We start from the raw sequence: 144179 nt of genomic DNA, 5'->3' as shown, positions 1-144179 counted from the left end.
CTTGTTATATATGCTAATAACTTAGTGAAACTTAAACTTATCCATGTGATTCTGAGATTGTTTTCTCAAGACAAAATGTACTTTGTGTTAGTCGAAAATTTTGGTTGATACAAAATAGACCATTTACATTTATAATATGTCTGCATCCTTTTACTTTTTGCAATGTTATAGGGCTTAGATGTTTATCAGCAAATTTTTCATTATTATTATTTTTTTTCGTTATTACGCTTTCAAACAACGCTACATTTTCTTAAAATGCAGGTCCAGTCTCCTGAAGGCAGCTTTTTTGGTCTGAAAATAAGAGACTAAACATAGGAAGTCCTGGACAGTACAGATTGTCACGGCTTAATGTGTTAATCAATCACATGCCTGCCTTCTCTGTGAGCACTAAGATGACCAGGACTTCATGTGTCATCAGGACCCTTAGGAGATTGGACTTGGATTTCAAGCAAGTATATTTTTGTTTTAAAGCATGGTAACTAAAACAGATCAGGTACGCCAACAGAGGACAGGGACAACTATAAGGTCCAGTAACAGGGGTGACTATAGGTACAGTAAAAGAGGATAGGAGAGACTGTCAGGTACATCAACAAGGGACAGGGTAGATTATCAGGTACAGGAACAGGGGCCAGGGATGACTATTAGAGACAGAAACAGGGGTCAAGGGTGGCAATCAGAGTAGAAAGGGGTTTAATTTTTGTGTTACACGTTACAGTAATGTGTTGGTGTTGCATTTCTCTCCCAGCTCTGAACTCCTACTGCGCACTATGGAGGAGATCAGAGTGGGGTGAGTGGTGACAGGTCCCTGGCTGGTTAAAGGGACCTGTCACCACTCAATGACATCACTGAAAGTTAAACTGTTGCTGCATGATTTAGAACGGTGACTGTTAAACTCATTTACATACATGTATGAGGGGTTGTGCTAACATGCATCAACTCCAAGTGTATACATACGGCAAATTGCATTAAGGAATTAAAGTGTGCATAAGCTTTTTAATACGCTACGTTCTGCAACAAGGTATCCATGGTAAAAGAAAATAAAGGAAAAAAAGCCAAATAATATCTCTGTGCCCGCACAAATGACTGAAAGAGTGACAGAAATAATAATTCCCTAAGGTAACACATGAAGGTCATGCACCAAATAAAATCAGCTACAATGTTTTGCTAAAGATCTTTTGACACACTAAAGCTTTATTCATACAGTCGTATGAACAGTCTGCATCCAGTCATTATGCTTTGTGCCTAAAGTGAGATCATCCCCCCCCCACCTTCTATTTTAAGGTTTGTTTTGGTTGTCCTGGTTCTCTTCGAGTTTAAGAACTACAATAGTTTTTTTGTAGATAACACATCCCCATGGAAGCTCCAAAATATCATGGGATAAGGCATACCTTAGGGCATGTGGTAAATCTACAGTATCTTATACAGAACACTCAACTAGAGAGCTGTGACCTCGGAGTATGGAGAACCATTATTAAGATGCCTAGAAGGTGAATAGTATAAGCAGAGTATGGTACTGAAGCTGCTCAACCTGTTTGTATTGCTACGCTCAGGATGCCACTATTGGAAGGACTTTTGGAAAAGAATTTTTTTTTTTTTTTTGCAAAACCAGCGCCATCCCTGTCCCCAGATTGTGGTGTTGCAATTTGGTTCCATTCAATTTAGTGGAACTGAGCTGCAAAACCCACACCCAAGCTGAAGACAAAATTTATGCTGTTTCTGTAATGCTCTTTAACCTCTTCAAGACGCATCATGACGGGTATATCTGTCATGACATCACTGCTGAGGTATAGAGGTGGCTCATGACTTTAGCCAACTCTATACCTGGCCACTCCTAACTTCTATCAGCGGCTAATATACAGCACGGAGGTCTCCATCCTATGACCAGGTTATGTAATAAAGACTGCTTTTCCTGATCTATGATGTGGACCACGATGGAAAGTGCCTAAAGGACTGGGGGGTAGATAGGCCTGCAGTTCCCAAATCAAATGTTGGTGGCAGCAGAGTGGGCTGTGACTTATTCTTATTTTATTTTTTTACAAAAGGTTAAATTCCAGAGTTGTACAGCTTTACTAAAGCAATGTATTAAACTTTAATTTTGAGTTTCCAAAGTTTAATGCAAACTGAACTCACTATTGAACCCTACCCTAACTTTCCCCCAGTGTGGTCTAGTTCTTCGTAACCATAATACAAACATGCTATGTGTAAATGTTAGGGGTGGTTTTGGTGGTCAGTCCCACATCTGGACAAACCTGTGACTTCAATGTACACACCCTGTACAATTTTTTTCTATCACCATTTTGGATATTACCAGGTTGATGCTTCTGTACGCCACTAAATAAATCTCCCCCTGTCTCAAAAGTCACAAGAGATTTGAGGCTCACAGAAGGTTTATTCGGAGGGATTTCAGTGCTGTATTTGGGATTGCCCTTACGACTATGTTCACACAAGGTATGGCCAACAGATATTTAGCACTCAAAAACTACGGTCATTGTAGTGAGTGTCAAGTAACGGCCATTGTTGCATTGAAATCAATGCACAGAAATAAACTGACATGTAAATTATTTCCACAGCTGTAGCAAACAACAGCCATTGTTCAATACACTGTGTGAACAATGGCCGTTGTTTCTACTGACTTCAATGCAACACATTTCTCTATGACAAGAACAGACGTTTTTTTAATTGAAAACAAAGGCCATTGTTTTCAGAAAAAAAAATATGTTGTGTAAACGTAGCCTATTTCTGCAAAAACATGTCTCCTATAGATTTATTGTATGGAATCTCCTATAACGCCATTCACAATGTGCAAGAGAAAATCTCAATCATACCTCACAGTATACAATGATCAAAGTGCAGTGTATAATTTTATGTGACAATGATATTCCATTATAAGGGCTAATTAAAATGTCATTGAAATTATTAACAGAGGTCGATCCCTGGCGCTTCTCTGTAGTTATTCATCATAGTCACCCCCGCAACAGAGTCTTTCCCATAGACATGTTCTCAAAATCTTTCACCCACATCAGTAGCCTGGATAAGGCTGCGGGCCAATAACATTCAACTGTAACCTACAACATGACTCATCCACTCCCCATAAGGATCATAGTGAAATGTAACCCTTTCATAATAAGGCTATCCTCACACTGCCTGGCATATAAGGTAAATGGAGCCATAGACCCCCAACATAGTAAAGTGAGGACTAGTTATTTTTTTTTCCGTAAATCTGATGTTTATTAAAGATTTATAGCATAGTAAGAAACAGGTATACAAGAGAAAAGTACAACATAGTATTCTGGGAACAAAGCGAAGTTTGCCTATCATCGCAGAGAACGGCAGGTCCGTGCAGGGACCACCATAAAAAGTAACAATTTCTTAACATACAGTATACATAGGCATTACCTCCGGACAGGAGACAACACAGAAATAGCTTGGCCCCAGAAAGGGCAGGGAAGAGTAACGTAGCTCATCGGAGATTGCCAAGGGTAGGAGTAGAAAAAGAAAAAACAGAGAGAAAAAGAGCCAAGGGATGTAGAGAGGGGGAGAAGGGTAGGAAGGGAGCAAAAGACAGGGGAGGGGGGGTGGGAGAGGGAGAACAGAATCAGGTAAGTGAATAGGACCCCCAGGACTAGTTATTTTAATCATTTATTGTACAGCTTGTCATCGTTCACAATTTCCCAATAAAAATGACAAATTCATCACTATGTTTTTGGCATGCGGGAACAAATTAGACCTCCTGAAGCAAACCCTTGCGTATGCAGAGAGAACATACAAACTGCATGCAGATGTAGCCACTGGTCAACACATCCCCCCAAAAATAACATATATATATATATATATATATATATATATATATATATATATATATATGATGCAAATATATGACTGGCATATGGGGATGGCATGAGGAAAGCAGAAAATATACGGTCACTCAGTGATAAAACACTTGTCTTCAGTGCATCACCCAACCTCAGATTCTTCCAATTTCAGATCTTCTTTAAATTTTGTATTTTTAGGATGGGTTCACAGGTAACTGATCAGGTTCTATCATAGCATTTGTCATTGCTAGTCTAGTGAATGCAGTCCTGGATCCTCTACTGATATACTGAGTCCTTTACAATGGGGTGAATCCTGGTATCATTTTAACTGGAGCTAGAAGCAATGCACCACATGATGTCATGCAGCTACACATACTATTTGTGATGTCATATAGAATCCTAGTAAAACAGGCTGGGGCCCTTACAACAGTGTCACTTGGTCGTCATGAGTGGAGAGAAATGGCTCTGGCTAGTAATGTGTGTGTGGGGGGGGGGGGGATGGTGGAGCGGAGAAAAGGAGTATGGAGAGTAGTTGGAGGGATGGTGGGGAGAAGAGGATAAGAGAGGAGACAACTAAGATGAGTAGTACCAGCAATAACAAGAAAAAGAGGCATAGGAGGAAACAGCAGCCATTCATCTATGATGCCGATGGTTCCTGCATTATGAAGGACGTCAATCTGGAGCAGCCGTTACCTATGACACCATAGTGAGAGAGGTCTCTTCTCTGCTAAAAAAAAAAAAAAAAAAAGATTTTTTTTTTTCTCCATTTTGTTTCCTCATAAGGTACAGAGACTTCCTATTCTTTCTTCTTTATCATCACATTCTGGAATTCCTGACATATAACCATTGTTGTCCATGGTGTTCTAGATCATACATAACATCTATTGGGAGCCCTAATTCCATCACCAGAGGCAAGGACGTCACAGTGATAGTCTTCTCCTCTCAGACTGTTCTACAAATGCTGAAAGATAAAATCCTTATTTTCTGTTGTCTCTTTCAGCTTTCCTATAACCTCTAACATCTAAGGCTCTCCTGAAGAATTGTCTCCTGTTCTGGCTCCATAGGACACAAAATTTCTGCCTGGGAAACCTTCACCTCATCCAGTATTGTGCAAGTCAGGCCGAACATCCAATAGCCGCCTTCTGTACTCCTTGCAGAACTGTGTAGTGAATCCTCCTTCTCTTCTGTACAAATTCCTGAATATTTAAACTAAATAATTTGTTTACAGTAAATAGAATTTTCATCTTTTTTTAACCCTTTGAGGACCAGGCCCAAAATGACCCAGTGGACCGCGCAAATTTTGATCTTAGTGTTTCCGTTTTTCCCTCCTCCCCTTCTAAGAGCTCTAGCACTTTCAGTTTTTTATCTACAGGCCATGTAAGTGCTTATTTGTTACAGGAATAGTTGTACTGTGTAATGGCGTCATTCATTTTACCATAACATGTATGATGGAATTCCAAATATATTATTTATGAAGATATAAATTGGTGAAATCGCAAAAAAGAATGCAATATGGTAACGTTTGGGGGGTTCCTGTGTCTACGTAATGTAATATATGGTAACAGCGACATGATACTATTATTCTATAGGTCAGTCTGAACACAACCATATGCAGGTTACACAGATTCTCTAATGTTATATATGTATTTTTTAATGAAATCCTTTTTTTTGGCAATTAATTATAAATAAAATGGGACTATTGTGACGCTTATAACGGTTTTATTTTTTCACCTACGGGGCTGTATGGGGTGTCATTTTTTCCGCCATGATCTCTAGTTTTTATTAATACCATATTTGTGAAGATCGGACGTTTTGATCACTTTTTATTAATTTTTTTATATATATAATGTAACATAAAATCGGTAATCTGCGCACTTTTTCCCCTCTTTTCGTGTACGCCGTTTACCGTTCGCAATGACACTTGTTATATTTTAATAGATCGGACAATTACGCACGCTACGGTATATTATATGTTTATCTATTTATTTATTTTTATATGTTTTATTTATATAATAGGATAGGGGGGTGATTTCAACTTTTATTGGGGGAGGGGTTTTGGGGTAGTGTGTTGGTGTTTTTAACTTTTTTTTTTTTACACTTTTGAAGCCCCTTTGGGGGACTTTTACATACACTAGTCTGATTTTTACACTGATGAATGCTATGCCATAGGCATAGCATTGATCAGTGTTATCGGCGCTCTGCTCATTGAGCCTGCCTGTGCAGGCTTAGAGTAGCAGAGCGCCGATCGGACCGCATGGAGGCAGGTAAGAGACCTCCAGCAGTCCGTTTTACCGATCGGGACCCCCGCAGTCACACTGCGGGGGTCCCGATCGGTAAGTGACAGGGGACTCCCCCTGTCACTTACACTTAAACGCCGCGGTCGCGCCGCGATCGCGGCGTTTAAGGGGTTAATGACACGCGGCAGCGCGATCGCTGCAGCGTGTCATTACCGGTGAGGTCCCGGCTGCTGATTGCAGCCGGCCCCCACCTGCTATGAAGCGCGCTCCGCTCCGGAGCGCGCTTCATAGCAGGAATAACACCCAGGGCGTACAGTTACGCCCTAGGTCGTCTGGGGACAGACTTCCATGGCGTAACTATACGCCCTGGGTCGTCTAAGGGTTAATTATTCTTTCATTTTTCATTTTTATCTTTTTTTAATTATTATTATTTTCCACTATAAATTTGCTGTACATGTTTAGTCATTGGACAGCAGGAAAGTGTGGGATGGTATACACTCACCGGCCACTTTATTAGGTACACCATGCTAGTAACGGGTTGGACCCCCTTTTGCCTTCAGAACTGCCTCAATTCTTCGTGGCATAGATACAACAAGGTGCTGGAAGCATTCCTCAGAGATTTTGGTCCGTATTGACATGATGGCATCACACAGTTGCCGCAGATTTGTCGGCTGCACATCCATGATGAGAATCTCCCGTTCCACCACATCCCAAAGATGCTCTATTGGATTGAGATCTGGTGACTGTGGAGGCCATTTGAGTACAGTGAACTCATTGTCATGTTCAAGAAACCAGTCTGAGATGATTCTAGCTTTATGACATGGCGCATTATCCTGCTGAAAGTAGCCATCAGATGTTGGGTACATCGTGGTCATAAAGGGATGGACATGGTCAGCAACAATACTCAGGTAGGCTGTGGCGTTGCAACCATGCTCAATTGGTACCAAGGGGCCCAAAGAGTGCCAAGAAAATATTCCCCACACCATGACACCACCACCACCAGCCTAAACCGTTGATACAAGGCAGGATGGATCCATGCTTTCATGTTGTTGACGCCAAATTCTGACCCTACCATCCGAATGTCGCAGCAGAAATCGAGACTCATCAGACCAGGCAACGTTTTTCCAATCTTCTACTGTGCAATTTCGATGAGCTTGTGCAAATTGTAGCCTCAGTTTCCCGTTCTTAGCTGAAAGGAGTGGCACCCGGTGTGGTCTTCTGCTGCTGTAGACCATCTGCCTCAAAGTTCGACGTCCTGTGCGTTCAGAGATGCTCTTCTGCCTACCTTGGTTGTAACGGTTGGCTATTTGAGTCACTGTTGCCTTTCTATCAGCTCGAACCAGTCTGCCCATTCTCCTCTGACCTCTGGCATCAACAAAGCATTTCCACCCACAGAACTGCCGCTCACTGGATGTTTTTTCTTTTTCGGACCATTCTCTGTAAACCCTAGAGATGGTTGTGCGTGAAAATCCCAGTAGATCAGCAGTTTCTGAAATACTCAGACCAGCCCTTCTGGCACCAACCACCATGCCACGTTCAAAGGCACTCAAATCACCTTTCTTTCCCATACTGATGCTCAGTTTGAACTGCAGGAGATTGTCTTGACCATGTCTACATGCCTAAATGCACTGAGTTGCCTGTGATTGGCTGATTAGAAAGTAAGTGGTAACGTGCAGTTGGACAGGTGTACCTAATAAAGTGGCCGGTGAGTGTATATAGGATCTCAATTTCTTAGGACTCCCAGCAGAGAGCACATTACACTTGGTTGTTGCTATTAGTGCAGTAATAAAATACAAGGCCAGCTTCTAATCAGTTGCTTTTAAGGCCAACAGGATATTGTCAACAGGCCTAGACTCTCAGGACAGGGATATAATATTACCGCTTTATAAAGCTTTGGTGCGGCCTCATCTGGAGTATGCTGCTCAGTTTTAGCGCTGATTCATAAAAAAGGATGTTCTAGAGCTGGAGAGGGTACAAAGACGGGCAACTAAACTAATAAGGGGAATGGAGCATCTTAGTTATAACAAAAGATTAAAGGAATTAAATTTGTTTAGTCTTGAGAAGAGACGTTTAAGTTTATAAATGGCCCCTTACAAGAAATATGGTCAAAAGATGTTCAAGGTAAATCGCTACATCTTTTGACCGCCTTCACCGGGAGATAGAAAAAAAAGGTTCAGGCTCTAGAGGCAGCAAGTCTTTTTTACCATGAGAACAGCGAATCTGTGGAACAGTCTACCCCAGGAGCTGGTCACAGAAAGGATGGTGCTTAGATGCTTAGAAAAGTTCTTTTAACAAACTTACAAGGATAGTAGGTATAAAAAAATTTACCCATCCATCCCCCTACCCTTCATCCATTCCCTCCCTTGGTTGACCTTAACCCTTAGGGGACACAGCCAGTTTTCATTTTTGCGTTTTCGTTTTTCCCTCCTCGTGTATATAAGGCCATAGCGCCTGCATTTTTCCACCTAGAGACCCAAATGAGCCCTTATTTTTTGCACAACTAATTGTACTTTGCTATGGCAGATGTAATTTTTACCTAAAATGTGCCGGGAAACCAGAAAAAAATTATATGTGTGGTGAAATTGAAAAAATAAATGTTCTTTTTTTATTTGGGGGGGGTTGTTTTTACTCCGTTTGCCCTGGGGTAAAACTGACTCGTTATATATGTTCCTTAAGTTGTTACGATTACAACGATATGTAACATGTATAACTATTATTTGATGGCTTGTAAAAAATTAAAACCTTTTAAAGAAAATATATGTTCCTTAAAATCGCTCCATTCCCAGGCTTATAGCGCTTTTATCCTTTGGTCTATGGGTCTGTGTGAGATGTCGTTTTTTGCGCCATGATGTGATCTTTTTATCGGTACCTTGATTGCGCATATATGACTTTTTGATCGCTTTTTATTACAATTATTCTGGATTTGATGCGACCAAAAATGCGCAATTTTGCACTTTGGGATTTTTTTGCGCTGACGCCGTTTACCGTGTGAGATCAGGAATGTGATTAATTAATAGTTCGGGCGATTACGCACGTGGCGATAGCAAACACGTTTGTTTATTAATTTATTTTTATTTATAAAATGGGGAAAGGGGGGTGATTCAGACTTTTATTAGGGGAGGGGATTTTGTGTTATTAAAAATACATTTTTCTTTTACTTTACACATATACTAGAAGCCCCCCTGGGGGACTTCTAGTATATGCACTCTGATCTCTCATAGAGATCCATGCAGTATAGTTATACTGCATGAATCCATGAGATCGGTGTTCTATTGCTTTTGGCTGCTGCAGCCAAAAGCAATAGAATGCCGAGCCGGGATCAGCGCCATTACGGAGCAGACCCCGGCCCGGGATGGATGCGGGGATCGCCCCCCCGCAATCGCGCCGCAGGGGGGCGATCCCCCCACTAGACCACCAGGTATGGAGATTAGCAAGTATTTAGAAGCAGCTGTCAACTTTGACAGCTGCTTCTAAGTACTTAATTAGCGGGCACGGCAATCGGACCGTGCCCGCTAATAGCCGCGATCCCGGGCTACATGCGGCACCCGGGATCGCGGCAGTTCAGAGGGGGGTCGCCGCGCGACCCCCCTCTGAACTCCCATAGCGGCACGAGGACGTTCAGTAATGGACGTGTCTCTTTTTCAATTGTATGTAACTCTATATACTGTAGCTATGTATCATTTGACTTATACAAAGTCATATGCAGAAAACATAGTTCTTCCTCAGGACAAATCACTAGTCAGAGAGAAGATGGAATATTGTGGAAAGGTTTGGGCCCTAAGTGCAGTAAAAAGGCAGAGTAGAGCTACAGTAGGTTAAATGTGTGCAACCAAAAAAATAAATGGAAAGGGTGCATTACACTATCCAGAAGATTATTACAATTAGGGCTATTTTGAACACAGAGGGGTGACCTAATATAACGAAGGAAAATGAGGAACAGAAAAAAAAAAAAGTGAGAGAGAGAGGTAACTAACAGTGGAACTGATCCTGGGCCCCCTCCAATAAAGAACCTGCGAGTTCAGGCAGACCTGATGCTATCCGGGATTGCAGTGAATCTTTGTCGACAACTCTCTTGTGATTAACAAGTTTTTCTTTGAACTACAACTCTCAGCATGAAGTTCTCTTGTTATAAGGATGACAATAATGATGCGAGGATATTCATGCTGATTAGAGATGAGCGAACCTGGAGCGTGCTCGAGTCTATCTGAACCCGAAATTTCGGCATTTGATTAGCGGTGGCTGCTGAAGTTGGATAAAGCCCTAAGGCTATGTGGAAAACATGGATATAGTCATTGGCTGTATCCATGTTTTCCAGACAACCTTAGGGCTTTATCCAACTTCAGCAGCCCCCGCTAATCAAATGCCGAAAGTTCGGGTTCGGATGGACTTGAACCCGAACCCGGTTCGCTCATCTCTAATGCTGATACCTGAAGTACTGAAAAGAATTCATTCACCTGTGAAATTCTCAAAACATGACCTGTTGGGAGGACCAGAAGACTGGAGTTGAGAAACTCTGGTGTAGACGCTTCCAGTGGCTGCAATCTGAGTGACAACTATGTCCGGCCTTAGAGGTCGCAAAGCCGCCAGGGGGCATCAGAATAATGAAAAATGTAAATATTAAAAAAAAAAAAAACTCCATCTATCTATATTCCACAATCGACTTTTTTTCATATGAAATAAAAAACGTTTAGATTTTTTCACTAAAAGAAAGTGCTGCAAAGTTCTTTTGGATTATCTATCTATTACATAGACTTGTTTCAGTCAGCAAGGTAATGTGCGCAGAATTTATTTATAATACTTATAATGCACTGTAAACGACAAAGCAAACCCATACAGTAAGCCCAGCCAAGCAAAGGGGATATTATGTGGTAAATAAGACAAAAGGTACACTTCTCTATGTAGTAAACATTTTTATTGGGTCTTCTTTAAGAGACTTTAATATCAGGCTACAAGATATCCATGCAGCATTTGGAGGTAACAGTTACACAATGTGCAACTGTTAATTCTGTAATATATAACCCTGTGGACAACCCTCGGATGTTAGGATGAGCGAGGACTTATATCTCTGCTGATGGTAACTTATTTTAAGTGCATCACCTCTACAATGAAGAATATCATTAACAGCAGGGTGTGGAAAGTCTTTTCAACAGAGACTATCAATGGTTACAATGTATCATTGTATTGTCCCCTGCAACTTTTCCAATTCGACTTTCATAGAAAAGCTGATCTTTTGCAGAACATTTAGATACTGATTGGTCGCTCTTTGTGATAACTTATTTCAAGACGGCAACTTATGACTGTTCAAGAATTCCCAGTAACAGACTGTCAATGTGAATGCGGCTAAGATGACATTCCTTATGTCTGCAATTACTAGAAGGAAAGGAGATGCTAACATATTCCACTATTAGCAAAAAGACTAGAAATAAAGTCACAAACAGCAAAAGAGGGTGTCTCATGAAACCATCTCTGAGGGTGAGTCTTAAACTAAACAGGCAACGTAACCCATTAACTCACATCAAAATGAAACAAAGGCAATAACTATTGCTAAACTTTTTTATATTTTAATAGCTCAAACCATTTTATGCCAGAATAACCTGTCACATGATAGTATGCACAGGAGGAAAGCCTTTCTGGCAGTAAAGTGGTTAAATGCCACACAAGCCAAATTTCATGTCAGCCTGTGGGTGCCTGCTCCCATCCTCTAACTCTTTCAGTCCTAGTGTGTAAGAGTATAGTGAATGGCAAAGTGCAAAGATTCAGAGGAACAGGCAATGAATTTGGGAGAATCCCCGTCTGCCTAACGCTTGTTTCTGTGCATTCTTGATGTCAGGCTGGGAGGGGGTGCTAGTTCTCCAGGAAAGCCACGTAGTCAGTGAGTCTGGCCAGCTGCTGCTCGTTGGGGATCAGAGACAGGGGCGCAGAATCTGTGTGGAAAGCAGAACAAACCGTCACTGACCTCCCACCCAAAGCGTACACCATGTTACCATACAGATCACCCACCTTCCACCAGACCTGCAGCGTTTTAGGAAATTATAACCAGAACTTCAGGCAAAAAAAAAAAAAATCTATGCAGAGCAGTAACTAAGAGAAAATGGCTTTTTATTTTTAGGAACAGATTTAAATAAGGGGCAGGGTGTAGCGGATGTAACCTCAATCCTTGTGACTGTGAGAGCAGTTGCTTTTCTTTAAAATAAAGGCGGTCTGCCAAGATTTTATGAGCTACACAAAGCAGGCAGTCAGCTGAAAAGCAAGTATCTGCAATGATGGAAATGATGGGATCAGTAACAAATGGCAAAAATCAACTAACACAACTGTATCAACAATAAGGAGTCGTCATCCAGCAGAGGCTGCAGAAGGCCTATTAATCCTCCGATTACCATCTAGGGAGAGGTTTATATGAGAAGCTGTCATGTCAGCTAACAAAAAAGGGGGAATATATTCTGCAAATAAAATGCACTCACCAGGCTTTTTGGGCATTACAATACGCGTGGCAGAATCTGCTTGCCAACCCTGCTCTACAACACCTGTTAGAGGAAACAGGAAAAACAAGATTGTAACTGCGTTCACTCAAAATACACAAAACATTGTGAGCGGGCCAAACTGGTATTGGTTAAAGGAAAACTAACAAGTAAGAATACTGTAACCTGCTGTTATGTTCCTATAGTCCATAGTTCCTATGGTCCAGCGACACGGAGAATGAAGGAAATTTTCTTACTTTCACCCTTAGTGCAGTTTTCAGTCCTGATCCCAGCCAAAGTTCTATGACTGTTCTGAACCCATGCAGCCTTTCAGCATGCATCATAGATTATTATTAGGGGGTCACTGGCAGTGTTTCATGTTACCCATAATTCTAGCAGCATAAAACTAGTGACTGGTTCCTTGCACTATGGTTATCTAAATTAAATTAATTGGAACTGCGCTGGTAAAGTGTTAAATCCGAAAAAGAGACACAAATGTGCTTAATAAAGGGGTTGTCCAGAGATTTTTTTTTTTTCTTTTAAATCAACTTATGTCAGAAAGTTACAGAGATTTGTAATTTACTAAAAAAAAATCTCCAGTCTTCCCATACTTATTAGCTGCTGTATGTCACGCAGGAAATGTTTTATTTTCAGTCTGACACAGTACCCTCTGCTGACATCTCTGGCTGAGACAGGAACTGTCCAGAGCAGGAGAGGCTTTCTATAGGGATTCATAGAAAACCGAGAGAGTTCCTGTCTCGGCCAGAGATGTCAGCAGAGAGCACTGTGTCAGACTGAAAATAAAACAACATTTTCTGCAGGACATACAGCAGCTAAGTAGTATGGGAAGACTTGAGATTTTTTTAATAGAAGTACCTTACAAATCTATATAACTTTCTGACACCAGTTGATTTAAAAGAAAAAGATTTTCGCTGAACAACCCCTTTAAAGCTGCCTGAAAGAGGTCTAAGACCTGGGCTAATTCTTTGGCTGGTAATCAGTACATTGCAGAGGGAGACCATCTCACCCTCCAGTAACAGCCCAGAGTGTGTTTTGGCTTACAGGTCACTTTGGGGCCAGGAGCACAGCACGCTGTCCTTCCTCTTCAAAAATGTCATACAGTTTGGTCTGTAAAACACGTTCTGCTGCCACCAAATCAAGGCCGCACTCTAAGCCAAATGCCAGAGAGTACTGTGGGGTGTTCCAGTCTAAACAGAAGAAACTGACTGGTACCATAAATAGCAGATGTGTTCTGGAATTACTATTATCTCATTGTGTCTGACAAGGGTTTTCCTTAAAAAGCATACAAAATATACGCCCATGGCCCATGATTCCTATGGACAACAACTATCCAACTGCAGCCTTTCATCGTACGCGCAGCTTTATAAAAGTTCAACAAAACTCACTGTACACAGATTTACTGTTCTAGACAGCAGTGAGTAACAACTTTGGCTGCTAGGTTTTCCTTCTTTTGACATCGATACATTTGACTTGTATCTAGTGCATGGAATTAGAAACTGTTCATGACATTATCCAGCTCCATGCCTCCTGGCAAAAGTCGTCAACGTCAACAGCTGACATACAATGACTGTTGGTGCCCTACGGTCCCTTTTAGCATAATCTTACAGCAATAATAGTTGAACTCACCTTTAACAGCCTCTTCCACAGGAAGCCCGACAAAGGCTGCTAAATCATCAGCTGAAATTGACGTGTAAGCTTGTGATACCAGACAAAAAGCGCGCCGCCGTGTTGTGTCTAAGAGAGAAAAACAAATTTTAAAAAATACAGTATTTGTTACACTAGAACTGGAAGAACAGGAATGTTTCATATTTTGTATTCCCTGCTAAGGAAGCATTTGTGCTGAAACTATTGTCAAAGACTATGCCACAATATCTGTTGGACTTTGTCTCCCTCTGCTGGTAACTATATAGTATATACGTAACATCGAGCTCCCATATCACATGTCTACACTAATCCTAGACAATCAAAGTCATAGCCAGTAAATATACGTTCTTGTCAAGATGATTTTTCAGACAGTTTAGCGGGGAGGGGCAAGGGGAAGATGTTTAATAACATTTTAACATTTTTGTCTATTAACATATATTACAAAATGTCTTATATTCACTTGTGCTATAGATCTGTGCAGACTTTGTTGAAATGACAACATTCAAATCAGATTCTTAGATCATTTTGTCAGCATTAGAAATGGGCACAAATAGAGCAACACAAGTCCAATTGTTTGCCATTCGAATACCGGTGGCTAGAGAAGCTGGATGCAGCTCTAGGGAGTCTAGGAAAACATGAATACAGAGAGTATCCATGTTTTCCTGGATACTAAAGATAAGCTGATCTCTAGTCAGCATAAAATGTCAGGGTACAAATCCATGGTAAGATGTATTTTGTCCTATGCTTTTTCATAAGCTTTCCATTTTTGCTTTGTATTTGATTAGTTATTTATTTAAGGTTAGGAAATAAAGTATACATTGTTTTGGTGAGGTTTCTGAAATATGAATCAGGGCTGTGGAGTCAGAGTCGGAACTAGTCTTGGCTGGAGTTGGGGGTCGGAAAAAAATCTTAGAACAATTTAAAATTGAGTTTTGAATGAATTTTGCAAGCTTTGCTCATCAATATATATCATGAGCAACATTGTAATAGGTTACTGGCCCTATTAGATAAGGGTGGTTGAGGAAAAGTTGTCGGTCACTATTCTGTGCTGTTCCGAAGAGAGGGTGGATACAACTGGAGGACCGCCTATGGCTGTATCCCAGTTTTCCAGGCGGTCCTCCGGCTGTATCCACCCTCTCCACGGAGCAGGCAGACAGCGTCAGTCAGAAGCCGATAGTTCAGGTTCATACGAACCCGAACCTCGGCAGGTTCGCTCATCTCTAATTACAACCTTCAGGAGCTTGAGAAACCCTCTTTGATACGTTGCAATGGAGAACAGAAGCATCTTAATGTGTTGTAGAAGCACAGATGGATATGTTTGTTTCCTTGATCGAACAGCTATCCATTAGTCAGCAGTTTGGAACTCTCTAACCCTGATCATGAGGACTGATGGAACAGGATAAAGGCAAAACACAAGTTCCAAAGCTTGACAAGCCAAAAAAAAAAAAAAGTATAACCTGGTGCTTTTGCCCAGAGCAAGGTCCATTAAAAAAAAAATCTGTTAAAGCTTGAGTTTCCCACAGAGATCCTTGGCCACTGTTGTAGTGTCCGCTGTGAACCTCGCCTTATTGCCCAGCATCAGTGTCTTATCTCACTGAGGATGCAAATCCCTGCAGCAATGTTCCAATATACAGTAAAAGTGTGTTCCAGAGGAGCTAAGGTTTTTATAGCAGCAAAATGAAAACCAATCCCACAACAATGGCTAAAGGATATTTAGCAACTCCATAAAGATGTGATGTTTAGAAGTCCAAACAATTTTGTCCATTTATTAAATCACTAGCGAGGAATATAGAACAGAACTGAAAGTAAACTTTGCTTACCTCGTACAGCCTCCATGATAGGCTGTATGTTTTCAGACCACTGATGGGCAGCTATTGAAGAATAGATTCCTGGGAAATCTCTCTGCCAGATTCTCTGTCCTACCTCCCAGATCCAACCTAGCTCTGGACTGGACTAAAGAGATAAACGACCACTCAGTGCCAAGTAAACACTAAACATTAGGGAATAATGTACCATGGACAGCAAACATGAAAGGACACCACAATATAAAAGAAATGTCTACATTCATGGGTTTAATAGTCAATCAACTAACATGATCCACTGGAATGTAGGCCTGAGGGAATGGACCACTGAAAACAGCAAATTAGAGATGAGTGAACATCGAGCATGCTCAAGTCGATCCGAACCTGATCTTTCGGCATTTGATTAGCGGTGGCTGCTGAAGTTGGATAAAGCCCTAAGGCTATGTGGAAAACATGCATATAGTCATTGGCTGTATCCATGTCTTCCAGACAACCTTAGAGCTTTATCCAAGTTCAGCAGCCCCAGCTAATCAAATACCAAACGTTCGGGTTCAGATCGACTCGAACCCGGTTCGCTCATCTCTACAGCAGATATACATAGGAGCTATGCTTGACATATGTACTGATCTCCCAGATGTCGAGTGATGCTCCTGTGAGCACAGTTCATATAAGCACAAAGGCTTGCCACTAGAGATGAGCGAACCTCGAGCGTGCTCGAGTCCATCCGAACCAGAGCATTCGGCATAGCGGGGGCTGCTGAAGTTGGATAAAGCTCTAAGGTTGTCTGGAAAACATTAATACATGGATATGTTTTCAACATAGCCCTAGGGCTTTATCCAAGTTCAGCAGCCCCCGCTATGCCAAATGCTCGGGTTCGGATGGACTCGAGCATGCTCGAGGTTCGCTCATCTCTACTTGCCACTTGTTCACTTGAATAGAACAATGCAGCTGTACCAGGTACAGATACACATGCGGATGAGCTGCGGTGTCTGTGTAACAATGTAGAGCATGTGATGATCAGAGGGGGCCCCAAAGATCATTCTCCCATCAATCTAAGACCGCAGACCTATCCTAAAGTCAATGTCATATCAAAACCTTTTCACTGTATTGCTATGATCTCATTCAGTCCTGCTGGAGCAATGGCTAACACCTGAAAAATTAGCAGTTGATTTCTTCCAAGGAGAAAGTGTGATGCTTCTAAAACTTGTAAATAAACAGCTAAAGGAAAAGTCCCACCAAACTGAAAAAAGGCAGGCAGGGATGTGTGGGAAAATACCTTAACTCACCCATCCCAGTGCCTCTGTTGTGTAGCTCCCGGGTTCCATTGACTGAAAACCTGGTATGTCACATATTCAGCTCTTCTAGCTGCAATGTTACAGACTGGCTGAGTGATTACCTGCTCTGTCATTCAGTGACTGGGGTGGTGTCCCGTCCCAGTCACTGATTGGTTGAGCGACCAATTACTCAACAGGGTACGTGACGCCAGCAGCTGTCAACGGGACCTGGGGACTGCGCACAAGGATAGCCTCCAGTGCACAGCGAACCTAATTTCCCTTTCTAAACATTGGCAAAGATCACAGGAATTGGATGACCAATTTAAAAAAGGTCTACTGATGATAAGGCACGTAACTGAAAACAACTGTCTACAATAAGAGTTCTCTTTACAGCACCCCAACTGTTGCAAAACAATTCTCATCATGCCTGTACAGCCAAAGCTAAAAACATCAGCTGTCCAGGTATGAAGGGAATTGCAGTTTTGCAACAGCCAAAGGAATGTGAGTTTGACACACTGCTGCCTTACAGCAACAGAAAGGAGGAATGTTCTGGGTCTATGTTCCCATGACATACTTTTTCCGATTCTGCCATGGATTTCACTCCCTACTGTAGTGTGAACTATGGCACATACTCCCACTGAAAATAACAGGAGCTTAGCACAGGTGGTTTTCATGCATATTTCAACACAGAATAAGCAAGAAAAGGACATTGTATGAACATAGCCTCATGCAATCCGCAGCTTTTATTAAAGAAAAAAAATATATAAGACTTACAGATCTAACAGAAGGTGGGATTCTTTTCCATAAATAGCGAGCATTATTCCTATAAAAAAAAAAATATACAGAAATTATCACAGAAGTACTAAGCCTAAAGAACAGGGTATACTGCACATGGGAAGCCTAGCTGCTTTTTGGGCCACAATAATGGCTAGCTGTTGTTGAAGAACTCATGGACGTATAATGCATCAATATGTTCAGATGAAGTACTACCCTGGCCCTTAGTGTCCAGACCTAGTAATGCTGGTGGAAGTCCTGAACTGTAATGCTGCACACCAGGGCCACACAGTTTTAAAAATACATGTTGGCATCCTGTAGATAGTTCACAATACTGTGCCTACACAATCATACTATCTACACAGTACCTGACATACCAATATGCCCACCAAACAAAACAAGATTCTAAACTTAGAAGGGCTTTTTCTCCATCTCAACATCCATGGCATATTCACAAGATATGAAGCTAAGAACCTTATCTCAGCCTGTCAGAAACAGCCTGAGGAAAATCACTGAAAACTGAACATTACCAGAGGCTGTAGAGGCGATATTAACCCCTTCAGGACTGGGCTAATATTCGTTTTTGCGTTTTCATTTTTTCCTCCTTGTGTTTAAAAGGCCATAGCACTTGCATTTTTTCATCTACAGACCCACATGTGCCCTTATATTTTGCGCCATTAATTGTACTTTGCAATGGCAGATTTTATTTTTCCATAAAGTATGCTGCGAAACCACAAAAAAAATGGAATTTGTTTTCATTTTGGGGGGTTTCGTGTGTACGCCATTCATTTGATAGTAAAACTGACATGTTATATATGTTCCTCAAGTTGGTACGATTACAATGATATGATATATCACTTTTCTTTTATGACAGCTTTTAAAAAATTAAAACCTTTAAAAAAAAAAAAAAGTGTTTAAAATGGCTCTATTTCCAGCCTCATAACGCTTTTATCCTTTGCTCTATAGCAGGCATGTCCAAACTTTTTTCGAAGAGTGCCAAATTTGATGAAGTGAACATGTGCGAGGGCCGACCATTTTGCTTGACATTCTTTGGACCATTAAAATTAATGCAAATAAACTTTTTTTTTACAAAGTTTATTGAAAACGGCATACTTTTTATACTTAAAAAATCCCGGGGCACACCACCAACCAAAATGGCACAAAATGACACTAAAACAGTACATATTATACATATAGTTAATAATATAGATTCTAAATGTATTTATACTCACTCAGTGTGAAACCTGGGCCTGTTTCGATAAACACAAAAGGGATATCCCTGTTTCTCTCCCCCATCCCCATGTTTTTCTCCCCCCTGCTTCTCTCCCCTGTTTCTCCCCCATGCCCATGTTTCTCTCCCCCCTGCTTCTCCCCCATCCCCATGTTTCTCTCCCCCCTGCTTCTCCCCCATCCCTATGTTTCTCTCCCCCCTGCTTCTCCCCCATCCCCATGTTTCTCTCCCCCCTGCTTCTCCCCCATCCCCATGTTTCTCTCCCCCCTGCTTCTCCCCCATCCCCATGTTTCTCTCCCCCCTGCTTCTCCCCCATCCCCATGTTTCTCTCCCCCCTGCTTCTCCCCCATCCCCATGTTTCTCTCCCCCATCCCCATGTTTCTCTCCCCCCTGCTTCTCCCCCATCCCCATGTTTCTCTCCCCCTTGCTTCTCCCCCATCCCCATGTTTCTCTCCCCCCTGCTTCTCCCCCCATCCCCATGTTTCTCTCCCCCCTGCTTCTCCCCCCATCCCCATGTTTCTCTCCCCCCTGCTTCTCCCCCATCCCCATGTTTCTCTCCCCCCTGCTTCTCCCCCATCCCCATGTTTCTCTCCCCCCTGCTTCTCCCCCATCCCCATGTTTCTCTCCCCCTTGCTTCTCCCCCATCCCCATGTTTCTCTCCCCCCTGCTTCTCCCCCATCCCCATGTTTCTCTCCCCCCTGCTTCTCCCCCCATCACCATGTTTCTCTCCCCCCTGCTTCTCCCCCATCCCCATGTTTCTCTCCCCCCTGGTTCTCCCCCATCCCCATGTTTCTCTCCCCCCTGCTTATCCCCCATCCCCATGTTTCTCTCCCCCCTGCTTATCCCCCATCCCCATGTTTCTCCCCCATCCCTGCTCACCTTCCTTGAGATGCTCGCCGCGGGCGCCGTCCCCCTAACCTACTGGCCCGGACGTGCTCCTCCAATCAGGGGAGACCGGGAGCGTGGTTCGTGGCGCACCACGCTCCTGGTCTCCCCTGATTGGAGGAGCACGTCCGGGCCAGTAGGTGAGGGGGACGGCGCCCGCGGCACACTGGTTGAAAAACACTGCTCTAGTGCACGGGAAAGGAAAGCCGAAATCTCGGACATCGCGAGATTTCGGCTTTCCTTTTCTGTGCACTAGAGTGGCGTGGCGCAAGGTATCTGTTGCTGCCGGATACCTGGGGGGCCGTAAAAGTTTGGAACGCGGGCCGCAAATGGCCCGCGGGCCGGACTTTGGACATGCCTGCTCTATAGGGTGTGATGAGTCATTTTTTGCGCCATGATGTGTTCTTTCTATCGGTACCTTACTTGCGTATATGCGACTTTATGATCCTTTTTGTTACAATTTTTCTGGATTTGATGTGACAAAAAATGCGCAATTTAGCACTTTGGCAGGTTTTTGTATTTACGCCGTTTACTGTGCAAGATCAGAAATGTGATCATTTAAAAGTTCGGGCAATTACGTACGCGGTGATACCAAATATGTTTGTTTTTGTTTGTTTTTTATTTATAAAATTGGAAAAGGGGGTTGATTAAAACTTTTATTAGGAGAGGGGGTTATTTATTAATAAAAACTTTTTTTTTTTTTTACAGTATACATTAACTTTAAGGCTGGGTTCACACTATGTATATTTGAGGCTGTATTTGGTCCTCATGTCAGGTCCTCATAGCAACCAAAACCAGGAGTGGATTGAAAACACAGAAAGGATCTGTTCACATAATGTTGTAATTGAGTGGATGGCCGTCATATAACGGTAAATAACTTCCATTATTTCAATACAACAGCCGTTGTTTTAAAATAACAGCAAATATTTGCCATTAAATGACGGCAATCCACTCAATTACAACATTATGTGAACAGAGCCTTTCTGTGTTTTCAATCCACTCCTTGTTTTGGTTGCTATACAGCCTCAAATATACGTAGTGTGAACATAGCCTTAGTCCCCCTGGGGGACTTTCAGTATTACTGCAGCGATCTCCCATAGAGATCACTGCAGTATACCTAATACAGCAATGATCGATCAGATCTTTGCTATATTGCTTTGGCCTGCAGCAGATCAGAAGAATGGATTGCTGAGCCGGGATCAGTGTCAGTGCAACGCTGAGCCAGGGCCCGGTAAGCAGAAGGCATATCCCCCCACTAGACACCAGGGATAGGGGGAAATAATACATTTAAATGCAGCTGTCAGTTTTGACAGCTGCATTTAAATGTTTAATTAGTGGGTGCAGCGATCGGACCGCACCTGCTAATAGCTGCGGTCCTGGGCTGCACATAGCCCTCTGGCATCAGGACGTACAGTTACGCCCTGATGCCGGAAGGGGTTTAGATAAAGTTTAATAAAGACTTGAGGGGATTTTTTTTTTAAATTATAGTAAGGGTTGTTTGGTCTAGTGACAATAGGATGTTTGTTATTTTCTATGTCACCCCAGCGCTATATAAAAAATATATATTGTCAGAGTACCCCTTTAAAGGTCATAAAGTAGCCATGACACTACATGGTAGCTGTACACTGTAAGGAAAGGTAATAAGCACAGATGAAGTGTTATCACATGAGCAACATTTACCACCTAGACACAGCATAGGTCATAACAGGGTCTGACTATTGGTAGTACAACAGCTGTTCATTCCATTAAGGAGAATCACAACACCTTTTGTCCTATGAACAAGTTGTCCAAGGCTGCGCTGAAGTGTCATAGAGGGGTGGCAAGGGCACTAACGTAACCTAACCGCCTCTGTGACACATCAGAACATAAAAGGTATGAATACTATTATATGAATAGCTTCACTGCTTACATAGCTATGCAGCTTGGGATGTCTTTTCTAGCTTTGATGGATAGATGTTATTGTAATTCCCTTTAGTTAAAACAAGTTTTTTCTTTTAGCTTGATAAAAAAAAAAAAAAAAAAAAAAAAAAAAATAATAAAAAAAAAAAAAAATATATATATATATATATATATATATATATATATATATATATATATAATTTTTTTTTTGGATCAAGAATCACATTTTATGAATTTAAGTAATATTAAACACACACATACTCACATGTCATTATGCAACAAATAAAGGACTAAAAGCTGACTGTATACTTGAGGAGTAGCAACACCTCCTGGGGCCTAAAAGAAAGATATTGCTGGGGTTAATAAAAGTATTTAACATAAAGGACTTACAGGATTTACTCCTAGACATAAGGGTACATGCACACTACGGAATCCCAGCGGAAAACCGTGGCTCACATCTATGCCATAGACTCCATTCTATGCACGGGCGGATTCCGCTTTTTGTCCAAAGAATGAACCTGTTCATTTTTTAGACGGACTGCGGAATCCGCCCATGCATAGAATGGAGTCTATGGCATGGGCAGAAATGCGTGCGGCCACCAGAGTCCGCAAGGAGGAGCGAGCTGCGGAATCTGCGAGATAGAAGAGCACTGTCCTCAGTAACCTCTGCTGCTGCCATAGACCATGAATGAAGGGCACACAGGTGAACGACCCTACAACAGGATGTGCAGGGATGTTCTCCAGATGACACAGGTCCAGCTGCGCTCACGTATCCCTTATTGTGTAGAAGATAAGAGTTATTGGCTGGAGTAATGCTGCGTTTACATGGAGCGATTATCTTTCAAATTTTCGCAATAACGATGACATTTGAGCGATAATCGTTCCGTGTAAATACAGCAAACGATTAAGCGACGAGCGAGAAATTGTTCCTTTTGACCTTTCAACATGTTCTCAAATAGTCGTTCATCGTGCACTAAAAATTCGCAGATCGCTTCATGTAGACAGTCTTTCAAAGATTCACCCTATGTGAAAGATGGGCTTAAGTGCTCTTAAAAACGATCGCAATAATGATTCGTCTAAACGTTGATCGGTATAAAAACCAAACTGTTGATTTTAAATCGTTAAATGAGCAATTGGGCAAATTATCGCTCCGTGTAAACACAGCATAACCCTTTAAATTTGCCTTAAGGTTCAAACTACAGAGAAAAGAGAGAATTCTTGTTGTTATTGACTGACATTTACATATCCTGTCACTTAATGAGGAAAGCGCAGAGTCTAATGTAAAAAAAAAAAAAAAAGGGAGAATTATTAAACATGGTGTAAAGTGAAACTGGCTCAGTTGCCCCTAGCAACCAATCAGATTCCACCTTTCATACCTCACAGAGTCTTTGGAAAATGAAAGGTGGAATCTGATTGGTTGCTAGGGGCAACTGAGCCAGTTTCACTTTACACCATGCTTGATAAATCTCCCCCATAGTGACCAGCACGCAGGGACTATGTAATGACGGCGGAGGGATACACGTCTCATCTCTCCCATAGTCACACAATGCTCTAGAAGCTCGGTCCATGCACCGGTCTGATACCACCATGCTGTGCGGCCGCCTGTACGCTCACAGGGGAGTGCTGTGACGAGCACATGAAGCCCTGTACACACACACACGTCCTGTCACACCGGCTCACACACACTCAACAGACTAAGGCGCCATAAGAACTTTCTGTGCGGGGAGGAGACCGCCGACGTCGCCTACCTCCAGCTCCTGCTCCTCACACTGCTTTAGAAGTCTTTGGTAGGACACCGGATTTTCCGCCATCACTGCAACTGGCATCTTCTCTGCGGGCCCCCAGGGCCTCTGGGCTACACCGCCAACGCTCGACTTCCGCTTCCGGGTCAGGGCACGTCACACCTTCACCTCGGGATTGGTTGGTAGAAAGCTGCGCCTGATTGGCAGAGAGCGTGGAACGCAAACACGTGACCCTGGTATACAGCTGATGCGATAGAGACGGAGCCGCAGTGGTGACACACTTGTTTGTACTCACTATCGCCACCCTGTGGCTCCTCGCTGCAACAGGCCAACAACTCGGTTTGTTCTGTGGATTAGTGTGATTACAGAGAAGTCCCTTTCACACGTCAGTGAAATTCACCAGGATTTCTTATCAGGAAATCCGGGCAAATTTCCAGACCCATAGAGTTCTGTAGGCATGGATACCCATCACGATTTTCCCTAAAGGTGTCCTTGCCAGACAATGAACCCATAAAATATGTTTGCATTTATCCAGAATTCCATCTTGGATGCCCCATAGAACTTTATGGGTCATCCAGAATTCCGGACAGCTCCAGATGCACATCTTGGATTCCAGGTGCATGGCAGCCCGAGCCAGCACCAGCGCCCGGGCCAGGATGGCCGACAATGTCATTTGTGCGCACGCAGTGCCAGAGGATATCTTTTTTTTTTACTCCTCCATTTTTACAGTCAGGAAACACTGATGGTTTCCTGAAGCCTCCTAAAAGTCTTCCTGATCAGTAAACACAGCCATGGACATGTGAAAGGGGCCTAATAGCCAGTTTCGACGCCATCTTGTGTCAATGTCAACACTAGAGGAGGGATGCCTAACTTTCTTTAGTTAGACCAGCCCCCCTCTACTGCTTTGTTAGGACTGCTAAGTTAAGGACTATTTTTTATTTCTATTTTTGCATCATAATCTGTAGTTTGTGTCTGTACCATTTTGGGGTAGATAGGACATTTTAGTCATTCTTTGTTCCATTTTTTTGTTAAAGGGGTAGTGCGGTGCTACAAATTTATTCCTCCTGAAGACTACGGCATTGTCCCAAGATGGCGGCCAGGGATGACAGTAATTTGGTGAGTATAATGCACCACACTTCAAGGGGTGGGGGGGAACACGGGGAAGGGGGGAATTCACTTAAATAACACATTACAAAGTTGTATAACTTTGTATTGTGTGTTATTTAGTGAATAAATGTGTCGCACTACCCCTTTAATGTAAACTGACCTCAATATCATTGAGCCACTCTGAGGAGATCTCAAGCTCGCAGTTGATGCAAGACAGCCCAGGAACTTAAAGGAATTGAATTCTAATAAAGGGGTCAGGGGTTCCTCCCACTTAGAGGGGGGCGCCTACAGTCAGCCCCAGCCGGTACCCGGGAATAGAACGGCGGCGTACATGGGAACCGGGCCATGGTTCGAAAGATCGCTGCATTGGCTTCCCCATACCTGTGCCGTTCTATCCATGGTACCTGATACCTTTTGATCAGGGTCAGTTGGATGTTTTTGTTGTCATTATGATTTAAAAAGAGAAAACAAAGTGGTGTGACAAAAAATGGCTTCACCCAACCACTAACCATGAGTGGAAAAAAGTCATATTCTCTGAAAAAGGACAAGACCGCTAAAATTTTGCCGGGGTAGGTAAACTTTTCAGCATAACTGTATGTTCTGCCTGTTTCTTTACTATATTGGTTCTTTTTAGAGATGAGCGAATCGTTGATCTCAACAAAGCAAATCGCTTTGTTTAAACAGCGCTCTGCTCATCAGGCCCACCAGCTTTCAGCGCTGTTCCGCTCCCTGCCATTCCTCCCAGGATGTAGAAAAAAGCTGGATCCAATCCTGGGAAACTTCTCAGTTTCACATGATTGGATCCATCTTTTCCCCGGCACCCAGGTTAGAGCGGCAGGGAGCGGAGCAGCAATAAAAGCCGGAAGGCCTGGGCGTCAGCCTGTTTCGCGTGTCTAATCACCACGCTTCCTCTCAGGGCCGAGAGGAAGCGTGGTGATTATACACGCGAAACAGGCTGTCGCCCATTCACTCATCTGTATCTATGTACCTGCATTTATGTGAATAAAGCTATTTATTTTATGAAGACGCGGTGGTGAGTGCCTCAATTTTCCAAACTCTTACAGTTTATGTTTCTTCTACAATCTATTTGTTGATTGAGCACCACCTGCGCACATTAAGGATCGAAGGAACTGTTCACGTGGTGCGGTTTTCCCTCTGGTGGTAGTGCCGAGACTATCCTTACTGCTTTGTTGCTAAAAAAAAAATAGCAGCTACACTTCAGGTCAGCTACGGGAGAAAGAGTGGCAGCACACAGATATGGGAGAATACAAGTCTCAGCTGAAGCAGCAGCTGTGGACAGATCATTGAAGCAGCTACAAGACATCCACTCACCCACTGCAATGATCTGTCGGTGGCTGCTGCTTCAGCTGACTTGTGTATTCGCTCATATCTGTGCTATGTGCGGTGGTTTTTCAAATTTGGTACCAGGCGCTTCCAGATCAGCAGAAAAAATACGGTACATATAAATCTCTCAAGGAGTCATCAGCTGGTACATCAAGGAGTCATCAGAGCAGGAACCAAAGAGGAACATTTTCTCTTTAACATCTTTAAAGGTTTAACCCTTCCTGTGCTGCAGCATGTGTGATGCAGAGCTTAATTACAGAGCGATACAGAACTACAGCACAGGAAAAGCAAAAGAGGAGGACGCTATATTTATGTCTCATCATCATCCACATTAAATTTATGATTTTCAAAAAAAAATCAGATCATTGGCTGCCCTCAGGGCAAATTAATTGGATTAATCGCCCAGCCCTACTAACACACCATAAACACATTTTATCAATATACTGTTAAAAACACTCTATTTACAGACCAATATTCCAACCATAGAGCAAAAAGTGGTAGATACCAACTCTACCCAGGCACTCTGTGGACTTTAAGTGATTACAATGCAGTTATGTCCAGTGACTCACAAGTGAAATATTCACTGATTTGGATTTGTTCACTTTTCATTTTCATCTCCATCTAGCCTAGACAGCTTCTTCCAGCCATAGCTTTTGTCTGCAGATTTTCTTGTCCAAATGTCTTTAGCTCCCTCCTTCTCCAGCACCCTCCCCACCTGTATTCTCTACCCTCTGCCCCAGCTTCTCATTCTGCTGCTCCATCCTGTGTCTGCTGCTGCCCCGTGTCCTCATAGTTACCCCCAATAATACAGTGCCCCAGATAGTATCAACGCATAGGGCTACCTTATTGGTATGTGGGTCACAAGGCATAAACTTAGTGATAACTTATACTATTACAGTGAGTCCAAGAAGTATTTGATCCCTTGCTGATTTTTTTTGTTTGCCCACTAATAAAGACATGATCATTCTATACTTTTAATGGTAGATGTATTCTTACATGGAGAGACAGAATATTAAAAAGAAAATCCAGAAAATAAATCTAAGGAATATATATTAATTGATTTGTATTTCATGGAGTGAAATAAGTATTTGATCCCTTAGTATTCATTAGCAGTTCTGGCTTTTACAGACCAGTTAGACACTCCCAATCAACTTGTTACCTGACCTGAAGCCACCTGTTCTCACTAATCACTTGTGAGAAAAACAACTGTCCACAGAATCAGACAGATCACACAGATTTCAAGTGTCCAACATGGGTAAAACCAAAGAGCTGTCACAGGACCTCAGAGTCAGAATTGTTGACCTTCACAAAGCTGGAATGGGCTACAAAAAGATTAGTAAGGTGTTGGATGTGAAAGCAACTATTGGTGCAATTATCAGAAAGTTTAACCCCTTAGCGACCCATGACGTATCTGATACGTCATGGTGCCGCTCGGGGTGTTCAGAGCGGGGTCCCGCCGGGACCCCGCTCTGAACGGCGCTGATCCCGGCTGACACGTGCAGCCGGGCAGTGCCTCTATTAGCCGGCGCGGGTCCCGTTGCCGCGCCGGCTAATTAAGCCTCTAAGAGCAGCTGTCAAACCTGACAGCTGCACTTAAAGGCTTTGTACACACTATCCCTGGTGTCTAGTGGCTCGGATCTCCCCCCCGCGATGCGATCGCGGGGAGGAGATCCGTTCTTCTGCCCGTGCCGGGCCTCAGCGTCGGAATGACGCTGATCCCGGCTCGGCAATAGATTGCTATGGCCTGCAGCAGGCCATAGTAATCTATGACCGATCTAATCGATCTTTGCTGTGTATATACACAGCATTGATCTCTATGAGAGATCAGTGCTGTCTATATACAAGTCCCCCAGGGGGGGTTCTAGTTACAGTAAAAAAAAAAGTAAAAAAGTGTTTTTATTAATAAAAAATCCCCTCCCCTAATAAAAGTCCAAATCACCCCCTTTTCCCATTTTATAAATATAAATTAATAAATAAATAAATAAATAAACATATTTAGTATCGCCGCGCGCGTAATCGCCCGAACTATTAATTAATCACATTCCTGATCTCGCACGGTAAACGGCGTCTGCGCAAAAAAATTCCAAAGTGCAAAATTGCGCATTTTTGGTCACATCAAATCCAGAAAAAATGTAATAAAAAACGATCAAAAAGTCGTATATGCGCAATCAAGGTACCGATAGAAAGAACGCATCATGGCGCAAGAAATTACACCTGACACAGCCCCATAGACCAAAGGATAAAAGCGCTATAAGCCTGGGAATGGAGAGATTTTAAGGAACGTATATTTGTTAACAATGGTTTGAATTTTTTACAAGCCATCAGATACAATATAAGTTATACATGTTATATATCATAGTAATCGTAACGACTTGAGGAACATGCATAACAAGTCAGTTTTACCATAGGACGAACGGCGTAAATGCAAAACTCCCCGAAATCAAAACAAATTCGTTTTTTTTTCAATTTGACAGCGAAAATGATTTTTTTCCGGTTTCGCAGCATATGTTATGGAAAAACAATGCCTGTCATTGCAAAGTACAATTTGTTTCGCAAAAAATAAGCGCTCATATACGTCTCTAGGTGAAAAAATGCAAGCGCTATGGACTTTTAAACTTAAAATGGAATAAGCAAAAGCGCAAAAACGAAAATAGGCTTTGACCTTAAGGGGTTAAAGAGTATAACATCAACAGACCTCGGCCCGGTGCCCCAAAGAAGATTTCGCCTCGTGGGGTGGCAATAATGCTGAGAACAGTCAGAAATCGTCCTGCAACCACTCGGCAGGAGTTAGCAACTGACCTGAAGGCAGCTGGGTCCACAGTTTGCAAGGAAACAATTGGCAACACTTTGCGCAACAATGGATTCACATCCTGCAGTGCCCGAAAGGTACCCCTGCTGAAGAGAGCACATGTGGAGGCGTGCCTCAAGTATGCCAATGATCATTTGAAAGATGAACCAAGTTATTGGGAGAAGGTTTTGTGGTCAGATGAGACCAAAATTTAACTTTTTGGCCTCAACTCCACCCGCCATGTGTGGAGGAAGAAAAATGCTGCCTATGACCCCAAGAACACTGTGCCCACTGTCAAGCATGGAGGTGGAAGCATAATGTTTTGGGGGTGTTTCTCTGCCAAGGGTACAGGGCTACTTCACCTCATCACTGGGAAGATGGATGGAGCCATGTACCGCACAATCCTGAGGGACAACCTCCTCCCCTCTGCCAGGGTTCTGAAAATGGGCCGTGGTTGGGTCTTCCAACATGATAACGACCCTAAACATACAGCAAAGGCAACAAAGGATTGGCTCAAGAAAAATCACATTAAGGTCATGGAGTGGCCCAGCCAGTCGCCAGACCTCAATCCGATCGAAAATCTATGAATCTATGGTCAGAGTTGCCAAGCGACAGCCCACCAACCTTCATGATTTAGAGAGAATCTGCAAAGAAGAGTGGGCCAAAATTCCCCCTGGTGTGTGTGCTAAACTTGTGGTTAACTACAACAAATGTCTCACCGCTGTGCTTGCAAACAAAGGCTTTGCCACTAAGTATTGAGTGTGTTTGGCAAGAGGGATCAAATACTTATTTTCCTAATTGAAATACAAATTAATTAAAATATATTCTTTAAAATTATATTCTGGATTTTTTTCTTGATATTCTGTCTCTCCATGTTAGAATAAATCTACCATTAAAAGTGCTGAAGGATAGTGTCTTTATTAGTGGGCAAACAAAGAAAATCAGCAAGGGATCAAATACTTCTTGGACTCACTGTAACTTAAAGACTGGAATAAAGAGTAAGTCATAACCCAGAGTACTTTTGAAACCTATTCCTACTGGCAGGATGGGCCTTAAGTGTGCTTCATTCAACCAAATAATTGTTACCTTCAGTGATATCAATGCAGAACACTCAGTGTGAAGGTCGGAACATTGTAATGTCTATTCACACTGAATGTTTTAAGGAATTCACACGTACTATGCTTAAAGGGAACCTGTCACCGGGGACGCGGGCACAGAGCCCGCCCAACTATCCTGGGTCTGCACCAGGGGGTTGGGCGGGCTCTGTGCCCGCATCCGCGGTGACAGGTTCTCCGTTAAGTTTATGGTCGTGGTACACAATAGTGTTCAACCAGCAAGGCTTAGTTTGTCAACATGTATACGGACAGAATAACTGACAACAGTATACAAGGACCATAGACATCACATTGAACATGTCAAATAGCTGTGCATCACAGGGAACACTCCAGGTTTTGAACCATAAGAAATATTGCAAATCTGAATACGACAATTAATCAATCAATCTGAGGCAATTCTACGTTTCAAACATTTTATTTAGTTTTCATATAATATAACAATGGTATAGAAGAAAAGTATCAGTAGCAGTATAAATTCACGAATATACATAGCTAATAAAACAAGGCCGACATCAATAACTAAATCTTACTCCACTTATGCATAGATTATAGATAGTAAAAATATGGTGCTATTTATCATAAGAATGTACAATTCAAAGCCTACAAGAATGGTTCTAGGGTGCCAGTAGCCGGCATCTTATAATACCAGGTAGTTGAGGTAAAGTGAGACATAATAGGACGTCTTTCTACCTGTGAGAAGTCATGTATCAGGAATAGTTTCCACTTCTTAAAGAAGGAAGCTGTAAAGGTCTCCTTAGGGTACAAACCCACACACCGTATACACAGCAGATACGCAGAAAAAACGCAGCAGATTTGAAGCAGATTTGGTGGTGCAGATTTGATGCTGTGTCCAGTTATTTAGATCTAAACTGCTGCGTATTTGTTGCGTGTTTGTTGCGTATTTGCTGCGTATCGCAGCAGTAAATAAGCTGCATATACGGTGTGTGGGTTTGTACCCTTATTGCGTATTGTGTCAAGCATCTCCCAGTGTAAGGTTTCTTTTAGAATAGAGGTCAATTCTGATATGGTCGGTAGGCTAGGTTGTAGCCAATGGTTTAATAAACACTTAAGGGCTAGTAATAAGGTTAGATGTACACCGGGGGGAATAGAATGGTGCGACATGGGATCATTTACAGGTCCAGTATCACTATGAAATATATAAGTAATCGGATCTAAAGGAATCATCAATAACCACATGTCATGTATAAAGGAAATCTGAGGCAATTCTGTTTTTCTGTAATATGCTACTTGACCACCTTTCCATTGGAAAGACTTGCCTTGGTCCAATGTGGCATCTTTTTAGATGGCAGCCATGTTCCAGACATAGCCTAAAAGATAGGCTCTTCATACACATTACTTGCTGGGGTATTCAGATCTGTCATTTTCCCATTCAATTCTGAAATAAAATGGTGTCTTAAGACTGGACTCACTCTGTATAATGGATGTTATTTAGTAATGGTATGGCGGTATTAGGGTAGTGGTCATGGTGTGGTAATAATATTTGTTTCCTATACACTGGTATTATTGGTAATATTGATCTTGGTTTACTGGATTGGGCCAGTAACAGTGTGACAGCATATGAGATAATATGGATATACATAGAGATGAGCAAATTTACGGTAGGAACGAAGCAAAACACTTTGTTCCTATCTGTATTCCGCTTATCAGGCTGTGGGATTTTAACCCTTTGAGGACCAGGCCCAAAATGACCCAGTGGACCACGCACATTTTGATCTTAGAGTTTTCGTTTTTCCCTCCTCCCCTTCTAAGAGCTCCAGCACTCTCAGATTTCTATCTACAAGCCATGTAAGTGCTTGTTTGTTACAGGAATAGTTGTACTGTGTAATGGCGTCTTTCATTTTACCATAACATGTATGATGGAATCCCAAATATATTATTTATGAAGATATAAATTGGTGAAATTGTAAAAAAGAATGCAATATGGTAACGTTTGGGGGGTTCCTGTGTCTACGTAATGCACTGTATGGTAAAAGCGACATGATACCGCTATTCTATATGTCAGCCCGAACACAACCACATGCAGGTTACACAGATTCTCTAATGTTATATATTTTTTTAAATGAAATCCTTTTTTTTGGCAATTAATTATTAAATTATTAAATTTAAATTAAATTATTATTATTAAATAAAATGGGCCTATTGTGACGCTTATAACTGTTTTATTTTTTCACCTATGGGGCTGTATGGGGTGTCATTTTTTCCGCCATGATCTCTAGTTTTTATTACTACCAAATTTGTGAAGATCGGACGTTTTGATCACTTTTTATTATTTTTTTTTTATATATATATAATGTAACATAAAATCGGTAATCCACGCACTTTTTGTACGCCGTTTATTGTTCGCAATGACGCTTTTTATATTTTAATAGATCGGACAATTACGCACGCTACGGTATATTATATGTTAATTTGTTTATTTATTTTTATATGTTTTATTTATATAATGGGAAAGGGGGGTGATTTCAGCTTTTATTGGGGGAGGGGTTTTGGGGTAGTGTATTAGTGTTTTTAACTTTTTTTTTACACATTTGAAGTCCCTTTTTACATCCAGTACTTTGATTTTTACACTGATCATTGTTATGCCATAGGCATAGCATTGATCAGTGTTATCGGCGATCTGCTCATTGAGCCTGACTGTGCAGGCTTAGTGCAGCAGATCGCCGATCAGACCGCAGGGAGGCAGGTGAGAGACCTCCGGCGGTCCGTTTTACCGATCGGGACCCCCACAGTGGGACTCCCCCTGTCACTTACACTTAAACGCCGCGGTCGCGCCGCGATCGGGGCGTTTAAGGAGTTAATGACACGCGGCAGCGCGATCGCTGATCGCAGCCGGCCCCCACCTGCTGTGAAGCGCACTCCGTTCCGGAGCACGCTTCATAGCCGGAGAAACATCCAGGGCGTACAGTTACGCCCTAGGTCGTCTGGGGACAGACTTTCATGGCGTAACTATACGCCCTGGGTCGTCTAAGGGTTAAAGTCTGTTCTGCTCTTTGCCGCTCCTCCTCGGGTGCTGGGAAAAGATGGATTCAGTCTTAGGAAACTGGGAGAAGTTTCCCAGGACTGGATCCATCGTTTACCAGCACCCAGGGAGGAGCAGCACGGAGCGGAGCAGACATCAAAGGCGGCATGTTAATATTATTATTATTATTATTATTATTTTTGTCTATTACAAACACTTCAACATCCAGCATTTACTGACAGTCTCAGGATATGCTGGGATTTGAGTAACACATGAACACACAACTCAAGCAGTTGTCTTCTCAAAACCTACAACTCCCAGCATACCCTGAGAGCTTGGTAAGTGTAATTTACAAGGGAGTTGTGGACACAGATACAGATCAGTCCAGGATGCTGTGAGGTGGTGTTGCAGCTAGGTGGGCTTGGGGTACACTTGGGCACTTGTCACGGTGGCTAGGATGGTGTTGGTACCTACCCCCGGACACGGGCACTGCACTTGAGAAAGGGTTTGCCCTAGTGTAAAGTGTGACTGCATTGTAGGTGCAGGTGCAGCGATACTAAAATAGGACAGAATCCAGTCACTTAACCAGGATAACTTCTTTACTGGGAAGTACTTTAGTGCAATACAGGTTAAAAGCAGTAAACACTTCACAGGTACAGTTGAGACAGAGGGTGAGAAGTACGTAGGAGTTGAAGTAGGTAGAAGAGTATGCCTAACTATTTGGTGAACATGTTTTAGAGTGCTTTCCATGTGGTATAAATGACATGGTAACTTTATTCTGCGAGTTAATATCAATATATGTATATTGTTTTGTTTTCTTGGGGTTTTTTTATGTTTAGTCTCAAACGGTAGGTAGAATAGGGGCCATCTTGGGGGGTCCTTGTCCAGGTAGTACTGTACTCTGCCTGAGTGAGTGTAGTAGACAGGTAGAGGAATAGTAATAGTAATAGGAACACTCGTACTCACATAGACAAGTGGATGTCTGCCCAACTAGTTCAAGGAGTGCCAAGCTGGGTAGTACGAGCCCTAGGCCTTACAACTGGGTGCAGTCAGCGTAGTCAGCAAGATACTTCAGCTTGTTGCTATTTGTTTCGCTGGGGGTCAGTTCCTACCTGTGATAACTGCCCTGAGAACTCAGGAAAAGCATCCCTACTGTGGACACCCTTGTCCCTGTCGGGGATGCTTCTCCTGAGTTCTCATGGCAGTTTTCTCAGAGGGTTCAGCACTGCATACTGGAGCAAATCTCTCAGTACCAGAAGAGCTTGCAGCTTTGTCTTAGTCCCTTCACAGCACTAACTGACAAAAGACCTCCCACCAGGAACTAACCTCCTTTTATAGGGGCCACTGAACTTTGTTGTGATTGGTGGGGATGCTTGAGACAGGAGAGAGAAGTGTAATGTGTGTAAAAGAGAGGGAAAGACACTTGCACCTGTGATAGGACAAGACAGAACATGTGACATAAAACAGTTAACCCATGAACTCCTTCAGTTGTGCTTAAACAAAAGACAAAGACTGACACCTAGTGGGGAAACACATAACAACACCTTCATCCCCTTCTAATGCGATATTTGACAGAGGCACTTTTCCCAGGTGGAATTAAAGTAAGTGGACCACCTGTAATGGGACACTACAATGTCACTTCTCACTGGTTCATTGGTGGTCCTAGGATCAGTTCCACTGTGGACCCCATGCATCCCATTCATAGATGAAACTTAATTTTCCACGGCATTGGATAGACAGTATGGAAGATAAACATCTGCTTGGTGAGGTAGTTTGTTCCTCAAAGTCTAAGACACAGTAGAGCTGGAAGAATAGTTTTATTGGTATATAGAACCATATAAAACAATGTAAAACTGACAGGATAAAATCTGAGTGCCTATAGAACAACACGCTTGTAGACTAAAGATGCCAATATGAGTGTTGAAATGCGGTGTCTAAAATGTGCTATAAAGCTATTCTTTCAACTCTCCTGCATGTGGGACTTTGAGGAACAAACTACTGTGCCAAACAGATGCTCATCTTCCATTCTGTCTATCCAGTGCTGCTCCTTTGATCCAGTATTTTGACGCTGAATCTACTTTGGGGAGCAGAGACTGCAGAGTTTGAAATCTACTGACATGTCACATCGAATATCATACCCCAAGCATAGTGTACCCAGGTGAGTGTAACTCCTAATAGATGGAGGTATCACCCCCAATCTCTCTTATCCTGCACATTGAAGCTCTGTCCGATACTGACTGAGGGTGTGGAGCAGGAACCCGTAGTGTATTCATTTTATGGTGGTATAAATACTCTTAAACTAATGAGTAGGAGCAGTATTGGATCATCTGTAACACCCAAATACTTGGCAAAAATATTTTTATTACATATAGACACATGGTTAAAATCCCTGTATACAGTATAAAAATGCTGGGTGTGGGCCACAATAAGATTCCAAGGCCGCATACGAAAATCCCTCCAATAGTTAGGCAACAAGTATCCCCTGTACACATGTAAACAAGTACAGTATATAAGGAGCAGTGCACAGAAAGTGATTACGTACTAGTACATCATTTAGGATAAAGAATTCATAAATGTAATTTCATAACCATGAATAATAAGGTCCTTATTCAATAATGCAAAGTATAAATGTATGTATATATCCTCCTGATATTCTCATATACTAAATAATGTAAAACAAATGCCATGTAAAACCTATACAGTACTTAGAATGAAAAACAAGGACAAACTTAGGGGATGGGGTACGTCACTCTACCTTGCCCTACACATATCATCTGACACTGTCAGCTTCCTCAGGGGTCCACAGATGAAAGTGCTTCAAGAGTCAATTAATACATAATAAGGCTATGTTCACACTACGTAAGAGACCGGCCATTCTGTGACCAGGCCGGGTCACGGAATGGGCGGTCTCAGAAAAGATCATCCTGGCCGGTACTGCAGTAGCGGCCGGATGATCCTAATCGCCGCAGAGTTCTGATGCAGACGCATCCGTGCGCCCGCATCAAAACTCCCCACAGCACACTATGGAGCGTGCGGCCGTAGCCGCTCGCTCCATAGTGTGCACTGACAAGGTTTTCTGTGGCCGCTATTCACTGAATAGCGGCCGCAGAAAACTGACATGTCAGTTTTCTACGGCGCCGCTAGGGATCCCTGCCGGAGTGTATACTATGTGTATACACTCCGGCCGGGATTCCCTCAGAAGGCAGCACTACGTAAGTTCCTTAGGAATCAGGGCCGTTGTAACAACAGCCGTGACTCCAACAGAACTTGCGTTGTGTGAATATAGCCTAATAATGAAACTTTTGCCAAGCATGTATGTTAGGTCTTAATGCCAAAGCAATTTTCTTGTCATTTTTCAGTGTCCTTTCCCCCTGCTGTGCCCTCCATGCAGAAACTTAAAAGTTAAGCCAAAGGTTAGAGGATTTGATTTAGCAAACATAGCTTTTTTCCATGTCAAAATTACTGTATACAGACTGATACACACTAAGTCCTCTAGGCCAGTGATTTTCAACCAGTGTGCCGTGGCACACTAGTGTGCCGCGACACATGGTCGGGTGTGCCGCGGGGAAAGTTCCCCAGACTATGGTGCCCCTGTGAAACAGGAGAAAACAATGGGGGAGAGAAACCTGGGGATGGGGGAGAAGCAGGGGGGAGAGAAACATGGGGATAGGGAAGAGAAACAGCGGAGAGAAGCAGGGGGGAGAAAAGTGTGGTGGAGAGAAGCACAGGAGAGAAGCACAGGGGGGAGAAGAAAACAGGCCCAGGTTTCACACTGAGTGAGTATAAATACATTTAGAATCTATATTATTAACTATATGTATAATATGTACTGTTTTATTGTCATTTTGTGCCATTTTGGTTGGTGGTGTGACAGGGATTTTTTAAGTATAAAAAGTGTGCCGCGGCTCAAAAAAGGTTGAAAATCACTGCTCTAGGCAATACTTCCACACTACCCGATTCCACCAAATCTGGTCTCAGTCACAATACAAACAAGAGTGTGGATATAGAAAATAGGTTTCTCACCATATTGCTGTCATCTCATTATTGCAGTTTTCCTTTCGTCCGGTGTTGACATCGAGCGAATAATAACTCATGGGGCATTCATCCACCTTATGTTTATTTATTGCTTACAAAAAAGATGCAGCGTACAAAAAGGCTCACAGCCGATGGTTTCCACTCTCAAACCCCCATGCCCGCCCTTTCCCGCGAACGTTTCGGAGGGTCATAGTTCCTCCTTCCTCATGCGCACATACTTTGGGTACGCTACTATAGTCTTTGGGTCGATTACTGCAACAGAACATACCTGGGGGGGAAGGGGGGCCAGTATGACCGTGGTACGAGTCACAGGGGAATCAATGACATTTATTTCTGCTGTCCACCTCCTACACATGAATATTCAGCATGTCTGATCGTTCATGTGTTCTATATAGACAGAGGTAAGCCACCATCTGATAGCTCTGGCGCCAGTCAGGAGGCTGCTATACGTCTTATACTTTAGTATAAAGTGTATGGGAGCCTTTAGAGTGGTCCCACTTTGCTTTTTCTATGCAGCTTTTCAGCCAACACATAATAAATAACCAATTCTGGCTTATCATATGGTTCACGTAATGTAATGTTAACTCTTTTCTGGGAATTCATAATTTGCAATGTCTGCAGGAATGATTTTTAGGCTCAGATTTCTCCTACAGAATAATTTATAAAATTAGAAAAGATACCGCCCCTCCAATGTTTTGACATGCTGAACATTCTGCAATTCTTATGTCATGGGGAAAGTGCTGGTTGCTGCCCCTTCACTTCTTATTTTTGTAAGTACTGAACAGTGCAGTGTAGTTCTCTACTATTAACCCTAGATGGCGCAAGTCAGCTTCCTAATGCACCAACTGATGTTTTCATTTTCATAATTCAAATGTAGCCTATATTTTAGCAGCAATTAAGTTTGTACTGCCGTCTGGTGACTCTTTAATGTAAATGAGAGCAAAAATATAACATTTTATATTAATAAAAATATATCACGTGTATAACATTGTGTAAACTGCTTGCGTCTTCAAGGAATAAAAGGATAATTACTATTTTTGCCATGGTGCACCTAAGTAGTTGATAAAGTCAAGTATATATTCAGATTCCTCGCATGTCATATAAATTGTTATTGTGTACTGCATAAGAAATTCCAGTATGTTTTTTTTCTTCCCATTTTACTGGGGTTGATCTAAAGATTAAAAAATAAAATCGTATGTCCTATTCTGCTCTTGTGACTCCTGTTCATGTATGTCTCATCACTGCTGAGGATCTGAGATTAAACCTGTTAGAATAAATTCATCATAATTTAGCCCATTACTGCCTAAGCCAGTTTTGACCTTTATGACTTTTTAATTTTTTTTTAATGCACCTTTTTGGGAATGCCTAACTATTTGGTGAACATGTTTTAGGGTGCTTTCCATGTGGTATAAATGACATGGTAACTTTATTCTGCGAGTTAATATCAATATATGTATATTGTTTTGTTTTCTTGGGTTTTTTTTATGTTTAGTCTCAAACGGTAAAACTATAAGTTTGTGTCCTTGCGTCAAAGTCCTGTGTTCCAGCCTATTAACAATGTCTACTGGGTTGCCTGTGCCTGAACTACCAACCAAATAGACATGTCACTGTGGGTCACGGAAGAACCTTCCTTTACCATAGAGAATACCTCTCAGTATTGCTGTGGTTGGGCCAATAATCCATAGTTTGATCTTACGGTGTATGTCCTCGTGTTAGCTAGCTCTCCGGTGACCAGTCAGCCAGAACACAACTCTTTTTTGTTTAGGGTTCCTCTTCTAGCCATCACCCTGTAGTATCCAATTCACAAAGTTCCAACATGGATAATCTCTAGGCACCCATAGAGCAGCCTGCTTATATTTGTCTCAGAGCAGACAGGGTTTCCACAGTGTCTTAGGTGCAAGTGCCAGCAGAAGACAGACGTAACAGGTGGAAATCTATGCTAGCTCTAAGGGTCCATTTACATAAATAATCTGAAAGATTATCTGCCAAAGATTTGAAGCCAAAGCCAGAAACAGACTATAAACAGAGATCAGGTCATAAAGGAAAGCCTGAGATTTCTCCTTTTTTTCAAATCCATTTCTGGCTTTGGCTTCAAATCTTTGGCAGATAATCTGTCAGATAATCTTTCTGTGTAAATGGACCCTAAGCGGCATGAACAGCCTCGGTTGCTCTGGGATTTATCAAGAGACTTGATATATCCCATGCAATCTCACATTAGACAATCTTGACCCTCCTTGTCTCTCATCCTATCTGTAAACTTTTTTAGGGCCCTTGCACACTAAGGAAATCACACAAATAATTTGCAGCAGATTCCATGAGTGCTCCTACTTGACTCTTTTCCCAACCCATAGGCTCCATTTTATGCTCGGGCAGATTCAGCCAATGAGGTGTGGCTTAGACCTTCTTTCCCCTAGGCCACGCCTCATTGACTGCTGCAGATTTAAAGATATTTTTTTACCCTAATCTTTTTTTAAAAGACACAACCAAAAAGGGCTTACTGTCATCAAAATGACGGTACCAGTGGTTCGGTTTAGCTTTAATTGCTGAGCATTTAGGTTCTGAGAAGTTGCTGAACCCCGACATTTTCATTCACTTTGCTTAACACTAGTTGTGAACCCAAAGCTGTAACACTTTAAGTATTTCTTTTTCAGTCTGGTATGAAACAAATCCTCCAAAGGGAAAACTAATTTGTAAAGTTACAGTTACATTATTGTAAAACACACAGCAGTGCAAGCACCAGCCTGGTTCTTGTCCAGGAACTGAGGTATTTAGATGTTCTGTCCATTTTGGAGTTCTCTGTTCGGTTTAATTTTCATGGAATACCAGACACAGAAAAAATATACAAAGATCATGAAAGTGGAGTCTTGCCAGCTCAGACAAAAACCTAACCTGCTATGATCATTGCTGTCATGAGCAAACGTTGGGATTTTCTTTAAATCTCAAATATAACAGGCAGGCTAGGTTCACACTAAGTAAAAATGATGGATGTCTTTCATAATAATGGCTGCCATTGTGCAAATAACGTCCGTAGCTAGCCAAAACCAGCCATAATCTGTAGAACTGGGTAAAAGAGGCAAACGTGTCATCCAAGATGGTGCTCACAATGACACTTATATGATGACATTATGCTGTTTTGTGAATCAATGTATAATGTGTGGAATAATAGTTAAAACCTTGAGTTTGTTGTTGCAGATATAGCCATATGAGGTTTTAGGGATAAATGTATTATTATTATTTTTTTTATTTTTTTTAAGACTTGATTTTATAGTGTTCACCAAGCAATATAAAAATGTTTTCAGGGTTGATATGATTATGTGTTTTGAATAGTTTGAATATATAATGTATATGTGTATATATATATATATATATATATATATATATATATATATATATATATAAATATATGGATCATTATTATTATTATTATTATTATTATTATTATTATTATTTTTGTTTGTTTTCGGTTTGTGCCCAATTAAAAAACTTTAAAAAATTACTCATCACAATCCAAGAGCCTTAACATTTTTATTTTTCCCTTGATGGAGATGACTTTTCACGCCCAACTATTTGTAAGTTTCATAAATACAGTTTTAATGGATATTTTTTCGTTGAAACAAGGAACAAGTTTCATAGATACAGTTTTGATAGAGACAGGCCTTTTTTTAATTTTATTTATTTATTGGTTTGTTTATTTATTTATTTATTTATTTATTTGTTGGATAGCTAACACAATTATTTAGATTATTGAATTACTTAATTAGTTAATTACTTAAATTCAGTATTATAACAGCCATATGAAATTTATAAATCTGTATGGATATATATTTATCTTTTTTTTCTGCACATTAAAAACACCTATTTTTTGCCACTTTCCAAGATTTATAATAAGTAGGTTTTTGTATTCAGGAACTGGTGTTGGGGGCTTGTTGTCATGGATTGGATTGTAGATTTTATTAGTACTATTTTGGTTTGCTTACATAAATATTACACTACACTACTTGTAGTGCAGGTGTGGTCAGTGTGAATCTAAATGGCTTTCTTTTAGACTGTCTTTTATAGGGCCTAATATGAGTAGAATGATGGGACACTGTGGCGCTTCATTATATAGGATATAAAATTTTGTTTTCTGAATTTGTTCTCTTTACAGGATGAGGCAGATCCCTTAAGGTCATTTTTGCATGTAGTCTTCAGCCGTCCATGACCACAAACATTTGCAGTGCCTTTACACCCTACAAACAAATGAACAGCTGGGCCACACAAATGTTCCCTGTATTGTTCGTGCAGCCATTTATATACAGCCACACATGCGATCAGTCAACAAGCAAGCATTTTCCCGCACCTTGGTTGATCGATGACACTTCTACATGGGCAGTTTTTTGGTTGAATGCGCATTTCTAGCAACCCTCATTGAGGCTTATTGGCCGGTGTGAAAGGGCCCTTAGTCCAGATCAAACTGGTAGCTGATCTTGCCAACAGATATCTAATATCTATGGCCACCACTGTCCTGAAATGTATCTGCAAAGACACTACGGACACTCCAGTGATAGTATATCACTGACATCTGTCACTTGTATGGATTCTGGATTTGGATGAACACAGTGTATTTTGCTTTGATATTCTGCATTGTGTTTCCATGTATTATAGAGAGAGGGATGTGGTTAGCCTTTGAGGTTATCGTTACGGCTGCTGTCTTATCTATGTGTACTTAACCAGAGTTTTCCTGTATGTAGAATGTACAGCTGCAGCTCTGGGATATTACCGCGCCGCCGTTATCCTTGTACACAGTAAACACATCAGTCAACACTGTGAGAAAACACACACAAAATAATAGGAAGTACATGGTTTACAAACTGTTTGTCATTGTGTTCATTTACTTCAAGAAAAATACACAAGGGGGAGATATGTTTATCAAACATGGTGTAAAGTGAGACTGGCTCAGTTGCCCCTAGCAACCAATCAGATTCCACCTTTCATTCCTCACAGACTCTTTGGAAAATCAAAGATGGAATCTGATTGGTTGCTAGGGGCAGCTGAGCCAGTTTCACTTTACACCATGTTTAATAAATCTCCCCCATTGTGTATAAGCAGAATGGACTCTATGTACACAAGAATATTTGGGCCATAGACCCATAGGACATTGTATTGAATAAAATAAATATTCCATTTCCCATTTTTCACTATTATCTTTATTGTGGTCACTGTCCGAACATCCAGTGCTCAACAACTGGTACAAATATATATAGGTATAAGCATCTGTATAGCAATAAGAATATAGCAATAGTTGTATTGGAAAGCATAGTTGACCAAGCTTTTTATTGAAGTTGAAACGATGGTGGGAAGTAGCCACTGGGGACTGGCCCAATGACTTGTGGTTCAGGGATCAAGAAAGTGAAGGCAGGTTCCCTTTAAAGTGAATGGGACAATTATAGAAATTAAGAATCCCTTGCAGTTCTGTACTTAACTATAATTTATATAAAGGGTGGTCCAAAAGTAGTTGGACCAAAAGTAGGTGGATCTGTGAAACTGGATCAGTTGCCCCTAGCAACCTATCAGATTCCACCTTTCACTTTCCAAAGAGTCTATAAGGAATGAAAAGCAGAATCTGATTGGTTGCTAGGGGCAACTGAGCCAGTTTCACTTTACACCATGTTTGATAACTCTCCCCCTTCATAACCCTGTTAGGTTCACTCCTATGCAGCAATGTCCGTTCAGGCCTCCCTTACATTTTCTGTTCAAGAGGAGTAAATGGACAATCTGCATGACGGACACCAACATATCTCAAGAGATCCTGTTGACTTTAGTAAGATCCTTCAAATCAGATGTGCACATACCCTTAGCTTTATGTATTTCCTGAAAAGCTTGATACTCTTTTAACTGAATTTATTTTAGAGTAAACAATCCAATATACCAGAGAAATTCTGATAAATGAGCCTTGTTTGACTATAACATCTGTGAAAGTGTAATTATGGATATGCTTTACACAGTATAAGGCTATGTTCACACTACGTAAAATAACGGCCGTTGTCCGCGCCACAAAACTACGGCCGTTGTTTTGAGTTTCCCTATAATGACTGCAATGCAATGTAACTATGGCCATTGAATTCACACTACATATCAGATAACAGCCGTTGTTTATACGGCCACCGTGAACAATCAACATGTCAATTATTTCCGGCCGGTAATACTGCAACAACAGCCGTGGATTTCAATGCGGCCGCGAATGTAAAACTTATATTTGCCGAATTAAACTTGATTTTGATGTAAAAAAGTGGTTTCTCGGGCTGGGTGCAGTATTTAAAGTAAATGACCTGTTTTATCCCGTTTATAAACATGCTAGGAATCAAAATTAAACAATGGTCGTAGTTTCACGACTAGCCCGTATGATCGTAATTCTACGGCCGTAGTTTTGGTCACAAAAGTCCGGCCGGTGAAAACAACGGCCGTTATTTTACGTAATGTGAACATAGCCTAAGAATGGTAGGTGTGTACTTTTTTCTGCATTTTTTGCAAAAGAACATTCCCTCATGGTAATATAAAAACAAAAAAAGCAATTTGACTGTATAGTCCGAATACACCCTAACCCTTTTCCTGCCAAACACTTTCACCGAAACAAGGAAAATTCATCCAGTTCTTGAAATATTATTATTTTCTCTCCGGTGTTTACTGTACTGTTATAATGAATTTGTTTTTCGGAATGGTATGTGAATAATGGGTCAAACCCCCCACCCCTATTACAGCTGAGTGTACAAAACATGTTTCTTCTGTCCCGCAAGCCAGATTTGGTAATAGTTTAAGTAATGTGTTTTTCCATATTAACTCCAGTGTGGTCTACGGGAGATCGTTCAGAACATTGAATTAAACAAGAGCCAGGCTTGTATCCTAATGGTTCGTGATTTGTTGCTTAGGTAGAAATATGGCATACCCATGTATCCCCGGAGGCAGTGCTAACTCATAGACTCGGGTGTGTGCTGGCATGGGACAGAAAACATGTTAAGAGTTGGCAGATTTAGAAGGAAACACAAGAAGGAATATATTTCTGGAAAAAGAAAGACGTTAGAGAGGAAATGTGGAAAATAAATGTTTATACGAGTGTGGAAGGAAAGCACTGATTAAATAAGCATGATGTGATGTGCTGTAATGGGGCACTCCCCTTCCGAAGCGGGGCACCTCTGTCCCCAGAGATAACATCTCACTCAAGTTCTCTTACAAGAGAAAGCAAGAATCCGGCTGTTGATAGTACATGGAGAGCGTGCTTTGTAACCTCATGTGGCAGACATCACAGTATGAGGAGAGTGAGGACATCTGTCAGATCTCCTCACAAGGGGTAGTAACACAAAAGCCTCATCAGGACGCTTCCCTTTCATCCTGCCATTTCCTTCTTACAAACATCTACATTCTCTATTGTCTTCTAAGCACTGTGATTCCATTACTCTAATAATAACTACATCAAGGGCCGTGCATGGACGGATTTTTTTCTTCAACCCAACGTTAAAAAAAATAATGACAAAGAATGGCGTCATCAATAACCAGTCTGGGTACGCTGAGTTTGTCTTTGTACAACAATTTTGTAACTTCCATTTGCAATAATGTTCCTTTTATAGATAATTAACGTAAAGAAATTTTTTTTCCCATGTAAATTTTACTGACATCATCTTTTGACACCTGTTCACATTTGTGTTAGTTGGTGGCCATTGCCTCTGCTTGCTGTATCTGTGGGGTGGTGCAGCCCTGGTGGTGGTGGTCTTGCGACATTGGGTTTGCAGGACCGCTGGGTTGACCCCACCCTCCCATGGGGGCTGGCTTTGCAGTGGCGGTGGTTTCCATTGTTAGAGTAGATCTGTATATCAGAAGACCTGCACATAGTACATGAGCCAATATTGTTTGATCAAATGATATACTAACTTCTGATGTTGGTTTTAAATGTGGCTGAGAAGCTTTAGTATCAAACATGTGTGAGATGTGCAGCCTTTTTCTTTTTCTCCTGACTTGTATATCATCCTTTTTAAAGTAAGACTGTCCTAGCTGATTGTTGTAAGGTTTGGCCTATGAAACCAATTGTATAACTATATAGCTGCAATCCAATCTCTTACATAAGGCAGAAATTTGATAGGCAGCACTTTTTATGTGTGTGTGTGTGGGGGGGGTCATATAGAGAAATAAATAGGGTAAATATTAGTTAGAAGGGATCTAACAAATATTCCAGGAGAGATCTGATAAGTGATGATGTCACCTTGTACTTCACAGGATATCAGATAAACAGTGGGAGATTGACTACCAGTTAACACAGAAGGACAACCGCTGGAATTGGTCATCAGTCTGAGTAGATCAAATTTGCTGCAATGAAAGGGTTAAAAATGTATAGATGCAGTTGAGCTGGGAAGCAACAATTTTACAAATAGAATATTGTTGGTGCAATATTGATTGAGTGTTTCTTTTAACGCGAATATACCAATAGGTATATCAGTTTGTGTTTTTTACATGAACAGACCGGCGAAAAACGGAGGGATGTCGGTGCCGTGGTCTATTCTAGAGTACTTGGTCGGCATAAAGCACTGGGGGTGGGCTTGCCTGTTCATATATGACCTGTTTATATAAAAAACACAAAGTAATGTACCTAGTGGTACATTTGCTTTAAAAGAGACCACCCATATTATTATATTAAAGAGGACCTGTCACCTGTGTTTTGTGTTAGTCTGAACACCAGCTTATTCTGTCTGCTCACTTTATTGTTTCATGGACACTACCAACTGTACCTGCTAAGTAGGGATGGTCCGAACCTGCCGAGGTTCAGGTTCGTACGAACCCAGACTCTCGGCAATGATTCCCGCTGTCTTAAACCTCCATGCAGAGGGTGAATACAGTGGGAGGACCACCTTGAAAACCAGGATACAGCCACAGCCATAGGCTGTATCCCAGTTTTCCAGGCGGTCTTCCCGTTTTATCCACCCTCTCCACGGAGGTTTAAGACAGCGGGAATCATTGCCAAGAATCCGGGTTCGTACGAACCCGAACCTCGGCAGGTTCGGACCGTCCCTACTGTTAAGTTCTGTGTGGCCACTTCACTGTTAAACTTGTTTTTGGTTCTTTCTTTGAATGTCAGGTCTTCCTGCCAGTCAGTGGGTGTCTGTGGTTGGAGATCAGGGTGAGGGTTCAATTACATTCTAGACCAGACCCCTGACCTCCTACAGTATATAACACGCCAGCCAGTTTACTCCTTGCTGCCTATTGAAATATTCTCAGCTAAGCATTTTCTATTACTCTGTTTTGCCTTGTCTATTTGACCCTTTACTCTGCCCTCTGACTACCATTGTTATCTGCCTGTCCTGACCATTTGCCTGACTCTTGTCTACGTTTTTTGTTTACTGGCTGTACTTTTGTACTTCCGGCTGTTGGGACCGATGACTGTTATTGTATTGTTCGCCTGTCTGCGTTTTTACACCTATCTTTTCTGCATTAATGGTGAGTGCATTCAGACTTTCTTTTTCTATGATTTATAGTTCGTAAAGTCACTCAACTCTATCTGATTACTGCACCACCGCCAGCAGAACTTCATCCTTTATAAGGGAACCGTCCTATATATGCGGCATACAAGGCTCATGGAAGTTTGAGTAGTGCCGACCCCTATTGTTTCTTACTGACTTTGATGTCTGCATTTTGTGTAACACCTGCTTAGGCTAGGGACTGTTGTCCAGTTGCTTGCTGCCACCTAGGGCAGTTTGTGGCAAATAGACAGGGACAGTGGGTGGGGTTCAGCCTAGGATTCACTGTCTGTGCCCGCCTACTTGTATTTCCAGGTGTACAGTCCTAAAACAATGCCTATGAAATGCTAAAGGCCCAATTCTGGATCACCTACTTTTATAGTTCGGTGAGTCTTACTAGAAGTGGGTGATACCATAATGAGGCTGATACTATCCAATCAGAGCTGACAGTACCAGACTGTTATACCCCCAACTGGTAATACCCAGTTGGTTATTGAGTCATAAATTTGTGGTAAGAACAACAAAGGACATCATAGAGCTATACAGAATTTTTATTTCATGTGGAATACAAATATTTGCTGAAACAGAGAGAGGTCAGAGGTGGTGACAGGTTCTCTTTAAATTAATACTGTTGTTACTTTAAATTAACCTTAAAAAGTATCATAACTCAAAATCCATGATTTCCTTACTCAAATTGAATTTATTTATGATGTGGAGGCCTCTCTTTCTTTTCTTTCCCTGCCGCCATTACTTCACCTTCTGCTTGTTCACATTCTTAAATTCTTAAGTGTCTCACATCATCGTAACTACATCCAGGTTGAAGTGAAATTGTTATTACTGTGATGTGGATGCAGTACTGTTGCTGTATTATTTTTATATGATGAACTTTCTGTAGTAAGAAAACTTGTCTTATTTTGTGATCCAAATAGGATTTGACATGTCCCATCTGGTGCAACACATATATATTGATATCTGATGCCAGAATTTTCTCTTAAAAAAAAAATGGAGCATGTGTAGTGCAGATTGTCGAGTCAGGTTGGTCTGCTAAACAATGCTTCGGTGGGCTCAGGTTATGAAACTCTAACAGGGTCTATCCAGAACAGAACCCATGTGGTCCGGCAGCAAAACACATCTGAAACTAACAGCTGATCGTGTTACTTAGGTTTATCGCTCTGTTGGGTTATTTTATATATATAGCCTAAGAGTCTTTTGATTTGTGTGTGCAAGCATAATCGTAAAATTTACTATAAAATTAAAATTTAGCTAAAGGGTGGGCTCTCCTAAATCTTGTGTCTTGATGGTAAATCAGTGGATCATTGCTAAGTTATATAATGCAAAATGTTTTGGACAGTGAGGACAGTATTACACGGCCTGACCCCATGCTGTAAGTGAGTACTGAAATGCCAGATTGGTGCTCTTTTACCAAGACTAATCTCGATAATCATGTGGCAGGGATGCACTGACATCATTAGCGATGTCCTTGCAGCCCTTGGTTTGGTGTAAATAATATAGAGTACTTACCTGTCCAGGCTCCCCTGGTGTCCTGCTGCCTTGTTCCTGTATTCTCCGCTCACCACTCCGCTGCAGTGACCAATCACTGACCGAGACGGGACATCGCTGTGGCCAGTGATTAGGCTGAGCGGCCTGTCACTTCAGAGGCGGGTTTCGATGTGCTGGAGGTGGCTGTGATGAGCAAAGAACAAAGAAACAAGGCAGCAGAACACCGGGGGGGGGGGGGGGGGGAGCCTGGACAGGTAAGTCTAATCTTTTTTTTTTTTTCCATTACCCTAGGATCAGCTGTCATATGCGCATCACTATTACATGTAGTGATGCTTGGCCAGCTACTGATGATTTTTAAACATGTTAAAAAAACAATGGTTAGTCGATGATTGTTTCTTTGGATGATTGTCCTTACACAGATCGATAATCTGCCAAATTGTCCTGATTTGGCAGATTTTTTGCTCTGTGTAATAGGGCACTAAACTACTTAATCTGCTACATTGTACTGTATTGTAAGTTTTCCTGGTCTAGACACTTCTGTAGAAATTGCTTTGTAAGCGATTTCCGTATTAGCTAATACAGAGCATGAAAAGAAGAGCATCCAAGATCAACTGCTCTGGTGTCCAATTTTAATGTAAACCTTTTAAGTAAATAAGCCATTCATAATGATCTGGTATCCGTCCATCGGCAGGTTACACATATGATTCCATTATATTCACCTCTTGTATTCATTTGTTACATGAAAAAGTATCCAAACCTTCAATAAAACCTAAATACATTACATCAGCCACTTTCCCTTTCATCACTAGGTCTGGTTGTTATTAGTAAAGGATGACTGATATTTCTGTCTTTTTGAGTCTTCTCCCCTTAAAGTGAGTGTCAGAGAGGTGTAATAACTATTAGCAGTAAACCTGTATGGTGAGTCTTCCAAAAATGTATGCAATCCAGCTCAGCTGGAACATCTAGATGCAACAGCTAAAGATCAAGAGTTAATCATAAAAAAATAATACAAAATTTTATTGGTTATTATTTGGCTATGGTCAAAAATGTTCAGAAGATCTTCAAGCTTAAAGGGGTATTCCCATCTAAGTTCATATACAGGGTACGTCAAAAGGTTCAAGAAACCCTTTTATTTCAAAAACGAAAGTGACATTTTGGAATACCCCAGCAAGTAAGAGGGCCTATCTTTTAGGCTATGTCCAGAACATGGACGCCTTTTTGTAAACCCCCATGTTCGATCAAGGGCAAGTTTTTCCAATTGGAAGGTGGTCATGTAGCATCTTAAAGAAAGCAATAATTCTTGGGGTTCAAAAGGTCTCTCCCTGTCTCCCTGCTCAATGCATAAGATGGACTATATGGTAAGTCTATAGAGCCTAGTTCATTTTTAATGATCGGTGGCTGTCTTAACACTCAGACCTGACCAGTCAGAACTTTTGATATATCTCTATGACTCTTTATGTGACTCTTTATGGTCAAAAATATCTTGGTTTTAAAAGTAGGAGGCAACATACGCAAGTAGACATAGATACTTGCAAAAAGAGAAAGACAATACAACTGTTTGATTTTGTTTGTTTAGGCTATGTTCACACTGCGTATGAATCCGTCCGTAGTGCGAACCGAGAATATACGCACGTAGTTTTGAGGTTGATGCGTTCGATTGAAAGTATATGATATACGCCCGCACAATGCACACTACGTATGAGCTTACGGCCGGATCGTATACGGCGCCGTGAAAAATGAACAAGACCATTGTTTGAGGACGGAAATGTTGAAACTCACGGCCGTGGATTTCCATGCGGTCCCGTACAAAGTACTTATTTCAGACAAATTGAACTTGATTTTTCGATCCAAAAGGTTCTTTGTGGTTTACGGGGCTGGGCGAAGATTTCCAAGTAAATTACCTGCCTCAGATCGCTTCAAAACAAGCAAGGGAAGCATAACTGGACTGCGGGTGTATGTTCGCGGTGCGTACGCATCCGGCCACATGTCGATTTTTCGCACGCCCGTAGTTTCAGCCGCACATGTACGGCAGCGTAAGACCTGCGTACGGATTCGTACACAGTGTGAACATAGCCCCCAAGCGTACCACATTTTGCAATTCTTGCCTTGATTCCTGTTCTAGGCCCTGATCCTGCCTACCGCCTCTTGTCCACTCCCCTGCCAAACTCTTCTCTGATTCTAGGCCTGCACTTGTCAGCTGCCTTTCTCAATTCGCCTGGCCTCTGTTGCTTCCTTCTGGCTACCTCTGTCCCTTACAGTGTGGCTGCTTGTTGTTCCTCCTTACCTGAGCATTGTTGGATCCCTGTGTTCCTAGCAAAGATGTGTTGCTACAATTGTTATTTCAAAGCTACGCCATATATCCTGACCTGCACCTTTTCCTTGGATTAAGCTTTCCTGCCTGACCCTTTCTATATAGTTTGTCTCTCTTGTTGCCAACTGTCTACCCTGGCTGACTATGCTGCTGCCCTCCTGCGCCCACTCGCAGGCGTAAATCTGCCGTATGGAAGATGCAGGTCAGGCCAGTTTTACTAAGAGGTGTGTGCTTCTTAGTGAATCCCGCAAGACAATTGGGGACAGGACCTAATTTAAGGCCGGCATACAAGTTCATCGATTGATAAAAAGGAACCAGGTAACATCTGCAATTGGGGCACAAGACTCACATTGGAAACATTGTTCCCAAAATCCTTGATAAACCCATGGACACACAATGGGGGAAATGCGTCAGAAATGGAACTAAGCTCTGTTTTTAATTAAAGCCATTAGACTTCTACTGTCATAGACTCTACTTCTAACAGAGTGCCTAAGTCTTCTACTGTCCTGACTATATACACGACTATATGTACAGTCTAATCAGTGACCACACCAGGAGGGAGGATAGAATCTATCACTTCTCTTATGGAAACTCAGTCTTGCTTTATATTTTACCTATTCTCCCTATGATCTGATGATTGCCTTGAGATAGAAATATGCCATCTGGTGTAGGGGACGCCCGACTCAGCAGCCAACTCATACAAGAGGCAGGTTATACTAAGGTCTAAACCCTAACTACTTAGAACCCTACATACCTAAGTATAATCTTTTTAGCACCTTTTTACTGTTTTTAGGGACAACTGTTTGTAAAGAATTTATTTGCATTAATAAGCATTGCTTTTTCTATCTCGTTGTCCACCACGTATGTCACTCCTTCTCCTTCTAGCTTTCTGTTCGACAATAGACACGTGGGACTTACACCTAATTGGTCAATATAACCACACACTTTTTTCCTACATATAACTTAAGATGCCTTGGAAGGTTTACATGAAGAGTTAAATCAAGTGGGAAGGATAGTATTAAAGAATGGGTTCCAATGTGTGTAAAAATAAAAGATTGCAATATTTAGGTTCATTAGCTGTTATTTCCAGCCCAGATTAGATTACCACCATACTTTCCTGCAAGATGAAAAGCCAAATTTCTCATAAACATTAAAATAGCCTGGAATCTTTTACTGGCTCTTTGATTTACAGTTCTCTCACACAGTACCGACAAAGCATTAAAAAAAAAACTTGTTTTAAGGACTTGTGAATAACCACATCAGTCGTTCATTCTCCGGGCCACAGCTATTATAAAAAAAAATATGAATTAATCATCTATTTCCATGACACAGGACATGTAAATAAATCTTTCTAGACTGCTTCTGATAGACTGTATGTATGCAGGACGGCGTGCCAAGTCCTCCTCTATAAACACGCTGCCCTCCTAGTTTTCCTGTATAAATCCTCCAAAGATTTCTCTTTCCTCTCTGTGAGTTATGGAGTGTTTTCAGCCTTGCACATGGGAAGTGAAGTCCTTGCAGCTTCTCGCCTGGGAATCCTTGGTCATCTGGAAAAGGAAGTGGACAATATCTCTAGGGTGGAGGAAATGTAACTTGTTCCCTATTGTTCTGCAAGGATGAAAAATAATCAATCAAACCATAAAACTGTTTTCAAATAATCACAAAGTTCAGACTGTGAAACAAATCAACTTGTAAAAACTTACGAAAGCATTTTTCTTGTGTGACTGTCTCCATCGAAGTTTGCATTAATGGCTCGCTGTCTCTTTTCCATGTCTACACCAGTCTTATAGATCTGCTTCACACTTATTGTAACAATCATATACATTATGAGTTACTTTGTTTGAATGGTTCCCCTTCAAGTGGCATTCTTTTGTCTACTGGGGTAGTCTGAGATTTCCTTTTTTTATTATTAACGTATCCTTTAAAGGAAACCTGTCACCCCCCGTGCTGGGGTGACAGGCTCCCGACCCCCCACTCGAGCACCTTATACGTACCTGATCCCGCCGGGTCCCACTTCTTGAGACGGTTGGGTAAAGGAGATGTCAGTGCCCGAACACTCATAGAGAATGACGGAGCGTCGGACTCACCAGTCATTCTCTATGAGTGTTGGACTCATCTCAGGAGCTCACGCGCCGGGCTTCGGGTGCTGACATCTCCCTCACCCGACCGTCTCAAAAAGCGGGACTCGGCGGGATCAGGTACGTATAAGGTGCTCTAGCGGGGGGTCGGGAGCCTGTCACCCCGGCACTGGGGGTTACAGGTTCTCTTTAACTTTTAAAAAGAAGGCACTACTTTTTGTTTAGAACTCCCACCCCTCTATGACGTGGCTCCATTAAAGGGGGGCAGCTTAGAGGGGCGGGGGTTTCTTTCCACTGGGGCAGGCCTCCCAGTGCTTCAGCCCAGGCTTATGCCTGGGAATAGAAAGGGTGCCGTTCTATCCATGTGTAAAACTTAAAGCGAATCTACTGATGGTACATCGCTTTAATGTTGAAAAAAACAACACAGCCATCCGTTACCATCACTTTATAGAAGAAAATACAAAACCATTTTTTGATTTCAGGCGGATTTATATATCTGGCCCAATGTGAATACAGACTAAGCTGTATCTTACATATTTCCGTGCATAGCCCAAAATTGTAATAAAAAATATGTTCATACATATTTATGAAAAAAAAAATACAAAACGTCTTTTATTATTCTGTAAGACGTCACAATTGAAGAAAAAAAAGCTGCTAACCATTACCCATTTCAGTCAGCGGTTGGTTTCTTGCCTATAAATACCTCTCGTAATAATAGCACATATGGTGCATCTGGTTATAATGAATCTGATTCTGCATCTTGGCTGTTACAACTCTCACTTACTTGAGATCTTTCTGCTGCGATGACCGAGTACGATACACTCACTTAGTTCCTATCCACATAATTACTAAATGATACTCATGAACCACGGGCTGAAGAAGCACCCGGCCTGTTCTAAGAGGAGTGTGCAGTGGTTCCATGTAGATGAGCTCCAACTGCAAGTTATTAATCTCTGAGTTATTGTTCGCTCTTAGTAAGTGAAAGTGAAGCAGCAGACATGACTTGTATGAGATCAGCAGAGCTGGCTATAGAACATTTGTATGATAGTCCAGCTGCCGGCTGCCCTATGTGACCTGTATGATTTAGAGGTTACTTTTATTAACTTAAAGAGAGTATTAGCGCCAGCAATTCTCCTTTATGAATGTGCTTTATTCTGCAGTGCGTCTGCCCAATGCAGACTCATTATATACTTCTTACATGGCTTAAGGCCAGACTTTCCTCAAACTGAGGTTCATAATATTGTCGCAGCACAAAGGATTCGCTTCTAAAGAAGACATTGGAGCTCTGTTGTTGGATCCCATTGATTCCCAATGCATCTGCCAATCTGGGGACTGACAGGCCATCTCTGATAAAGACAAAGAACCATCAGATCTTACCTGACCGATCCTTTATGTATTACTGATTTATTATCTTAATGGAAGAATTTGGGATAAATGAAGGTCTAAAAAGCTATGTAATGGCAAACCTAGGAGGTTATTTACCCCTCATTGATAAAGGTAGCATACACTCTTCTTACACGGCTCTTCTTTGTAGTAAAGTAATATACTTACCATACTCACCTTTACTTAGGCATTGACCCACCTTGAACCCTCCAATCTGAGAACATTGGGGGAATTTATAATTTGGAACCTTTTTACCCAACTTTACTAGCTTGCACTTTCTCCCTTTTTGTCTTGATTTTTTGTCTTTTTGATTTTTAAGCTGTGGTAAGATTGTGTAAAAATTTTGTAACTGAAACATCGCAAATAAATGTGTTTCAAAACCCCCAACACTTAAAGGATTCTTACATAATTCTTAAAGGAGTTTTACATAATGCTGGGGTAGGTGGAAAAAAATTATACTTGCCTAACCTGGATCCCTATGGTTCTCACTGCATCCCATTCCTATTCCCATTGTACATCTGTTCTCCCTGCTTTTGTGATGTTGGAATGCCCCAGCATTATATAAAGACATTTTAAGTCCTTAAATCACTCCACTTTTTAGGTCAATACAAGAAAATGATAGGCATGGTCAAAAAGTCTCAAAAGACCCAGCAAATTCAGTATGCGAAGAGCTGTACACTAACTTGGCTCTTAAAGGGGTACTTCTTAGAAAAAACATTGTTTTCAAATCAACAGATGCCAGAAAGTTATACAGATTTGTAAATGACTTTTAAAAATCATATTCTTCCATTACTTATCACCTGTTGTATGTCCTGCAGGAAGCGGTATGTTCTTTCCAGTCTTACATGGTGCTTTCTGCTGCCACCTCTGTCCATGACAGGAACTGTTCAGAGCATCAGCAAATCCCCATAGCAAACTTCTTCTGCTTTGGATGGTTCCAGTCATGGACAGAGGTGGCAGTAGAGAGCACCATCTAAGAATAGAGAGAAAATACCACTTCCTGCAGGACATACAGAAACGGATAAGTACTGAAAGACTTGAGATTTTTTTTAAAAAAAAGGAATTTACAAGTCTATATAATTTTATAATACCAGTTGATTGGAAAACAATGTTTTTTTCACTAGAGTACCCCTTTAAGTGTCAGAAGTTGGGATCCATCTGCAATAGGTGCCATACGATTTTTTTAAAGTTCCAAAAAGGTATTTGCAAATTGTTTCTCTTTCTTTTTTTTTTTTTTTTAACAACAGAAGAGACACAACATGTAGACCTGTAGTCTATAGCCCAAATGGCCTTTATTTTTAAATATTACCTTTTGGATTAGACACGTGTCATATGCTATATTTATTCTTAACTATTTATTTTTTTTATCATAACAGTGAAAAGTTTTCATGAAGGGTTTTTTTTAATGTAAAACACAGCTGAAAGTTTCTTAGAAGTAGGAAATCCTTGTATTGTTTATCCATAACTAGCTCTGAACATTCAAAAAAGTCCAAGAGTGTGTGTAATGATGAAGGGACGTGCAATGTGCAAATAGTGCTTAACTTGTCCCTAGTAATTATTTAATACATCCTGCCCTGCATAGCTTGTTAGCATGGACTGCACGTTGAGGATTACATTTAAGACTTCTAAGATTCCCTATGATGTAGTGTGCTGACCCCTTCTGAGCATTAAGATCACTTTTAGCCACTGTGAAGAACTTTCCGACACTGATCACAGCTTCCTACCATTTAATGACTTCCTCAACAAGTCAGTGTCTTCCTCCTTATGAAATCCCAGCAGTAATGTCTGCCTTCCTCTCTCGCCTTTCCCCCCAGCGTGACCACCCAACAGCAGGAGCACCTGCACATGTTGGCATGAAACTGAGGCAATTAACTGCATTAAGTAGATTTAATTAACCATAAAGGAAAAACATCACTTCATTGTTTCCTGGGAGAAATGAGGAAAAGGTTCTACTCATTCTTTGGGAATTTGTTCATTACACAATGTAATCTGTCACTTATTGTACTTAAATTGCAGTTCTTGTCTCGGGGGGGACCCCTGGATTTTGTCATAGAAAAGCAGAAAATCATTTAGTTACATATAATACAGGTGACAAAGGGATTCAATTAAAGTCAATTGCTGCGATGCACATGAAGAGAAAAAAATTGCATGTCAATGATTTTTTTTTTCTTTGAATCTTGGTGAAATGTTGCTAAGTTTTGTTGTCTTTTGCCTTATCACAGATGGGTGTAACAATAATAATAATAATAATAATAATAAATTATAAATTGTTAATATCTTTAAACAATTTGACTCCCATTTGGCAAAATCAATTATAATATCTACGTGCATACTAGAGATGAGCGAACCGGGTTCGAGTCGATCCGAACCCAAACGTTCGGTATTTGATTAGCTGGGGCTGCTGAACTTGGATAAAGCTCTAAGGTTGTCTGGAAAACATGGATACAGCCAATGACTATATCCATGTTTTCCACATAGCCTTAGGGCTTTATCCAAGTTCAGCAGCCACCGCTACAATGGTGGTATAGCTGAAGACAACCCGTTCGACCCCAATCAATTGTCACTTGGGTCTTTTTCTAATGGGTAGAATTTTACGTTGCCTTTTAAAGATGGCAGGTAGATCCTAAGTTTTATTTCCTTTGTTTGACCCAAGAAACCCCAGTCAGGTAGTATAGACCCAGGCTTTGTCCTGCTTACCTTCCTCTCTAGTGTATGTCTCTCAGTGGCGCAAAATGTTGGAAGATTATCTTGTTTTGAAGCTTAGCAAGATAAAATGGCTTTTGGTTTTATATCTTGAGTATGAGAAATCTTCTATATTATACAAATAAAGTCTTCATTCTTGGTGACTGTAAATATGCTACGTTTTTAGGCTGTGTTCACTCATTCTTTCCATTGGGTATCCTTTGCCTTGATAGGCAGTAGAGTGCAGACTATTGTACTATTCTACCAAGTAAAAAAATGCAGAAACCTTACAGATTCACTTTAACCCTTTAAAGGAAGCCTGTCACCCCGGCTGCCGGGGTGAAGCCCGCTCGATCCCCCGGTGGAGCCCCTTATAATTACCCCTTCCTCGAAGTCCCGATCCCAGACCCTGTCCCACCGCCGAGAAATCCCCGTTGGAGATAAGATGAGTCTGACGCCCATAGAGAATGACATGAGCAGTCATTCTGTATGGGCGCCGGACTCATCTCTGGTGAGTGCATGCATGGCTTCCAACGAGGATTTCTCGGCGGCAGGACAGGGTCCGGGACTTCAAGAGGGGGATAAGTATAAGGGGCTCCACCGGAGGGTCATGCGGGCTTCACCCCGGCAGCCAGGGTGACAGGTTGCCTTAAAGGACAGAGCCCAAAATGACCTATAACTCCAGGTACAGGGCCATGTAAGGGCTTGTTTATTTCAGAAACAGGTGTACTTTGTAATAGCATCTTTCAATCTGCCATAAAATTAATGATGACGTGACTCCCAAAATATTATTTTTGGGGTAAAATTGAGGAAAAGAAAATACAATCCCGCAAATGGGGGGGGGGGGGGGTCCATGTTTACGTAATGCACTTTACAGTAAAAACAACATGATATCTTTATTCTATTGGTCAGTTAGAATACAGTGATATACAGTTTATATAACTTTTCTAATGTTTTACTGTTTTTTTTTTCTTTTTTTAACAACCTATTGTTAAAAAACCTATTATTTTTCCCTAATAGGTGTGATTACAATGGCCCTATTGTGACTCCTATAACGCTTTTGTTTTTTCACCTACAAGGCTGTATGGGGCATAATTTTTTTGTCTTGATCTCTAGTTTTTATAAGTACTATATTTGTGTAGATTGCATGTATTGATCACTTTAAAAAAAAAAAAATATATATATATAAAATGTAATAAAAAATCAGCAATCCTGGGGTTTCTTTACATATAAGTAAAGCCTCTAATTCTGTTAACTCTATGGCCAGAACTGTTAATGTTCACATTACAGACGTCACTTTTCCTAAAAGATCTGCATGTTCCCGATATGTTTCTATTAGTGACACTTTGTGAACCAATGACACCACAGATGTGTTCCCCAATTAAGTTCTCAGATGGTAAATTTGTGAGCTGCTTGTTGTATATTGGATTGGGAATATTATGAATCCTCATTCCCCTCAGTATCACATGTTCTTCATTATAGTTCCATACGGTGGTTGCATCCCACCAGACTCTCAGCTGTTGTTACATGTGTTCCTCAAGTCCCTTCATGGAATCCTGTAGCAATGATTGCTCATCATCTCCATTAGTATTAGTTTCAGAAAAAAGGTTCAGTGACTTTTTCAGGATTAACAGTAGATTGAAAACACGTGTGTGCTACCTGTGTCCATAGCGGTAGCTGAGTCACCAAGAAGAGAAAATATACAGTATCCCACAAAAAGGTAGTAACTATGTAAAACATGAACTTGTCATCCACAAGCTGACATTGTGGTAACCACATGGTGTGACGGCGCCTACAATGATTAAATGCAAGGGATGTCATTATTGTGGTATGTTTTATGCAGGTACTTTTTTTTAAAAAAAAATTGCTTTCTTTGATAGGAGAGAAATCATATATAAGCAGCAGCAGCATCGATGTACAATAAAAATTTCAAATTGGAGAAATCTGTAGGGTCACTGTCTTGAAAAATGTCACTAACATAAGTATATCTAGAACATACAAACAAGCTGGCTCTGTCTAGTGACCAGTGAGGGTCTAAACACCCAAATATTGACCAATCAAAACTTTTTATTTGGCTATGTTTTTTTTTTAAAGAGAAATTAACATTTTATAGGAAAACACTCAGCAGGTTAGAAGTATATAACCTGCTGATATGTCCCTATAGGGCACGGGGCACTGAGGATGAAGGTAATTTTCTTACCTTGATCCTCGGCAATGTTCTCAGATATTTTCAATTTATGTATATTAAATGGTTTAAGGCACTGGGGTTGGATTTACATCCTTAGTGCACCAATCCCCTCAGCCGGCCCGTCCCTCTTATTGAATATTGAGGTGGCACTCTGCATTGATGTCACTCCTGCGCTCATCACTGAACAGAGCCAGATGAATATTCATTAGAAGGGGAGAAGGGTAGTCCCACCTCTAGTGCCCCAAACCACCTAATATATATATACATATCTAATAAACTAAAAAGTTCCTGAAAATGGCACCAAGGTTCAGGTAAAGGAACTTACCTTGATCCGCAGTGCCCGTGCACTATAGGGACATATCAGACTAGATGCTTCAGCAATTTTGAGTCCAAGTCAGTACAGGTATCCATTTGGTAAATTACCCAAACATACTCACTTGGGGGAGATTTATCAAATATGGTCAAAAGCAACCTATCAAATTCTACTTTTAAATCCTCACAGACTCTTTAGAAAATGAAAGGTGGAATCTGATTGGTTGCTATAGGGGCAACTGAGCTAGTTTCACTTTACACCACGTTTGATAAATCTCCCCCTTGGTGTCAATTTTTGTGCCATTTAAGTGGGTTTATGTCTTTCCATGCATGTATACATCAGCATCCCATTTTGCAAGTTTGCTGATGTATACAGTATTTACCTAGGGCCGTATTTACCACTAGGCACCCGTGGTCCGGTGTCTGGGGCAGCACTTTACAGGCGGGCAGCACCAGGGAGCAGGGGGAAGGAAAGAACTTTTTTTTATTAATATTATTTTTTAAGTCTCCCAACTCCTGTTCAGACTTGTCAGTAAATCTGGTTTCTTTTTGAATGGAGGGTATGGTGGTATTGGTCAGGTCTGTTATGGTGGTGTTATCCAGTCACAGTATAGCGGTATTGTTTAGGTCTGGTGTGGCGGTGTTATTCAGTCACAGTATGGCGGTATTGTTCAGGTCTGATGTGGTGGTGTTAAATGTGATGCTTGGAGCTATTACCTACCAATCTACCAATCCTGTAATGAGAATTCCTTCAGACAATATGTTTGTTTTAAGCTGTTAAAAAACACGAAAAATGCGATTTAGACAATGGGGGAGATTTATTAAACATGGTGTAAAGTGAAACTCGCTCAGTTGCCCCTAGCAACCAATCAGATTCCACCTTTCATTTTCCAAAGAATCTGTGAGGAATAAAAGGTGGAATCTGATTGGTTGCTAGCAGCAACTGAGCCAGTTTCACTTTACACCATATTTGATAAATCTCCTGCAATGTTTCTACATGTACAGAAATGCATGTGACCGAAACCAGGCTCCCACTTCTTCCCCAGTAGTCATGTGCTGTTACCAGGGTTATTGGCCATACGCCTATTGGTTAGTGCATGAGGGTCTGGTTTGGGCTGCATGTGGTGACGTACAGTAAATGGGGGAACGCGGCCTAAGACTGATCAGATATCAATATCATGTTCATTAACTAGAAAATCATGATGCCAATTGGTGAGTGAAGATGGGGTGCCTTCAGGTTTAGTGCCTAGGGCAGCAGCAGCTGTTAATACGGCCCAGTATGTACCACAGACAACACGTAGTGTGAACCAAACCTTAGACATACTGTATGCTACCTTCCCTCTTATAGATTGAATTTACACCGTCTATTTTATAAAATCACACATGCTCATATTTGACATTCAATTAAACCAGTTTTGCACGTAATGCATTCAGTCCACCATTACAGCATAACTTCATACCAAGTAATACATTTCAGAGGTATGGAGAATATAACTGGCATAAGTATAGGACACCAGTGGCATGCAGATATAGCAGCTCCCCACCCTCCACTGAACTGTACTGTTATACCTGTCATTAATGTTCCTCTGTTCTTGGTGCTATAAAGGAAATTTTCTAATTATAATCCCTTTGGAGTACAAAAACAGCAAACAGAGTTATAGCATATGGCTTTATCCCATCCTTTGTGCAGGGTAGCGGACGTTCCAGATTAAAGCTCTTTACTTTATGGGGACCTAAAGCCCTATTAAGATTACCCATTTCTGTGTTTATTACCTTGCTTGATAGTTAAAATGTCTTACAATATGGGTGTCAGATGACTCTGTTCCCTTCCCTGAACATTTATTAGGGTAATCAAAATGTATTTCAGCTTTTAGGGAAACCTGTATGGTAAAAGGGTCACATTAAACACACAAACCGCCTATCAATCTTAGCTGGAAATGTATTCCAGATACCACAATATGGAGTCAGCACAATAAAACCATTGGAGAAAATATTTTTGCTCAACACAACGTCTCTTTCCTCTCCTAAAGGGAAAAGGGCTCTTAGTTGCTTGTATTACTACATGGACATAGTTAATGGCAAGATGAATGGCCTGTTGTTACATTTAGGTCTCAATGGGTCTGCCCTCTTATAACTACCAACGTCCATATGCCCCATAGAAGATAACCCTATTCCTAGAACCACTCAAATGGGGGAATAATAGCTCTCCATAGGCTTGTTCATCCTCAGTGAGCAGGATTATTGTAACAACCAGCGGGTGTGGATCTACTATGCCACACACACAGTATCTCGCGGGCTTAGTCTACTCCTACATTGCTATTTGTCACCCTTTTTACCCCTCTACAAGGATCTGTACTTTGTTGCAAGGGGCCACCATGTCGGTACCTCTAAGAATTGTCCTGGTGTAAGCGGAAACTGGCCTTGTGGGCCAAGAGACACCAGTGCGAAGCAGTGCAAGATATGGTGGAGTTGGTGAAACTGCCTGATATAGAAGGTGAATTACAGTCTTTGGGATTTTAAAGGGGTACCAGAAAATTGTATTTACATAAACTTGAAGATATATCATTTATTAATATAATGTAATCACTTATAGTCCTGGCATCCGTATGGTTTTGCGTGCTTCATCCCTTCTTTTTTTTTTTTAATAGAAGAGCTAAAAAATGTGGGGCTACATGCTTTTGGAACTTTACCTTTTTTTTAACCTAATGTTCGGGTCCCCCCTTTAAAGATCTCTGATTGTGCACTGGCCCTTTAAAGGGAAACTGACGGCAGGGATATGCATATATCCATGCCGACAGTTTCCCGTTGCCAGAAAAAAAAGGAAAAAATTGGTCAGCTCTCCTAGAACACTGTTCACACTAGGCAGGAGCACGTTGCCATGGCTGAAATAGCAAACACACAAAAACACAGAAAAATGCAACAGCTCACCACAACAGCAAGATACAGACCCACCATAGACATGAAAATAATTAAAAGCAGCCCCCCCAACTGCCCAAAAAATTCCCACAAAAATAATGAGTCTCTTGGTTACTATTTGCAAACTGCGTAAACTGCCAGTTTCCCGTTGCCGATCACACTAGTTCTGTGATCCAGCGTCTTCTTAAAGCGAATGTACCATCAGGTACATTTGCTTTAAGTATTACCCATGTATTGATTCTAATGGAGCCGCGTCATAAAGGGAAGGGGGTTTGCTCCCACTGGTGGCGGGTCGGCTTGCCTCCAGTGCTTCACCCTCGGCCTGGCACCCATGAACAGAACTGGGCCATACATGGGAACTGGGCCGCCGTTCAAAAAAAAGGGCCGCGGCATCGGCTTCCCCACACCAGCACCGTTCTATACATGGGTAATACTTAAAGCGAATGTACCTGATGGTACACCTAATGGTAAATGTTTTTTTTATCCCTGGGCTGACAGTATCACAGTAGTATGTTTGTGACACTGTCAACTCCCGTCCTGAACAGCCTCTGTCTGCCCAGCTCTTCAGCCGATGTAGTATCTTCCGTCCGCTGCCTGCTTCATCCAGAATCATTGACAGCCAGAGGAAGGATACTGCATGGGCTGGAGAGCTGGGCGGGCAGAGGTTGTGCAGGGCGGGTGCGGACACAGACACGCCACTGTGACACTGTCTTTCCAGGGTTTTAAGAAAAACTGCTGGATGGTACATACGGACTGCTCTTGTGTGATTGGCAATGGGAGTCTGGCAGCACGAATTTGTGCTTATCCGTGCTGTCAGTTAGCCAAAGCCTGAAGCAGCAGTACAGGGATGGCAGCAGGAGGGAGCACGGACTGAGATATGTGGAACAAAGGTGACTCAGAAGATAATTTTTAACAGAACCATAGTCAAACATGTGGGCTATCTCTCAAGGGCGGATTAACTTTACCATAGGCCCCCGGCTGTTCACCAAGCCTGGGCCCCCCCACCCTACTGTAACTAGCACAAGTGTGGTGTTCATAGTACAGGGTAGATAATGCCATAGTACCCTAATTTGTGCAAAATCATTCTAAAAAAGCAGCAATTTTTTGCATATCATGGCAGCTTTGTAGCCAGGAGACAATACACCCCTAAAATATAAGCCTGTTTTGGAGGCCATGGGCCCCCCAGGGGCCCAGGGCCCCAGGCTACTGCCCAAAACGGACCTATTATAATCCACTACTGCTATCTTTCTATGCAGTACTGCAGTGACGGACACCCACTCTCATAATTATAGGAGTCCCAGTAATCTTACTTTTATAATCTGCATTGCATAATGTCTGCCCTAGTGGAAAACTTGAAATTAAAATACAATAATACTATTTATTATTCTTCAGAATATGTGTTCATACAGATACAGAAAGACATGTTCAGTCAGAGATTCAAGGAGAGTCCAATTCGACAATAAGTGGATAAATTCCTTTCTAACCACTATTGGCAAAAGGTGATTGTGTTTGTTTCAACATCCATAGTCACTATCAAGGGCTGAAACTTTTATTGCGTCATTAAAATAATATAGCAAGAAATACTTATTACAACATTTATTTGTAACCACAAAGCAATTAAACTATAATGGTAGGAATGTTAATGGCAATCATACTATATCACTGCAGCCAGACATCCAGCTCTTCTGCTATGTTGGTGCCTAAAAAAACCCACATGTCTGGGCTTACAGGACGCTCATGCCTATAGGTGACTTAGGGGGAAAGGCTCCTCTATTTGGCTATATAGGTATCTTCTCATTTTACTATTATGTCACAGGTAAGGATCCTATTAGACAAATCGATTTTTAACGAAAAATTATCGCAAAAGAGATCGTTTATCGTTAACCTGAAATTGTTCAGAATATTACACAGGACGATAGTCCTAGTTACATTTCCATCTGATCCCAGCAAATAAAGGAACGATGTAGAATTACATTGAACGACTAGTGAACGATTAACAATTATTTTGGTGTCAGCATCAAAAGAGCGATGAACGATTTCCCGTTGTTCTTTTAATTGTTGCCTTTATTTACATGAAGCGATTATTACTTAAATTCGAACAAAATAACGGTAATTCACACATTAATTGTTCTGTGTAATAGGGCCCTTAAAGACGTACTCCGGGCTAGGGTCATTTTCAGTGTACGGCCGGGGAGGGGGTGGATATAAAAGCCACTGGTCACTTATCTCCCCGCTTCCAACACCGGGTCCCGGATCGCGCCGCACCATTCTCCCGTCTGGCTGCCATTTCCTGGTCTGAGCTGCGGCTTGAGACGTGATGTCTCAAGCCGCAGGTCAGCCATTTAGTGGCCAAGGCAGGACTAAAACCGTTGAATTGCTGAGCTGCTTTGAGACATCACGTCTCAAGCCGCAACTCAGACCAGGAAGGGAGGAGAATGTGGCGGTGCGATCCAGGACCCGGCGCTGGAACCAGGGAGGTAAGTGACCGGCGGCTTCTATATCCACCCCCTCCCTGTCCGTACACTGAAAATGACCCCAGCCTGGACTACCCCTTCAAGCCCCTACTACAGGGATGAGGAACCTTTGGCTCTCCAGCTGTTGCAAAACTACAATCCCATCATGCCTGGACAGCCAAGGGACCGAAGGTTCTTTATCACTGTAATAGGGGCTTAAGGGTCCTATTACACAGAACAATTAATGTGCGAATAAACATTATATTTTTTGAATATTAGTAGGCCTGAAGGTTCCCCACCCCTGCCCTACTACACCAAGAGATTGTCGTTTAAAGAATCTCTGTTACGATCAATAACTAGTTATTTTATAATGAACGATTTACATGTTATTACATGGAACAATTGCTGACAATAGTCACTTAATCGTTCGTGCAAGAGAAAAATGGTTGATTGTGTAGTTTTTTTCACGAACGACTGCAAGATTTCCTATTATACAAACAAATTAGTGAATTATTATTTTTTTCGACATGCTTATAGATTTTGTGTTCATCGTTCGCTCGTTTAGACCTATTACACCTAACGATCAATTGTTTTAGTGGGTTTTTTAACGATAATAGCTCAGTGTAATAGGGCTAAAAACAGATGCATTTGTGTGAATCAGTTTTTCCATTGACTTCCATTATAAAAAAAAACTGATCAAAACGGATCAGTTTTTTTTTTAATGAACACAAAAACATAGTCAACTTCATTTTTGTGTCCGTTAAAAAAATCTGATCTGTTTTTTTATTGTATAATGGAAGTTAATGAAAAAAAAAAACAAAAAAAAAAAACGGATCAAAATGGATGCACCCAGATGCATCCATTTTTTTGTTTGCAAAAAACGGATGGAAAAAAAATGGATTGCAAAAACGCAGTGTGAACCCAGCCTTAGTTGGGGGAAATATCATAAGTAACATGAAAAAATATTACTTTAAAATAAGAGTAGTAGATGCTTGGAACAAACTTCCAGCTGATGTGGTTGGTAAATCTACAATTACATTTAAACCTTCCTTGGATAATCATATATCTATCGTAAGATAATTAGAAAGGAAATACTGATAGAGCAGACTAGATGGACTGAGTGGTCTTTTTCTTCCAATGCTCTTCTTTGTTTCAATGTCTCAGACCAGCTAAGGGACTAGTATTGTTCTATATGATGTATATTATTTTACTGATGAATGCTATGAGCCAAGGTGAACTGTAGGCTAAACATATTCTGCTATGTATACAACTACAGGGATAATCACACATGCTTATAGAATACGGTAACCACATAACCACATGTATATCACTCCATCCATATGCATAGAAACATATGGTTGTTAAACAATGTAACTCATTCTCTCATTAGAGATGCAAAACCACCTTTCACATAGACTTCTGTCTGATTCGTGTGTCATAATGATATAAAGACACATCAGTTCTTGCTGTCTAAATGTCACATCTGGTTATAGTATGTTCTGCATAATGTGCCATCAGTGGTAAGACTGGAATGCAACCTCCCGTAGAACATTACCGGCTCTACTAAATGACTGGGTTGCCCATTTTGTCCTTATATTTCATCACCAGTATGTTGTGTAGTAATATTATAGTGTTACAATTGCTCTAAGTTGTAACATATGTACACAGGCTCTGGTAACATATAGATAGTTCTTGATGTCATTTGTGTAGGTGCATGGACTTAAAGGGGTACTACAAATAAAAAAATTTTAATACATTGCTCTAATAAAGTTGTACAAAGTATGTTACTTTGTAGTATAACTTTATAAAAAAAATCTATTTTTTACATACATATCCACTTCCGTTTAGTAGTAGCAGTACTGGGCGACAAAGTCTTAGAGGGCTGCAGTCTGATCTAAGCTTTGGTGGCAGCAGAGGGGGCCGTGTCTCCCCTTCCTGCTGCCAGTAAACGGTAATGGATATGTATATAAAAAAGAATAAAATAAATGAAAGTATATTACAAAGTAAGTTCCGTGACCCGGCCGAAGCCGCATGCTCTATTGTGTGCACTGACAGATTTTCTGTGGCCGCTATTCACTGAATTCACTGAATACGATGGGGGCAATTTATGAAGACCGGCATACAAGTACGTCAGCCTTTCCATGGCAGGATCCACTAAGAGGCGCACGCCCCTTAGTGAATATGGCCGGGCGCCCGAACCTTACTTTTACGTAGTGTGAACATAGCCTTAACCTGATTTTTTTTTTTTTTTTTTTTTTTTTTTTACTATTGTGTAAGTTACAGTGAACAGATGCTTTATAACTTCATGTTATACTATATATTATCATGTCAGAGACCATTATTGCAGAAGTTGTGTAATTTTGGAGCTTTACTTCAATGTATGTTGTTATTGAATTTTCTCCTGTTATCATCATGATCCAAACTTTTAGGCTGACTGTTTAGTTGGTAAATCTTAGATTTTTTTCCACACTGTTGGTACCAGGTGATTGTAATTACTGTATTTTTCGGACTATAAGGCGCACCGGACTATAAGGCGCACCTTCAATTTTAGCCTGCTAAGCCATCTAGGTTCATATATACGGCGCACCGCATTATAGTGTATAAGTTTGAACGAACGAAAAACGTAAGTCACCTGCTGATCACAGTACTTACTGGGGCTCCTTACTATGTCACCTGCTGATCACAGTACTGTATCTACTGAAGCTCCTTACTATGTCACAGTACTGATGCTCCTCACTATGGTGGCCATAATGCACCATGCAGGATAGGCAGAATTCTGCCAGCGAGTCCCGTTGGCAGAATTCTGCATGGAGCATTGTGGCCACCATAGTTAGGAGCCTCAGTACAGTACAGTGTTGCTCTACAACCTCCGGCCACTAGGTGGCGCTATTGAATGAAAGTCTATGCCTGAGCCTGTATCCGAGCTGCGGAGAGCGGGACAGCGGGTGAGCGGTACAGCGCTACAGTGGGAGAGCGGGACAGCGGGACAGCAGGACAGGCCTGCGGAGCCATGGGCCGGGAGTCCAGGTGAGGGAGCGCTGTGCTGTGCTGTGTGGTGGGGAGATGTGAGCTCAGCAGCCTATCTGCGCCATGGAGGCCGGAGCTGTCCCGGTCCATATATAAGGCGCACTGGACTATAAGGCGCACTTACAATTTCTTAAAAAATCATAGTATTTTAAGTGCGCCTTATAGTCCGAAAAATACGGTATCATCATTTTACAGCTCAGAGGAAATTAATAAAGCTGGGTTCACACTGCGTTTTTGCAGTCCGTTTAACGTATCGGTTTTTATAAGAAAAAACATAACCAATTGTGTGGCATCCATTAAGGTACGTTTTTCCATCAACTTCCAATGTAATTTTTTTTAGCATACCCAAAAACGTGGTTGACCACGTTTTTTTTCTGTATGTTGAAAGTAAACATTTAAGGCTATGTTCACACTACTTAAGTACCGGTCGGATGATCTTTCGGCCGCGGAGCTCTGATGCGGGCGCATCAGCTCGCGCCCGCATCAGAGCTTCCCATAGCCCAAAGTGAAGCGAGTGGCCGGAGCCGCTCGCTTCACTGTGTGAACTGACAGGTCTTTCTGCGGCCGGAATTCACTGATTTCCGGCCGCAGAAAACTGACCTGTCAGTTATTTGCGGGACAGCACAGATCCCAGCCGGAGCGTATACGATGTGTGTACGCTCCGGCCGGGATCCCATTGAAGATAAGCTATGTTCCACACCGCAAAACTATGGCCGTAGTTCTGCGGCGAGAACTACGGCCGTAGTTTTACGTAGTTTTACGTGAAAATTGGATCTGTTAAAGGGACTGCAAAAGGCAGTGTGAACCTAGCGTACAGCCTTAGGCTATGTTCACACTTGGCGCAGTGGAACAATGCCTGTTTCTTTATGGGATCCCGGCCGGAGCGTATACACATCGTACACGCTCCGGCCGGGATCCCATACAGGGCCGCAAATAACTGATATGTCAGTTTTCTGCGTCCGGAATTCAGTGAATTCCGGACGCAGAAAGACCTGTCAGTTCACACAGTGAAACGAGCAGCTCCGACCGCTCACTTCACTGTGCGCTATGGGAAGCTCTGATGCGGGCGAACGCTGATGCGCCCGCATCAGAGCTCTGCGGCCGGAAAGATCATTCGGATGATCCGGCCAGAGACCAGCCGTTCCGTGACCCGGCCGGGGTCACGGAACGGCCGGTCTCTTACTTAGTGTGAACATAGCCTTAAAGTGAAACTGTTACCCCCTTTTTGCATTTTGACTTCTCTACACAGGTGTAAAGGGTAACTTTTGCAGTTTTTATACCTTATTTTATATTATATGTCATGGTGCTTGTTTCAGTAAAAAGTTATCTTTTATCATATGTGGATTGTACACTTAAAGGTTGCAGCGCCAATTAGCCCCACCCACATTGCCACCACAGGCCCCACCCCTCAGTGATGTCATCAGCCTTGACCTTAAAGGGGTAGTGCAGCGCCCCCCCCCCCCCCAAAAAAAAAGACATACACAGAAAATATACTTACGATCCCGCCGGTGGTGATCGAATTTCCCGCTGGCCGTGTCCCCGCCATCACTTCCAGGTCCGGGTGCAGTGAATGGGAGAGAAAAGGCTGCTGGAGTGCATCACATGGCTTCCAGCAAGCTCAGCCAATCAGCAAGCTGGAAGCCATGTGCACCATGCAGCCTTTTCCTCTCCCATTCACTGCTGTGGAAGACAGCAAAGAGGAAGGAGACCAGGACCGTCCCATGCTGTGACAACATCGACCCAAGATGGCACCTGGGAGAGGAGGACGAGGTCTACAGTGTTTTGGTATGCATACTTTATTTAACTTTCAGGGGGGTCGGGGTGGGAAAGGGAGGGAACGGGGCCAGACAGCTTATTGACACACATTACAAAGTTATATACCTTTGTAATGTGTGTTAATTAAGCAGAAAAAGAAAACTACCCCTTTAAAGTCAGTCCGTTCTAATGGTCATCTAGGGGGTGGGGCCTAGGCGACTATGACGTAACAGAGGGGCGGGGTCTACAACACCGTCGTAGGTGGGGCTAAGTGGTGCTGCGTCCGTGAAGCCCCACCAACACAATCCGCAGATGATGAAAGATTACTCTTTTTTTTTTTTTTTTTTTTGGAAACATATTTTTATTAGAAGTTTTTTTGCATAACATATTTTAACATGCAGGCCGCGATGTCAAAGAAAAAGCGAGAGAAGACAAACTCTCCACAGTTGTATCTACACTGCTGAAATTATTAAACCAATACAAAACAGCAGAACCCCCCCCTCCCCCCCCCCCCCTCCCCATCGTGCAGGAGTGAGGTCCAGACCCCCCCACATGAACATATAACAGTACCAAGAAGAGTAAATCAATCCAGTAACCTCAAAGCACCAAGAGTACCCGCTATGTCCGCCCGTAAGTACCAGGATGTATTTCGAAAAGGACCAACAACCCTTTGAATATCTGGGGGATCTAGGAAGGTAAGTATAAAGCGTTTCCATTTTTTAAAGAACGCCTTCGCTCTCTTTTCACGGGCAGGCACTGCTTCCAGCTGATCCAGCCACATGTACCGCTTCATTTGCTGTAAAACAGTTGTAATAGTCGGCATCTCAGCTGTCAACCATCTAGCTAACAGGCAACGTTTGGCAACTAAAATAAAAGTATGTAGTAAGAGAGTGGCTGGCGCATCAGCAGGGGAAACATGCAAAAGGATCAAGTGAGGATCCAACGGAAGAGAAAGCCGAAGCCTGCTGTTGAGCCAGTCAATCAATGTTTTCCAGAAGATCTGTACCTTGGAGCAGGAGTATAAGCCGTGCTCCAGGTCTGTACCCCCCTCTCCACAGTTAGGACATGCAATGATTCTATCCGGATGGGACGGGGTCCGAGGGAAGGAAAATCCATAGGTGGGGTGATGCATAACACAAAATTGCGTCTCTCTCCATTGCTTAGACACCACCGCCTGTCGCACCACGCTCCAGCCTTTCAGAATCAGAGCATTAAGGTCAAGCAAGGGCCATTTGCCCTCCCAGTATTTAAACAACAACAGAGCTAAACCTTTGGTATCAGCATCTCTCAAAATACAAGGTAGATAGGGTATGTTGAGGAGTAGATAACAAAAAGAAGATTATTAGATAGCTCCAACCTAAAATCCCCAAGGCGGGAAGAGAGAAAGCTATGCAGCTGGTTATAGGCCAAGAAATGGCCCGGCCCCAGGCTATATTTTGCTTGAAGTTCAGGGAATGTGTAATATCTACGCTCAGTAATATGAATAAAATCTATTACTTTCATTATTCCAGCTTCTTTCCACTTGCAGAAAAGTGGGTTCTGCATGCCTGGTTTGAATTCTGGGTGATGCCAAGGGTCTAAATGTGTGCTCACCTACCACGACAATCCCAACACCTTCTGTCCTGCCTGCCAAGCCTTGATAGAATCCCGAAATAGCAAGCTCTGCCGTATAGCGGCCGGAAGGGCCCCAAATTTAGTGTGAGCCAGATGAGACTCCAGCTCATAATTTGAGAAATTGCTTGAGCCTCTCATCCAATCAAAGCCATGCCTCATGAGACAGGCCAGGTTGTACAGACGTACGTCCGGAAGACTTAAGCCTCCCTTGTCCTTGGGCAGTAGCAGTTTTCTCTGAGCGATCTGTGGCCTCCTATAAATTTAGAAATGGCCGTTCTGAGTAAATTGACATCCATATGAAAAGTGGGATCGTTTGAAGAGGGTACAAAATCTTGGCAAATCCCATCATCTTTACCAATGCCACCCTAGCAAAAAGTGACAGGGGTAAATGTGTCCATTTTTGTAAATCAGATTGTATTTTCCAGATTATTGGGGGAAAATTTAATGTATATAGTGAGTGGTCCCTAGTTTAACCCCTAGATACGTAATAGATGTGCGGTAATATTGCAGAGCAACAGTATCAGGGAGCTTACTTTTCATCGTGGAGACAGGTGAGAGGTCCAGGAGGTCACTTTTATCCACATTAAAACTAAAGCCGGAGTACCGGCCAAAATCTGCGAGAAAATCGAACACTTGTACCAAATCTCTCACTGGGTTTGCCATAAAAACTAGAAGGTCATCAGCGAAAAAGGTAATTTTCAGGGAGTTAGAACCGACTGTAATGCCCTCTACATCAGGCAGAGCTTGCAACTTGCGGGACAGGGGCTCTTTAGCTAAATTGAAAAGTAAGGGGGAAAGGGGGCACCCCTGCCGTGTGCCTTTAAAGAGGGGGAAGGAAGGAGAAAGAAAACCTGGTATATGAATCCTCGCCACTGGAGAGGCGTATAATGCCCTGATATAGTCTAAGAAGGGTCCAACAAAACCCATCCCCTCCAGTACCCCAAACATCCATCCCCAGCTCACACTGTCAAAAGCCTTCTCTGCGTCAATCGAGAGGAGAACTGAGGATGGATGCAGATGGGGCCTAGCTCGTATCTCGTCCAAGACCGCCATGACTTTCCGTATGTTAGTGACGGCCGACCTTCCCCTCACAAAGCCAACTTGGGCCGGGGAAATGAGTTCCGCAAGCACCTCCGCAAGGCGGTCCGCCATAATCTTAGAAATGAGTTTTTTAAATCTAAATTTAGCAGCGAGATAGGACAGTATGAGTTTAGATGTTGCAGATTTTTCCCGGGCTTAAGCAAAAGCTTGATATAGGCGGTATTGGACGAGCTAGGAACCAATCCTCCTTGCAGGTACTGAGAAAATAAAGAATGTAGCGTAGGAGAGATATCCTCAATATTTTGTAAAAATCAGCTGATAGCCCGTCTGGGCCGGGGGCCTTAACCCCTTAAGGTCAAAGCCAATTTTAGTTTCTGCACTTTTGCTTTTTCCACTTGCTTTTGCACTTTTGCTGCGAAACCGGAAAAAAATCATTTGCCCTGTCAAATTGAAAAAAAAGGAATTTGTTTTGATTTCGGGGAGTTTTGCATTTACGCCGTTCACCCTATGGTAAAACTGACTTATTATGCATGTTCCTCAAGTAGTTACGATTACAACGATATATAACATGTATAACTTTTATATTATCTGATGGCTTGTAAAAAATTCAAACCATTGTTAACAAATATATGTTCCTTAAAATCGCTCCATTCCCAGGCTTATAACGCTTTTATCCTTTGGTCTATGGGGCAGTGTGAGGTGTCATTTTTTGCGCCATGACATGTGCTTTCTATCGGTACCTTGATTGCGCATATGCAACTTTTTGATCACTTTTTATTACATTTTTTCTGGATTTCATGCGACCAAAAATGCGCAATTTTGCACTTTGGAATTTTTTTTTTCGCTTACGGCGTTTACCGTGCGAGATCAGGAATGTGATTAATTAATAGTTCGGGCGATTACGCGCGCGGCGATACCAAATATGTTTATTTATTTGTTTATTTATTAATTTATATTTATAAAATGGGAAAAGGGGGGTGATTTGGACTTTTAATAGGGGAGGGGATTTTTTATTAATAAAAAAACATTTTTACTTTTATTTTTACTTTAACTAGAAGCCCCCCTGGGGGACTTGTATATAAAAGGCACTGATCTCTCATAGAGATCAATGCTGTGTATATACACAGCAAAGATCGATCAGATCGGTCATAGATTGCTATGGCCTGCTGCAGGCCATAGCAATCTATTGCCGAGTCGGGATCAGCGTCATTGCGAGGCTGAGACCCGGCATGGGCAGAAGAACGGATCTCCCCCGTCCCACTAGAGATCCGTCCCACTAGACACCAGGGACATGTGGATCAAAGCCTCTAAGTGCAGCTGTCAGGTTTGACAGCAGCACTTAGAGGCTTAATTAGCCGGCGCGGCAACGGGACCCGCGCCGGCTAATAGAGGCACTGCCCGGCTGCACATGTCAGCCAGGATCAGCGCCGTTCAGAGCGGGGTCGCAAAGGGGTTAAAGATTACTTTTTACTGGAACAAGCATCATGATGTATGATATAAAATAAAGTATGAAAACTGCTAAATTTACCCTTTACACCTGTGGAGAGAAGTCATAATGCAAAAAGGGAGTGACAGTGTCACTTTAAAGTTTATTTTCCAGAGACCTAGCTATATGTGGAATTGTCTTTTGCGGGACAAATTGTATTCTATGACAACACCTTTTTATTTTACCATGTAAAATGCATTGAGAAAAAAATAAAGAATAATATACATTTACACACATACATAAATACACATATAAAACAATAAACAAAAACACAATTGTGCCATTTTCTTGGGTTCTCAGCATTCATTTAATGGTAAAGGTAAAATTAACAGCTTTATTTGGCATGTGAGAACAATTACAGTCATAATAAATTTCTAGTTTTTGTTTGTTTTCTTTTATTGGTAGCATTTTTGGATATGTGCAACCTTTTGTTATCACTTTTTAATCCATAGATTCAAAACCAAAAACTTAAATTCTGCCTCTAGCATTTCTGTATATGTCAGTACCAATTACATTGGGGTTACCTTGGGGATTACATGAGGGTGGCATTGGGGAATACCTATGATTGAAGTTATCCATTCCTGATCCCACTCTGTACTCCCTACTAAACATGACATACATGTACTGTATGTGAAATATTGGTAAGGGGTTAAAGGAACTTTCTACATATTGTCTATGGATTAAACTCTGAAACAACACAATATCCTGTTAATTTAAGTCAAAGATACAGGAGTCTGCACTACTACCTGAAATATGAATATCAGGCAAGTATAAGGAGATATTCGGAGTGCTCAAATGTTTATATGACCCTTTAAATCAGGTGAAGCTTACTCTCGGAAGTCAAACTATTCCAATCGTAAGCGAATGAAATAAAGATATTCCAAGGGCACTCACCATTGCGGAAAAATGTGGCTGTTTATTCTCTTAATAGTCCAGAATACCTTGATATTCGCCACAGCCATTAGATGGACTATCAAGAGAATGAACAGTATCTAGTTACCTCCTAAGCTCCATCTAGTGGTGACAGTAAGCATGTTATCTTTAGGATCTATGTCTATGCAGGAGATTGGAGCTCCATATCCGAAAAGTGTAAAAATGTAGCACTGGCTGCTATTATGAATGTAAGTCATCATTCTACCTTGTAGAGGTCTGCTAAACCAAAGATTTCTCTCTAATATCTTCAGATAGTTGATCTAATCTGCTGTATTCTTGTCAACTGCCCTAACCTAATCCCCTAATTGTAGATTTATCGCTCTATTGGATACCAATTACAGAGATTCAAGATCAAGAAGAGTCTCTGTAACACACTGTCACGCTCGGCTTTTTCGAGATAGACTAACAAACTAGCAATTATTATCATCTAATCCCTATACTGTAAGAGCTGTCAGTGTACAGATACTACTGATCAAACAAAACAATCCATGGTGCCTTAATAACATGAGCGCTAGATACATAAAATTGTCAATATACTGTGTAATGTGGGGCTGATGTAAAGAGTGATCCGATAATTGGGCCATGTACAGTATTAGGAGCCATCTAACATTGATGATGATCAAAAGACCTCAGTACCCTGTAGGAGACTTTGCCATATGTTGATACTTTTCTATGATTATATAGTCTTCTCCTTTTACCATTGAAAAGCGAAAGATCATGTTCCAGTGGGGGTGTCACTACCTAATCACTATATTATTTGACCCTTGAAGGATTTTTTACATTGATAGTGGTACCCCTCAGTCACAGCTGAACACATACAGATACACAGATTCTGCTTCCTAAAAACGGCTGATTCGGTATACATATGAAACCATAGACACACATCACATTAAAGTGAACCTGTAATGACCCCCCCTGCCCCCCCCCCCCCCACCAAACTGCTGATACCATACCATCCAGGCTTTATCACAGTATGCCCAGTCCCGGGGTCTATTTGTCTCCTGGGGCCGGTATTCTGGCTAAAAGCAACTTTTTTCCATCAGTGCGGCAGGGCACTTTTTTGCATGCCAATGGGCTGGATGAAGGCAGGGAGAGAGGCAGTGGGAGCTTAAAGCACAGATGCTCTAGGCCCCGCCTCATGGACACTCTGCCTTACCGCCCTGCTGAAATAAAAGTTGGTTTTCGCCAGAACCGGACATGCAGTGATGAAGCTTGAAGTACTGATAGAACTGGTGGTTCGTAGGTGGCAACGGTTGGTACAGATTTACTTTAAATCACATCCAGCCAGGTACATCAAGGTTTGTGGCCTTAAGACTAAACAAAAAAGGTGTACTGTAACAAGTAATGTTTATGGCATATCCATAGGAACCCTCATGATTGGGAGAGCTGTGGTCCAGTGTCCTCCATTGCCCCTCCAAATCTGAGGCAAAATTGGAGGAGAAAGCCAGAGATTCCACTGGTAGTCTAAGCAGAGTGTCATAACCAGCTTAATTTCCTATACAGGTCTAGTTGTCTAGTTTAGTTGATCCCCAGGACTACCATGCCCAACAGAGCTGCTTTCCATTTCTTACCCTTTTACCCCAGGTATAGAGGAATAGCAAAGAGGAGCATCCAATGGATATGCCATATATGTTACCTGTGAGAATACTCTTATATCTTGCATTGTTTTACTTATAAAATGTGCAAATAGATGTCCTGCTGATCCTGACCCCTATAGTCAGGAAATCTTATTGTTTTTGCATTATATCAAAACATCAAAAGCGTCATTTTTTAATTAAATGCATGTATGGATTTAACACACTTGCAGCTTTTCCAGATTAACAAGTTCCCAGTCCCAATCACTTAGCAGAGCTGCAGAAAATGACATTTCTTACACATCAATGAACCATGGAATCACCATTCAATGGCTGGAAAGACTTACAGGTACCAGTATTTTCTAAATACGGCGCCAGGCAACAAATCGCTGAATTCTTATAGAGTACAGATCCTGCCGTGCCTTTGATCATTGATTCCTGTCTCAGACACACAAAATTAAGGATTTCAATATTTTCTTTTAAGCAAAATGAAGCTGCCGTCCTGGGGAACTGCTAATGCCAAGTCTGTGAACCCTCCCCTTATTTAATTACACGGTCCATTACCAGGTGGCTCCTGGCCAGATCTAGCTGCCAGAAAACAAATACTTTCCAGTCTGTATGTACAGATACTTTTAATACGATCCTGTGGCGTGGCGGCACCTTTAATTAAGGGAATGGCCTCAGGTAGGTAGCTCAGTGGCTCTGTTTTTCACCAGTTGTGCAAGGGTTAACATGGTACAATGATCTATGGTGCTTACTGTGGAAGCAGGCACTGAATGTGCAAATTCCAGGGTGAGCTCATCCTTCGCTATTTTCATCCGAATCCTGGTAATTACTCATCAAAATCTTTCATTATCTGCTAAATGTGGAGTTAAAAAACAACCAGATGCGGTTTTATGGTAGAATATACGAATATACGACTTCCCAAAAGGAAATGGCCGCAGGTAGCCGATCAGTTATTTTTTCATCTATGAAAGGGTTAGCATTGTATCATCGTCTATGTTGGGCAGTGAATGTGTCAACTTGGAGCATGAACTCATCCTTAGCTATTTCCATCTGAATCCGAATGATTACTCATGAATCTTTTTCAATATCTTCTAAAATTGGAGCTGCAATAACAGCCAGATGCGGTTTTCAGGGAAAGCGAGTATACAAGTTCCCAAAAGTCACTGGACTTATTTACAGCAGACAGGGGGAAACTGGAGAAGCAAGGGACAGAGAATCAGCGTGTCTGAAGCTAACAAGGTTTGGCTCCTGTAAGCTGCCTTTAGAACTTATGGGGCAGGTAGGAACAAAGTATATGTGAGAAAATTGTTTTAGCAGGGGAATGCATAGAAACTAATCGTTTAACATTGCCACTGCAATGGCTGGGAAGGGAACGGGCTCTGATACCAGCTGTTTAACCCTTAAGTCACTTGCAAACCATAGCATTTAGGTTTATAGGGATCCTTCTGTCTTCCTGTCTTCACCCCTTAAACATGCTCACGGGTTGCTAAAGGGTTGCCTTGCCATTCGAAAGTCGAACAAAGGCCCTACACTTTCTTACTTTTAGTGAGAATCAAGTTTTAGCCCTTAAAGGGGTTGTCCGGCGATAAAAAATTATTCACAGAATAACACACATTACAAAGTTATACAACTTTGTAATGTATGTTATGTCTGTGAATGGCCCCCTTCCCCGTGTTTCCCCCCACCCGTGTACCCGGAAGTGTGGTGCATTATACTCACTGCATCTCGTGTCGTGGCCGCGTCATCAGCCGCTCAGCCGCGATTGGCTGAGCACAGTTATGCTCAGCCAATCGCGGCTGAGCTTCGGATGACGCTGCAGAGGGCGGCTGGCACTCGGGAAGATCCGCCGGCCTCCCGAAGAAGACGTCACTGCTGAGGATCGGAGACCGTGGTCGGCACGTGACAGGTAATGTATAGCGCACCACACTTCCGGGTACACGGGTGGGGGTGGTGGGACACGGGGAAGGGGGCCATTCACAGACATAACATACATTACAAAGTTGTATAACTTTGTAATGTGTGTTATTCTGTGAATAATTTTTTATCGCCGGACAACCCCTTTAAAGGGAATCTGTCAGCACCCAGGCCCTACCTGAGGTGCTGACAGTGTGCTGTAGTTGGCAGTCCCCTGGTGAACATGGTACATTATTGTAAATTGTCCGTGCACTCTCAGGTTTCTTACTGTAATGAATAATCAAAGAAGAGTTTGGGCTTAGCGTTTGTGCGGCACTCTGGAACACCTCACCACTGCTTCTTGTGTCTCAAGTGCAGATCAGTCCTCTGTAGGCAGTTTATGTCTGAAAGACACTCAGATATAGTTGAATTTCGTAGCCCAATTGTGTTAGAGCTGTGGTCTAGGGGTAAATTACTTGTCTAGAGACCAACATTTTTTTTCTTATGTTTGATTTCCCAGACGGAAATGAAATATAGCAATATATTTTTACTTTTTCTCATTATTGCATAAAAAGGGGAAAAAACTGTTGCTTGTCTCTATATGTATGATTTACCCCTAGACCATATCTCCAACACATTGAGGCTAGGAGATTCAAATATATCTGAGTGTTTCTTTCAGAAATAAATTGCCTACAGAGGACTGACCTGCAATAAGAGACACTGGCTGACAGCTGAGGCTGGGCAGCAGATATTATTCATGAAGAAGAGGGGAAGGAGTGGTGAGTTGTGCTAAAGTGCGGCACAAACGCTCAACCACAACTCCTCTTTGACTCTTTATTACAGTAGAGAGACTCGAGATCCCCTCCACTGACAAATTACCAAAAGGTAACATGCTCACAAGGGGACTTCCAACTACATCACACTTTAATGATTCCCATTAATGGAGGATGGTACTCTAGTCCCCAGATAGCTCTGGGTTGTTGGCAGGGGCGTAGCTAGGATTCACGGGGCCCCATAGCAAAAAATTTAAGGGGTCCCCCTCCCCTACGCACAACACAAAGCACTGCGCTAATAACCCCTGACCTCTGCACATTTTACTTTCCTACTTGATTGCCAGCTGCAGTACAGAGGTCAGAGGTTATCAGTGCAGTGAAGCAGAGATCTCTGTCTTCTGCTTGTTAACCCCTTTTTTGTGTTGTAGCATGTAAGTAAACATTGAGTCACTTACACACTGCAGTACATAAGGGGTTAAGCAGAGGGACACACGCTCATACATTCTCCTCCGGGCCTCCCTCCTGCACGGGCCCCATAGCAACTGCCTACCCTGCCTCTATGGTAGCTACGCCACTGGTTGTTGGTGTCAGTCACTACATTCATGAGGGAGACCCTTTCTGTTCATGCTTTGGAGCCCCATCTCCCCATACATCCCCATCTAGGAATAAGATGTACAAACACATAGGCCTTTCAGTATTTATCTGTTCTTCCATTAGTTATACCATCTCAGTTAAAGGTTACATTTTTGGAAAAATAATAAAAATTGAACAATAAATAAAATCATATTCCAAAACTACAATAATACAGGGAAAATGTTATACAAATTCTGATTCTGATTAGAGTCAAGAGCAAAATAGGAAATAGTATAATGATGTGTCAGTAGGGTTGGCAGCTGTCACTGCTTTTTGACATTTCTTTTTGAACTCCCAAAGCATTCTATGCATCATAGTTCAAGAAGTTTAATAGCTGGGTTCCATAGCTAATCAATGAAAACCATCTTAAAGAGGTATACCTACATGATATAGCCATATAACATCCCATAAATAAATGAGTGATAGGTGTGACTGTCATTGCTAAGACCCTCACACACTGAATAAACAATATCAGATATTCACCAATTATGTGCAGCCATTCTCCCAACAGGACTTTGAATGGAAAGAAGAGTGCACATCTATGTGAGTAAGCGATGCTTTTTGCATTTTTGTGTGTGTGCGTGTGTGTGTGTGTGTGTGTATTGCTGACATGCCGAGGGTAGGCTTATATCAGATTACACAAGATCTTCCTGGGAGGATGTGGAATCCCTTGGACTGCCACAGGTTTGACTTGACTTGAGTCCAAGATATTCTCCCAATATCTTCTATAGAGGGATCTATACTAAGCTGCAGAGAATCCTCAGGTGGCATGGGGGGGGGGGGGGGGGGGGGGGGTCCATGCATTGGGGAAAAGTACTAGGAACTGGATGGGTAAGTACTTCATTGCTTTTTAGGCAACCTGGACCACTTATTATAAAGCCAACCCTGCCCAGAAAACCTCTTTATGGTGCGTTCACACCTACAGGATCTGCAGCTGATTTTCTGCAGCAGATTTCATTTAAATAACTGAACACAGCATCAAATCTGCTGCAGATCTGCTGCAGATCCTGTAGGTGTGAACGAACCTTAATGGTCAGGAAATAAGCCAGAGAGACAGACATGGCCAGGAACCATGTCCAACTTAGAAAGAGTAGTCAGAATAGTAGAAGGCCTTTGTACTTTAGGGAATGAGTTATGGAAAATGAATCCTATACAATCCTATCACTGCTTTGCACCACCTGCCTTAAAGGGGTTATCCAGCGCTACAAAAACATGGCCACTTTTCCCCCTACTGTTGTCTCCAAGTCAGGTGTGGTTTGCAATTAAGCTCCATTTACTTCAATGGAACTGAGTTTCAAAACCTCACCCAAACTGGAGACAACAGTAGGGGGAAAGTGGTCATGTTTTTGTAGCGCTGGTTAACCCCTTTAATTCCAGATGCCTGAAGCCTACTTTAAAGAATGGCAGGGCAGGACGCCAATGGCTCTCTACTCCTCCATAGTTTTAAGAGCTGAGGATGGGTTAAATGTGGTATTGCTGCCAGAGGCCCAGTGCAGGAGCACCATATTTCTATGGTTAAAGCAAAGTCCTTAAACCAACTAACTTCTGGTTTGGCAGTCTGGCCCACCCTAAGGCCATTGACATTTTTGCAGTTTCAATGGCTCCTACAGCAGCAGCAATGCCAGTTTAACTAAAGGTCGCTTTGCTATAAAAATATTTTGTCCTTTCCAAGTATGTCACAGGTGTCACCAAAAATATGCTTCAACTTTTCCCCAATTGTTCTTGTTATGAGCCAAACAACGTACTATAACATTTCTATCCATATTTATAAGTTAAAGTTCATCTTTTTCCAAGTACATGTTATGGTTGTGGACATATTCAGCAACACTTAAAGGGGTATTCCCAACATAAAATGCATTCACATTGTACCTGTTGTGAAAAATTCTTAAATAGATATTCCAAGATAAAATTACTTGTCCCCTATCCACAGGACAGAAGACAAGTCAGAGTTTGCGGGGGATGCGACCTCCATACATCCCGGAGATCTCTGTATTGGCCCACAGCCTCTTTTATTTTGAATAAAGCTGCAGGTACCGCATGTGACCCGTGGCTCTATTCATTCTTATCAGGCCGCTGGAGAGAGCTGAATACAACACTCGCCTCTTTCCGACGGCTCCATAGGAATTAATAGAGTCGCCAGGCAAGTGTTGTGCCTGCAGCTCTATTCAAAACAAAGGGGTTATGGGCCAATATGGATATTGCCAGGGGGGTATGGACTCCTCGCGATTTCTAACTTGTTCCCTATCCTGTGCATAGTCATTTTATCTTGGAATACCCCTTTAATCTTTGTGTACAATGTAACTTACTGAAAGAGGGTGTGTTGAATGATAGCCCATTTATATGATTTGTTTGAACCTTGTTTATCTTGGTGGTAAGACACACAACATGGTGGTCATGTTGTATAAAGTGCTAGAGAGCCCATTTTGTCATACAAGTAAAAGTGCCCCTGAGTCACAGGAACAAAGCAATTTTATATGGGAAATGAAAAAAGGCAAATCTGCACCTTCTCCCTGGCGTACGCCTCGGGCGGACATTTAATAAATGACCCCCTTCGTTTTCCAGTCAGTGCAGAGATACAGTTCCTGACAGTCCTAAATCTATGATCGTTTCTTTAACCAGATTTATTACAAATTTCATTATCTTTGCATGGACTATTGATTGATGGTAAAACATTAACAAGAGATATGCTTTAATAGTGTAAAAATTTCTTTAGTAAGATATTCTCAGGGTAATTAAATACCACAGTAAAAAGCTCTGCTGACTAAGGGGCCTATTCCACCGGACGATTATCATTCAGATTATCGTTAAATCGTTCGAATCAAAACGATAATCATTCATTTGAATAGCAGTTAACGACTAACGACCGAACGAGAAATCGTGGATCGTTTAATTAGATCTGGACCTATTTTTATCGTTGCTCGTTCGCAAATCGTTCGCATTGAATAAGAAGTCTTTCGGTCGTTCGCAGTAGTGACGAACGCAATAGCGATGACAAGACGACCACAAGAACGATCATAAGTAACGATTATCTTTCCATGTAAACGATATCAGGTCTTTCGTAATAGCGGTCGTTTGGATTGTTTATCGTTAACGATTATGCGAACGATTATCGTTCGGTGGAATAGGGCCCTTAGATTCATGATAGTTGCCATGGTTTTTCAGTGGGTGCAGATATAGGGAAAAAGCCAGGTAGTGGGAAAAATAGGCCTCTGATAAGTGCTGAAAGAGAAACATTGTGTTAACAAGATGTATTACTAGGTTCATTATCTTTGGATACAACATTGATTTATGAAAACATTCCTCAAGACAGCAATAGTTTCAGTTTTTTGGAATTTTGAAGTCAGAATTATTTTTGTATAAATAACTTTCGGAGGTATTATCAGGATTAGTAGTAAAGTAAACATCCAAGAGTTGGAGTCTTTACTTTCTGTTTAAAAGCATGAGACCAACAGAGAAGGAGAACAGCCAATAAATAACTATCTGTGTAGGAGAAATCATGGAATAAGATAGTCATGGAATACAAAATGTTATCTCAAGAATAGAGATGAGCGAATCTCAAGCACACTCGAGTTGTTCCAAACGAAAACTTTCATCATTTGATTTCCAGTGCCTGAGAAACTTAGATGCAGCCATAGGTAGTCCATTTCCCGAGCTCCTTGGGGCTGCATCCAACTTCTTCAGCCATTGCTAATCAAATGCAGAGAGTTCGGGTGCAGCTCCACCCGAGTGTGCTTGTGGTTAGCTCATCTCTACTCAAGACATTTAACAAAAAGAAGTAAATACTAATAAATAATATTGAAAAGAAAGTTTTGACCCTGTATTTTCCGATTAAACATCCAAAATTTTCCAGAAGTATTAAAGGGAACCCGTCACTATGAAAATGCTATCTAAGCGATCACATCGTATTACAGAGCAGATGCTGAGCAGATATAGATAGCAAGTAATTTATTGGTTGAAATCTCTGATGTTTCCATGCTAAAGAGTCCACAGCATTGATTGACACCGCCCACTGGACTCCTTAACACAGAATAATCTGGGATTTCAATCAATATGTTACAAGTTATACTGAATAATTTCCCACAAAGGTATATATTCAGCTCGGGTTCAGAAAGACCTGAGCATGCTTGAGTTACGCTGATCTCTAGAAACGCTTGATAGGTAGTGACTACATGACTACATGGGGTCACTGAAATAAATGGGACCCATGTCAGTCCATGCATGGATATGTCGGCACCCCAAGATTTTTCTGATTTATCCATGCATTGGCCAGCCAAATAGTGATATGAACTATCCAGTACAGACTGGAAGTTACAAAAACAGAGGAACTGAGCTCAGATACCTGCACGATGGTACATGGGGCAGTATGGCTTGATCAATTCATACACAAAATTCTGATGTGTTTTTTATTTAGCCTAGGGGTACTAGTATCAGCCATAGGTGTGAGGTGCAGCGCTTTTTCTTCCCTGAACCGCATTTTGTTTCTCTCTTTTCTCCGTGTTTTGCACTCCTCCTGATGAGACCCACATGACCGCAATTAGCAGGAGACACCTGAATGCTCATGGTTTTAATCCCTCCTGTCTTTTCCCATTCTGTCTGCAGCAGCTATTGTGAGCGCAATACCTCATCCAGACTTGTGCTGTTTGGGGGCGACCTTCTCCGCTGGCGGTGCTGGCCGGGTTCTGGTGTGGTGTTTTTGGGTCTGGTCCTGTGGCATGGGGGTCGCAGGGCCGTCCCATGGCCCCCGTTCCCTGACTGTGCACGCCTGCGGGGTTGGTAGCCACTGATTGGCACGGTGTGGACTTAGTTTAGGTACAGATGTGTATCAGATACCTGCACGATGGTACATGGGGCAGTATGGCTTGATCAATTCATACACAAAATTCTGATGTGTTTTTTATTTAGCCTAGGGGCACTAGTATCAGCCATAGGTGTGAGGTGCAGCGCTTTTTCTTCCCTGAACCGCATTGAGCTCACATGTTTTCAAAGTCCCAGCCACCTCTCTGTTCAGGTTCTGCCCAGATGTGGTGGTCAGGCAGGATGGGGGTTGGGAGACCCCATTCTGGGGATAGGCGCAGGTCCCAGGGGTTGGACCCACATCTATCAGACCTTTATGGCATATCCTGTGGATACTACATAAATGTCTGTGATGGGAATACCCCTTTGAAGAGTTGTTGGAATTAGTTTAAGCAGTATATGGTCTGGTCATTATCTCTGGGAATCTGCTTTGGCTCAGTGTTAACTCACATGGCTTTTTATGAGTCCCTGAAATGTCTTTTCTATACTCTTACCTCTATTCTATATTCATAGCCAAAGGACAGAGCAATTTTTCTTTGCTCAGATCATCCTGGCAGGCAGCATCTTGAACAAGTGCTTTGTATTGCAGGTGTTAAAACTCCAAGGACCCTTGTCAGATATCAGATGCAGACATCAGAGAAGAGAGAGCAAATTCTTGCTCTGGGTCCCAATGGTTATAAATCATAGGCTTTTGTGATTCTGACAGACTGCAATCCTAGATGCTTAGAGGAGGAACAGCAACCACTGGGGCCTGATCCTAACCCAAACACTGCTAATAGATGACCCAAATGAGATGTTATCAATGCTGCTTTGAGGCGTGCTGTCAAACATAGGGAATGCGTGTACTGATATACTCTGCCTAATATTTATGAACTGAGGTGTTTTGTCACAGAGAAGAATGTATCACTGGCGAAGAAGACTAAAGCCAACCAATAGCTGATAACACTATTTCAGTGAATGCACTAGCTGAAATAAACATTATAATTTAGAGGGACATTTATCAAGACTGGCGTACGTGTAACACCCAACCCCCATTCACTCCACAGAATTCCCTAAAAGGCACATGCCTCTTAGTGAATCCGGCGGGACCTGCGCTTGGCTCAGGAACTGCGCAAACACTTACACCTACTCTAGAGCAGGTGTTCATTTTTGCCTGGTTTACACCTACTCCAAATGAAAACCTTGATAAATGTGGTTTGGGAGGAGACCATGACTCCTCCCAACCAGGGGTGCTATGGGGCCTGCCACATTAAGGGGCCCCATGGCCTGCTCCTGCAATACACTGGGCCCCCTGAGCTGTTATCATTTGTAGCACCTGGTGGCCAAGTGGGCCTCCTGGGATCTGCAAATGTCCCTTTAACTGAAAGCACTCCTGATCAGCACTTGCAGTTATGCATTTATGACTACACTTGACGGCTTAGTGGTCAGTAGGGAATGAAGGGGGCCCCAATCAAAAGTTTGCTATGGAGCCCAGCCATTTCTAGTTACGCCCCTGCTCCCAACCTTACTGCTCCTTCCCTGACCATCAGGCGAGCAGGGCTTACGGTAGGCATACGCCATGGAGAAGGCCACAGTCTGTACCTTCTCCATGGCATGCGCCAGGGTGGCAGCTTTAGTAAACGTGCCCCTTATTATTCATGTGCAAATATAACACTGTTCCACATTTTTTTGTGTGTGACGTTTTGGGGCTTCCTTCTTTTTCTTTTTTCCTTCTTTAGGCTAAAGGTAAATGGATCTAAAATAAGCTGCAAGACTAGATTTTGCCAACTCAGGATGAAGTAAAGTAGATGCAGAAGGTACATGGTCTGTATTTGGCGTACTGGGTCTCCAGTATCTATTTTGCTTTGTCTGGTCTTTTTGATAGGTCCTGCTTATTTATTTCAAGCCTAAAGAAGAGCGTATGAAGCTGAAAATGCCACACACAGAAAAATAAAAAAAAATTGTATTGCAGTGTCATCTTTGTACATGGATAATAAAACTAATTAGTGATGCATTCCCCAATGCTTGGTTGCCGTCTGTTACACTATTAACTATGCATGTGCACTGCTGCTCCATCCTGAGGAACAAATGACCTCCGTTCCTGTGATTGGTGGGGGTCAGACCTTCACTAATCAAGAGAATGAAGGTCAATTCTTTTCAAGAATGAATGGAGCAGCATTGTGCATGCACACCTAACCCTTACTAATCATTCCCTGTTAGGCTTCGGAATATTGTTAAGACAGGTACACTTTAAAGGAAAAGTCTGGCAGGGGGGTAAAAAATCATTACGGGCAGGGGGTGGGTTGAATAAAAAAGAAGTCATAATCACCTGCCCCGGTTCCCGTACAGAGCCACGTCCCACCCCTGGAACCCACCACCTGTCTTCTGAGCTCCCCTCTGGCTACATCATGATTTGGCTGGCAGATAACTTGCTCAGCCAGTCCGTGAGTGGGGTGGTACACCACTTCAGTCATTGATTGGCTGAGCAGGCTGAATCCCACCCATCCATGACATTGAACTTGGGTCGTGATGTACCCAGAACACGGGAGAGGATGACAGTCATCGGGGTCAAGGAGCTCTGTGATGCAGCGCAGCGCAGGCTTGGGGAGCGTCAGGCATATTGGCTTTTTAAAATTTTCCCCCTAACCTGTGCCTGTAGTGATCCCCCCCCCTTTCCCCGCCGGGCTTCTCCTTTAACTTTCAGGGGACAGTTAATCTCTATTCTCGTGATCAAAAGGGGTCCCCCATATGTCACTGATATCCTTTCCCGTGGGTAGGGTATAATGTTAGATATTGAGATAACCCTTTGAGCAATTCCCTATCAAACATGCAGGGTCGTGAGGAATTTCAAATGATAATGCTTATAATTATATATCTGATAAAGAATGGATTAAGCAAATCCGTGAACTGATCCCTTAACCTTTATTCCACTGGAAAACGTCACAAAAATGAAAGTCCCTGGACCTCAGTGACACAGGAAAAAGGTTAGAGGGAAAATTGGCGAAACACTTTCAAAAGGATAGCAGCTGCAAGCGACAGAGAGGATGGAGAAGGTGACAGAGTTATCACCACACTCGGGAACACATGGAGAGCGTCGGGAGATGGTGACCTTCTAAGGCAGGTCAGCAGGGGCCATGGGAAGACAGGTGTGACATTGCTGTGTCACCATCCCTAATGTACAGTGTCACATGCTCCATACACAAACATGTGTGAGCGTCAGTAATGGTTTCCAGGCCCCTTCTATACACTTACTCAGATGGAGAGGAGGGGAAGGGGCTTTACTGACATGGCTGTAAAATATTCTTCCAATTACTGACCTATTTATGTTATTATGCTGGGTAAATAGAGCACTGGGAGAGACATGGGGTTGTAATCTATCCCTGATAGCGAATGGATTATCAGGAGTGACCAAAGAAAGGAAAGGGAGATTAGTTTTTATTTCAGCCTTTCCCCCAGAGCATAAATAAAATCAGTAATAATATAGAATTACTACACATGACCTCAATGCACCTGCATGCTATTAATATCCGAAGATGATGGCACGCGTCCAACGTATATCAGTACACAGGCATGCAAACAACGCAATGATGTACAATAAAGAACTTTATTGAGAGGAATAGGTGGAGTTTTTACAGAGCTCCACCAAACATATTATATTGGCTGCACTCTCATAGAGATGGATCACCCCAAGTTTTAGCACATCATTCTCTGGTTGTAGTAAAGGCTATGCTCACCTTTAGGGGCATTTTTGATTAACCATATTAGTAACCATATTAAAAGTCAGCAGAGTCTGGTATTTGGGCAGTCACAAGGTCTTTGGGGATTTCTCTATGACCAGGTTCCTGCAACTTGCTATCTGCAGTCATAAACTAAATGGTTTAATGGTTACACTTTTTTAGGGATGTCCCGGAGTAGAAATTACTGCAGGCTGTCTAGGAGTTGTAGTTGTATGCAGAAATAATGTGGGAGAGTGATAAAGCTAACCTGACAGTTCCATGTAAACCCACAGTTTCTTTTCCAGTTGGGATCAGCACAAGGTCGAAAGTCTTGCCCCCGTGGTGCTTCCTAGTAAAAATATCCTAGCAGCTGGTATGTGGATGTTCTTGTAGACCAAGACACTGGAACTTCATGGTTGTGGCATCATACTGGGTAACTTACTGAATGTAGTGACCTGGTACGGGCCCCTAAGTTCCATTGTACCTGAGTAACTCTCTTGGGTTCACACAGATGGGGATGAGGTATTCACTGTAGTTAGTGTTTTCCACTACTAGATGCTGCTCTGTATTGTATGTTCTATGTAAAGCACGGCTGAAGGAGACTCATGGGTTAACTATTTTGTGTCACATGTGATGTTTTATACACTTATACGTGCAGGTGCTTGTTCTCTAGTCTCTATCATATTCCCTGTTTTCTCTCTTTTGTGCACATGCAGCCCCACCAATCACAGTAGGGTTTGGTCAGACCCCTGTAGTAAGGAGTTATTTCCTAGTGGGAGTTGTGAGTGGTAGTCTGTGGATGGAGAACCTAGAGATACTAAATATTTTCCTTATGAACGACACAGCAACTATGCAGTGCTAGAAGGATCACCTTGTCCAAGTCAGAAACCTTTCTAAAACGTGCAGGGAAGTTACCTAGGAGTCACAGGTACTGAACCCAGTGGAACAAAGTTACCATAAGTCTAGGCATTCCACTGCACATTGCAAGAAATCTTGGAAGTCTGCTTAGCCCATATAACTAGGCCTGGGGCTCGTACTACCCTGCAGGACGGGTAGCCTGCTACTGTAGGGCAGAAGGCAGTCAGAAATAGTCTAAATGTGAGTTTGAGTGTTCTCTTTATTTATTCTTCAGTTCAAACTGTTTCAGGAAGAGTACACTACTAATTTGACAAGGCCCTTCAGGCATTGTCTCTCCTCTACTGTCTCTTCTGCAGAACCTTCTCTTTTTTTTTTTAAATAAATAAATAATAAAAAAAAAACGCATAGGGTCCCCCCTATTTTTATAACCAGCCGGGTTAAAAACCAAACGACAGCAGCCTGGTAACACCAGGGTGGGAAGAGCTCTTCCCAGTACCCCTGGTGGCATTGGGTACTGGGGTAATAATAGGGGGTTAGTGTTAGCCATTTTATACCGGCTAACACTAGGCCCCAACTTAGTAAGGGATTCCGTCTATTAGACGGCTTCCACTACTAAGTCTATAAAGTAAAGAAATAAAGACAAGACACAAGTTAAAAATTTTTTTTATTCAAATAAAAACACCCCCACACCCCTCATTGACATTTTATTAAAAAAATAAATAAAAAAACGCTGGTCGTCGACGTAGTCCACGGAATCCGACGTAATCCCCAGGATACCGATATCTGAAAAACAAAAAGGGAGAAACACACAAAAAACACAAACAGGAGCACAACACCCATCATTGTGAGCGGTGTTGTGCACCTACAGTATGCAGCATCTTTACAGATCGCTGCTTACAGTCTGGCCCCCAAGGGGTTAAGGGAGGGTGTATTGCATCCCACTTAACCCCTTGGGGGCCAGACTGATGTCAGACTGCACCCATCCCAGCAAGGAAGGGGTTAACTGACCCCCCCTTCGTTGCTGGGAGGGGTGCAGTGCTGGGGAGGGGATGGGGAGAGCTCTATACTCACCCCGATGTTGTCTCTTCGCTGGTCCGCAGCACAATGAAGTCACTGTACTGCGGACCGGCTCATTATATGTGCGCTGAGCCGATCAGCCAATCAGCTGAGCGCACATATAATTCTAAATGTTTCTTCTAATAATGCTATTGTGATAACATAATTAGAAGAAACATTTGATGTTTTCATTAAAGTAAAGTGATGATTAGTACAGAATGCTCTTTTGCCGGCAATATGAATTAAAGGCTTATGGAGCTTCCTGTACTAATTAATATTTAATTAATAAAACACATTTTCGATGAAATAAATTCAGTTTCGTTGTTCAATAATTTAATTCTAACGAATCCATCATTGTGCAATTAAATATACTGTCAAAAAATAAATATATATATAAATATACATTTATTTATATATCTATTTATTTTAACAGTATATTTAATCGCAAAATGATGGATTCGTTAGAATTAAATTATTGACCAACGAAAGGGACTTTATTACAAAGAAAATGTGTTTTATTAATTTAATATATTAACTATTAGAGGCATCGGCATTCGGCATCATTGCCGGCTATTTTTAAAGTACTCCGTACGGACCGCCTGTCAATCCACGGCCGCATGTCCAGCCGCAAACAATGGTCTTGTTCATTTTTTACGGGTCCGTTTACGATCGGGCCGTAGATTCATACATAGTGTGCACTGTGCAGCCGTATATCCTATACTTTCCAGCGTACGCATGAACCACCAAAAATACCTCCGCACAATTACAGCCGCAAATACAGCCTCACAGTTACATAGTCTGAACCTGGCCTTAAAGTGTATTTGAGGGTCCTGTATGTGAGAAAGCCCCACAAAGCACCCCATTTCAGAAACTGCACCCCCCACACTCTGTAAAAGCACATCCAGAAAGTGTTTTAACCCTTTAGAAGAGTCACAGAAATAAAAGCTAAGTGTGTAAGAAATTCAAAAATTTTAATTTTCTGTGCAGGGATTTTATTGTAATCCAATATTTTTCATAATTATAAACCTATTCCCAGAGAAATGCACCCCAATATTGATTGCCCCGTTTCTGCAGTTTATAGAAATACCCCATATGTGGCCCTATTGCGCTATTTGACGCAACCACAAGCCTCAGATACAAAGGAGCGCCTAGTTAATTTCAGTGCCTCTGTTATACTTGGTCATTTTTGACTGTACCACTTCAGGTTGGCAGAGGCTCTGGGGTGCCAAAACCTAAAAAACACCCCTAAAGGGACACCATTTAGAAAACTACACCCCTCAAGGAATGTAACAAGGGGTACGGTGAGCATCTGGACCCCACAGGTGCTTCACAGATTTTCCGAACAATATGGCGAGAAAAAAGAAAAATTTATTTTTTACACTAAAACATTGTTCTAGCCTTCAATTTTTCATTTTCACAAAGGGATAAAAGGAAAAAAAAACACAAAGCGTGTAGCGCAGATTCTCCCGAGTACAGAAATTCCCCACATGTGGACATAAAGTGCCAAGCGGGCACAAGACGAGCCTTCAAAGGGAAGGAGCGCCAACTGGCTTTTGGAAGCTGGATTTCACTGGAATGGATTTTAAGGGCCATGTCGCATTTACAGAGCCCTCGTGCTGCCAAGACACTGGAAACCCCCCACAAGTGACCCCATTCTGGAAACTACACCCCTTACGGAATCTAACAAGGGGTGCAGTAATCATATGGACCCCACTGGTGATGGGCACAAATGTGGAATAATGTGACGCGAAAGTGAAAATTTTCATTTTTTTCACTTTCATGGCACAAATGTGCCCATCATCAAGAGGTCCATATCCTCATTGCACCCCTTGTTAGATTCCTTGAGGGGTGTAGTTTCCAGAATGGGGTCACATGTGGGGGGTTTCCAGTGTTTTGGCAGCACGAAGGCTCTGTAAATGCGACATGGCGTTCATCATCCATTCTAGCCAAATCCAACCTCCAAATTCCAAATGGCGCTCCTTCCCTTGAGAGGCTTGCCCTGCGCCCACATGGCGCTTTATGTCCACATGTGGGGTATTTACGGACTCGGGGGAAATTGCTCTACACATTTAGTTTTTTTTTCTCTTTTAACCCCTTGTGAAAATGATAAATTCAAGGCTAGACCAACATTATAGTGTAAAAAATTTAATATTTCATTTTCACGCCACATTGTTCCACATTTGTGCCCGTCACCAGTGGGGTCCATATGCTCACTACACCCCTTGTTACATTCCTTGAGGGGTGTAGTTTCCATAATGGGGTCAATTGTGGGGGGTTTCAACTTTCTTGGCAACGCAGGGGCCTTTTGAATGCAACATGTCCCCTCAAAATCCATTCCATTCAAATCCACCCTTAAAAAGCCAAATGGCACTTCTTCCCTTTGGAGGCTTACCCTGCACCCGCATGGCGCTTTATGTCCACATGGGGGGTATTTCCGTACTCAGGGGAAATTTCTCTACACATTTTGTGTTTTTTTTTTTATTTTTTAGCCCCTTGTGAAAATGAAAAAATCATGACAAGATCAATGATTTAGAGATTTAGATTTTTTCCATTTCCACAAGGGGTTAAAAAAGAAAATAAATGCAAAACGTGTAGGGTAATTTCCCCTGAGTACGAAAATACCCCACATGTGGACATAATGTGCCATATGGGCACAGGGCAAGCCACCAAAGGGACAGAGCGCCATTTAGAGGCTGGAATGGAGGATGGAGGCCATGTCGCAATTACAAAGCTCCTGTGCGGCCAGGACAGTAGAAACTCCCCACAAGTGACCCCATTATGGAAACTACACCCCATAAGGAATATAACAAGGGGTGCAGTGAGGATATGGACCCCACTGGTGACGGGCACTTATGTAGAACATGTGGTGTGAAAATAAAAAATACCATTTTTTTCATTTTCACGTCCAAAATGTGGCCGTTACCAGGGGGCCATATCCCCACTGCCCCCTTGTTAGATTCCTTATGGGGTGTAGTTTCCAGAATGGGGTCACTTGTGGGGGGTTTCTACTGTCCTGGCCACACAGAGGCTTTGTAATTGCATCATGGCATCCTCTAATGGGAATGGCGGACAAAAAAGGATCCCCCCATTCATCCTCACTGGCTGTTTCGGTGTCCGAGGCAATAATAGCGTATGCATCTGATACCGAAAACACGCCAGGGGGCCACTTTTATATGGAGATTGGTATATGGGGTATGTAGTGGTGTAGTGTCAAACTTTATTCAATGTAGTGTGGTGTAATGTAGTGTTTTTTACAGTAAGTACTGTATAAAAAAAAAAAACCTACGCCAAAAATGGTGTTGCCGATAAATGCCGCACTTATGTGCAGCACTTATCAGCAGACCGTGGCAGTAGGATATAGAAAAAAAACACCCTACGCCAAAAAGGAGGAGTTGCTGATTAGCGGCGCACTTTCGTGCGATGCTGATCAACATTCAGCGGCGACAGGGTGCAGAAAATAGAAAAAAAAATTGGAAAAAAAAACAACCTTTTACTACATTCTGAACATCCCTATAGCTGCTGATAAGTGTATTACACTTATCAGCCGCTAGAGGGCAGCAGAGCACAAAATCCGGAAAAAGATGACGCTGGAGCCGAAAAAAGCCGAATGGGACCCCACGGAAGAAGCCGAAAACCCAACGAGAAGACGAGGACACCGCGAACCCGGAAGACGCCGATCGGGACCCCGGGACAGGTGAGTAATGTACAAATACCTGCTCTAGACCCCTCAGCTACCTAGCTGAGGGGTCCAGAGCAGGTATTTATTACATTTGGGGTCTTTGATCGCCGTGCCAACGGCCCGATCACCGTGAACGGCCGGCCGGTACCGGCCGGCCGTTCATGGTGATCGGGCCGGTGGCACTGTGACCACCATTACTTTTTACAGTAATGGCGGTCGGTGCCGTCCTCGGACAGCACCGACCACCATTTTTCCGGGTCATCGGGTCACCGATGACCCGGAAAGGTGCCGATCGCCGCTATTGGCTGATCTGAATTGATCAACCAGTACCGGCGATCATCAGCACGGGGGTGTTAACCACCCCCCGTGCCGAGAAGCTAAGATGGCTTGCTATGATTTATAGCAGGCCATCTTCCCCAATCGCTGTGTGTGAACACACAGCGATCAGGGAAACCGCGGGTGTACATTTACGCCCTGTTGCGTTAAAGCCCAGGCAACGGGGGCGTAAGTGTACGCCCGATGTCGTTAAGGGGTTAAGTAAACTGTTCTACTTTTCAAGTGTTGGACTCTGGCCTATTCTTGCGCACCCGCACCTATACACACCTACACTTGGGTTAAACCTTTCTATGAAGGCAGGGTGCCAAACTGTCCAAAGTGGGTCCTATACCACTCCAGGCTACCGTGACATGTGCCCAAGTGACCCTAGACCCACTTGGCTACCACACCATTGTACCAGCTGACCTGGCAGTGAAACCAGCACCCCGGTGCCTGGGCAAAAGCATGAACATCTTCCATACACTGGAGGCACAGATCACAGCATGATAACAGTAATAGTACACCGCTGATATCAGATTGTGGAGCTGCCATGATAGGTAGCAATCAGTGCAGTCCTGCTCTCACCCACTTTAAATATTATGCAAATTATGCATATTGGTGCACTAGGGGTGGGACTATCAGTCCCAGTGCACCAACCTGCCCCACCAGCCGCCAGCCTGTTTCCCTTATTCATCCTCTACAAGGATGAGCGCTGTAGTGATGTCACTGGTTCAATATTCACACAATATTAGCACCAAACTGCTTGATTAGCTTAATAATAAAGATTTACTTAAAATGGGGCTGAGGATGAGGGTAAAAATACTTTTATTATCAGTGTTCAGTGCGTTGTGGAAACATAATATCAGGTTAACAGACTCTTTAAAACCAAAGTCAAATATAAGCTTTTCCTTATTGATTTCGTACCAATCACCGGACAATACAGTATGCAATTTTTCTTAGAGACTCAGAGCCAAGGAAAGTTTGGAATATAAACATGGCATGCTGCCCCAAATACTGACTTGTGTGATAGCTGGTATGCCAGTCAGAATGAGTTCAGTGGGTCACAGTTGGGGGAGTAGGCAGATATATCTGGCATTCTTCAATGCAGATTTTCTGTTCAGTAATGGAATATTGTGGTTAGTGTCAGTACAGATGTTGGATAAATACCATATAACAGAAACAGGATATGGTGACACGTAACATATGACTGCAGGCTCAGATTGTGAACAAAGTGACACATAGGTCTACATTAGAGATGAGCAAACCAGTTTGGCCGGCATGGGATCCGCTTCGGATTTTTCCAAAAATCTGAGTCCGATCGGATTTGGATTTTTGGAAATCCGCTCCGATTTTTTTTTTCTTGCTTTCTAAAATGGCAGCCGCCATTCTAGAAAGCAGGAAGTGTTCTGGGCAGGAAAATTGCTTTCCCATGATGTCCGGAACACATCCAATCAGCAGAGATCTTGCACTAGCCCACCCCCTGTGTGACATCGGTATTGCTTTAAGAGGAGCGATCACATGACCGCACCACGCAGTCTGCCCAGAGAGAGGTTGTTACTGGCTGCAGTGCACACAGCTTGTGATTATCAAACGCTGCTGGTGCTTCTGCTGCTGTTGTTGTGTACTACAGACTACTGAGAAGATATTGTAGCAAAGGAAAGGAAAGATTAGGAATGCGAAGAGGAGAAACATCTAGTGATTGATAGAGAAATATGGAGAGGGCGAAAGATAGATAGATTAGGCATAGGACAGCAAAGGGTGCACGGAACAAAAACGTGCAGTACAGATATACAAGTCCTATACTTCGGATGTGTATATCACATCCGTCTTATCCTGAGAGACAAAAATACCTGGTGCAGGTGTATAGCATAAATGTCTTTAAAAAAAAGTGCTATACATATAGACAATTTCTATACTTGGACCCTTCTGATAGTGTGTATATGTTGGCTACTGTTGCTCCTGCCTGGCCTCCATGTTGACTACTGTTGCTCCTGCCCTTGGCTCCATGTTGGCTACTGCTGGGCCTTAACTGGCATCCATTTTGACTATTGCTGTGCCTGCCCTTGCCTTCTTTTTGGCTACTGCTGGGCCTTAACTGGCATCCAGGTTGACTACTGGTGTGCCTACCCTTGCCTCCATGTTGACTACTGCTGCTCCTGTACTGGCCTCTGTGTTGGCTACTGCTGCTCCTGCCTGGCCTCCATGTTGACTATTGCTGATCCTGCCTGGCCTCCATGTTGGCTACTGCTGCTCCTGCCTGACTTCCATGTTGACTACTGTTGCTCCTGCCTGGCCACCATGTTGGCTACTGCTGCTTCTGCCTGGCCTTCATGTTGGCTACTGCTGCTCCTGCCTGGCCTCCAGGTTGACTACTGTTGCTGATGCCTGTCCTCCATGTTGGCTGCCGCTGCTCCTGCCTGGCCTCCATGTTGGCTACTGTTGCTGATGCCTGACTTCCATGTTGATTACTGCTGCTCCTGCACTGGCCTCAAATGTTTATTGCTGGACCTACACTGGCCTCCAATGACCACTGCTGATCCTTCACTGCATTTGTGACCTTTTTCCTGCATAGACCCTGTAATGGTGAGTTTCCTGCATAGACCCTGTAATGGTGAATATTTAAGTTTAAAAAAAAAAAAATGACTTTGAGATATCGAAAAGATAATGATGTTACTGACATGTAGAGCCCTGAATTCAACCAAAACCCTGTATCATATAGATGCTTTAAACTATGAAATCCGAAGAAATCTAAAATTTGGTCGAACCGAACTTTCCAAAAAAATCCGGAAGTCCGGTCGGAACGAACTTTTGTAATGTTCGCTCATCTCTAGTCTACATAGGAGCTGGTTTACACAGTTGCCTCATTTTTTTCTGCCTTAGGTGAATTGGAGTAATACTAACATTGTAAACTGAGCAAATCTTTACAACACTACTAAGTAAGGTTCAGAGATGAACCTAGTGATCTAGTAGTCTTTTTACTCCTAGGTCTGTAACCATGACAAGGAGGCATCCTCTATAACTAAAGAAAAGAAGGTTTTCACCATCAGCACAGACGGGGATTCTTTACTGTAAGAGCAGTGAGACTATGGAACTCTCTGCCACATGATGTTGTCATGGCTGATTAATTAAATAAGTTTAAGGGAGGCCTGGATACTTTTCTTGAAAAATATAATATTGCAAGTTATGGGCATTAGATTTCCGGTGATACGTTGTTCCAGGGATTATTCTGATTGCCATTGGAGTCGGGAAGGAATTTTCTCCCTGTGATGGAGCAATCATCATCTGCCTCGTAGGGGTTTTTGCCTTCCCCTGGATCAACACAGTAGGGTTTCCCTAGGTTAAATCTGATGGACACTTGTCTTCTTTCAACCTTACTATGTTACTATGACAGATTCTGTACCAAAAATTCAAAGACAATTTACAGTAGTACACAAGTGAATGAAGATTTTATATAATCTGTCCCCAGACAACCCCTTTAATAAATCTACTCCATTATGTGTACAGAATGTGCGGGCATTCTGTGGGCACTTGTAATGCCTCCTGCACTTCGAAACTGCCCCGTATCATATTTACCATATTACAATACCAGATGTTGTTTATTATAAAATAATGCTAATTTAAATAGAAGTATGTTTCTATAGCCAACAGATTTGTTTCGAATAAATCCAGCCGTGAACAGTCTGCAAGTAGAGAATGAGAAGTTTCCACCAAAGCTGTCTCATAGTCAGGGAGTATGAGAACACTTAAAGGACTGGCCTAGTCTATAGAGAGTATCATGTTATGTCCTTTATTACTTGGCAATTGATTTATTTTGTACCAGGACAAATAAGACGATTGTTCCCTCCATCTCCTCACCAGGCTGCTGTTCTCACTATCAGGGTTTCTACCAGCTAAAGCATCTGAAGAAAATTATATGAAATCAAACTATTTTCTTACTATAGATTTACATTAATAACATGTCAACTTTAATGAGGCAGAAAGGAGCGTTGTATATTTTTTCTCTTCTTTCTTTATTTTTCCCGTCATTGTCCAGCCAGTCTGCTGCCATATTATAAATAATCTGGAGATGACCTTTGTGTAACACAGTGCATTATACACTATATACACGTCCTACTTAACTGTGCAAATCGAATAATATAGAAATAGACGGGATCGAAGGACAAATTAACCCGAAATGAATTTAGAAATATTGTATATTCTTCATTGTGGACCTCAAAGTATTTTATAGGCAGAACACTTTCTGGCATACTGATGGAGTCGAGAAAGCCATTCCTTTGTGTATACATTTTACAAAAGACATACTGCCTCAATTACACGTCTTCCGCCAGTTAATGGCCGCCCCCGGTAGACCGGAATAAATGACTTGGTATTAAATAACAGAACATTAACATTGGGCACTAATGATATTGGAAGATTCCACAGATATGTATACACAAATTATTGCCTGTATGTTTTCCTTTTCATTTGACACATATTAGCCCCTTTGGGAACATTTGTCTCTATCAATGATGGAAATAATACATACTTATCATGTGCTGTCAGGGTAGGCAATAATGTAAAGGCTCACGCAGAATATATGAGTTTGTAGTGTATTCATTTACTAAAGAGAGGTTGTGGTGAGCTCATTTCTGTGCCTGTGTCTCTGGCGGTGCGGCAATTAATAAAAAAACAACAACCATCTTTAGTCATCGCTTCTGGCACCCAGTAACTAAGCGTAGAGGCGGAGCACCATGTAGCATTGGGAACTTACCCTTAAAGGACCTAAAAACCCCTTGCCTCAAAAGAGAACATTAGTGCTATAAAAAACATGTCACAGTGTACCTATGCCAGCAGGTTGCAATAACACAAAACCAGCTGACAGCGCTCGTTTGCTCCTCGTTCCCCGCTTGCTGCCGCCGCTATTCAACGCAGCAGAAGTGAGTGGGTGAGTGCGGGAGGGGTGGCGGGGAGCTGCGGGGGGGCTGCCCGGCTGCCCGGAACATGTTGAAAAACAAGCAACTGCAACGATCAGCCGACATGAACGATGTCAGCTGATCGTTGCACTCTATTCCACGGGACGATTATCGTCCGTAGCGGCCGATATCGGCCGATTACGGCCAATAATCGTTCCGTGGAATAGGGCCTTTAGTTGCCACCTTTTCAGCTCCTATGTATGGCTCCCAGTACTTAGATGCCTACAGGACTTTATGGTAGGGTAGGTAAAATAAAGAGACCCACCAGCAGTAGCACAAGAAGCACATTCAAGCTTGTTTCAATGGTAACAATAAGAGTTTAAGCACTTGCAGAATGAGTAATTATTCAGCACAGATGATTCCAGAAGATAGGGATTTTAGTACCTGCAGGATGACTCCGACAAGTTTCTCTTGACATCAGAAAGTCAGGTAACCATGGATACGTCCATGTCGGCGGAGATCACCTGGCATGGTCATATCCATAGTTTTCCGAACTATGGCAGCAAGAGTAACTCCATGCTGATCAGGTGAAGACTCCAAATAGATAACCTTTAAATCTTAAAGTGGTTTTCAAAATAAGAATAAGTTTCTTAGCTATAAACATTTCTGAGAAAGTGCGCCGATAAACAGTGCGATAAGTTTGCTGTTACTCCTCCCGCAGGTTGTCACTGTTTTTTAAAATCGTTTGGAACCTGTTATATTACTTTTTTAGGAAAAAAAATCACTTGAATCACAACTTGACAACTTGACAGAAGAGAAGAACTTTGTGGGGGATTTTTTGTGGGTTATTATTTCTTCCTGAGTATATGTCCCAAAAAACTGTATAATTGGTAGGAATTCTCATGGTCAGGGCCAAATTCTTGATCCATTTCATATGGTCTAATACCATCTTTTCATTTCAGACTTTTTCGTTTCTTTCTTTGTGCAGTTTCAGTGTTGCATGGATCATTTAGCAATGAAGGAGCACAGGGCAGACCCTACATTTCATCCTCCCACAGTATTCTGCTTGTTCCCTCTGTATATACTCATATGTGACAGCTTTATGTCTCTCCCAGTGCTTTAGCATGAAGGTGTTGGGACCTGACTCTCTTACATATGACAGGAGACCTCCCATGTGTACGACCCGTATCCCACCAAAATGACTCTAACAATTTCTTTACGAGGATGGACGCAGCTGTTACAAGAATTTAACTGTTGCTCTTTTACAATCCGTTTGCTGTGTTTAAGAAAGGTAGACGTCTTTAAAAAAAATGCCCTGCTGATGGGTATGTGTGTTAGCAGGTATGCCAATATCATTTACATGAAACATGAGTATATTAGCAGCTTCTGTGCATACTACTTTCTATCTTTATATGTATATGGGATAACTCTCTGTTAACAAGCATGTGACAAAAACAGTGAGCGGGAAGGTCCTTGTGCAACCCAGCAATGGGGAGAGAGAAGGGTTAGTATTCTTTTTTTATATTTGAGGTCATCCAGGTTTTTAAAAAATGGCCGCTTTCTTCCAGAAACAGCACTCCAAAGCCCCTATTACACGGGGCAATTAGATGGAGCAAGTAAGTGCGGGGTGGGGGTGGCACTTGTAGTCCGCTTCTTAAGCAAGCCATGTATAGAACTGGCAGAAACGTCATACAATAATACACTTACAATGCAAGGCTATAGCTCTGATAGGTACCTTTCAGTTTCATTGAGGCAAATAGAGCTGAATTGCAATATTGCATACAGGTGTGGTGTTGCTTTTGCAAGAAAGTAGCTGCATTTTTCATAATGGATAATCCGTTTAATCGTACATTGAACATAATTGCATCGAAAAAAAACATTGCATGAATACTTTATTAATCTGGCAGGCTGACCCTGAATATAGGGTGGTAGATTTCAGGTCTAGGATGGCACAAACGGTGTATGAGAGTTACATCAGCCACAGAAATCAGAGTTGTGTAATACTATGCACATGTAATGGCAAGAGGGTTGCCAGCGGTCCTCGAGCTGCCAACGGGGAAGTAACACTTCTGCGGCTTACATACCTAAGCCATTCTGACAAACAATAACAATAAAACCACTTTAAAGATTATAGTAAATCAAAGCCTTAAATTATGAAAAGACTTCTCACATGCCTTACCTGAATACACAGTAACAATGCCCTTCATACATGTACTTTCCATTCATCTTATTCATGGGAAACTCCTAAAAGTAGTAGTGCTTTCTTCTTATGGCAAAGATGTCTGTTCAGTGTTTTCCTACAGTTTCTCTTTTGATATCTGTCTGCCGTCATTGTCTCTAATGGCACCTGAGCAGGGTTGTCTTTGGGTTGGTTGATTCCTTGTGCAGTACATTCTATCAATGCTTTCCTAACTTATTGTGTACCATATAGTGCCCGAATAATCCAGCTATTAAATAACCTTGTCGACAATTACATTGTCAGTAAGAATGCACAATCAATAAAGCGGGAAAAGTAGCTGCATTGGGGGTCAGAAGTGCTCCCTTTCAGAAGTCACAGGTCAAGTGGAGTTGTGACTGTAAAAGGTCAACCATGCACTTAGCTAATACATGTTGTCTTTGCCTTTCTATAAACCTTCTATTTTTTTATGGTTGTTGCTTATTGTCTTTTTGTTGCCTGGCTATAATAGAGGTCCAAGTTACTATTTCTATTTTTGCACCCTTTATACTAAGTAGATTTTGTGCAGCTACCACTAGGGCAGCAGCCATAGCAGCTTCTATGGAACAATAGTGCTTATGTAGGTTTTCATGGTGAAATAGGCCCAAATACTTTTTTTACTATGGCAGGGAAGGGGGTGGATGAAAGCAACAATGTCCACTTACTTCCACGGTTCCAGCGATGGGGGCCTGCATCACACTGCTCCAGTCTTCTGGTCCCCGGCCGCTTCCTGGTCTAAGACGGGGCTTGAGACATGACATTTCAAGCCTGCTCAGCCATTCAGTGGCAGTCGCTAAATGCCTGAGCAGGCTTGAAACTTCACATCTGGAACCATAGAGGTAAGTGGTAAGTTGCTTTTATCCACAGCCATGGTACAAAAAGGCTTTATACCTGTAGTACCCCTTTAATGTTCTTCTGGGAATTTATGCTTAACACACAATACAATGAATGCGCCATGTTTTACAATAATAGTGAATAATCTCACACAGGGTCTCACACAACAGGCTGACTACAAGGACAGCCATTTATCTAATGGTTGCCATATTATACTCCATCTTCCTTGCAGCAGTAACTGAACAGGGGCTCACAGGATCACATGTGGCTGCTTAGTGTGTAGCCACAAGGATTCTAGGTGCTACTTTACTACACCCCATCGGAGCCAAAGCACCTTGGAGAAAATAAATCTACAAATATTGCATCCCAGTGAATAAAAGAGTGGAAAAATAATGATTTTGGTAATTTTAATTAATCAGCACTAACGAGCAAAAAGGTAACAAGAAATACAAAATATTTACATTTCAATTATTTTGAACTTATTGATAAGAAATTTCGGCTGAACAGTTGAACCATGAAACATAGGAGGAGATTTACCGAACTGGTGTCAAGTAGAACTGGCTCAGTTGCCCCTAGCAACCAATCAGATTAAATTTTTCATTCCTCACAGATTCTTTGGAAAATGAAAGGTGGAATCTGATTGGTTGCTAGGGGCAACTGAGCCAATTCTACTTTACACCAGTTTGATAAATCTCCCCCATAGTTTCTACATGTTTAAGTTTATCCCAGAGGATTTTGTACCGTAGAATGCATCATATTTCGCTAAGACCTGGGTGTATCTGCTATGGGATTATACATTTTTGTACCTATAGTTATTTTCTGATAGAAAACACCATTATGACAAGTGCTATTCTTCACTTGATAAGTCTTCTTGAAATACTTAGAGCAAAATTCTTTCCGGTACAGGAAAATAACTTCATGGTATGATTACTGGAGGTCTTAAGTGTAAGAAGTTCACAAAAGTACCTTAAGATGCAGCAGAGATGATGTTAGACGTGGCTCCTAGGGCTGTGGTTGTGCGACATGCTGATCTTTATCAGGGTTAATGCTTTAATTGTTGATACAGCTCAAGGAGTCGACTTCCCGGCATTCCTGGCCTTCCTGAAATGCTCGTTGCATGTGTTCATGTGTTCTTTGTTTTTACTTTTACTTTTTTTGAATTATTTTCCAATGGTCATTTTCTTACCTCACCATTATAAGGGGGAAAAGTAGGGGCAAATATCCATGACAACCAACAACATTGCTGACTTTATTTTTTAAAGGCCTTCTTATTGAAGGGAACCTATAATCACTTTCATGCCGCTGGAACCATAAGTCATTGGGCGAACCCAGTCGCTTCTCCATATTATTGCCCTAGAGTCCCCATCACTGGTACCCCTGATTTTGTCAGAAAAAGTCACCGGTCAGCCAAGAACTTCTCATGCAGGGACTGCTGCCGGGAAGATGTAGCATTATCATTCAGATAACTCAAGTATGCCAGAACACCAGTCACTTATAAAGCAGTTGGTTGCCATAGCCCATAATGTTATCACAATTAACAGTTACCATGGAGCCTTAGGCTTAGGGCCCTATTACACCAACAGATTATCTGACAGGTTTTTTTTAGCCAAAGCCAGGAATGGACTATAAACAGAGAACATGTTATGAAGGAAAGACTGAGATTTATCCTCTTTTCAAATCCATTACTGGTTTTAGCTTAAAAAGAAATCTGTCACATAATCTGTTGGTATAGTAGGGCCCTTAGATAGGTTGATTCTTAAGGATCGACAAGTAGAACATATAGACAAACTTATATTCATTGTGTTTGTATTATCTATTTAAAGGGATTTTCTGGGCAAAATAGAAGATTGTTGGCAGAAAAAAGACCAATTGGTCCATCTAGTCTGCCCTCATAGTGTTATCTTTCCCTCAACCAACCTCTGACTGTGTCCCCTTGTTCTTAAGTTCAGTTTTTTTTTTAATTAAAACACTTCCCCCTTGAACCTTATTTTGTCCTTTAACACATTGTCCTTTTCCTTCTTTTCTCCATACTATACAGATTTAGATTCTTACCTATTTAATGCTTCAGACCATTTTTGTAGCCTGTTCTTTTTTATTAATATATTTTGTAGGTGAGGTATCCAGAGCTGAACACAGTACTCTAGATGTGATGTCACTAGTGCTCTATAGAGAATAGAATGATGAGCTATCCACAAGATAGGGCATTAGTAGAGATGACTCAGATCCTTCAGCATTTAAATACCTGTCTCTGCAGAAGTTGGATGCACTCTGGGTTCACACTATGTATATTTGAGGCTGTATTTGTGAGGCTGTATAGCAACCAAAACCAGGAGTGGATTGAAAACACAGAAAGGCTCTGTTCACATAATGTTGTAATTGAGTGGATGGCCATCATTTAATGGCAAATATTTGCTGTTATTTTAAAACAACGGCTGTGGTATTGAAATAATGGCCGTTATTTACTGTTATATGGCGGCCATCCACTCAATTTCAACATTGTGTGAACAGATCCTTTCTGTGTTTTCAATCCACTCCTGGTTTTGGTTGCTATGAGGACCTGACATGAGGACCAAATACTGCCTGAAATATACATAGTGTGAACCCAGCCTTAGGGAGTCCTGGAAAACCTAAATACAGCCATAGCCTGGGGTGGGGTGCTGACATCTAACATTCCCCGTTGGTCAGCTGTCCATCACCCACACTACACAATCAACGGGGACAAAAGTAGTTATCTTTGTTCACTGGTTACCAGACCTGGTTACTGAAGCACAGCGGCCATTCCCATGAACAGAATATGAGCTGCAGTTAGATGTTGCCACCGAGGGGTGATCCTGCTAATCAGTGACTGATGACTTATCTTGAGGATAGTTCATCTGTTTGGAAATACCCCTTAGGGTTCCTTCACACTTACCGGATCTGCAGCGGATTTTCATGCTGCAAGTTTGCAGCGAAATCAGCTGCGGATCCTGTACTGTGAGGCTCAATGGGTCCCATACACGCAGCGAATCCATTGTCTGCATGGGACCCGGCCCCTTTTGACCCCTGCGCTGCCGCTGGCCACCCGCAGCTTGCAGCCCCGGCCCCTAAACCCCCGCAGGGGGCCGGGGCTGCGGGGCTGTGATCGGGTGTGCGGGGGGGGGGCCGGGGCAGCGATCGGGCGTGCGGGGGTCCAGGGCGGCGATCGGGCGTGCGGGCGGTGCGGGGGTTTAAGGGGGCCGGGGCTGCAAGCTGCGGGCGGCCGGCGGCGCAGGGGTTAAAGGGGCCGGGTCCCATGCAGGCAGCAGATCTTGCATGTATGGGACCCATTGAGCTTCACAATACAGGATCCGCAGCTGATTTCGCTGCAAACACGCAGCATGAAAATCCGCTGCGGATCCGGTAGGTGTGAAGTCACCCATAAAATACTTTTTACATTGGTCAGAAGTGTCTTTTTAGTATTTGTTAATTGGCATACATTGGTATACACTGTTTTTGCTTATAGAACATTTCTAGTCTATGCAGAGGGATTCAAAAAATGTACTATACAGTTTACTTTTTTTAACATGAGAATCTATGAGAAATAGATGCTAATATATATGTCTTTATGGTGCCATCCATTGGAAACATCTGTCAAAGGTTTATGTTGGAAAATCTGTACATTGCAAAGATGCAGTTAACTATCACAGTTGCTTATTGTGCTTTAAGTGTATAAACAGCAGAAAGAAGAATGTTTGGTTTTATATATAATATATATATATATATATATATATATATATATATATATATATATATATATATACTGTATATAATTTTTTTTTAAGGAAGGGGGCAAAAATTTGTCTCTATATTAGACAGGTATTCCCTGTGTAGTAAGTGATATATATGTTCAAATTGTCAGGACCTTAGTAATCCCCAGAATGAAGTAGAGGCAGCCGTGGTTAAGATTTATAGCTCCAATGTAGTTTGAATGGGAATTTGTTGTGATTCCCCTTTAAAACACCTTTTAATATGCCCCTGTCTCTTATATACATGTCACATATAATAAAGGATGATTTGTGTAGTCTACATTGCTGTTACTTGAAAGTACTTCTAATGTTTACAGGAGAAATTACCATCATGTTCTAAATGGAAAAATAAAGTCGGGAACTCTTCCAGTTATTGGGAAATACTATTATTATTGATGTGTTATTTCCCTGTCTGGATTCCAGAGCCGCTGATATAATTCATGGCACATATCTTGTGGAACATCTGACTATTAAGCAATTGTATTCCACCCGTTGTCAAATCGCTCTGAAGCCTTTCCAAGAATTCAGACACTTGTGCAGAAATGCAATTTTCACCTATTAGAATAGGACATATTATCATTGACTGTTCTCGCTCTTATTAACCTTGTTATACTATTACTATGCTAACATTTACTTACTGTTCTCTGAGACTTTATCCTTAGTATGGACCAGTGAGAATCCAACAACCAGGAGGCTGGAGAATCCCTTTAATGGGGAGAATTCTCCTAAATGAGTGATGTCTCTAAAACAACTTTTCAGGTCTCCTAGGGACATGTCAAAGGTTTTGATCGGTTGGGGTCTTGGTGTTCAGATCCCCCGATTAAATAGAGGCTTAAAAAGCACTCAGCTAAGAACTTCACTCCCCAATTTACTGCCATTTTTCTCTATTGTGATCTGCAGAGAGACATAGATCGCAGCGACGAAAGGAGTGAAGTGCTTAGCTGAGCGCTTCTCCCACATTTGTCTTATAATCATTGAAGGGTTGAACACCCAGTGATGTTTTGGTGACTTTACACAGAGTAAAAATTAATGTAACAATTGCAAGAATGTCTACTTACAGTAGTTGTCAATCTTGTTATTGTTGCATGCTGGCCCACAACTTTTTCCCAGTAAGAATACATTGGGAATACATTACACAAAACAAAAGAAGTAACACTCGGCACTACTACAACAAGCAGATGCTTGTAGCAGTGTAGTGCTTGCTGTGTTAGCCAGATGAAGTGTGGCTAGTCCAGACGAAACGATCGTCGCTATCCACTGTATGTCCGTGTGTATGTCCTCCCATTCACCCCCCTGATGCCTTTCTGTACAAGAATGTTGAATCAATAAAGAAGAATTCACTACAGACCGGTGAGTTGCTGCAGTTTCTCCTTTACTTCACTGGACATTGGGAACACATGTCTGGTGTCCCATCACGGGTGTTTCTGCTTAGAACACCCCTCCCAAAGGCGTGTAGTGTAAGAAACAAAGTGGTAATAAATGTGCTTACTTAAGTTTTACCACACGAGGTCACTGTCTGTAGATTCCTGTATGTTGCACAGCAGTAGTAAGCTATAGGTTATTGTTGTGTTTGTGGTTCTGTACACCAATGAGCGATGCTGTTCTCTTTTACCTATCTCTACTCCTTTTTCTTTTCACACTCTCTTCTCCACCACTCACAGGAGCTGTTACATACAGTACACCCTGTAGGAAGTTGTCACATGAAGAGAGGAAGTGTAATTCAGTTCTTTTCTGTTTCTCAGTGGAGCAAGACAGACAGATCAGGCATCCCTGCTGAGCTTAGCTAGGAGCTCTGCCAGGTTCCCTGTTTGGGACAGACCAGCTGTAGTGTACAGACATGTATGGAGACTTTCTTTTCTGAAGCAACACTTATAATCAAGATGCAGTGCTAAACACTAAAGAGAGGATCACCCCAACCCATGCCGTGAACATCTCTAAAAGTGCAGGATAGTATGCAAAAGCAGAGGAACTGATCCTGATAGAGCAAAGCTGATGCAATGGTCTATATTCTCTATCTCGTAGCGTAGGTGACACCGGATAATTTCAGACACTTAGCTCAACTCAGTTAACTAGGACTGGGGCTTGTGTCACACTTGTAGGGCGGGTAACTCAACAATACAGTGCAAATGGTGGTTTAGCGACAAAGGTCGAAACACGGGCACAAGTATTCTTCTTTTTTCAAGTATTCTTCTCAAGTATTCTTCTTTTTCTAAAGTTCCGGCAGAGCACAGTATTACATTGGCTTTGGACTCTCAGGACAAACTCCTCTCCACTTCTCTGAACTCTCTTCTGATCTCAGCACGCAAACAAGTCAGCACTACTATTCTACTCACTACCTCAGCAGCTCTCAGTCCAGATTCAGTGAAAGCAGGTCTGTATCAGTCATGTATTATACTATTCACCTGTGTCACAGAAGACTTGTCAGTAAAAAGAAAAGTTTATTTATTCTACTGGGATTCAGTGATCATTGCACCAGCACCTACACACAAGCTACACGGTCCTTGGGTCATCTCCCCTTTCTGTGGGTGGCAGTACCGACAGTCCGGGTGGGTCACATCTCCACTCCGGACCACCATAATAAGAGGGACAACCCAGCAGGTCAAGATCACTGGGGATCAATGTGTGCTGGTTAGCACTGGCGTAACAACAACCTCCTAACCGGCTGAGCTATATTGCACGTCACACAGTACCATCTAGCAAGTGATCGGTCCCAGCGCAGCAGCACCCACCACTCTCGCAAGAAGGGATAGTACCATGATTTTAAAGGGAACCTGTCACCCCCCGTGCCGGGGTGACAGGCTCCCGACCCCCCGTTAGAGCTCTCTATACTCACCTAATCCCGCCGGGTCCCGCTTCTGGAGGTGGTCGGGTGATGAAGATCTCAGCCGCTTCAGCCCGGCGCGCGCGCTGAGAGATGAGTCCAACACCCATAGAGAATGACAGAAGAGTCCAGCGCTCCGTCATTCTCTATGGGTGTTGGACTCATCTCTCAGCGCGTGCGCCGGGCTGCAGCGACTGAGATCTCCGTCACCCGACCACCTCCAGAAGCGGGACCCGTCGGGATTAGGTGAGTATAGGGGGCTCTAACGGGGGGTCGGGAGCCTGTCACCCCGGCACGGGGGGTGACAGGTTCCCTTTAAAGTGAATTGTGGACAACAAATTAACAGAAATTTTTTTTTACAAACACAACATCTGTTCTATTTTTTTTTTTTTTCCCTTGATCCATTTCTATACATATTAACATTGAGGTAAGGATTAGGACTGTCCAAATGATCATATTATTATAATATAGTGATCCAGTAGATCATAAGATCTGATCTATCTACCCCTCCTATGTGATGTTTGTTTACCAGCCTTTGTTTCAGAGTAATGTTACTGCTGTTTTCAGCTTTCTTTTATTTTCCTGTGAACTAACAGGATTTTTGTTTCTTTTGAACTATCGCAACCTCTGATGAAACAGGACGAATAACATCAAACATCATCTGCCGAGGCTTGCCGGGTGTCAGAGGCTGTAGGATTGTGACAGTATCAGTCAGCATGACATAGACAGGAGAGACATGAAAACAATTGCCTTTGCTTCTTTTCAGCAGATCCCCAGCTATCTCCCCTTTATTTGGCTCAGCATACAGCACTTAATTCTTTTAGTTTTTCTCACTAGGGCTTGTAGTTTCTATCATTGCTGTGAGAAGTCATATCATTGTTCTACATGTGAGTCAAAGGTCTTGAGACACCCTTTTATTTTACAAACAAAAGGAAAAATGTTGTCCATGGTGCTGAACACAGAGCGGAAGCTGAACACAAAACAACTTTCTCTGTTGATAACTTCATGTGTTCTGGAAGGGGAGTGGGGATTGTAAGGTTCATTTTACATGGCCCGATATGGGGCAATGCAAAGACGCAAGCGAGTGCTGATCAGTGTAATTAGTGCTGGTTTGCAGTACCTTTAGAAGGCACAACTAATTGCGCGACCGCGCCAAATGAACAGTCCCTGTATCATTTGTGCGGCCATTTATTTGTATTGCTGTCAGCACGCATCCCCTGTGTGGTTTCAAAAGAAAAACCGGAGCAACGTTTCAGAGAAAATGCTTGAAAATGGCGAAGGTTGTTCGCTGAAACGTTGCTCTGGTTTTTCTTTTGTATGCTGCACCTTGCTTTTTGATCACGCTTTGTGTGGAATGAGTATTTTTCACATGGAATAAACTCACAAGCTTTTTTTCCACTACCAACGAGTGCTATGGATTATCTCTTCCTATATATATATATACTGTATATATATATATATATATATATATATACATACACAGTATATATATATATATATATATATATATATATATATAGTGGTGCCTAGGATTACGAGCATAATTTGTTCCGGGACCGTGCTTGTAATCCAAATCCACTCTTAAAACAAAGCAAAGTTTCCCATAAGAAATTATTGAAATGCAGACAATTGCTTCTACATCCCAAAAATAATGATTTTTTAATATTCTGAATGTAAAACAAACATTTAGAAACAGCTGTATATGTGATATTATAAGTTACTGTACAGTGTAGCAATCAGAATGTGGAGTATAATGTAGAGTAAGTGCATAAACCTGAAGAAACAGCAGCAGCTTGTAAATACAGGATGGAACTGCAGATCCCCCATAATGCAGTAGTGTAGTACAACAGGCTATAATAGAGAAGCAGGGCTGTTGTCAGAGGTCTGTGTGGTCACATGACAGCAAAGGGGAAGGTGTGTGTGTTCAGCATGGACCAATCAGGGCTGACAGCGACCGCAGGGAGCATGAAGGAATGAGCCGGGCAGATGTGGGCACATACATGCAGCGCTCTCTGTCCAGGGAGAGAGGGGTTACAGCTATGAAGAGATTACCTCCACAGTCCTGTCCCCTGTGGATCTGCTATGATTTGGAAGGTGAGGGGGACTTCCTGGGTCAGAGAACAGTCTTGTATACCCCGCCATGCAGACCATTTCCCTCCCCAACTTCCCTCCCACCCAGTACAGGGAGCTCTTAAACCAAAGCAATGCTCTTAAACCAAGTCACAATTTTGAAAACCTCTGAGCTCTTCTTCCAAAACGCTCTTAAACCAAGTTACTCTTAAACCAAGGTACCACTGTATTTGCAAAATTATTTAACTTGCCGAGCCCTACAAGTATAACTACGCTAGTTGGGTTGGAAATACCCCTTTAAAGCAAATATGTCCATTGTAACAAATAGGAACATAATAACATACATAGTTCTTAATGTTAAAAAAAAGCCACCGATCCATTAAATTGGACCCCTACAATTAGTTATGGATGCTGTATATGGAAACATGCCTTTGCTAGATTTCGGTAAGTGTCTCACAAAACCACATTGTTAGGGAGTGAGGGAGGATAGATTACATTATACAAGCACAATAAATACTCGTCTGAAGTACAGAAGGATACCTGAAATATTTCTTACTCCAGGTAGCTTGGAACTATATATTAAGAACAGAAAGAATCTGGATCTACAGCATGTTCTTGTTAGCACACACATAAACATTAAAAGCTATGGGTCTGAGCAGTAGTCTGAGAGCTTCCCTGTTCCCAATCTCTTGTCAGCACAGCCGGACCCTAGAAGTCACACTGTCAGCCTGCAAACATTTATCTGTGCTATGTCGGTGTTGTGTTATGTGGGGGACATGTGGTGGCACTTCCCTGGATGATGGATTGCCACTTATACTCCATTATTCTGGAGCCTCCACGGGTCACTCACTCACAAGTGTCTGCACATTCTTTATGTGGGGTGGGGGTCGTTCTTAACTCTGTGATTAATCTTTGGCAAAGTTTAGTTTATGCATTATATCGCTATTGTTGTGTCTTTGCTTCTCCATCAAGGTTGGAGATTGTATTCATCATGCATCACAATGCTACGCACTTCATGGACTTGTAATAGTTTCAGTTGACTAGTTTAACTTTTGATTGCTAAGAAATGGTACCAACTTCTAGCAGATCTTGTCCTTGCTGGGATTCAGGGTTTGTTATAGAGTCAGCAGGTATAAGGAACCATACCAAGGCTGGCCATATACTTTAGGTAAGTGTCAGCTGAACCTGATGATACCGGCAGCACCAGCCACCCATCTAGAGAGTATGGGAGCTGCTTGACTACCCGCTGATGTAAGATCTCAGGGGAAAGAAGAATTGGACATGTTGGATTTCAACTGCCTGAGCTGGGTGTACATGTGTATAAGAGAATCGGGAGAAATCGCCTTTGGGTGAACAGTTGACAGTTAGATGTATGACCTGCTTTAGCCTTGCTGTGGGTTCCCGCTCTACTCTATCTTTTTCACAGTCTGGCATTTATGTATTTACAGCTTTCACTAGGCGGCCTTAGGGTTCCTTTAGATGGTGAATAGAGATGAGTGAGCTCTATCGAGTATATGCTCTTTACTATGCTCTATCGAGTATAGTATTCACGCGAGTATTGGGCTACTTGAAAGTACTTGATACTCAAGTGAGTACTGGATGCTACTCTGGTGCTCATGTACAAAAAGCAAGTTTCAACAAACTTTAAGGCTATGAGAACGCATAATCCACAGCCCTTCTGAATCAGTGGTGAGTTACTCTGCTAATCCGGAAGGTCATTTCCGCATGGATATGATGAGGCAATTAGACGATAATGCTGATCCAGAAGGTACAAGATTGGGGACTGAGTGGCAAAATGAGTGGCCACCCCACCAACGCAACACTGTCTGGCCCCCAGGGATTAACTTAACCCCTGCGGGCCAGACTGTCACTCTGAGATTAACCAGGGACCGTCTGCTCTGCTGAGCTGGGGGCACCTGGTTAAATATTTGAGTCTTCCTTAGATTTCAATGTTGCACGCACTTTCACACTCTCTAGTGTTGAAAAATATGCGACTCAAGTAACGAGCATTCAAGTATTTTGGAGTATTTTTGACAATCTCTAATGGCAAAATTTTCAGCCATCAGTGACTGCATTCAAGTGAGATCAGCGGTCATTTGCAGTTCCTTTACACGATACAAGTAATTGAGCGGCCAGGCCAAACAAACGCTCCCTGTATTGTTTGTGTGGCTATTCACATGCATTGCTACCACACAGGGAGATGAGCGGCTGATAAACAATGATTTATTAGGCTGTTAAAAAGATGTAATCATCCAATGAGCTGGCTTTTTTCCCGCTCCTCCGCTGATCTCTGAGACTTTCATATTTCAGATTATCGGCCAAATTAGTGTTTCTAGCAATGCTCACTGACGATAATTGGCTCGTGTAAAAATGCCCGTATTGTGATGGTTTTTCTGTTTCTTGGAGTCTTCTACAGCAGTGATTGACCATTTGCAGCTTCACAAATGACCTGACCTTGACCATTCACTTATCTAAACCCTAATCACTAGACATTAAATCATCACTTCATCATACAGACACATTTCTTCTAGGCCTCTAATGCTTAGTGCACACAACAATTAGTTTTCCAACTCTTTGGGCAGTGCTGATTGCTATATAAAATGGCATAGACCGAGTATGGCGGGGGCTTAACCTCTGTGCTAACAGGGAAGCACTGATTTGCTTGCTATAACACACAGACATGAATGGGAGAAATGAGCGAAAAATTGGCAATAACTCCCTACAGTATTTACAAAAATGTGTCAGGGGCCTGGAATAAGAAGGTAAAAAAAAGTAGATTTGTACTCACATACTGTACTCACACATCACTGGGACCTTTCCACCTTGGAGTACATAACAGCAAGACCGGGAGCAATCAGAGGTTTTTTTTTTTTTTAACCCCCAATCCCAACCCCCTGACACCATATATCCATTGAAAAACAGGTTAGAAACATTTTTTTTTATTTTATTATATATATATATATATATATATATATATAGATATATATAAATATATATATATATATATATATATATATAAACAGTATATATATATATATATACATATATATATATACATATATATATTATTTTTTTACAATAAACTATAACAACAGCACTAGATCTGTCAAACAATTACCACCACTGGTGCCTGATGGACTCCAGTGATTTATAATGGGGTCTGTTGTGGTATCCGTCATTTTGATATGGGTAATGCTGCATGCTATGATTTTTTTTTAAGTCAAATCTGACAAAACCCTTGTAGTCATATTATTATGTGTACTGCCTTTATAGTACATGTTTGTCTTTTAACATCATGTAGTTTATGAATCCAACATTCAGTGCTAATTCATTTCTCAATATATCTTTATAGCAGCCAGTGGTTTGTTGGTCTGACACAGAGCCCGGAGTCCCCTGCATTGATATACAGTTAAATATATAACATTGTGTCTGTCTGCAGCTACAACCACTAGGGGGTCTTAGGGGGCTTACTGCATACTGTTTATAGACTGAATTCAGTACATCTCAGTACATAATAAGCCCTCAAGCGTTCCCATGTAGTGACTGCAGGCTGCCAGAATAACATCAACTCTAGGTCTATGCAAATAGCTAGGAACTGTATATTAGAAAGAAGGATCTACAATCCCTGCAAGGAAATATTAAGAAAGTGAAAGTCATCACAGAGCATTGATATTGCAAGACCAAGAAGGAAAGGTCATGGGATCATGGAAACCACAGAATTGATAGGTATGTTACATTGTCACCATCCTTACTCTCACTTCATTTCATTGGTGGACAGTGTCACCTAGGCGGGGCTTCACCACAGTTGGGCCTCATCTCCCCGCTGCGTAGAGGGGACCCATCTGCCATGAAACCCCATCTAGGTGACACTGTGTACCTGGAATTAGGGATCAGACTACTGTACATTATTCTCAATCATAATCCCTGTAATCCTAGGCAAATGATTGGTGTGACATTTATACCTTAACAATGGAATTGAAACACCAAGAAGGACAGGTCATATGATTCTGCTGCAGGTCAAGATGGCGAGGGAGGTTGTAATGAAGGTCTAGTCTCTTGAGCAATAAGTCCCACTTTTGTGTCTAATGCAGTAATAGCTGGAGAGTAGTTTAGAGACCACATGGGCAACAGGCCTGTATCGGGGACCTTCATGGATGTGTGATGCCCAGGTAGGGTGTTATGGTGTAGTGTAGCACAATGAATGGCAGCCAAAACCCTCTGTTCTTCAGGAACACCCATCATAGCATTGTCAAGAAGCTAAAGAATGGGCTCACAATGTGAGCCCTCTATGGGTCCTATTACATGGAGCGATTTTAAACATTTAATGACTAACGATATACAATCGCAAACGAGATTGTTTATCATTAACCTGAAATCGATCAACATATTACACAGAGCGATGGTCGTTAGATACGATCGTTATTACGATCGTTATTGCGATCGTTACTATGCTCGTTTATTCCTTCTGATCTCAGGAAAACAATGAACAATGTGCAATTATACTGAATGATTTGTGAACAAATGCGGAACTTGAGCGAACGAACGTGGAATTACAGCAAACGATTAGGGAATGAGTAACGATAATTTTAGGTTCAGATCTAAATCAACGATCAACGACATATGAACGATTTTTTGATCAATGTCTGCAATTACACGGAATGATTATCGTTGAAATTTGAACGATATAACGATTTTTCGCACGATAATCGTCCCGTGTAATAGGGCCCTATGTACTGTCCACTCCTGGCAACTATCAGCAGCTGGAGACCATGGCGTTCGCACTGGCTAATTACCATTTAAATGTCATTGTCAATATTTTTTATTGTCAGATGTAGAGTTGCCTGAACTAATAAATTATCACATTCCTGAGAAATGGTGTAAATAAATAAAACCATTATAAAACCAAATTGCAGATTTTGGGTCACATCACATCCTGAAAAATTTAAATAAAAAGTGATCAAAATGTTGCATATACGCAAGCAAGATACGGATAGAATATACAGATCATGGCACCAAAAATGACACCTCAAATAGCCCCATAGACAAGAAAATAAAAGTGTTATAAGGATGGTAATAGAGCAATTTTAAACACATCGGCGGAGATTTATCAAACTGATGTAAAGTGGAATTGGCTCAGTTGCCCCTAGCAACCAATCAGATTTCACCTTTCATTCTTCAAAGAATCTGTGAGAAATGAAATGCTGAATCTGATTGGTTGCTAGGGGCATTTAAGACAGTTCTACTTTTGTTAAATCTCCCCCATTTATTTATTTATTTTAGGTTTTATTCTTTAAAAGCAGCAAAATAAAATAAAAGTTATATAAATTGCCTATCGTTGTAATCATACTGACTTGAGCAACACAGATAACAGTGTAAAGATAAACTCCCCCCTGAAACACACACACCAAACATTTTTTTTTTTTTTTTTTACGGTTTTGAAGCAAGTCTGTCATTGCAAAGTACAATTGGTGTTGCAAAAAGTATGAGCTCATATGGGTCTATAGGTGAAAAAATAAAAGCTGTGGGGGAGATTTATCAAAAATGGTGTAAAGTGAAACTGTCTCAGTTGCCCCTAGCAACCAATCAGATTCCACCTTACATTCCTCACAGCCTCTTTGAAAAATGTAAAGTGGAATCTGATTGGTTGCTAGGGGCAACTGAGACAGTTTCACTTTACACCATGTTTGACAGATCTCCCCCTATGCCTTTTAAACATAAGGCGAAAAAAAAAATTGCAAAAAGCGAAAATTGGTTGGTTTAATTGTGTTTTGTAATAATGTAAACTAACTCATTTTCTAAGGCAAATTTCATTAAAAAAAAAAAAACACCAGTTGGTGCAGACCATAAACACCCTGTTAGCACCCATCTGTCCATATTGGAAATATAAATGGACCCCCTTAGGCCTATAAAAGTCTGCATTTGTTGTGCTGATAGCTGAAGTCATGGACTAGTCTAGGGAATAAAAAACAAGACGTAGCTTGGAATGACTGTAAAAGTCAGATGACTTGGTCTGTCACAGTGTCTGCTTGTCATTAGTCTATGTACGCGGCTCTGCCACAAGTCTGACCACAGGGGAACAGCTGCCAGGAAGAAAGAGTGTTCTGTGGGTAATGAAGGTATACACCATGCCGTCTCAGGCCTCACGCTGTCATCTAAAAGGAAAACACAAGTATCCAACATTTTGCAGCATAGGCAAAGGAAGTTAATTAAAAGTTCATTTATCTTCCCGAGCCTACAGTAAATCAAGAGCTGAGTATGTGCATATGTAGAAATCCTGCTGAAAATAGCCTGTCTTAATGGGAAAAGTGTATAGCCCTAGGGGTCGAGTGAAAGGGGACCTCTATAATATGTGTACACTGGAGAATATATATGTAAATAATTGTTCAAATTCTTAAAAATGGGTAAATCCTTTATGTATGCTAATACAACATATATAGTAATGGATTTACAGACTAGCTTAAAATAAGGCATTCCTTAGACAATAAGGCATCCTCAAAAATAAGGCATCCCTAAAAATAAAGCATCCCTTGAAAGTAAGACCCCTGCCACCACCATGCCGCTTCCCTCTGCCACCCTCCACCACCAGCCCCTCGTGGTCCTTCACCACGAATGCTACAGGCACACCACTGGTCCATGGCCCCCACGTCCTGCCACATGCCTGAGGTCACTTCCTGCTGCTCGTTCCAAGGTCCAGCTGCTGGGTGACGTCACTCAGCATTGCTCCTGCCTGCTCATACTTAGGACCCAGGACTTTGTGAGTATTCTTGAGTATTCTTCTTCATGGAAAAATAGGAAATTCCCTGAAAATAAGACATAGCGCATCTTTGGGTGCAAAAATTAACATAAGACACTGTCTTATTTTTAGGGAAACAGGGTATTATGACTAGGAGTTTCATATTCACACCCCCTCAGCCTCGTATTCACACCCCAGAGCATTATTCATGCCCCCAACCTCATATTAACATCCCCTGAACATGATTTATACCCAACGCTGCCATGCTGATAAGAAGGAGTAGGTGTCTGCTCTCCTGCTCGTCTTGCTATGGCGTTTTTTTTTTTAAATGAATAAAGGATAAAGTTTTTATCAGTGAGTGCCCTCCACACTTTCTTTTTTCATGTTGCATGGATATCACTCTTGTCATTATTAGTAGAAGTGAAAACCTGGTATTTTTATGCAAACTAATTTGTGGAAACACTTTGCATTAAGGAAATTTATCAGACTCCAGCTCAGTAGTGCCCGTAGTTGTATCTTCTTGGTATATGATTTATACCCAGTATTACAAAAAAAAAATTATGCTCATCTGACTGTTCAGTAAAAAGTACAAATGGTTAGGAAACCAAGCAGTGCGGAAAAAATATTGAAATCAGGGCCCCCAATGCTATAAAATTATGCACAAAAACTCAACTAGGTTAGACTGACCACAAGACCTCTTAAGGCTATATTCACATTACGTAAAACTACGGCCGTAGTTCTCGCCGCAGAACTACGGCCGTAGTTTTGCGGGGTGGAACATAACCTTACTTTCAATGGGATCCCGGCCGGAGCGTACACACATCGTATACGCTCCGGCCGGGATCTATGCGGCGCCGAAAAGAACTGACAGGTCAGTTTTCTGCGGCCGGAATTCAGTGAATTCCGGACGTAGAAAGACCTGTCAGTTCACACAGTGAAGCGAGCGGCTCCGGCCAGAGACCGGCCGTTCCGTGACCCGGCCGGAGTCACGGAATGGCCGGTCTCATCCGTAGTGGGAACAAAGCCTAAAACTGCATAGGACATGTAGAATCTGCCATTGATTTCTTTTCACCCTGTACATCTCTCTGGAATAAAAGTTTCTCTTTTTGGGATTTTTTTTTATTAGTACTTTGAGTTTTAGTTTTGTTTTATTATTTAGTTATTATTATAAATAATGCATGAACAATGTCTACTACCAAACCCCTATTCCCCTCTACGTTGCAACCTCCCAGTTAAATAAACACCCAATAACTCATATAACGCTTCACAATAAATCATTAGGACAAAGTTCTTAAATTCATCTCAAAGGCCGTAAAAAGTAATTTTAGTACAGGACACATATTTGGTGATATTCCCTAGTTGTGACCCCCAGCCTCCCTGCTCAACATGAGAGCTGTCATATACTGTAACTACTAAAAATACAGCCAAGCTCCTGGTATTCTCCAGCCACTGGGACCGGGTGTGCTCCAATATTGGGATTTTCCATCTACAAATAATCTTCCTTTACAAAACGTGTTATGAAATCCCAAGATTATGTCTGGTGTTTGTCCATAGAATATCATGGGGAAGATTGGAAACTATGATATAAGAGAAAAAAAATCACACATCTTGCCGTCTAAAAAAAACCTTTACTGGACACTGAACAGATATTTCCAGGCTTTTATCTACATTATCTCAAAGTCTAAAATCCCTGCGTTTCTTCACAATTAACATGAAGACTTGTTTGAGGGTTTCCTATACCCAATATATTGCAGAGCTGTTACATTGCCCTTGTCTTACTAGATCTGAGTCCTATCAACATGTCCACACTCACTTTACACTTTCTCTTTTCTTTATTCTTCACTCTTCTACAAGAAAGGAGATAATAAGACATTTATGATAACACTTTTCTCTTCAAAAGACATTCTGTACATTCCTGATGGTGCCTTGTGTGGGCATTCCCAACCCCCGTTTTACTGATGATTTAATAATTATAAAACACAGGGCATCTACAAAAGAGAGTAATGTATAGAGATGTCATCATGGGTGAGTGTCTGATGGATTGTTCCCCAATATGATTCCCACATATCCTGGATGGTCTTCTGGCACCTCATTTATATGAGGACCTTCAAAGCGGCATCAAAAGACAGTCTATTGGTGAGAGTCTGACTAAACACTCTGCCCAATAGAGCCTCTGACCTCGGCTATTGTAAATGTAAGTATTACCATATCTAGTTAAATCGTAGAAAGGTGGTTGTGATGTGTGCTACAAAAAACATAAAAGCTGTGCCCAATCCATAAACCCCAGTACCAAAGAAGAACAACATATTCAAAAATGGGTGCATTGCTGCTGTGTTTGACCATGTATTCTCCATATCATAGATTTATATATCCATAGCAATGGTAAGTGTTCTCCACTAGTGTTGAGTGAGCACTAAAATGCTTGAGTGCTTGTTATTTAAGTCGAACATTTTTCAGTGCTCAAGTGCTCAACTTGAGTAATGAACCCCTCTGAAATTAATGGGGCACTCTAACCAGGTGCTCCCTGATCATCAGAACGGATGGTGTCTTGTTAATCTATAGTATTAGGCTACAAACCCACTTGACGTATTTGCTGCGTGAATCAGTCTTAAAAATAAGCAGGCAAAGCGCAGGTTGGCTTTATACGATTGTTCTGCGTTAAAATACGCAATTGCGTATTTTTGAAGCGTGAAGCTACATGCGTTTTTCGCACAGGTTGTTAACAACTGATGCTTTGCTAACAACAAGCTTCACGCTTCAAAAATACGCAATTGCGTATTTTAACGCAGAACAATTGTATAAAGCCAACCTGCGTTTTGCCTGCTTATTTTTAAGACTGATTCACGCAGCAAATACGTCAAGTGGGTTTGTACCCTTATATTGTTTTGTTTTAATTTTTGTACATTTTGTCTCTTGGAGGAATGTTTAACCAAAATATCCAAATAACATAAAAATTAGAAGGAAAAAAAATGTTAAAGGTTTCTTCAAGAAGCAGAGATCTCCAGTGGTATGCTTGAAATTTATATATTTTGTTAAAAAATACCTTCAAGGGGTGAAATATACAAAAATATAGAACAAAAAATTTAGTCTACTGTAGCAGTCGAGAGCTGTAACTGACGATAGTTATTCAGCATTTAGATGCCAGTTATTGAAGGTGTATAGCCACTTTTACCAGCGCACCCTGATGCAGCAGACATCTCTGGCTCTGGCTTATCTCTTCTAGACCAATAGGGTTGGATCGTAAAAATCCTATAGTTTTTTCCACTAGGATAATCTGTCAGGGCACAGAGCACATATAAAACACAAAAAATAGGAGATCTTCTGATATATAAATACAATACTAAATGTATTAGTGACTCATTGGAGGGGAGGGACTGGACTACAGTAAGCACTTGCACCTGTAGGTTGCTGTTGCACTCTTGCCCCCCCCCCCACCCTGTATTTAAGCCATATGCAGCATGCAACCTGCAGTGTGAACAGAGGCATAGAGGTGCTGCCAATTTTTTGCTTTTTTGTCTATAGTATGTGAAGGGTGAGGCTACTTCCTGTTGGCTTGCACTCCACCCATGTCTTGTAAGTGCTATAATTAGAGATTTGGCTCCTATGTGCCCAGTTGTGGGCTTGTTCAGCCCAGGAGAGGCCATTGCTAGTGTGGGAATGCTAGAGTAGGGACCATGTCTCTGAGGACACCTTAACATGGTGACATGGTACACTCTGATCAAATAGTTTGCTAAGATCCTCATTTTTTAATATCTATAGAGCAGGTTTTTATTTACGGTATATATATATATATATATATATATATATATATATATATATATATATATATGGTAAGCACTTGCACCTGTGGGTTGCTGTTGCACTTTCTGTTTTTTTTGTCATTAATTGTAAGTGTAAAGTTAGGTGTATGTTCATAAAGCAAGAACGGCACCACTCCCTTCTTTTTTCTTTCTTTTTTTTTTTTTTTTTTAAATCTTTTCGTAAGTTACTAATAATCAGGAGAGAGAAATGGGAGGATGCCATACACTTTAGACAGTCAACCAAATACCCTGAAGATGGGTGCAGTCTCTGGCAATGATCCTACAGACAATGGAAAGAGATTGTACTGTTGGGTCTTGGCATAGTATGTACCAGTTAAGTTTGTGTGGGCTCTAGCATAATAAATAGGGAATAATTAGTAAGTAAAAAAATTGGGAACAATTCAACAGAAAGTGTTTATTCCCATAGCATTGAGTGTTTATAAAATAAAATAAAAAATTACATAGTAGCTCAACCTTGGAACAATAGAAGTAGTTATGGTCTTTATGGTGAGTGGGTTTACATATCGTGACATTTTACAAACATGGCCCTCAAAACCAAAATTAAAACTTTTTTTTCATTACAGTTCATTAAATTGTTTATTGTTCAATAGCTTTAAATTGACATAGATGTGTTTTAGATTACCCATGCCAGAAGAAAAAGCTTTGTCTATATGAATGTCTGCAAAGTGTTGGAAATGGGTTGGCTAAAATTGTGTGGAAAATCCTGTCTGATCCTGTCTGTCACCACACTTGGCGGGGACGCATTTGTAGCTATAGCAGGTTTCCTGCTGTAAAGTTAGTTTATATATTTTGCTTTCAGCAAGTCTTATACCTGTGTTGATATAGAATTTCATGACTTAATATAACAATTTATCTTATATTAGTTAAGATCTTTAACCAAATAATCACATTTAGTTTCGCTGTGAACCTGCTGTGATCTGTCAGACATATATTGTATATTCTCTATCTCATATAAGGATTATAGTGCGATTATTCTGGAAAACCCCATAAACCTTTGCCAAATCACCAAAAACATACATTACACATATAAGATGTCAACTTTGCCTGATCATAATTCATTATTGCCAGTTAAAATAGCTTCAAAGTGAGTTCTACTTTAATGTTATGTTCACACACCATCGAAAAACAACAGTTTTTTTATAATGATGGTCGTTACAAATGATCATGATCATTATTTACGTCTGTCATTATATATATAACAGCCGTTATTTCCCCTAATAAAGACGTTGTGGGAACACAGCCTCAAGAGGTTTTCCCACCGCCTATTCATGGAATAGGTAACAAATATCAGTCGGGTCCAACCACTAGGAACAGTGGTTGAGTATGTACACTACCATTCCATTCAAACTCTGTGGGACTTTTGAAGAAGTCCAAGTATCTTTTTCAGTCCCATGGAGTTTAAATAGAGACGCAAAGAGCTCAGGCTTAAATCTATTTAAAGACGAGCACTCGGGACTCCCATCCATGTGATCATTAAGAATCCCAGCAATCAGACCTCATTGATCGGACAATTATCCTTTATCCTGTGGATAGAGTTGTCATTGGGGAGAATGACTTGAAATATATTGATAATATTATGTTCAGTATTAAGGACTGGCCCACTAGGCTACCAGGGGATCCTCTAGTCTAGGACCCAGGTTTTGATAAAATATTAGGCTCTTATAACAGCAGCTTAAACGCGTAGCACAAGACAACTAAATTTAAAACTGGGAGATAATCACATACAAATGTGCACATGTGCATCTGTGGGCATTATACTATAAGGCACCTGGGAAGATTGATATAAGGTTTTATTAGTAAAGCTCCAGGATAATTTTATTTATAAAAATCTGTATAGTGAAGGACCACCCACTTGACTACTTAATCTCAAATAAGCAGATATTTGAATCAATAAGTTCTACTGAATCTTTTCCCAAAAAACTATGGAAAAACTTTATAAAGATTGTTGTGCCCATATGTTGGTCTTAAATAAAGCCCCGACCGGATGCCCCACACTGGGTTTACTGGGTAAGACATTGTGACCTCTATCAAAACCATGCACCATCAATGTGGAGCCACTTATTCACATATTTGCTGTTAGATTACACCCAATATGCTACCTAGGGCAGTGATGGCTAACCTCGACACTCCAGCTGTTGCAAAACTACAACTCCCATCATGCCTGGGCAGCCAAAGCCATATCTTTGGTTGTTCAGGCATGATGGGAATAGTAGTTTTGCAACAGCTGGAGTGTCAGGGTTAGCCATCACTGACCTAGGGCCTAGATAGCCAAGGGGGCAGTCAACAGTGCTCTTTTCTCAGTAGGGAGAGGAATGATGACTGCCCTCTCAGCTGTCTAAACCTTTATTAGCATTTTGGGTGCTAAAACTAACAGGACCGATAGCTAGGGAACATTAGGGCCTAAAATACAAAACAAAAAGTAGCCAAATAGTGCCCCAGTGCTCCAGTGATTTCCTATGGACATTGGACTCATCTCTTGTCATCTACATATGGCGCGTGCAGACCGTCGAGCGACGATTTCTCTGCAGCTTCTGAAACACTACTTGCAGGACAGGGTAAGTATCCAGGGCTCTGCTAGAGGGTTGGGCGGGCTCTGGTGGAGGGTTGGCCGGGTTCTGCTAGAGGGTTGGGCAGGCTCTGCTGGAGGGTTGGCCGGGTTCTGCTAGAGGGTTGGGCAGGCTCTGCTGGAGGGTTGGCCGGGTTCTGCTAGAGGGTTGGGCAGGCTCTGCTGGAGGGTTGGCCGGGTTCTGCTAGAGGGTTGGGCAGGCTCTGCTGGAGGGTTGGGCGGGCTCTGCCCCAGGTACAAAAGGTAAACTGAATTAAACAAAGTCTGCAAAACTACAATACAAGTCTCAGTTTAGGAGCTGATGGGTTTCCATGTTGGTCTAACAATTATAATAAAACCTGCATATGTTTAATAAATTTATAGCAAAACTTGTATTTCTGGCTGCAGAAAGTATACGGAGACCAGGTGCCGGTGTATAAATGTCTCCCAGACTGTATTGAGCATGGCTTGTATTCGGGATAAAATATGAAGCTTGTCATCCTGAAAATTCTCCAAGCCAAAGTTTAATATGAGCCACCTTTAGCGGTCAGACACCAGATGCTGCACAGAGAAATGTCATGGAATTAGAAAGTAAGATATATACATCCACAATCATTCTAGTGCTCCTTGTTCCCTATAGGGATATTTATTGACCTCCTCTTGTTCTGTGACAATATCTGTGCATTCACCTTCTACTAAAGCGTTGCTTGCTGATTTATTAGGTGAACGCACCACACAAGAGATTCACCTTTCTGTTACATTTACAACACTGGCAAAGTCTTTACACTAGACCAATAAAGTCTCTATCTCCATGGGTTAAAACTTCTAAACTCACTTTATTATTTCTTATTGACTTCATAAGTCGGAATATTTTTGAAGGGAAAGAGCTAAGGTGACCTATTGTAATAATGGGGAATACCAGGGAAATAGTCATCCCTTTGACAATAGACAACTGTATGAAACACTTGGAGTTCCCCTGTTGTAAGAGTCAGCACCTGCTTTGGTCAGCCCGGATGGTGGAAGCATCCATTGTGATTGGTCACTGTCTCTCTGCTGATTTATAATGTGGCCTTCCTGCAGTAACAGCTGATGAAAGGTCTACATTATACATGTGAATCACAGGACTGCTATAGCGCTGCCCTGTAATCTCCATGTCCTGTCTCCATCATGGAGTATAAAGAGTGCTCTCAAATCCTAGACTAATAGAAGTCAGTGAGCAGATGTGTTCATGTCTATAGCAGGGGCTTAACACTCTACAGGGATTTCACAGGCACAGTCTGCTGGAGAACATGGAAGATTAATATGGAATATATCATGTACATGAATGCATTTAGTTGAGGGGGGGGGGGGATCAAGAGGAAGAGAAATGCCAGAAGCAATGAGTGTGTCGTATAGGTAAAAGGTGGTATACTCATGGGGAGAAGTCTTTTCTGCTCTGTGTCTGATTCATTGAACTGCTTCCCAATAGGAGCTCTGCAGGAACACAGAGCGTATAAGCGATTCCACATTTGCGTGAAAGTGTTCAGATAAAGAGCTGGAATTTTTATGGTTGCCGTAATATCTTAAGCATAGCAAACTAATGGTGTTCTGTGTTAAAGCAGACCATACACATAGGACTGCTAACATCTAATTTACATCTATGATCCCCTATTTGCCCTGGGCCTGGTCACTGAATCCATATGGGAACAGCGAGAGAGAGAACAATGCCAGACAACTGTAGAATGATTTATTTGGGGGAAAGACAATCAATTCAGCAAAAATTCAACATGTTCATTTCATTTTCCACCCAGCAGCAGACATGTGTTCATGTCTGTCTTCCTTTACTTTAGATTGTCATCGGGTCCTTCATCAATTGAATGTGCTGTGTTGTTCCATGTAAGTCATGAAGATCTCTCTGAATGAATCAAAAACTGTAAAAAGTCATATGCTTTTAGATGTGGATAGATGTGGAATAGAGGTGGAAAAGAGCATATGGTGGACAGCGTGTACACATAACTATGAGTGCCATTAGTGGTATCCGCAACATGGTTCAAAGAAGGTTATTTATAGTGATCATAGTAGTAATAGTAATCATGGGGCCTCCTAATTTTATAATACAGTGAAACCTTGGATTACAAACATATTTCGTTCCGGGAAAATGTTTGTAATGCAAATCACTCATCATATCATAGCATAGAAATAATTGAAATGCAGACAATTTGTTCCATAACTCAAAATAAGGTAGGTAAGGTGTTCTGTATCAATAATAAACACTGTATCAGTAAACAATTCAACAAGAAAGAAAAAAAGTGATGGCACTGCCTGGCTCTCCACTAGATGGCACTATGTCAGGCTGGGTCCGGTATGTGGTGGTGCTCAATCCAAAATAAACATGCTGTATGAACAATCAATAAAGGATAAAAGGAGGCACTCACCAGCAGTGTGTTCAGACCATCCGGCGTTTATTGCTGTGCGCAGGGGGAGCGGGGGAGACAAAGGTGGGTGACCGCAGTTTCGCGGCTTAGTGCCGCTTTGACGAACCCTAAGGGTTCGAGGGTTTGAGGGTTCGTCAAAACGACACTAAGCCGTGAAACTGCGGTCACCCACCTTGTTTCCCCCGCTCCCCCTGTGCACAGCAATAAAAGCCGGATGGTCTGAACACACTGCTGGTGAGTGCCTCCTTTTATCCTTTATTGACTTTATCAGTAAAAAAGGGGTTAATCAGTTAACTCTTCCTCCACACACAACTCCCCAGGTCGCTACAAACTTGCTGGTACCAGCTAGTACTAGTATCGGCTGCCTGGAACAGCTATCGGTGAAGGTATCGATCAAGGGGTCTGCCTCCCTTCCAATGGCAATAAGCATATATTCCAGACCACTGGATTTCCATGTAGGCAGCGCAGGCAGGAGCATTGAGCTTTGATCCTTAATAATAAATTGGTATTAAAAGCAGCGTAATGAACTTATCTGCCATACACATCACATTTACATTGACGGATACATGATGTAAATCTTAGCAGACGTTTTTGTTTTACAGATGAGGGTTTCTGGGAAGGGTCAGACTCTCCATGGTGATGGGGGCTCCTAGGTGCTGGAGGCCTTTGGCAATTGCCCCTTTTCCTTCCTGATGTTCAGACGACCTCAATCCATTTACATTACCCTGGTTTTGAAAGATTCGCCAGGCCCTATTACCAATATACAATGTACTATTCTATTTTTGCTAGTATTAAACATTACAACTTAATGTATTTAAGTAATATATTGTATCTTATTATTTCATACTCCACCATCAGTACTTATTCTATTACTACCATTACTGATACTGTATAATCATCTGACTGAGTTCTCCTAAGTAGCGATGAGCGAACATGTTCGCAAATGTTTGTATGGTCGTACGAACATGCCGCTAATTATTTGTGTTTGTGTGTGCCGATCTCAAACAATTTATTCGATGATTGGAATGCTTATAACAATCATTTTAGAACATTTTTGAACATGCGAATTTACGCAACTGCGTCAATTTACTCCCACCAATTTAAAAGAGACAATGAATGTGTAGGGAAGGAAGGGCACATCAGGTAATGTAGTAGCCATGTTCTCTACAGCATCGGCTGTACGATTAGTGCCATTACATAGGTTATGTACATGCCATAAAAATGTGACACTGAGGCAAATTTTCTCTCAGTCTTTCCTGATTCTTGTGCTGTTCAGTAGGGAAAGTGAAACGAGCAGGGACAGCATCTGAATTTAGTTAAGTAGCAATATTCACAGTGGTAGTTAGTCAGTGTAGGAAGGGAGAGCTGACAGAATAGGGCTTAGAACATTGTGAAATTGTCAGTGTAGGGAGGTTGACAGAATCCAGCATTTAAGCACTATAAGGATTAATTTCTTAACCCTGTAGTGACCAGGCATCCTCGCTGAAAAAAAAAACTTAGGAATCCAACAGTCCTTTTTAGGGTTAATTCATATATATATATATATATATATATATATATATATATATATATATAAATTTCTTTTCTGTCTGGTTCAGCTGTGTGCCAGTGATTGCTGAGTGTAATTAAAGGGGAACTCTGGATAAGGAAAACTTGTTTTCTATTAAAAATACATTAAAAGTTATATAGATGTGTCTATATTTTGTATTACCATATCTGTACGGTTCTGCCACACTGGTAGCTGATAGAAATCCAGGAAGGGAAGAAAATTTTTTATATCAGTGTGTTGTCTATGATACGATGACCTGATCAGACAGGTTGTCTGTTGGAGATTGTTATGTGGCTCTCTGATGCTTTCTCCCTGCGGGTGCTGGTAGCTTATTGGAATTTCAGGGGGCACATGTGGATTCTGGGGTCTTAGAAAATCCTTCACAAGAACATCTGTGAGGAATTTACTTGTCACTCTCTATGTATGATAAAGTAAGCTTCATCATAAAACACCATAGTTATTTCCTGCTCCAAAACGCTTTTATGTCAACCTGGCATTAAGGGATGACTCATCTGGATGGGAGAAGAATTTTGCATGCCCATATGTTATGTGCCCATCAATGAGTATTAAAGCACATCGGGCCCACTTCTTGCATTTTTACTTTAGGACAGCAGAAGTATCTAAGTACCAGACCAAGATAAGCAAAGATTCTCCTCTCAGCCAGATTTATAAACTGGGCTTTAATTTACATGAAGATAATATAGTGACTTGTTCAAGGTCACAAGGAGCTGACACTAGGTTATTGAGTATGAGCTGTTCAAGTCTTTGCATACTAGATCTGTGCACTAATGACTGAGAAAAAATAGGCTTTTTTATCATTTTCATTTTGTAGTCAGTGTCAGTGATTTTTCATACACGTACAAACTGTTAAAACAGGTCATCATACTGTAGGTTGTATCTACAGATTCGGTAGATAAAATGTAACATATCTGCATGTTTTATAAACAATAATCTATTTAAAATAGCAATTTCTAAACCCTTGCGGCAATTTTGAGTCTATGTAATCTGTAACATATTTAGCTAAAAATGGCTCCTAACCCAAAAAAAAGTCTTGGTTACAAGTTATCTCACTTCTCTGCAATCTGCTGTCCGCTGCCTGTTGTTAAGCTAAGCCTGTCTCCAGTAACACAAAACAAGACAGAACACAGGAACTGAAGAGAGGGCTTAGTTACTGCTTTGTGTGAGAGACAGGGAGAGATACCTTGGGTCAGGGGCGGATTAACTTTACCATAGGCCCCGGGCTGTTCACCAAGCCTGGGCCCCCCCACCCCACTGTAACTATGGCAGCACTAGCCTGGCGCTCATAGTACAGGATAGATAATGTCATGATGTCCTGATTTGTGCAAAATTGCCATAAAAAAACAGTGATTTTTTGCAAATCATGGCGGAAGTGTAGCCAGGAGACAGTACACCACTGAAAGTATAAGTCTTTTTGGGTGGTCATGGGCCCCCCAGGAGCTCAGGGCCCCGGGCTGCCGCCCAAAACGCCCCTATTATGATCCACTACTGCCTTGGGTTGAGTACCTGCAATCTGTAAGCCTGTCTCCATCCTCCAGAGCATCCACACTGTCCCTGGAATGTATATCAAGACTTCCCTCTAATATCATCAGCTTTAGCAGTTAAGTGCTTGGTGTAACTCCCGATCTTGCTATTTCTTTCCTTTAACTGAATGCATCAGTAACCCCTTCACCCTCATACCGTCAATAGTGGTATACTGCAAATCATTCCTCAAATCTTTATGTCACCACCCTAAAGGCCCTATTGCACAAAGCGATTATTGGACATATTTGGACGATATCAGCCGTTTCAGCCAATAATTGCTTAGTGTAATAGAAGACAACGATCAGCTAACATGCACAATGTCAGCTGATCGTTGTCTTTCAATAAGGTGAAAAATCAACAATGAGGATAGCAGCAATATGAAGCTGTCACTCCGTGGAAAAGAAGTGGTGGCAGTAGACCGCCGCTATCTTCTATGGGCTGCCAGGATGATGTAGTGATCACCCGGGTAGCCCCCACACAGCTCCCCGCGGCCTCCCCTGCACTCACCCACTCGCTGCCAGCACGTGTAATAGCGCCGCCAGTAAGCAGGGAATGAGGAGCAAGCAAGCGTTGGCCTGACAGGTTGGCTGCTCTTTTGCTCCTCTGCATCGCCCCAGGGCTTAAGGGGGTTAATCTACCAAAGCCATGTAGGTTTTTAAAAAATCTTTTAAAAGGACAGCCATTCTTTCAGACATTTTGAATCTTCCGAAATCTAGGTGAAAGCTATGGCATTCTGATGGCTGCCCAGCATCGATAACACATAAATCACTGGATATAATGTATTTAAACATTTAACATAAGAAAACTCAAGGTCGTTTATTTTCATTCTTGTTCTCGAATAGCTCTATGGTTATAACAAGTAGCATAAACAATTGGGCTTCTATCACATCTGAGGGCCGACCTTGTGCTCCATTTATTTGCATTCTTTGCTTTACAAGTTCACACAGCATCTGATGAGTTTTAAAAGATTTTGCACTGTTTATATGGGTTGGTAATGTACTCTTCTTTTGTCTCGCGAAGGAGGACAGGAGAGGCAGATGGATGAAGGGCTCAGCCTGACAATAAACACAGAGTATGAGGGGACCAGGCAAGGGAATAAAATGAATGGAGGGAGTACCCCCTTTGATGTTAATGGAGGGTTTCTTACACTTATTATTGAATACATCGCTCAAACGCTCCTGACATTGACAAAGAGCGAGGGAGCAGATTTGACATTGTGTTACTGACCCCTCCGACATGCAAAGGTTATACTTAAACATTTTCTATATATAAGTACTGCAGGAGAGAGCAACATGCGGGTGAAGAATAACACACACATAAAACAAGCATTCCGTGTCACAGATTGCACTCCCATCACCAATATTTGGATAGCACCATTTGGCACCACAAAGTTTATGACAATGTTTGCAGCAGGGAGCCTGGAGTATGCTACAAGTCTTCAGCTTTGTTAGTCTCAGGGTAAGTAACAGGTGTGGTATTAAAATATATTATAGAGAGATATGGCTGCCTACCAAATGTTCTGCAGTAGTAGCTATACTAGCTGCCTCCGTTATTGATTTTTTTTTAGCTAATCAATGCCATACATTTTTTACATCCAATTATATTATAATATTTATAGAAAATTATTGCTCAGTTTATTACAAATTCAGGTAAACTACACATTTCAATCCATTATAATGATATTAAGGTAATGTTCAAAAATATGCAAAACAATGAAGTACTGTAGGCTGGCTACATGTGGGAAAAAATGGATCCCACTTTAGCCACACATTACTACAGGTTGTTCTATAAAAAAACTATTTTTGCTATAAGTTGAAGATGACCATAAACAATGATGCTTCTAAATATTTTGGTCAGTATTAGACAAGTGGTTGTTTAGACTAGTGCCAGTGTCGTATGTTTAGTGGGTGCAGAGGTAGCAGCTGTACCTATTCTACAATGCCTAAGGGTACCCAATAGCCCCTCTGCAACATAGAAGCTGGTTTTATAAATAGTGCATGGGAGGTGGTGGTGGTGGTGGAGGGGGCACTGATTCAAACTTTTTTGGCACCTAAAAGTATAAATGGGTAACAAGTGGTGCCCAATCCAAGTTAACCAAAATCAGTTATCTATGTCAGCCTAATAACCATTCAGGAGAGATTCTATCATTGACATTTCCAAGTTTCTAGTGTAAAAACGTTGCAATTATTGTGTATACTGTGTTTCTCCACAAATAAGACCTAGCTTCATTTTTCAGGCTTTTTGAAGTAGGCTTAAAATTTAAGCCCTACTTTATAAATAAGCCCTAGTTATAGTGAGCTGACCAGATCCCTGACAATGTGCATTAGCCAATCAGTGCCAAATATGCTATGCTCCGCCCCCACCTGCTCAACACAAGCTGCAGGGGAGGCAGGAGTGGTAATAAGATGCACAGTAGGGGCTGTATTGCACGACCCAATCGCTATTGTAAATGAGCGCTGATCTGAGCCTATTACACGGCTCCATTATTGTGCAGCGGTCCCGTCCTGGCCAGTGATTCAGAGATCAGCTCTGAAGTTGCACTGGAGACTGCGGACAGTGGGCAGGAGCAAAGAGAACACCGGGGATCATGGAGACGTAATGTATATACTTTTTTTACACAGTCGTCAGCCTTTGGCTGCGCATCGCTATTACACGTAGCCGATGATTTTAGGTCAGGGTCTAAAGACATGATCAGTCGATGATCGTTGTCATCAACTGATCGTTGTCTTTATTACATGGAGCGATGATAATCGGCCTCATTTGGCAGATTACAATTCCATGTAATAGGGCCCTTAGGGACATTTATCATTGGTAATACTCAGTTGAGCAATATGTGGCAATTTATAAGCTAATTTACCACTGAGGATAATCCAACATTTTATAAAGTCTGGATAACCTTTGTTAGGGATAAACCTTTTAACCTAGTGTTTTTAAACAGTTTCTGGTCCCTTGCATCCCCTTACATAGCCATAGTGGTAAATCACTACATTCTGACAACATGTAGCCACCACTAGGGGGAGATAGCTGCATACAGATCTATACAACCCCCATGGGGTAAGTGCCCTATTACACGGGCCGATCTGGGGGAGCAAGCAAGTGCCAACCTGTCAGATAAGTGCTCACTTGCTTCCCATTCCCTGCTCGCTGTCAGCGCTGTTACACGTGCCAACAATGAGCGGGTAAGAGCGGAGTGAGGGGGGGAACGGGAAGCTGCAGGAGGGACTCCCTGATGAACTTTAAGATCTTTAGGATTACACGGACAGCCAGCAGACCGTCGTTATTGTCATTTTATTCACCATGTTTAAAGGATCAGCCGACATCGTGCATGTCAGCTGATCATTGCCTTTTCACAGGAACTATTATAGGCCGTAGCGGCCCATATACGTCCAAATCTAGCTGATAATCGCTTTGTTTAATGTGGCCTTAAGAATCCACTGACCTTAACCAAATGTTCATGGAAGTTTACGGTATTGAAGATAATACAAGCTCTCCAGAGGTTAAGATTTCTATCTCCTATCTAAAGATATTTGAGATAAAGTTGTGATGGAGAGGCTATATGTTATATTACTCCCAGCAGGCTTTCTATGAAGGAATCCAGTTAAAATATACTACACACAGCATCTGACCATGTGAAGCTCAACTTTGTTCTCCTTTGCCCAGTAAATGTTAATACAATGTGAAATATCTCCAGTTCTTTAAAGGTATCGGATCACGTACTGTGTAACCGTTATTCATAGCTTCCTAATGTAACAAAGTATGTTTAGGTTTAGTCGCCTTTAACCTTCCAGGGTGGTTATGTTTAATGTTAACTACGTTTTTTACACTACTATGATTTTAATGTATCAGTATACCTGCCCTCCCTATGCTTTCTCTATATACACTATGTACTACTCATCTTGGAGTACAACCATGGAGCAGACCTAGGCAGCGCTTTACCCGCTGCCAACAAAAATAAACACCTCTACCTGGATAATACAAGGGCCATTGTGAAAAATGAAGCAAGAAGCCAGATAGATTAAACATTCAGCATTTGTAAATCAAAAATACCCGGAAAACTGCTCAGTTAACCCCTGAAATAGCACCTGAAAGGCATTCAAATCTCTGTGGCTAGAACAAAATGTAAAGTTTTAAAAAGACAGGAAACTGTGATGGTACCAAATGGAATCTGGAAACTAAAAGGACACTAGGACAATAAAGTGTACCTTTCTTTATAAGGCTATGTTCACACAACGTAAGTTAAGTATTAATCACAGCTGTTGTTGCAAATGATTAATACTTAACTTACATTGTGCTGCAGCGAGAGGGAATCCCGGCCGGAGTGTATACACATAGTATACACTCCGGCCGGAATCGCTAGAGGCCGCACAAAAAACTGACATTTCACTGAGACTGTCAGAACCTGTCAGTTCACACAATGCAGTGGTGAATTCGGGTGCGGCCACATCCGAATTCAGCATAAATGAAGATCGTCTGGCCGGTACTGCAAGTCACAGAATGGCCTGTGTTATGCTAAATGTGAACATGGCCTAATAATGTTCAAAATCTAAATCAACCTACTGATATCCCCCTGCAGCTCTGAACCTGATAATTGCGCTGCTGTGCTTCTAGTCTCTGTCGGTCCTCCTGCTTTTGATCAGTTCAATTAAGATCAAATATGCAAAAATATCAAAAATAGTTTTTAGTCATCATGCTTTAAAACAAAGCTATACTTACTTCTATCCAGGTCCAGTCTCCTGAAGGCAGCTTTTTAGTTTTGTGCTGGTCAAAAAAAAGAGACTAAAGGCAGGGCGTCCCAGCCCATATAGAGAGTCTCGGCTCAATGTGTCCATCAATCAAATGACTGCCTTCTCTGTGAGCGCGCACATACATTATTATTTTTTTTAACTAGTACAAGAATAAAAAGCTGCCTTCAGGAGATTGGGCCTGGATACAAGTAAGTATAGCTTTGTTTAACAGCAAAAAAATAAAATTATCAAAATTGCAGACATACTTTAATTATATCACATCCCCTGATCATTTAGATTTTAAAAGTTATAATGACAGGTATACTTTAACATTTTTTGCACCATCGTGCTTAGTAACATTGAAACTCAAACTAAAGCATTAGTAAGTACATATTTCACTATTTTAATCTTTTTAGACATTAAACCATGGGAAATGTATATTTTGCCGTTAAAAGGGTACTGGAGAGAAAAAAATATTATTATAATATAATTAAAATAATTATGTTTTTCAAATCAACTGGTTGCAAAAAGCTATACAGATTTGTAATTTACCTCTGTTTGTGGTCTCTGCTGCCACCTCTGTTCATGGAAATGTCCAAATCCCCAGAGACATAGGCGCCAACAGGGAGCATCATGTAAGGTTAGAAAAATACACCACTTCCTGCAGGACATACAGTAGCTGATAAGTACTGAAAGACTTGTGAATTTTAAATATAAGTAATAAGCAAATCTTTATAACTTTCCAACACCAGTTGATTTAATACCTTTTTTTCTCTGTAGTATCCCTTTAAGTATCCCTTTATTCTCTGTACTATCCCTTTAAGCCCTGTAAGTATCCCTTTATTAAACACAGGAATTGATTATATACATTTTTTAGTACAGCTGCATTTCCCCCTATGTCATAATAAATTATTTTCTCAAGATATAAGTATACTGGGAGCCATCTGTGCACATTTATTTTGCAAGTTAAAAATAGTGCACACTAAGGCTGTGCTGGCAGTCTCGTCATATTCGATATAAGGTTGTTAAATGTAAGGTCATGCACAGGGGGAGGTGAAATCCAGGCCGGGATTGCATAGTAAATGGGAACTGGTTAACAATGACGTGGAAAAGTTGACAGTAAATTTTACTGTGGCAACCAGTGTCAGGCAGCTGCTGCCAAGGCCATGGTACATCCAAAGGGGAAGAGATGCAAAGGACAAAGAAATAGTTCTGCCAGTATACAAATCACTAGTCAGACTAAACATAGAAGATTGTGCAGAGTTTTGGTATACCAGCATACAGGAAAGACACAGCTGGAGAGTTTTTAAGTATATGAATAGGTATGAGTGGACTGTTTGTATCACATGCCTGAAAAAAATAGTGCAATCATTTAGTAAAATAAAATATGTCGGCGAGCAGGCGGAAATCATGATAAATGAGGCGTGGGAGGAGGCCACGCCTCCTATCCGCCTTATCGCACACACCCAATCTCCGCCAGCGCACCCATTGGGCGAGCCAGGCATACCGGAGGCGTATGCCAGAAAGAAGGGGCGAATCTGTACCTTCTCCCTGGTGTACGCCTCCCGCGTACCTTTCATAAATGTCCCCCTATGTGTATACAGTCCGCCCGGGATACCTCTGACTTCAATGCAATGTACATTTTCTATTAATCACGCCCAGTGTTTGCAACTTGCAATTTTGCAACAACGGCCGTGATTAATAGTAAATATACGTTGTGTGAACATAGCCTTAAACTATAGATTTACTCACCCGTAGCTATAACATTAAAGCTCTGTGCAGACACTGAAACAGCAAGGATTTCTGACAGATTTGAGCTTAACAGCCTGAAGATATATGTATGAATATAACTACGTGTGAAAATGATCTATGGATTAGATGTTATTATTAGAGATGAGTGAACCTGGAGCATGCTCGAGTCCATCCGAACCCGAATTTTCGGCATTTGATTAGCGGTGGCTGCTGAACTTGGATAAAGCCCTAAGGCTATGTGGAAAATATGGGTATAGTCATTGGCTGTATCCATGTTTTCCAGACAACCTTAGACCTTTATCCAACTCCAGCAGCCACCACTCATCAAATGCTGATCGTTCGGGTTTGAATGGACTCGAACCCGAACCCGGTTCGCTCATCTCTAGTTATTATAACTTTATAGAAGGAAAATAAAGTAAACATTTGCTCAATCACTAAATACTTTGTGTGGTTTATATCTATATGTACAATAGAGATGAATGTAACTTAGGCCATAGATTGTATACATAATTTCTAGCATTTCCTAGGGCTGCAGCCAACTTCTTCAGCCACTTCTTCAATCACATGCAGTACACTTGGGTTCAATGTGCTCAAGGTTCGCTCATCTCTGATGTACAGTGTAAACTGTGGCAACTAGGGATGATCCGAACCTGCCAAGGTTCGGGTTCGTACGAACCCGGACTCTCGGCAATGATTCCCGCTGTCTTAAACCTCCGTGGAGAGGGTGGATACAGCAGGAGGACCGCTTGGAAAACCGTTTTCCAGTTTTCCAGGCGGTCCTCCCGCTTTATCCACCCTCTCCATGGAGGTAGAAGACAGCGGGAATCATTGCCGAGAGTCCGGGTTCGTACAAACCCGAACCTCAGCAGGTTCGGACCATCCCTAGTGGCCACAGCTTCAACCCACTTATGCTTCTAAAATTAAAAGAAGATAAACCAAATTGAATATTTCCTCTATGAAATGTTACTCAGATTCTCCACAAGTCCTTTAAATGTGCATGCACAAGCTAGGAATCACCATTTTGGTTTCTGCATACATATAATGGCACTATCATTCTCCTTACGTGCCAAATGATCAGTTCTGACATTGAGCTGGAAAGGTCCTAGAGAATAAGAGAGGCCTCGGGAAGGGAACATGGGATCTTCCTTTGTGTACAGTTACAACGTGTTATCACAGGCGTGTCAACCCTTCCTCTTTAGCTGACCTTCTTTCTTTAGTTAGTACACTGGGGACCGCAGTTGCTAAAATGCTGGATATGAGATTGATTCACTGTACAATATACTGTAGGTTGATAACCCAGTTAACAAAGCTAGCTCTAGTCAGTGGAGGATCTTTAATAGGTATCTTATACAACTTTGTAGCAGTATTGTACACAGTGTCAAACTTTATTTGCTAACAATTTATTAGGCTTTTGGCAGTGGCACTTTAGATAAGGTGAACATTAGCTCTCACTTATGTAAAGGAACTGTGTGCATATCCTGATGAAGCTGCTCAGAAGCAGTGAAACGCATCCCACTGTTTCACCAGGACATCATATTGCAGGTCATAGATTCTTTAATATTGTTGTGTACCATTTCATGGTAGATATGCACTATTTAATATTCTTGTCTTGTCCCAGACAACAAATGTTAGCATTATGACTTCTCTACACAGGTGTAAAGGGTAAATTTTGCAGTTTTCATACCTTATTTTATATCATACATCATAATGCTTGTTCCAGTAAAAAGGGATATTTTATCATCTGCAGATTGTACTACCTTGGCGGGGCTTCATGGCCGCAGCGCTACTTAACCCCGCCCACATCACCACCAAAGGCCCCGCCCCCTCAGTAACATTATTGGTGCAAAAGCCCTGCCCCTCGGCGGCTATTGTTATTTGTGCTTAGCACAGTGCATGACACACTTTTTACCTGTAGTGTGTATATTGTGTTTTTATTATAATAGCCTGGTCCAAAGAAGCTGTTTAACTTTTTTTTATACCTGGATGTGCACAGTTTGTAGTGCCTTTCTTTTTTGCCATAGATTTTGCATTTAAAGCACTTGTTGCACCCTAGTTTTTATTTTATTTTCACTCTACTTAGTGGTACCCACCTTTTGGTGCATATATGGTGCATATCACTTTAAGGCAAACACAGTAAAATAAAAGCAAAATACAGCAGTACTTTTGAGGCCAAAAATACAGCTGTATTTTCATTGTAGTTCATTCCGTTTAAATTAATGGGAAATTGGCTGTCAGTGCACGAACTGTATAGAAAATGACCGCAATTGAGATCATTTTTTTATGACCTGCTTTTGCAATAAACAGTTTTTTTTCACCTGTTCACACAGGTATCTATAGACACCTATTTAAAAAAGGGCCTTTTACACGGGCCAATTATTGTGCAAAAAATTGTTAAATGTAAGCAATAATCTTCTGGTGTAAACTACGATCAAACTATGAACGAAAATTTGTTTGTAATGGTCCTTTTACATGGAGCGATTATCGGTCAGATCTGCACAATAGCGATTGTATTTGCTCGTTTATCTGCTTGTGTAAATACAGCTATTGATCAAAGAAAGAGTGAGAAATCTTTAATCATGGTCTTTCAAGTCCATAAATCCTTGCTTGTCATTGCTGATATTTTGTTAGATTGTTTCTTCTAAACAGCCTATTTGTACTGTGTAAAAGCAAAAACGATCAGTTGAATGATAATCAAACAATAATAATAAAAAAACAAAATTGCATCAATTTATCTGCTCATCTAAACGACGATCGCTGGAAAAATAAATTGTTTCTTCAAAGTTGTTAAACAATCACTTGAGCAATTTATTGCTCTGTCTAAAAGAACCATATGTCCTTGAAAGCATCTTCTGAGCTGACCTCAAAATCATTGTTAATCATTCTCAAGTCTTTCTTTGTTCATAGTATATAGATACAGACGCAGTTATGATCATTCATATATAAGAATACATTTACAATCAAAATTACGATCGCATTAACGAATTTTCATAGCGATTTAGCTTACCGTCTAAATGCCCATTGTTTAAAGGCAAAAAATCATCACTTGTCGCTAAACGAGTGATTAAAGGGGTTGTCCGGCGATAAAAAATTATTCACAGAATAACACACATTACAAAGTTATACAACTTTGTAATGTATGTTATGTCTGTGAATGGCCCCCTTCCCCGTGTCCCACCACCCCCACCCGTGTACCCGGAAGTGTGGTGCGCTATACATTACCTGTCACGTGCCGACCACGGTCTCCGATCCTCAGCAGTGACGTCTTCTTCGGGAGGCCGGCGGATCTTCCCGAGTGCCAGCCGCCCTCTGCAGCGTCATCCGAAGCTCAGCCGCGATTGGCTGAGCATAACTGTGCTCAGCCAATCGCGGCTGAGCGGCTGATGACAATTGGCTGAGCACAGTTATGCTCAGCCAATCGCGGCTGAGCTTCGGATGACGCTGCAGAGGGTGGCCGGCACTCGGGAAGATCCTCCGGCCTCCCGAAGAAGACGTCACTGCTGAGGATCGGAGACCGTGGACGACACGAGATGCGGTGAGTATAATGCACCACACTTCCGGGTCTAGCGTGGGTGGGGGGAAACACGGGGAAGGGGGCCATTCACAGACATAACATACATTACAAAGTTGTATAACTTTGTAATGTGTGTTATTCTGTGAATAATTTTTTATCGCCGGACAACCCCTTTAAGGTTTTTATCTGTGCATGTAAAAAGGACCCTATGGGCTTTGTTGTGCCATCCAGCCAGCTTGCAGTGGCTAAAGGTAGTCAGGAACTGCGTAAGCAGGGCAGCACAGCAGGCAGTGTAGCTTGAGCTGCTACACTATTTACGCATCTCATATTAAGCTCTAGACTGTTTTTGGCTTCCCAATCACCTTAGGATTCCCATCACTTGGCCAAGGTGGACAGTGATCACAGACAGTGTCCTCTGCTCCCTATGGTTTGTCCTATCCTGCATTACATAGACAGCACACTAAAGGGGTTATGCAGCACTTAAAAACTTTTTATATATTGCTGCTCTTATATGAAAAATAACAAACATCCTATTCTTACCATACCAGGCTTCCCCAGTTGTTCGTGCAGCATTTTCTGGTCCCCATTGACCACAGCCACCGCCACTGACAGCCTGCTCAGCCAATCACTGACTGACAAATGGATGCACCACTACCCCTGATTGGATGAGCAGGCTGTCACTGTCAAGTTGGGTTCGCAGTGGAAGTGGCGTCAGCTGAGAACTAGGAGACACGGCAGGGGGACACTATGGGTGTGTAAAGAGGTAAGCATAAAGGGGGAGATTTTTTTAAACTGGTGTAAAATAGAATTGGCTCAGTTGCCCCTAGCAACCAATCAGATTCCACCTTTCATTTTCCAAAAAATTTGTGAGGAATGAAAGGTGGAATCTGATTTGTTGCTAGGGGCAACTGAGCCAGTTCAACTTTACACCAGTTTGATAAATCTCCCCCAAAATGTTTATATTTTATATAAGGGCAGCAACATATAAAACGTTTTTACGTTCTGGAGTACCCCTTTAATTTAATTGAGAACTGTGTAATGCTGAATTTTCACCATGGTGACGCCGCAAGAGGACTGAACACTGTTAATTTTGGTTCTCAATAGTTTATAGCTGGGTTCTGGGAGTCCATGCAGCTTATTGTCAAGGAACCATTCTTATCCAAACCAGAGAATCCCTCTTTTTGGATAAACTCAGATATGTCAAACTTTACTTAATCTCCCACAAAACATTGCTTCCCCACATGCAGAATACTGTATATATTTCACGTTCAATAAACATTGGTATAAATATTGTCTCACTATCTTGTGTATTTACCACAGCTGTTCTTCTCTCTGTCACTTTACAATTTTAAGTGTTTCCATTCCCTCCTTAGGAACTCGAGTGACTAAGAAATCCTTTGATGACCTTGAGGAACCTCACCGCAGGCATCAGCTCTTACCACAATCGGCCTCATTAGTATTATGCCTGCTGCTATTCTATTATTACAAAGTCAAAATTCCAGACATTCATTCACGCGAAATTGGAAAACCGAAATCCTTGATTTTACATTTGGATTTTATGTTAATGAATAAAGTAGATACATTACAGTGCACTTTCCATATTGACATTGTTAAAAACTTTGGTTAAAAAAACTTGCATTTTGCATTATAAATAATATAATTTCACACGCACAAATAAAGGCTAATAGGTGATTAGTTCAATAAGCAAATAAGCGTGGTTGGGGCCTGTTAAGGCTCATGTGACTGGGTCTCATTATTGTTAGCTATGCAATTTCATGCTGTTCAGAGTTCCAAGAAATATTTAGCTCAGATTTTAGAGTGACAAAAATCTGGTACACAAAGATACTGCTGAAAGCACAAGTATTTGTTACATCTTACCTCATTGATGGATTTACAGTTTAACATGCTCACCACTGCTCTATAATGTTCTTTGTGTTCCTGCAGAGTCAGCAGAGGGAAAAACGCATAGAAGTCATATAATGGCCACAAATAGTGCTGCTCCTGATGAAAGTACAGTGCGCTTTAAGGTAAACCTTATTTGAGACTCAAATGATCTATTTATTTGATAGGCGCTATCTTGGACTATAATAATTGTATGAAACAATGTCAGATTTACCCTTGCATATATTTTTTTTTTACTTATCTTTGTGGCTTGATCCTTCTAACCACCAAAAATCCACATAAAAGGACAAATATTTAATGGGACTTGTCAGGTGGACCAGTTTCTAAATTGGGGTGTATTATCTTTCAGTAGCTATATAAAGACGGCCCCTGTAGAAATATCTGGAACGGTGACACTAGCAATAATGTAGATCAGGAGATCAGAAAGATTTGAATTCTGTTTTAAGAATATACCAGTGTAAAGGCCAGCATTTCCTTCCTGGAGAGCAGTAAGTCCCTATATTTTGCTCCAGGATGGAGAAGGTCTGCAGCTAGAGGGGGCACAGTCATCTCCCAAGAGTGATCCAGTGGCTGGCCCAGTGCATTAGAAGAAACTCGTTTGAAGCACTAAGAGGTCAGCCATGGCAAGTTGAAGTCCAGGCATAGGTCATGGGCAGGTGACTAAACAGCAGAAACATGCGGAAGGGTCATGGCACAAGCTCTAGGTCAAGCTCAGAAGAGTCAGTATGGTACATGAGGCTCATAAAAGTGAAGAGAATTAGGAACAGGTCAATACACAGAACATCAGCATTATAGAACATCTTTTTTAAAAGCACAATGAACTATAATGCTGCTGATCCATATGTGAGTGACAAAGCAGCCTTTAATAGATTGTACTGGCTAGAGATAGGTTGGGTACAGGTTCCCAGTGTGGCATGTGGACCTTTAACTAGTAGCAAGTGCACATACCCTATGGTCTAGACCAGAAACAGCAGCAGAGGTGGAAGCAGCATGATGGGGATCTGGGAGAGCGTGTGAGACACAGACATTGGTGCTGGCTGTGGTAAGTGACAGTAAGCTGGCAGGTGCTGACCACCAATGTTACTGGTGGCCTATATTGGGGGATGTGCTACTCATACCTATACTGAGACAGCTCCTTTAACTAACGTTGAGTAAATCTTTTTAGTAATTGCATTTTTCTACAATATTGGTAATATGGCAATATTCCAAGGAGCAGAAATTGGGGTTGGAATGTATTTTATTTATTAGCTTGAATAAGAGCAGAGTTAGCTAAGAAATGAGTCTTCATATGGAACCATACTATACCTAGGCCCCCATCCTCTTGCACTCTTGAGACTTTGATTCCTTTTACATGCAAAGGTTTATTTTTATTCTAGCTAACATCTTTCCTAATCCCCCAGGATTTGTAATATTAGGATTCATTTCTTATTTAATATGATTATTCTATAACAAGACAAATGTCTTTTTTTCTTTCTCCAAAATTCCTACCAAACTATAATATTATGATTCCTGAGCATATATTACTCAATTTATAAACTTCTATCCAGAGAAATGACCCCGGGCCCCCGAATCCAAGAAGAAAAATTATCAAAATATTGTCAAATGGCCGGCCCTGGAGGGTATAAACATAACCCCAATCCTCCACTGTCTCCTAATCTGACCACACATTACCAGTTTAAGTCAATCTGTTCGTAATATTCGAATGAACACCCAGAACAAATGTAAACTCTTCCCAAATCCTTTAATATTCCTCTAATGAAGTGAATCCACAGTTATACCCTGCGCATTATAACTCATTTTAAATTTCATTAGACCCACAACCATCTATGATTAATACCTCATTTTACCAGACCTACAAGGATCTATGGTATTATGAGATGATCGTATTTCAAAACCGACTTGCACTGTCAGCCCCCCTTTGATCTTCCACGTTCACAGATTATAGGGGTGATTTTCTACAGCCGTACATTTGACCCAAGTTCACTAACCCAAATTTTCTTTTAAATGGCTGTGTCAGTAGTACAGTATATAGAAAAGCAAGATAGAAGATCCTATTTAAAGAGGTAGTGTCACAAAGCAAAGAAGGTAAAATAAGATGTGTACCGGGGAAGCAAATGTGCCATAGTTCTTCCCCATGGATTTAATGACTCCCTGGTTTTCTGCGTGAACAGTGTCCCTGCTGTCACTATGCAGCAGTGCACACACTTTCCCACAATCCCCCTTGCTTGCGGAATATGTGGAGGACAACTGCCAGTGTTTTCTGGAAATTGCATTTGAACTGATCATGCCTGGACCACATAGTGGGTCATTACCAAGGGCAACAGGTTACTAAAACAAAGCAGGCACATGGGGGATAAGTAAATCTTTATCTCTTAAGCAGTACAGTTTCAGAAACTCTTGTACATGTAAAATATGTTTATTTCACATAATAATATGAGAGCTATTTTTTTCAATGACACAACCGCTTTAAGCATCTGATCCATGAGGGTTGAGCATGCACACTGCAGCTCCAGTCACTCTCTATGGCACCAAGTTATCTTTGACAGTGCTATAGTGATTGGAAATGCTTATGCGTGACCACCACTCAATTCAAACAGTGGGACAAGCCTTTCCTGTTTTTATGATCGGTTGGGATTTAAAAAGACAAGGAGGAAAAAAATGCATAAACAGAAATTGTCCTTGTCCTTAACAGGTTAAATGGTACATGTCACAAAGTTCACTGGACACGATCGGCGTGCAATCCATTTCTCACCGGAAGATTGGCTATACATGAAGACGCCCATGCCAGGTCACTAATGCGTGCAACCTCAGTTGGATCAGAACTTGGGTCACACGACTCGGGGTGGTCGTCCTAATGGATACCGGAATTCTTGAAACCATAAATATAAAGCTTGTGTAAAACAAAAATTTATCTAAATGTTAATGTGTCATCAAAAAATGACATATTGTTTAACGCGAATGTACCACCAGTACATTGCATTGCTTTTTTGTGTTTTACATGAATAGACAGGCGCGGCGATGCCGGTGCCACAGTCCTTTTTTTAACTGATTCCTGCGCACGGCGCCGGTCTATTGCCGAGCACCAGCTGGGCATAAAGCACTGGAGGTGGTCTGGCCGGCCCCCAGTGTGACGAAACCCCCTCCACCTGTGACGCGGCTCCATTAGAATCAATAGAGTTGCATCACAGAGGGAAGGGCAGATCATCACACTGGGGACTAGCAGGCCTGCCCCCATTGCTTCAGGCTGGTGCTCAGTAAAATACCAATGCCGTGCGTGGTAATTGGGGAACAGTTAAAAAAAAAAGGACTGTGGCATCGGCATCCCCCGCCAGTCTATTCATGTAAAAAACAAAAAGCGGTGTACTGGTGGTACAGTTGCTTTAAAATACATTTATGTTAAACATATTTTAAAATAATTTTTTTTGTTTGTTTTTACTTTATAATCAATATAATAAAACAATTCACAAATCTTGCAGTTTTCATTCTGGCCACTAAGCCTCACAATAGT

General features: G+C 41.7%; 1 protein-coding gene and 1 long non-coding RNA gene across 2 annotated transcripts; one reads left to right on the top strand and one right to left on the bottom strand.

Annotated features, from left to right (window-relative positions):
- Positions 1-10939: 10939 nt before the first annotated feature.
- Positions 10940-23947, bottom strand: COPS8 (COP9 signalosome subunit 8). Its single transcript, XM_069983141.1, has 7 exons — positions 23786-23947; positions 22303-22373; positions 18023-18071; positions 15993-16125; positions 14155-14262; positions 12511-12573; positions 10940-11973 (listed from the first exon to the last, which is right to left on the bottom strand). The coding sequence occupies exons 1-7, from the start codon at positions 23861-23863 to the stop codon at positions 11894-11896; spliced, it is 582 nt and encodes a 193-aa protein (XP_069839242.1). The 5' UTR covers positions 23864-23947; the 3' UTR covers positions 10940-11893.
- A 53051-nt stretch (positions 23948-76998) lies between these two features.
- On the top strand, positions 76999-143896 carry LOC138802067 (uncharacterized). Its single transcript, XR_011364675.1, has 3 exons — positions 76999-77165; positions 140714-140796; positions 143364-143896. It is a non-coding gene; the product is annotated as an uncharacterized lncRNA (long non-coding RNA).
- The last annotated feature ends 283 nt before the right edge of the window (positions 143897-144179 follow it).

Source organism: Dendropsophus ebraccatus, chromosome 9, assembly GCF_027789765.1.
Source record: "Dendropsophus ebraccatus isolate aDenEbr1 chromosome 9, aDenEbr1.pat, whole genome shotgun sequence".
Classification (NCBI taxonomy): Eukaryota; Metazoa; Chordata; class Amphibia; order Anura; family Hylidae; genus Dendropsophus; species Dendropsophus ebraccatus.
The sequence above is the reverse complement of the archived record's forward strand: the minus strand, read 5'-3'. Positions and strand labels throughout refer to the sequence as shown.

Excerpts from the sequence above, each read along its gene's own strand:
- COPS8 (XM_069983141.1), bottom strand. The coding sequence starts at position 23,863 with ATGCCAGTTGCAGTGATGGCGGAAAATCCGGTGTCCTACCAAAGACTT. Across the intron at positions 14,263-15,992 it reads TATCATGGAGGCTGTACGAG|ACACAACACGGCGGCGCGCT; the intron begins GTAAGCAAAGTT and ends TTTCTCTCTTAG. Across the intron at positions 11,974-12,510 it reads TGTAATGCCCAAAAAGCCTG|ATTCTGCGCCCCTGTCTCTG; the intron begins GTGAGTGCATTT and ends CTTTCCACACAG.